The sequence below is a fragment of the Monodelphis domestica genome, chromosome 3 (genome assembly GCF_027887165.1).
Source record: "Monodelphis domestica isolate mMonDom1 chromosome 3, mMonDom1.pri, whole genome shotgun sequence".
Lineage (NCBI taxonomy): Eukaryota > Metazoa > Chordata > Mammalia > Didelphimorphia > Didelphidae > Monodelphis > Monodelphis domestica.
The window spans coordinates 489,956,313-490,097,551 of NC_077229.1; the positions used below are offsets into that span (position 1 = coordinate 489,956,313).

Here is a 141,239-nt window from a genome sequence, read left to right on the forward strand (position 1 = left end):
ACATCCCAAATAGAAGCGTGCAGAACTAGACAGGAGAAACAATGGAAGGAGAAAAGAAATGTGGTTTTACAAACACTGTTCAACAAAAACCAAAGTGCATTTTGATTCTGTAATCTATCGAGCCCATGTTGGACGTGAGAATCGGTGGCCCATTGGGAAAGGTATTCCCTGAAGGACTGAACTCTTGAAAGCCTGTTTGCTTTTGGGCTGCAACCATTGAAGTTGTTGTTTTTTCAGTATATCCTTTCTGAGGAGGAAAGAGATGCAAGGGAGGAGCTCCTGACCCAAGTTGAAATCCAAGGGAGCATCAACAAAATCAACAGTAAGTGATGTCATTTTGTGAAGGAAGTGCGAGGTGATAGACTTTTGTTCCCTCAAGTCCCCTGAAGTTGTGTGGCATCCTTTTCCTCTTTCTGCTTTCTGCTTTTGACATTGTTTTTGTGGAGGACTTTCGTGCGAGTCCATTGATGAGGCTCGGGGGGCTTCTCATGGTTTGAAACCTCCCCAACTCCCATGGGATGAAATCTGTGACCTTGTCCACTGTAGCTGCTCCGCAACTATTTGGCCCCTTTTGTTGTGCCGGAAGGCTGAGACACGCAATCTGCCCCTTTCCATCAAGGATCATTCATCTCTGATGTGGTCTAGGTATTGTAGACCTCTCCGTGGTCAGGGTAAGTGGTGATTGGCTAGGCTGGTGCTGCCCGGAAGAGTAGTGATCGTTAAACCCCCAATCCCTGAGCGATTCAAGGGGAAACACCAGCAAGTACATAAAGTGTGATTCTGACTGCCATCTGACTGCCTCCTTGTCCTCCAGGGCTCGCTGCTGTCGATGAGATCAATGCTGTGATTCGGGAAGGTCATCCCAGTAACACCGTGATGGCACTCATGAAACCTGAGGCCCAGCTCCCGACCGTTCATCCCTTTGCTGCTGTTCTGTATCAGGATGAACTGTTCAACCTTCAGGAACAGAGCTCTTTGGTAAGTGCAGGAGGTCTGTGGCTGCATGAGTGACTCAGAGGCTGGAGCATTGCTTGGGAAGGGCAGAATCCACTTGAAAATGAGGTGTTGCTCTGAGATCATGGCAGAAGGGGAAGAAAGCTGCTGGGACTTTGCGGCCATCCATAGGATCTAGTTGCCCTTCACTTAACGTTGTGATTCCCAGAAAGCATAGCAATGCGTCGTCCGGACTGCCATGACGGCTGGTCCCCTGGAGGGAGCATTGGACCGGGGGTCCTGCAGACTTCGGTTCCCGTGTGGCCTGGTTGCCTTTGGTAGCTGGCTGATCGCGAGCTTCACGCCAATGGCCCAGCCCTTACTTACCACTTTTCTGACTTGGAAGCTCTCCTGAGCATTGATTCCAAGACAGAAGGGAAGGGATTGACCAAACAGACTGAGATGGAACAGTCAGTGAGGCAAGCCGGAGGAACACCGGCCCGGGGCGATACCCTGAAACGTTAGGGCCCTGTGACCTTACTGAAGGTCCCGAAGCCCCGTCGCCTAGGCCTTCGCATTCTTTTACCTTGGAACCTAAGCACTCTATCGGTGTCACCAGAGAAGGTAAGGGTTGAAGAAAAAGCCTTTCTCTTTCTGCAAGGACTCTGTCGGGAGTAATAGCACAGCTACTTGCCAGCTTATCATCCCGTGTGGCCCTGATAGTCAGCTTGTCGAATTATCAGCTGTTGGCAATATTAGGGACTACACTGGCATTCCTTCTCATGCATCCTTGTTCTTCTTCTCATCCACCTACCTATTGACTTCCTTTTCTTCAACTGTGACCATGGCACCTTTGGCAGCAAGGTGTTTCAAGCAGGTTTTTCGTTTTTGTGTTTCGTGGGGATTTTAAGAATTGATACTTTGTATAATGCCGTGACAATTCTCCTGAAGGACATATGTTTTGCTCCAGTACTACTTGGCCCCCGAGGAGCTGTCCACGACAGTAGAGAAGGTGTCAGCCGTTGCTCTGCTTAACCAGGCGTTGGAAACCGAGGATCTTGAGTTGACCCAGGATCGTCTCAGAAATCCCTTAATTGACTTCAAGAACCTGGATGAAGCACACTTGGAACGGTAAGGGATCCCTCATTCCTTTCAGCTCTTTGTCAGTGGTACCGGTGACATTCTGGAATCATTGGCTCCAGGGACCTGTAATCTCAAGGATGGAGTCCTTCCTGTCAAAGCCCTTTGGAAATGTTTTTGGTTTCCTGATGGGCCATATTCTAAGTGGTCATGAAGAGCTAAGAGTGCTCGTGGACGTTGTCTTGGTTGTATTTGCTTTTCCGAAAAGGTGGACTTGTTCCTTTCAACTGTGGGGGATATGAGGGAAGCTGCCACCGTAACCTACACGTTTGCCATGCTTTCAGGTAGAGTGGCTACCTTGGGCTTTCTGTCCAGTAAGAGAAGTCCGGTGACAAGCTCAGGAAGAAGTCAGCAGGACCTGGTTTTGAGTCCTCTGTGGCCTGCGTGAGCCAGACCATGTTGAGCTCTCAGTGTTTAAGGAGCCTCTCTGCACTGGTAGATCTGATCACTGTCAGGCATCCTGCATTATCTCCAACCATCTGTCCCATCACCTACTCTAATAGGGGGCAAAGCAGACATTGAGAAGAGGGGGCTTCCTTTTGCTATTTCCTTGGGACAGCCCTGAACAGGGTCCTAGCTGGCACGTGCCCATGTTCAGCTGGTGTTCCTTTCATTTGATGCTGCCAGAACTCACTCCTGGACAGCAAAGACACTGGAGCCATTAGTGCAGGATGGATGGATATTCTAAACCAAAGTGAAAAGTTTGAGAATGAAACATACCTGCATGTGGAAGAGGGCAAGGCCAGGATTCTTTTTAGTCAGGCTCTATGGGATTGTCCTCATTTGTGTTGGTGCCCCCCCCCGAGGGGAGATATTGCTGGTCCTCTCCCAGTGTTAACAGTTATAAAATGCCCCACCTTACCCCCCACCCCCTCACCGCCCACCCTGAAGGTGAGCAAAAGTTCTCCAGAGGACAGATTTGTTAGCGGTCCCCTACCCCAGCCACCTCTGCAACAGAGAAGGAAGCTGAGGCTTAGATAGGTTTGTTGGCTTTGCCTGTGATCCCATTGGTAGTAGATGGCCGATTAAGGATGAAAAACGAAAGGAAACCAAAATTACCCTTTGCTTTAAATCTTGGGATCTGTCTTAGGCTTTGGTTCTGAGGCCAAAGAGCAGTAAGGGCTAGAGAATGCAGGCGAAGTGACTTCTCCATGGTTAGGCAGCTAGGAAGTGTCTGGGGTCCTCCTTGAATCGAAGACCTCCCCTCTCTCCGCCTGACTCTCAATACCCCAAGCCACCTAGAGTCAGGATTTTCATCCAGCTCTTCTGACTCCAAATTCCACAGTCAGAAGAATAAGGAAACCAACTGTGTGTAGAAAACCATGGCTCTGTGACTGCGATGGAGATAATCCTTTCCGACCTGAGACCACTTTGCCCCTTCTGGCCTTGACACACTCACAGTGGGATTAGCAAGGTCCACAAGGTCAGAGAGAAACTGTTTTTCTCTTGTCAACTCTGGTGCATTCTGCATGCCCAGAATCTCTTAGACCTGCAGGCCATCGAAATGACTCCCAGGCAAGTGGGGCCGTTCTTCAGCTCTCACTTGGACAACAGCAATGCCTTTTGTTTCTTCTTTTCCATGTTGTTAATCCCTCTCCTCCTGTCGTTTCTAAGACAGAAGAACAAGAAGGGCTGGGCAAGTGGGCGCTACGATTTACAGAGACTTTAGTTCTGTCAGGGCAGGACAGCTACGCGAGACGTCCCTTCCCTGAGCCTTCCCTTTGTGGGCATGCCCCCACCTGGAAGTCATTTTCTGTGTGCTGTAAATAGCTGTCCATCCCTGTGTAAGTCCTACGGAGGTGCGGGTTCCTTGTGGTCAGAGGCTCTTTGGGGTGGCCATGGCGTCCTCTAGACACTCGAGTCCCCACAGGGCTTTTCCCTTTGCAACATCATCGTTTTATACATGCTTCTCGGGTGAATGTCACGGAAGGGCGACAAACCCTGCTGCCTGCCTGTTCTCCTACTCTTCCCATAGGTCGCTCTCCCAGTATCTGTCGTGTTTCTTCAACTGAAAGGGACATTTAAAGATAATGGATGTTTGGTGACTTTTGTCTTCCCCAGGTACGCTAGCAGGCTCATGTCCATCAAAAGAGAAGCCTCATCTCAAGGACAGGATAACCTGAGTCCGGACGAAATGCAGAATCAAATCGATAGGGTCAATGAGGAAATTCAAGAAGCTGAAATTCAAGGAGAAGAAAGTAAGTGCAGTCAGTTTGGTTTTGCAGAATGCTTGCGAATGTCTGTCTTCTGGATAATTCGAGGCTTGACCTTTAGCCAATGGTTTCCTCAATTTTTAACTCCAGTCCTATTTGGGGGTGCGGGGAACTTGTCCTAATGTGTCTTATTACATGATTTTTGTCTTAGTTCATGGAAAGTGAATCAATACAAATATTGGTTGCCAGGCAGCAGAGCGGTAAGGGCTAGGCAAGTGGAGTTCCTTGACTTTCGCAAGGTTAGGAAAAGGTAGGAAAGTATGTGATGCCGGATCTGAATCCAGGGCTTCTCAAGTCCAGGTTCCTCACTCTTATCCACAGCCACTGACCTTCCCCTCTAGATGATATCGAAAGGTGACTTTTTCATGGCAATGACTATAACTTCATCCTCTTGGCCGTGGCGCTCTGTTCATCATTTTGATCACAGATGGTGATAGAAATGTAAAGGATGCGGGATATTGGACTAAAGTCTTCCTCGGCCGAGGAAACATTCTGGAATAATGAGGAAATATCTGATGTGTGGCTCAGTGCCTAAAGTGCTGACTGCATAGTGAGGAAGGCTGGAGTTCAAGTCATGTCTCAGCTACTGCCTCGTGATATGCCCCTGGGCCAATGATTGAGCCTCTGGCCGAGGTTCCTCCACGCCAATATGGGGGAAATAATAGTAGCTACCTCTCAGATTTGTGGTCAGGATGAAAGGGATATGATATTTATGCAGCACTGAGCAGCACAGTGCATGTCACCTAGTAGGGGCAGAATGTATTCTTGTTCCCTTTCCTTGAGTCAGTAAGCTTAGATTCCTGCGAGGATCAAAATGGATCAAAATCAGGAGTCTGCATTTCTGGTCCCAGCTATGCCACTAAGGCCTTTGGGACTGTTGGAAAAATGATTTGTTCTCCATGGGCCTCAATTTCTTAATCTGTTTTGGGAGGGTTTTGCAGGACTTTGCAGCTCTCAGGTCCTCTGTGGGATATTTCCAGGTTTATGTTGTTATATTTGCCTTTCCCACCTCTCATCTTTGTAATGAAATCATCCCTGCCCTGGTTTACCCTTCTTTGACTTGTCAGCAGCCACTCTTCATCATTTCTCTCAAGGCTCAGAGGTTGTGAGGTATCCTTTTCCTCTTCTCGTCTCATGATTTCGCCGTAGTTTTGTTGGCGGACGTCCATGTGCGTCGATGTTTAAGGCTTTGGGCTCTTCTCGAGCTTTGACATGTGCCCTGCTCTCTTGCAATGCTATGTGTCACCTTGTCAGCTGTAGCTGCTCCAAATCTTTTTGGCCCCTTTTGATGGGCAGGTTGCCTGAGACACCATCTTCATCTTTTCATCAAGGATCACTCATCTCTGATATGGTCAGGGTCTTGTAGCCCTGCCTGGTCAGGGTTAGTGCTGATTGACAGTTTTCTGTGAGACAGGACTGAAACGGAATTTGAGCATCTTTTTTTCCTAAACCTTGATGTTGAAAAAGATGGAGAGCCCAATATTGTACGGCTTCGTCATGGGTTGTCTTGTTTTTGTTCTTTTGTAACATGCCCAGCCTCCCGAACCCCGAGGTTGCCCCTTTTAGGCACCACAGGGTTATTTTCCCATTCTTCCATTGCTCAGGAATTTGCGGAATCTGCCAGGCAAATTGCTTGTGTTGCGTAGAGAGCCTAGTGTTGGATTTGGGCAAGAAGACCTTGGGTGGAAATCTCGTCTAACATTTCCCTGCATCAAGGCAGCCTCTGATTGAGAGTGGAAAGGGCCCTTATTGGTCAAGCAATTCCACCCCACCCCCAACTCAGGCCAAAAGCTTTGAAATGGCTTGCACAAATCGCTTCTGCTTTCCTGTAGCCTCGCTAAATATCCTTGGAGGTTCACTCGTTTTTAAGTTCCCTCTCAATTGTTGTCCTCAGCGACAAGAATCCTGGAACTGAGAAGCAGTTTCTATGTCAATTATCAAGGATGAAGCTCAGCTAACATAGGCAGAGCTTTAATTTCCTCTTTGCAACCCATGAGAGCATGTAGATTATTCCTTTTACAGTCATCATCAGCCAAACCAAGAAAACCAGAGGATGTAGGAAAGTGGGAAATGTCGTAATGATGGTAGTTCTTAACAAGCAACAGCCATGAAAGCCATATGGCCTATTGTGTATAGACCACGGCCTCAGATCGTTTTCAGCTATGTAACGCTGAGCACATAATCTCAATATTTGTAGACTTCTGGACCAACAGCTTCAGGGCAGCTAAGGGACTCAGTGGACAGAAAAGGCTTGGAGACAGGAGGTATGCTGAGTTACAAGGTGACTGGGGACAGGTCCTAGCTGTGTGACCCTGGTCAATTCTCTTTGCCACAATTGCCTAGGCCTTCCAGCTCTTCTGCCTGGCAACTAATACATAGTATTGAGTCTCAGACAGAAGGTAAGGGCTCAAAAATGGACACCCCCCCTCCTTCGACCCCCCCACACACCCAAGACATTGAATGCAAAGTCATTCTAATTTAGTTTAATGTGGACAATCATTTAAGGTAAAAGGAGGCCGGCTTTTTTCATCCCAATGTTTCTCTCATTAGCTTTGGTGGCTTTAAAAACAAATGTCTTCTATTCCTCTCCCATGTTCAGTGCATGCTGCAGTCATTGCCATCAATGAAGCCATTAAGAAGGGCATCGCAGAAGAGACTCTTGTAACTCTCAAGAATCCCAAAGCCGCTTTAACGTCTGTGGATGATAACCTGGCTGCGAATTATCAAAAGGAACTTTGGGAAGCCATACAGCAGAAAGAAGAGAAGGTACTTTATTCGCTAATGATTAAACGTAAAACATAGTTAAGGGTGTTCCTGGGTGCTGGAAATAGAACAGTTGTCAGCTGATAAACAGTGACTACCAGGGAGATATTTGAAGTCTTACTTCTTAGTAGGAAACAAGCCAGGGCACAGAGAAGAGGATTTGAAAGTAGATAATGAGGTAAAAGAAGGTCTCAAATGCATGAGGAACTTGCAGTTTTGTCAAAGCTCACCAGAAAAGTACTAGGAGATATGGTTGCAATAGAAAGATTGGGGAGTCCTTTACTTTGCAACAGCTAGAAGCGTGCTGGTGAACCTATGGCTCGTGTGCCAAAGACGGCACCCAGAGACCTCTCCTTGGATGTGGGTGTGGAGGATGGTTCCTCTGCAGAGTTGCTTTCCTGCCTCTGAGTTCAGGGTAAACCTTCCCTTTGTCCCCCCTCTGTCTGGGCTTCGGGGCTACTTGGCTTGGGGAAGGTGTTGGTGTATCCCCTCCCGTAGAGCAGAGGCCGCCCACAGCCCTGAAAAGATCTCCACTTTCTTCTGTCCTACCCTGCCAGGTGGCAGTGTGGGGGGTGACCTCAGCCACCAAAGGGTAACCAGGCTCCCTCTGGCCCCTGCTCCCACCCCATGGGAATGGCAGCCCAATAGGCAGGCGGGACTGGGTGTAGGGGAAGGTCCCTGGCCTCAGGAGGTAGCTTTCTCCAGGCATGGGCTGGCTGGGTGCTGGCCCCACTCCCAAATGGTGAGTGCGGGGAGCAGGGTCTCTGAGTTGACTACCCTCTGGGCTTGCGCCACCTGCTCAGCCCACGGCCAGGCAGCAGCCCCCTCACTCAGCCAGCCCCCAACGCAGCTGGGTGCAAGGGCTGGTCCCTATGGCTACAGGAGTTGGCTTGCCCAGGCTCCAGCCAGCTGGGAGCCCTCATCCCCCCCCCCCCAAAGCCCCTCTGTTCAATGCTGGGGAGAGGGATGTGACACATTGTTGCAGTGTGGGCAGGGCAAAACAGGGGATGGGGATCCGGGCACCAAGTCTGGAGGTGGGGTGGGGGAAGGCACCGCACAGTTCCCAAAAGTGTTTCCAAAAGTTTCCAAAAGACTCAACCATCACTGACCTAGAATCACTGCCGAACCCTAGTTTTCAAGGAATCCCCATGTGCTCCTCATGTTGTTCCTTGAGAAAATTCTCAATCCTCGCTATATTTCTCCTTAAACTTCTTCCTGCATGAAATCACAGGCATCAAAATGTGTACTTCATGCAACAGTTTTTCAGTGACAAGGCTTAAGTTCCCTTCCTTGCCTTCCTCTCCCCCATATGGCCAGAACTTGCATCCAGGATTCGTTCTGTTCCCCCGAAAGCACCAGATCATGCCTGCCTCCCATGATTAGATTTTTCTAGTTGGGATTGATGTGGGTGATAAAAGTCTCAGCTTCGTAGAATAAGCCCAGGCTATGAGCTCTGAGAGGATGATTACAAGAGAAAAGTAGGTCTCTGTAGAACTTTCTCTCCAAGTTGTATTGGAGGAGTGGCCAAGCAGTCCAGCATCTTTGCCAACAACATCCCAAATAGAAGCGTGCAGAACTAGACAGGAGAAACAATGGAAGGAGAAAAGAAATGTGGTTTTACAAACACTGTTCAACAAGAACCAAAGTGCATTTTGATTCTGTAATCTATCGAGCCCATGTTGGACGTGAGAATCGGTGGCCCATTGGGAAAGGTATTCCCTGATGGACTGAACTCTTGAAAGCCTGTTTGCTTTTGGGCTGCAACCATTGAAGTTGTTGTTTTTTCAGTATATCCTTTCTGAGGAGGAAAGAGATGCAAGGGAGGAGCTCCTGACCCAAGTTGAAATCCAAGGGAGCATCAACAAAATCAACAGTAAGTGATGTCATTTTGTGAAGGAAGTGCGAGGTGATAGACTTTTGTTCCCTCAAGTCCCCTGAAGTTGTGTGGCATCCTTTTCCTCTTTCTGCCTTCTGCTTTTGACATTGTTTTTGTGGAGGACTTTCGTGCGAGTCCATTCATGAGGCTCGGGGGGCTTCTCATGGTTTGAAACCTCCCCAACTCCCATGGGATGAAATCTGTGACCTTGTCCACTGTAGCTGCTCCGCAACTATTTGGCCCCTTTTGTTGTGCCGGAAGGCTGAGACACGCAATCTGCCCCTTTCCATCAAGGATCATTCATCTCTGATGTGGTCTAGGTATTGTAGACCTCTCCGTGGTCAGGGTAAGTGGTGATTGGCTAGGCTGGTGCTGCCTGGAAGAGTAGTGATCCTTAAACCCCCAATCCCTGAGCGATTCAAGGGGAAACACCAGCAAGTACATAAAGTGTGATTCTGACTGCCATCTGACTGCCTCCTTGTCCTCCAGGGCTCGCTGCTGTCGATGAGATCAATGCTGTGATTCGGGAAGGTATTCCCAGTAACACCGTGATGGCACTCATGAAACCTGAGGCCCAGCTCCCGACCATCCATCCCTTTGCTGCTGTTCTCTATCAGGATGAACTGTTCAACCTTCAGGAACAGAGCTCTTTGGTAAGTGCAGGAGGTCTGTGTCTGCATGAGTGACTCGGAGGATGGAGCATTGCTTGGGAAGGGCAGAATCCACTTGAAAATGAGGTGTTGCTCTGAGATCATGGCAGAAGGGGAAGAAAGCTGCTGGGACTTTGCGGCCATCCATAGGATCTAGTTGCCCTTCACTTAAAGTAGTGATTCCCCAGAAAGCATAGGCACTGCGTCGTCCGGACTGCCATGACGGCTGGTCCCGTGGAGGGAGCATTGGACCGGGGGTCCTGCAGACTTCGGTTCCCGTGTGGCCTGGTTGCCTTTGGTAGCTGGCTGATCGCGAGCTTCACACGAATGGCCTAGCCCTTACTTATCCCTTTTCTGCCTTGGAAGCTCTCCTGAGCATTGATTCCAAGACAGAAGGGAAGGGATTGACCAAACAGACTGAGATGGAACAGTCAGTGAGGCAAGCCGGAGGAACACCGGCCCGGGGCGATACCCTGAAACGTTAGGGCCCTGTGACCTTACTGAAGGTCCCGAAGCCCCGTCGCCTAGGCCTTCGCATTCTTTTACCTTGGAACCTAAGCACTCTATCGGTGTCACAAGAGAAGGTAAGGGTTGAAGAAAAAGCCTTTCTCTTTCTGCAAGCACTCTGTCGGGAGTAATAGCACAGCTCCTTGCCAGCTTATCATCCCGTGTGGCCCTGATAGTCAGCTTGTCGAATTATCAGCTGTTGGCAATATTAGGGACTACACTGGCATTCCTTCTTATGCATCCTTGTTCTTCTTCTCATCCACCTACCTATTGACTTCCTTTTCTTCAATTGTGACCATGGCACCTTTGGCAGCAAGGTGTTTCAAGCAGGTTTTTCGTTTTTGTGTTTCGTGGGGATTTTAAGAATTGATACTTTGTATAATGCCGTGACAATTCTCCTGAAGGACATATGTTTTGCTCCAGTACTACTTGGCCCCCGAGGAGCTGTCCACGACAGTAGAGAAGGTGTCAGCCGTTGCTCTGCTTAACCAGGCGTTGGAAACCGAGGATCTTGAGTTGACCCAGGATCGTCTCAGAAATCCCTTAATTGACTTCAAGAACCTGGATGAAGCACACTTGGAACGGTAAGGGATCCCTCATTCCTTTCAGCTCTTTGTCAGTGGTACCGGTGACATTCTGGAATCATTGGCTCCAGGGACCTGTAATCTCAAGGATGGAGTCCTTAATGTCAAAGCCCTTTGGAAATGTTTTTGGTTTCCTGATCGACCATATTCTAAGTGGTCATGAAGAGCTAAGAGTGCTCGTGGACCTTGTCTTGGTTGTATTTGCTTTTCCGAAAAGGTGGACTTGTTCTTTTCAACTGTGGGGGATATGAGGGAAGCTGCCACCGTAACCTACACGTTTGCCATGCTTTCAGGTAGAGTGGCTACCTTGGGTTTTTTTTTTTCAGTAAGAGAGGTCCGGTGACAAGCTCAGGAAGAAGTCAGCAGGACCTGCTTTTGATTCCTCTGTGGCCTGCATGAGCCAGACCATGTTGAGCTCTCAGTGTTTAAGGAGCCTCTCTGCACTGGTAGATCTGATCACTGTCAGGCATCCTGCATTATCTCCAACCATCTGTCCCATCACCTGCTCTAATAGGGGGCAAAGCAGACATTGAGAAGAGGGGGCTTCCTTTTGCTATTTCCTTGGGACAGCCCTGAACAGGGTCCTTGCTGGCACGTGCCCATGTTCAGCTGGTGTTCCTTTCATTTGATGCTGCCAGAACTCACTCCTGGACAGCAAAGACACTGGAGCCATTAGTGCAGGATGGATGGATGTTCTAAACCAAAGTGAAAAGCTTGAGAAAGAAACATACCTGCATGTGGAAGAGGGCAAGGGCAGGATACTTTTTAGTCAGGCTCTATGGGATTGTCCTCATTTGTGTTGGTGCCCCCCCCCGAGGGGAGATATTGCTGGTCCTCTCCCAGTGTTAACAGTTATAAAATGCCCCACCTTACCCCCCACCCCCTCACCGCCCACCCTGAAGGTGAGCAAAAGTTCTCCAGAGGACAGATTTGTTAGCGGTTCCCTACCCCAGCCACCTCTGCACCAGAGAAGGAAGCTGAGGCTTAGATAGGTTTGTTGGCTTCGCCTGTGATCCCATTGGTAGTAGATGGCCGATTAAGGATGAAAAACGAAAGGAAACCAAAATTACCCTTTGCTTTAAATCTTGGGATCTGTCTTAGGCTTTGGTTCTGAGGCCAAAGAGCAGTAAGGGCTAGAGAATGCAGGCGAAGTGACTTCTCCATGGTTAGGCAGCTAGGAAGTGTCTGGGGTCCTCCTTGAATCGAAGACCTCCCCTCTCTCCGCCTGACTCTCAATACCCCAAGCCACCTAGAGTCAGGATTTTCATCCAGCTCTTCTGACTCCAAATTCCACAGTCAGAAGAATAAGGAAACCAACTGTGTGTAGAAAACCATGGCTCTGTGACTGCGATGGAGATAATCCTTTCCGACCTGAGACCACTTTGCCCCTTCTGGCCTTGACACACTCTCAGTGGGATTAGCAAGGTCCACAAGGTCAGAGAGAAACTGCTTCTCTCTTGTCATCTTTGGTGCATTCTGCATGCCCAGAATCTCTTAGACCTGCAGGCCATCGAAATGACTCCCAGGCAAGTGGGGCCGTTCTTCAGCTCTCACTTGGACAACAGCAATGCCTTTTGTTTCTTCTTTTCCATGTTGTTAATCCCTCTCCTCCTGTCGTTTCTAAGACAGAAGAACAAGAAGGGCTGGGCAAGTGGGCGCTACGATTTACAGAGACTTTAGTTCTGTCAGGGCAGGACAGCTACGCGAGACGTCCCTTCCCTGAGCCTTCCCTTTGTGGGCATGCCCCCACCTGGAAGTCATTTTCTGTGTGCTGTAAATAGCTGTCCATCCCTGTGTAAGTCCTACGGAGGTGCGGGTTCCTTGTGGTCAGAGGCTCTTTGGGGTGGCCATGGCGTCCTCTAGACACTCGAGTCCCCACAGGGCTTTTCCCTTTGCAACATCATCGTTTTACACATGCTTCTCGGGTGAATGTCACGGAAGGGCGACAAACCCTGCTGCCTGCCTGTTCTCCTACTCTTCCCATAGGTCGCTCTCCCAGTATCTGTCGTGTTTCGTCAACTGAAAGGGACATTTAAAGATAATGGATGTTTGGTGACTTTTGTCTTCCCCAGGTACGCTAGCAGGCTCATGTCCATCAAAAGAGAAGCCTCATCTCAAGGACAGGATAACCTGAGGCCGGACGAAATGCAGAATCAAATCGATAGGGTCAATGAGGAAATTCAAGAAGCTGAAATTCAAGGAGAAGAAAGTAAGTGCAGTCAGTTTGGTTTTGCAGAATGCTTGCGAATGTCTGTCTTCTGGATAATTCGAGGCTTGACCTTTAGCCAATGGTTTCCTCAATTTTTAACTCCAGTCCTATTTGGGGGTGTGGGGAACTTGTCCTAATGTGTCTTATTACATGATTTTTGTCTTAGTTCATGGAAAGTGAATCAATACAAATATTGGTTGCCAGGCAGCAGAGCGGTAAGGGCTAGGCAAGTGGAGTTCCATGACTTTCGCAAGGTTAGGAAAAGGTAGGAAAGTATGTGATGCCGGATCTGAATCCAGGGCTTCTCAAGTCCAGGTTCCTCACTCTTATCCACAGCCACTGACCTTCCCCTCTAGATGATATCGAAAGGTGACTTTTTCATGGCAATGACTATAACTTCATCCTCTTGGCCGTGGCGCTCTGTTCATCATTTTGATCACAGATGGTGATAGAAATGTAAAGGATGCGGGATATTGGACTAAAGTCTTCCTCGGCCGAGGAAACATTCTGGAATAATGAGGAAATATCTGATGTGTGGCTCAGTGCCTAAAGTGCTGACTGCATAGTGAGGAAGGCTGGAGTTCAAGTCATGTCTCAGCTACTGCCTCGTGATATGCCCCTGGGCCAATGATTGAGCCTCTGGCCGAGGTTCCTCCACGCCAATATGGGGGAAATAATAGTAGCTACCTCTCAGATTTGTGGTCAGGATGAAAGGGATATGATATTTATGCAGCACCGAGCAGCACAGTGCATGTCACCTAGTAGGGGCAGAATGTATTCTTGTTCCCTTTCCTTGAGTCAGTAAGCTTAGATTCCTGCGAGGATCAAAATGGATCAAAATCAGGAGTCTGCATTCCTGGTCCCAGCTATGCCACTAAGGCCTTTGGGACTGTTGGAAAAATGATTTGTTCTCCATGGGCCTCAATTTCTTAATCTGTTTTGGGAGGGTTTTGCAGGACTTTGCAGCTCTCAGGTCCTCTGTGGGATATTTCCAGGTTTATGTTGTTATATTTGCCTTTCCCACCTCTCATCTTTGTAATGAAATCATCCCTGCCCTGGTTTACCCTTCTTTGACTTGTCAGCAGCCACTCTTCATCATTTCTCTCAAGGCTCAGAGGTTGTGAGGTATCCTTTTCCTCTTCTCGTCTCATGATTTCGCCGTAGTTTTGTTGGCGGACGTCCATGTGCGTCGATGTTTAAGGCTTTGGGCTCTTCTCGAGCTTTGACATGTGCCCTGCTCTCTTGCAATGCTATGTGTCACCTTGTCAGCTGTAGCTGCTCCAAATCTTTTTGGCCCCTTTTGATGGGCAGGTTGCCTGAGACACCATCTTCATCTTTTCATCAAGGATCACTCATCTCTGATATGGTCAGGGTCTTGTAGCCCTGCCTGGTCAGGGTTAGTGCTGATTGACAGTTTTCTGTGAGACAGGACTGAAACGGAATTTGAGCATCTTTTTTTCCTAAACCTTGATGTTGAAAAAGATGGAGAGCCCAATATTGTACGGCTTCGTCATGGGTTGTCTTGTTTTTGTTCTTTTGTAACATGCCCAGCCTCCCGAACCCCGAGGTTGCCCCTTTTAGGCACCACAGGGTTATTTTCCCATTCTTCCATTGCTCAGGAATTTGCGGAATCTGCCAGGCAAATTGCCTGTGTTGCGTAGAGAGCCTAGTGTTGGATTTGGGCAAGAAGACCTTGGGTGGAAATCTCGTCTAACATTTCCCTGCATCAAGGCAGCCTCTGATTGAGAGTGGAAAGGGCCCTTATTGGTCAAGCAATTCCACCCCACCCCCAACTCAGGCCAAAAGCTTTGAAATGGCTTGCACAAATACTCTATCGCTTCTGCTTTCCTGTAGCCTCCCTAAATATCCTTGGAGGTTCACTCGTTTTTAAGGTCCCTCTCAATTGTTGTCCTCAGCGACAAGAATCCTGGAACTGAGAAGCAGTTTCTATGTCAATTATCAAGGATGAAGCTCAGCTAACATAGGCAGAGCTTTAATTTCCTCTTTGCAACCCATGAGAGCATGTAGATTATTCCTTTTACAGTCATCATCAGCCAAACCAAGAAAACCAGAGGATGTAGGAAAGTGGGAAATGTCGTAATGATGGTAGTTCTTAACAAGCAACAGCCATGAAAGCCATATGGCCTATTGTGTATAGACCACGGCCTCAGATCGTTTTCAGCTATGTAACGCTGAGCACATAATCTCAATATTTGTAGACTTCTGGACCAACAGCTTCAGGGCAGCTAAGGGACTCAGTGGACAGAAAAGGCTTGGAGACAGGAGGTGTGCTGAGTTACAAGGTGACTGGGGACAGGTCCTAGCTGTGTGACCCTGGTCAATTCTCTTTGCCACAATAACCTAGGCCTTCCCGCTCTTCTGCCTGGCAACTAATACATAGTATTGAGTCTCAGACAGAAGGTAAGGGCTCAAAAATGGACACCCCCCCTCCTTGGCCCCCCCCACACACCCAAGACATTGAATGCAAAGTCATTCTAATTTAGTTTAATGTGGACAATCATTTAAGGTAAAAGGAGGCCGGCTTTTTTCATCCCAATGTGTCTCTCATTAGCTTTGGTGGCTTTAAAAACAAATGCCTTCTATTCCTCTCCCATGTTCAGTGCATGCTGCAGTCATTGCCATCAATGAAGCCATTAAGAAGGGCATCGCAGAAAAGACTCTTGTAACTCTCAAGAATCCCAAAGCCGCTTTAACGTCTGTGGATGATAACCTGGCTGCGAATTATCAAAAGGAACTTTGGGAAGCCAAGCAGCAGAAAGAAGAGAAGGTACTTTATTCGCTAATGATTAAACGTAAAACATAGTTAAGGGTGTTCCTGGGTGCTGGAAATAGAACAGTTGTCAGCTGATAAACAGTGACTACCAGGGAGATATTTGAAGTCTTACTTCTTAGTAGGAAACAAGCCAGGGCACAGAGAAGAGGATTTGAAAGTAGATAATGAGGTAAAAGAAGGTCTCAAATGCATGAGGAACTTGCAGTTTTGTCAAAGCTCACCAGAAAAGTACTAGGAGATATGGTTGCAATATAAAGATTGGGGAGTCCTTTACTTTGCAACAGCTAGAAGCGTGCTGGTGAACCTATGGCTCGTGTGCCAAAGACGGCACCCAGAGACCTCTCCTTGGATGTGGGTGTGGAGGATGGTTCCTCTGCAGAGTTGCTTTCCTGCCTCTGAGTTCAGGGTAAACCTTCCCTTTGTCCCCCCTCTGTCTGGGCTTCGGGGCTACTTGGCTTGGGGAAGGTGTTGGTGTATCCCCTCCCGTAGAGCAGAGGCCGCCCACAGCCCTGAAAAGATCTCCACTTTCTTCTGTTCTTCCCTGCCAGGTGGCAGTGTGGGGGGTGACCTCAGCCACCAAAGGGTAACCAGGATCCCTCTGGCCCCTGCTCCCACCCCATGGGAATGGCAGCCCAATAGGCAGGCGGGACTGGGTGTAGGGGAAGGTCCCTGGCCTCAGGAGGTAGCTTTCTCCAGGCATGGGCTGGCTGGGTGCTGGCCCCACTCCCAAATGGTGAGTGCGGGGAGCAGGGTCTCTGAGTTGACTACCCTCTGGGCTTGCGCCACCTGCTCAGCCCACGGCCAGGCAGCAGCCCCCTCACTCAGCCAGCCCCCAACGCAGCTGAGTGCAAGGGCTGGTCCCTATGGCTACAGGAGTTGGCTTGCCCAGGCTCCAGCCAGCTGGGAGCCCTCATCCCCCCCCCCCAAAGCCCCTCTGTCCAATGCTGGGGAGAGGGATGTGACACATTGTTGCAGTGTGGGCAGGGCAAAACAGGGGATGGGGATCCGGGCACCAAGTCTGGAGGTGGGGTGTGGGAAGGCACCGCACAGTTCCCAAAAGTGTTTCCAAAAGTTTCCAAAAGACTCAACCATCACTGACCTAGAATCACTGCCCAACCCTAGTTTTCAAGGAATCCCCATGTGCTCCTCATGTTGTTCCTTGAGAATATTCTCAATCCTCGCTATATTTCTCCTTAAACTTCTTCCTGCATGAAATCACAGGCATCAAAATGTGTACTTCATGCAACAGTTTTTCAGTGACAAGGCTTAAGTTCCCTTCCTTGCCTTCCTCTCCCCCATATGGCCAGAACTTGCATCCAGGATTCGTTCTGTTCCCCCGAAAGCACCAGATCATGCCTGCCTCCCATGATTAGATTTTTCTAGTTGGGATTGATGTGGGTGATAAAAGTCTCAGCTTTGTAGAATAAGCCCAGGCTATGAGCTCTGAGAAGATGATTACAAGAGAAAAGTAGCTCTCTGTAGAACTTTCTCTCCAAGTTGTATTGGAGGAGTGGCCAAGCAGTCCAGCATCTTTGCCAACAACATCCCAAATAGAAGCGTGCAGAACTAGACAGGAGAAACAATGGAAGGAGAAAAGAAATGTGGTTTTACAAACACTGTTCAACAAAAACCAAAGTGCATTTTGATTCTGTAATCTATCGAGCCCATGTTGGACGTGAGAATCGGTGGCCCATTGGGAAAGGTATTCCCTGAAGGACTGAACTCTTGAAAGCCTGTTTGCTTTTGGGCTGCAACCATTGAAGTTGTTGTTTTTTCAGTATATCCTTTCTGAGGAGGAAAGAGATGCAAGGGAGGAGCTCCTGACCCAAGTTGAAATCCAAGGGAGCATCAACAAAATCAACAGTAAGTGATGTCATTTTGTGAAGGAAGTGCGAGGTGATAGACTTTTGTTCCCTCAAGTCCCCTGAAGTTGTGTGGCATCCTTTTCCTCTTTCTGCCTTCTGCTTTTGACATTGTTTTTGTGGAGGACTTTCGTGCGAGTCCATTCATGAGGCTCGGGGGGCTTCTCATGGTTTGAAACCTCCCCAACTCCCATGGGATGAAATCTGTGACCTTGTCCACTGTAGCTGCTCCGCAACTATTTGGCCCCTTTTGTTGTGCCGGAAGGCTGAGACACGCAATCTGCCCCTTTCCATCAAGGATCATTCATCTCTGATGTGGTCTAGGTATTGTAGACCTCTCCGTGGTCAGGGTAAGTGGTGATTGGCTAGGCTGGTGCTGCCTGGAAGAGTAGTGATCCTTAAACCCCCAATCCCTGAGCGATTCAAGGGGAAACACCAGCAAGTACATAAAGTGTGATTCTGACTGCCATCTGACTGCCTCCTTGTCCTCCAGGGCTCGCTGCTGTCGATGAGATCAATGCTGTGATTCGGGAAGGTATTCCCAGTAACACCGTGATGGCACTCATGAAACCTGAGGCCCAGCTCCCGACCATCCATCCCTTTGCTGCTGTTCTCTATCAGGATGAACTGTTCAACCTTCAGGAACAGAGCTCTTTGGTAAGTGCAGGAGGTCTGTGTCTGCATGAGTGACTCGGAGGATGGAGCATTGCTTGGGAAGGGCAGAATCCACTTGAAAATGAGGTGTTGCTCTGAGATCATGGCAGAAGGGGAAGAAAGCTGCTGGGACTTTGCGGCCATCCATAGGATCTAGTTGCCCTTCACTTAAAGTAGTGATTCCCCAGAAAGCATAGGCACTGCGTCGTCCGGACTGCCATGACGGCTGGTCCCGTGGAGGGAGCATTGGACCGGGGGTCCTGCAGACTTCGGTTCCCGTGTGGCCTGGTTGCCTTTGGTAGCTGGCTGATCGCGAGCTTCACACGAATGGCCTAGCCCTTACTTATCCCTTTTCTGCCTTGGAAGCTCTCCTGAGCATTGATTCCAAGACAGAAGGGAAGGGATTGACCAAACAGACTGAGATGGAACAGTCAGTGAGGCAAGCCGGAGGAACACCGGCCCGGGGCGATACCCTGAAACGTTAGGGCCCTGTGACCTTACTGAAGGTCCCGAAGCCCCGTCGCCTAGGCCTTCGCATTCTTTTACCTTGGAACCTAAGCACTCTATCGGTGTCACAAGAGAAGGTAAGGGTTGAAGAAAAAGCCTTTCTCTTTCTGCAAGCACTCTGTCGGGAGTAATAGCACAGCTCCTTGCCAGCTTATCATCCCGTGTGGCCCTGATAGTCAGCTTGTCGAATTATCAGCTGTTGGCAATATTAGGGACTACACTGGCATTCCTTCTTATGCATCCTTGTTCTTCTTCTCATCCACCTACCTATTGACTTCCTTTTCTTCAATTGTGACCATGGCACCTTTGGCAGCAAGGTGTTTCAAGCAGGTTTTTCGTTTTTGTGTTTCGTGGGGATTTTAAGAATTGATACTTTGTATAATGCCGTGACAATTCTCCTGAAGGACATATGTTTTGCTCCAGTACTACTTGGCCCCCGAGGAGCTGTCCACGACAGTAGAGAAGGTGTCAGCCGTTGCTCTGCTTAACCAGGCGTTGGAAACCGAGGATCTTGAGTTGACCCAGGATCGTCTCAGAAATCCCTTAATTGACTTCAAGAACCTGGATGAAGCACACTTGGAACGGTAAGGGATCCCTCATTCCTTTCAGCTCTTTGTCAGTGGTACCGGTGACATTCTGGAATCATTGGCTCCAGGGACCTGTAATCTCAAGGATGGAGTCCTTAATGTCAAAGCCCTTTGGAAATGTTTTTGGTTTCCTGATCGACCATATTCTAAGTGGTCATGAAGAGCTAAGAGTGCTCGTGGACCTTGTCTTGGTTGTATTTGCTTTTCCGAAAAGGTGGACTTGTTCTTTTCAACTGTGGGGGATATGAGGGAAGCTGCCACCGTAACCTACACGTTTGCCATGCTTTCAGGTAGAGTGGCTACCTTGGGTTTTTTTTTTTCAGTAAGAGAGGTCCGGTGACAAGCTCAGGAAGAAGTCAGCAGGACCTGCTTTTGATTCCTCTGTGGCCTGCATGAGCCAGACCATGTTGAGCTCTCAGTGTTTAAGGAGCCTCTCTGCACTGGTAGATCTGATCACTGTCAGGCATCCTGCATTATCTCCAACCATCTGTCCCATCACCTGCTCTAATAGGGGGCAAAGCAGACATTGAGAAGAGGGGGCTTCCTTTTGCTATTTCCTTGGGACAGCCCTGAACAGGGTCCTTGCTGGCACGTGCCCATGTTCAGCTGGTGTTCCTTTCATTTGATGCTGCCAGAACTCACTCCTGGACAGCAAAGACACTGGAGCCATTAGTGCAGGATGGATGGATGTTCTAAACCAAAGTGAAAAGCTTGAGAAAGAAACATACCTGCATGTGGAAGAGGGCAAGGGCAGGATACTTTTTAGTCAGGCTCTATGGGATTGTCCTCATTTGTGTTGGTGCCCCCCCCCGAGGGGAGATATTGCTGGTCCTCTCCCAGTGTTAACAGTTATAAAATGCCCCACCTTACCCCCCACCCCCTCACCGCCCACCCTGAAGGTGAGCAAAAGTTCTCCAGAGGACAGATTTGTTAGCGGTTCCCTACCCCAGCCACCTCTGCACCAGAGAAGGAAGCTGAGGCTTAGATAGGTTTGTTGGCTTCGCCTGTGATCCCATTGGTAGTAGATGGCCGATTAAGGATGAAAAACGAAAGGAAACCAAAATTACCCTTTGCTTTAAATCTTGGGATCTGTCTTAGGCTTTGGTTCTGAGGCCAAAGAGCAGTAAGGGCTAGAGAATGCAGGCGAAGTGACTTCTCCATGGTTAGGCAGCTAGGAAGTGTCTGGGGTCCTCCTTGAATCGAAGACCTCCCCTCTCTCCGCCTGACTCTCAATACCCCAAGCCACCTAGAGTCAGGATTTTCATCCAGCTCTTCTGACTCCAAATTCCACAGTCAGAAGAATAAGGAAACCAACTGTGTGTAGAAAACCATGGCTCTGTGACTGCGATGGAGATAATCCTTTCCGACCTGAGACCACTTTGCCCCTTCTGGCCTTGACACACTCTCAGTGGGATTAGCAAGGTCCACAAGGTCAGAGAGAAACTGCTTCTCTCTTGTCATCTTTGGTGCATTCTGCATGCCCAGAATCTCTTAGACCTGCAGGCCATCGAAATGACTCCCAGGCAAGTGGGGCCGTTCTTCAGCTCTCACTTGGACAACAGCAATGCCTTTTGTTTCTTCTTTTCCATGTTGTTAATCCCTCTCCTCCTGTCGTTTCTAAGACAGAAGAACAAGAAGGGCTGGGCAAGTGGGCGCTACGATTTACAGAGACTTTAGTTCTGTCAGGGCAGGACAGCTACGCGAGACGTCCCTTCCCTGAGCCTTCCCTTTGTGGGCATGCCCCCACCTGGAAGTCATTTTCTGTGTGCTGTAAATAGCTGTCCATCCCTGTGTAAGTCCTACGGAGGTGCGGGTTCCTTGTGGTCAGAGGCTCTTTGGGGTGGCCATGGCGTCCTCTAGACACTCGAGTCCCCACAGGGCTTTTCCCTTTGCAACATCATCGTTTTACACATGCTTCTCGGGTGAATGTCACGGAAGGGCGACAAACCCTGCTGCCTGCCTGTTCTCCTACTCTTCCCATAGGTCGCTCTCCCAGTATCTGTCGTGTTTCGTCAACTGAAAGGGACATTTAAAGATAATGGATGTTTGGTGACTTTTGTCTTCCCCAGGTACGCTAGCAGGCTCATGTCCATCAAAAGAGAAGCCTCATCTCAAGGACAGGATAACCTGAGGCCGGACGAAATGCAGAATCAAATCGATAGGGTCAATGAGGAAATTCAAGAAGCTGAAATTCAAGGAGAAGAAAGTAAGTGCAGTCAGTTTGGTTTTGCAGAATGCTTGCGAATGTCTGTCTTCTGGATAATTCGAGGCTTGACCTTTAGCCAATGGTTTCCTCAATTTTTAACTCCAGTCCTATTTGGGGGTGTGGGGAACTTGTCCTAATGTGTCTTATTACATGATTTTTGTCTTAGTTCATGGAAAGTGAATCAATACAAATATTGGTTGCCAGGCAGCAGAGCGGTAAGGGCTAGGCAAGTGGAGTTCCATGACTTTCGCAAGGTTAGGAAAAGGTAGGAAAGTATGTGATGCCGGATCTGAATCCAGGGCTTCTCAAGTCCAGGTTCCTCACTCTTATCCACAGCCACTGACCTTCCCCTCTAGATGATATCGAAAGGTGACTTTTTCATGGCAATGACTATAACTTCATCCTCTTGGCCGTGGCGCTCTGTTCATCATTTTGATCACAGATGGTGATAGAAATGTAAAGGATGCGGGATATTGGACTAAAGTCTTCCTCGGCCGAGGAAACATTCTGGAATAATGAGGAAATATCTGATGTGTGGCTCAGTGCCTAAAGTGCTGACTGCATAGTGAGGAAGGCTGGAGTTCAAGTCATGTCTCAGCTACTGCCTCGTGATATGCCCCTGGGCCAATGATTGAGCCTCTGGCCGAGGTTCCTCCACGCCAATATGGGGGAAATAATAGTAGCTACCTCTCAGATTTGTGGTCAGGATGAAAGGGATATGATATTTATGCAGCACCGAGCAGCACAGTGCATGTCACCTAGTAGGGGCAGAATGTATTCTTGTTCCCTTTCCTTGAGTCAGTAAGCTTAGATTCCTGCGAGGATCAAAATGGATCAAAATCAGGAGTCTGCATTCCTGGTCCCAGCTATGCCACTAAGGCCTTTGGGACTGTTGGAAAAATGATTTGTTCTCCATGGGCCTCAATTTCTTAATCTGTTTTGGGAGGGTTTTGCAGGACTTTGCAGCTCTCAGGTCCTCTGTGGGATATTTCCAGGTTTATGTTGTTATATTTGCCTTTCCCACCTCTCATCTTTGTAATGAAATCATCCCTGCCCTGGTTTACCCTTCTTTGACTTGTCAGCAGCCACTCTTCATCATTTCTCTCAAGGCTCAGAGGTTGTGAGGTATCCTTTTCCTCTTCTCGTCTCATGATTTCGCCGTAGTTTTGTTGGCGGACGTCCATGTGCGTCGATGTTTAAGGCTTTGGGCTCTTCTCGAGCTTTGACATGTGCCCTGCTCTCTTGCAATGCTATGTGTCACCTTGTCAGCTGTAGCTGCTCCAAATCTTTTTGGCCCCTTTTGATGGGCAGGTTGCCTGAGACACCATCTTCATCTTTTCATCAAGGATCACTCATCTCTGATATGGTCAGGGTCTTGTAGCCCTGCCTGGTCAGGGTTAGTGCTGATTGACAGTTTTCTGTGAGACAGGACTGAAACGGAATTTGAGCATCTTTTTTTCCTAAACCTTGATGTTGAAAAAGATGGAGAGCCCAATATTGTACGGCTTCGTCATGGGTTGTCTTGTTTTTGTTCTTTTGTAACATGCCCAGCCTCCCGAACCCCGAGGTTGCCCCTTTTAGGCACCACAGGGTTATTTTCCCATTCTTCCATTGCTCAGGAATTTGCGGAATCTGCCAGGCAAATTGCCTGTGTTGCGTAGAGAGCCTAGTGTTGGATTTGGGCAAGAAGACCTTGGGTGGAAATCTCGTCTAACATTTCCCTGCATCAAGGCAGCCTCTGATTGAGAGTGGAAAGGGCCCTTATTGGTCAAGCAATTCCACCCCACCCCCAACTCAGGCCAAAAGCTTTGAAATGGCTTGCACAAATACTCTATCGCTTCTGCTTTCCTGTAGCCTCCCTAAATATCCTTGGAGGTTCACTCGTTTTTAAGGTCCCTCTCAATTGTTGTCCTCAGCGACAAGAATCCTGGAACTGAGAAGCAGTTTCTATGTCAATTATCAAGGATGAAGCTCAGCTAACATAGGCAGAGCTTTAATTTCCTCTTTGCAACCCATGAGAGCATGTAGATTATTCCTTTTACAGTCATCATCAGCCAAACCAAGAAAACCAGAGGATGTAGGAAAGTGGGAAATGTCGTAATGATGGTAGTTCTTAACAAGCAACAGCCATGAAAGCCATATGGCCTATTGTGTATAGACCACGGCCTCAGATCGTTTTCAGCTATGTAACGCTGAGCACATAATCTCAATATTTGTAGACTTCTGGACCAACAGCTTCAGGGCAGCTAAGGGACTCAGTGGACAGAAAAGGCTTGGAGACAGGAGGTATGCTGAGTTACAAGGTGACTGGGGACAGGTTCTAGCTGTGTGACCCTGGTCAATTCTCTTTGCCACAATAACCTAGGCCTTCCCGCTCTTCTGCCTGGCAACTAATACATAGTATTGAGTCTCAGACAGAAGGTAAGGGCTCAAAAATGGACACCCCCCCTCCTTGGCCCCCCCCACACACCCAAGACATTGAATGCAAAGTCATTCTAATTTAGTTTAATGTGGACAATCATTTAAGGTAAAAGGAGGCCGGCTTTTTTCATCCCAATGTGTCTCTCATTAGCTTTGGTGGCTTTAAAAACAAATGCCTTCTATTCCTCTCCCATGTTCAGTGCATGCTGCAGTCATTGCCATCAATGAAGCCATTAAGAAGGGCATCGCAGAAGAGACTCTTGTAACTCTCAAGAATCCCAAAGCCGCTTTAACGTCTGTGGATGATAACCTGGCTGCGAATTATCAAAAGGAACTTTGGGAAGCCAAGCAGCAGAAAGAAGAGAAGGTACTTTATTCGCTAATGATTAAACGTAAAACATAGTTAAGGGTGTTCCTGGGTGCTGGAAATAGAACAGTTGTCAGCTGATAAACAGTGACTACCAGGGAGATATTTGAAGTCTTACTTCTTAGTAGGAAACAAGCCAGGGCACAGAGAAGAGGATTTGAAAGTAGATAATGAGGTAAAAGAAGGTCTCAAATGCATGAGGAACTTGCAGTTTTGTCAAAGCTCACCAGAAAAGTACTAGGAGATATGGTTGCAATATAAAGATTGGGGAGTCCTTTACTTTGCAACAGCTAGAAGCGTGCTGGTGAACCTATGGCTCGTGTGCCAAAGACGGCACCCAGAGACCTCTCCTTGGATGTGGGTGTGGAGGATGGTTCCTCTGCAGAGTTGCTTTCCTGCCTCTGAGTTCCGGGTAAACCTTCCCTTTGTCCCCCCTCTGTCTGGGCTTCGGGGCTACTTGGCTTGGGGAAGGTGTTGGTGTATCCCCTCCCGTAGAGCAGAGGCCGCCCACAGCCCTGAAAAGATCTCCACTTTCTTCTGTTCTTCCCTGCCAGGTGGCAGTGTGGGGGGTGACCTCAGCCACCAAAGGGTAACCAGGATCCCTCTGGCCCCTGCTCCCACCCCATGGGAATGGCAGCCCAATAGGCAGGCGGGACTGGGTGTAGGGGAAGGTCCCTGGCCTCAGGAGGTAGCTTTCTCCAGGCATGGGCTGGCTGGGTGCTGGCCCCACTCCCAAATGGTGAGTGCGGGGAGCAGGGTCTCTGAGTTGACTACCCTCTGGGCTTGCGCCACCTGCTCAGCCCACGGCCAGGCAGCAGCCCCCTCACTCAGCCAGCCCCCAACGCAGCTGAGTGCAAGGGCTGGTCCCTATGGCTACAGGAGTTGGCTTGCCCAGGCTCCAGCCAGCTGGGAGCCCTCATCCCCCCCCCCCAAAGCCCCTCTGTCCAATGCTGGGGAGAGGGATGTGACACATTGTTGCAGTGTGGGCAGGGCAAAACAGGGGATGGGGATCCGGGCACCAAGTCTGGAGGTGGGGTGTGGGAAGGCACCGCACAGTTCCCAAAAGTGTTTCCAAAAGTTTCCAAAAGACTCAACCATCACTGACCTAGAATCACTGCCCAACCCTAGTTTTCAAGGAATCCCCATGTGCTCCTCATGTTGTTCCTTGAGAATATTCTCAATCCTCGCTATATTTCTCCTTAAACTTCTTCCTGCATGAAATCACAGGCATCAAAATGTGTACTTCATGCAACAGTTTTTCAGTGACAAGGCTTAAGTTCCCTTCCTTGCCTTCCTCTCCCCCATATGGCCAGAACTTGCATCCAGGATTCGTTCTGTTCCCCCGAAAGCACCAGATCATGCCTGCCTCCCATGATTAGATTTTTCTAGTTGGGATTGATGTGGGTGATAAAAGTCTCAGCTTTGTAGAATAAGCCCAGGCTATGAGCTCTGAGAAGATGATTACAAGAGAAAAGTAGCTCTCTGTAGAACTTTCTCTCCAAGTTGTATTGGAGGAGTGGCCAAGCAGTCCAGCATCTTTGCCAACAACATCCCAAATAGAAGCGTGCAGAACTAGACAGGAGAAACAATGGAAGGAGAAAAGAAATGTGGTTTTACAAACACTGTTCAACAAAAACCAAAGTGCATTTTGATTCTGTAATCTATCGAGCCCATGTTGGACGTGAGAATCGGTGGCCCATTGGGAAAGGTATTCCCTGAAGGACTGAACTCTTGAAAGCCTGTTTGCTTTTGGGCTGCAACCATTGAAGTTGTTGTTTTTTCAGTATATCCTTTCTGAGGAGGAAAGAGATGCAAGGGAGGAGCTCCTGACCCAAGTTGAAATCCAAGGGAGCATCAACAAAATCAACAGTAAGTGATGTCATTTTGTGAAGGAAGTGCGAGGTGATAGACTTTTGTTCCCTCAAGTCCCCTGAAGTTGTGTGGCATCCTTTTCCTCTTTCTGCCTTCTGCTTTTGACATTGTTTTTGTGGAGGACTTTCGTGCGAGTCCATTCATGAGGCTCGGGGGGGCTTCTCATGGTTTAAAACCTCCCCAACTCCCATGGGATGAAATCTGTGACCTTGTCCACTGTAGCTGCTCCGCAACTATTTGGCCCCTTTTGTTGTGCCGGAAGGCTGAGACACGCAATCTGCCCCTTTCCATCAAGGATCATTCATCTCTGATGTGGTCTAGGTATTGTAGACCTCTCCGTGGTCAGGGTAAGTGGTGATTGGCTAGGCTGGTGCTGCCCGGAAGAGTAGTGATCGTTAAACCCCCAATCCCTGAGCGATTCAAGGGGAAACACCAGCAAGTACATAAAGTGTGATTCTGACTGCCATCTGACTGCCTCCTTGTCCTCCAGGGCTCGCTGCTGTCGATGAGATCAATGCTGTGATTCGGGAAGGTCATCCCAGTAACACCGTGATGGCACTCATGAAACCTGAGGCCCAGCTCCCGACCGTCCATCCCTTTGCTGCTGTTCTCTATCAGGATGAACTGTTCAACCTTCAGGAACAGAGCTCTTTGGTAAGTGCAGGAGGTCTGTGGCTGCATGAGTGACTCGGGGGCTGGAGCATTGCTTGGGAAGGGCAGAATCCACTTGAAAATGAGGTGTTGCTCTGAGATCATGGCAGAAGGGGAAGAAAGCTGCTGGGACTTTGCGGCCATCCATAGGATCTAGTTGCCCTTCACTTAAAGTAGTGATTCCCCAGAAAGCATAGGCACTGCGTCGTCCGGACTGCCATGACGGCTGGTCCCGTGGAGGGAGCATTGGACCGGGGGTCCTGCAGACTTCGGTTCCCGTGTGGCCTGGTTGCCTTTGGTAGCTGGCTGATCGTGAGCTTCACGCCAATGGCCTAGCCCTTACTTACCCCTTTTCTGCCTTGGAAGCTCTCCTGAGCATTGATTCCAAGACAGAAGGGAAGGGATTGACCAAACAGACTGAGATGGAACAGTCAGTGAGGCAAGCCGGAGGAACACCGGCCCGGGGCGATACCCTGAAACGTTAGGGCCCTGTGACCTTACTGAAGGTCCCGAAGCCCCGTCGCCTAGGCCTTCGCATTCTTTTACCTTGGAACCTAAGCACTCTATCGGTGTCACAAGAGAAGGTAAGGGTTGAAGAAAAAGCCTTTCTCTTTCTGCAAGGACTCTGTCGGGAGTAATAGCACAGCTACTTGCCAGCTTATCATCCCGTGTGGCCCTGATAGTCAGCTTGTCGAATTATCAGCTGTTGGCAATATTAGGGACTACACTGGCATTCCTTCTCATGCATCCTTGTTCTTCTTCTCATCCACCTACCTATTGACTTCCTTTTCTTCAATTGTGACCATGGCACCTTTGGCAGCAAGGTGTTTCAAGCAGGTTTTTCGTTTTTGTGTTTCGTGGGGATTTTAAGAATTGATACTTTGTATAATGCCGTGACAATTCTCCTGAAGGACATATGTTTTGCTCCAGTACTACTTGGCCCCCGAGGAGCTGTCCACGACAGTAGAGAAGGTGTCAGCCGTTGCTCTGCTTAACCAGGCGTTGGAAACCGAGGATCTTGAGTTGACCCAGGATCGTCTCAGAAATCCCTTAATTGACTTCAAGAACCTGGATGAAGCACACTTGGAACGGTAAGGGATCCCTCATTCCTTTCAGCTCTTTGTCAGTGGTACCGGTGACATTCTGGAATCATTGGCTCCAGGGACCTGTAATCTCAAGGATGGAGTCCTTCCTGTCAAAGCCCTTTGGAAATGTTTTTGGTTTCCTGATGGGCCATATTCTAAGTGGTCATGAAGAGCTAAGAGTGCTCGTGGACGTTGTCTTGGTTGTATTTGCTTTTCCGAAAAGGTGGAGTTGTTCTTTTCAACTGTGGGGGATATGAGGGAAGCTGCCACCGTAACCTACACGTTTGCCATGCTTTCAGGTAGAGTGGCTACCTTGGGCTTTCTGTCCAGTAAGAGAAGTCCGGTGACAAGCTCAGGAAGAAGTCAGCAGGACCTGGTTTTGAGTCCTCTGTGGCCTGCGTGAGCCAGACCATGTTGAGCTCTCAGTGTTTAAGGAGCCTCTCTGCACTGGTAGATCTGATCACTGTCAGGCATCCTGCATTATCTCCAACCATCTGTCCCATCACCTACTCTAATAGGGGGCAAAGCAGACATTGAGAAGAGGGGGCTTCCTTTTGCTATTTCCTTGGGACAGCCCTGAACAGGGTCCTAGCTGGCACGTGCCCATGTTCAGCTGGTGTTCCTTTCATTTGATGCTGCCAGAACTCACTCCTGGACAGCAAAGACACTGGAGCCATTAGTGCAGGATGGATGGATGTTCTAAACCAAAGTGAAAAGCTTGAGAAAGAAACATACCTGCATGTGGAAGAGGGCAAGGCCAGGATACTTTTTAGTCAGGCTCTATGGGATTGTCCTCATTTGTGTTGGTGCCCCCCCCCGAGGGGAGATATTGCTGGTCCTCTCCCAGTGTTAACAGTTATAAAATGCCCCACCTTACCCCCCACCCCCTCACCGCCCACCCTGAAGGTGAGCAAAAGTTCTCCAGAGGACAGATTTGTTAGCGGTTCCCTACCCCAGCCACCTCTGCACCAGAGAAGGAAGCTGAGGCTTAGATAGGTTTGTTGGCTTCGCCTGTGATCCCATTGGTAGTAGATGGCCGATTAAGGATGAAAAACGAAAGGAAACCAAAATTACCCTTTGCTTTAAATCTTGGGATCTGTCTTAGGCTTTGGTTCTGAGGCCAAAGAGCAGTAAGGGCTAGAGAATGCAGGCAAAGTGACTTCTCCATGGTTAGGCAGCTAGGAAGTGTCTGGGGTCCTCCTTGAATCGAAGACCTCCCCTCTCTCCGCCTGACTCTCAATACCCCAAGCCACCTAGAGTCAGGATTTTCATCCAGCTCTTCTGACTCCAAATTCCACAGTCAGAAGAATAAGGAAACCAACTGTGTGTAGAAAACCATGGCTCTGTGACTGCGATGGAGATAAACCTTTCCGACCTGAGACCACTTTGCCCCTTCTGGCCTTGACACTCTCACAGTGGGATTAGCCAGGTCCACAAGGTCAGAGAGAAACTGCTTCTCTCTTGTCAACTCTGGTGCATTCTGCATGCCCAGAATCTCTTAGATCTGCAGGCCATCGAAATGACTCCCAGGCAAGTGGGGCCGTTCTTCAGCTCTCACTTGGACAACAGCAATGCCTTTTGTTTCTTCTTTTCCATGTTGTTAATCCCTCTCCTCCTGTCGTTTCTAAGACAGAAGAACAAGAAGGGCTGGGCAAGTGGGCGCTACGATTTACAGAGACTTTAGTTCTGTCAGGGCAGGACAGCTACGCGAGACGTCCCTTCCCTGAGCCTTCCCTTTGTGGGCATGCCCCCACCTGGAAGTCATTTTCTGTGTGCTGTAAATAGCTGTCCATCCCTGTGTAAGTCCTACGGAGGTGCGGGTTCCTTGTGGTCAGAGGCTCTTTGGGGTGGCCATGGCGTCCTCTAGACACTCGAGTCCCCACAGGGCTTTTCCCTTTGCAACATCATCGTTTTACACATGCTTCTCGGGTGAATGTCACGGAAGGGCGACAAACCCTGCTGCCTGCCTGTTCTCCTACTCTTCCCATAGGTCGCTCTCCCAGTATCTGTCGTGTTTCTTCAACTGAAAGGGACATTTAAAGATAATGGATGTTTGGTGACTTTTGTCTTCCCCAGGTACGCTAGCAGGCTCATGTCCATCAAAAGAGAAGCCTCATCTCAAGGACAGGATAACCTGAGGCCGGACGAAATCCAGAATCAAATCAATAGGGTCAATGAGGAAATTCAAGAAGCTGAAATTCAAGAAGAAGAAAGTAAGTGCAGTCAGTTTGGTTTTGCAGAATGCTTGCGAATGTCGGTCTTCTGGATAATTCGAGACTTGACCTTTAGCCAATGGTTTCCTCAATTTTTAACTCCAGTCCTATTTGGGGGTGCAGGGAACTTGTCCTAATGTGTCTTATTACATGATTTTTGTCTTAGTTCATGGAAAGTGAATCAATACAAATATTGGTTGCCAGGCAGCAGAGCGGTAAGGGCTAGGCAAGTGGAGTTCCATGACTTTCGCAAGGTTAGGAAAAGGTAGGAAAGTATGTGATGCCGGATCTGAATCCAGGGCTTCTCAAGTCCAGGTTCCTCACTCTTATCCACAGCCACTGACCTTCCCCTCTAGATGATATCGAAAGGTGACTTTTTCATGGCAATGACTATAACTTCATCCTCTTGGCCGTGGCGCTCTGTTCATCATTTTGATCACAGATGGTGATAGAAATGTAAAGGATGCGGGATATTGGACTAAAGTCTTCCTCGGCCGAGGAAACATTCTGGAATAATGAGGAAATATCTGATGTGTGGCTCAGTGCCTAAAGTGCTGACTGCATAGTGAGGAAGGCTGGAGTTCAAGTCATGTCTCAGCTACTGCCTCGTGATATGCCCCTGGGCCAATGATTGAGCCTCTGGCCGAGGTTCCTCCATGCCAATATGGGGGAAATAATAGTATCTACCTCTCAGGGTTGTGGTCAGGATGAAAGGGAGATGATATTTATGCAGCACCGAGCAGCACAGTGCATGTCACCTAGTAGGGGCAGAATGTATTCTTGTTCCCTTTCCTTGAGTCAGTAAGCTTAGATTCCTGCGAGGATCAAAATGGATCAAAATCAGGAGTCTGCATTTCTGGTCCCAGCTATGCCACTAAGGCCTTTGGGACTGTTGGAAAAATGATTTGTTCTCCATGGGCCTCAATTTCTTAATCTGTTTTGGGAGGGTTTTGCAGGACTTTGCAGCTCTCAGGTCCTCTGTGGGATATTTCCAGGTTTATGTTGTTATATTTGCCTTTCCCACCCCTCATCTTTGTAATGAAATCATCCCTGCCCTGGTTTACCCTTCTTTGACTTGTCAGCAGCCACTCTTCATCATTTCTCTCAAGGCTCAGAGGTTGTGAGGTATCCTTTTCCTCTTCTCGTCTCATGATTTCGCCGTAGTTTTGTTGGCGGACGTCCATGTGCGTCGATGTTTAAGGCTTTGGGCTCTTCTCGAGCTTTGACATGTGCCCTGCTCTCTTGCAATGCTATGTGTCACCTTGTCAGCTGTAGCTGCTCCAAATCTTTTTGGCCCCTTTTGATGGGCAGGTTGCCTGAGACACCATCTTCATCTTTTCATCAAGGATCACTCATCTCTGATATGGTCAGGGTCTTGTAGCCCTGCCTGGTCAGGGTTAGTGCTGATTGACAGTTTTCTGTGAGACAGGACTGAAACGGAATTTGAGCATCTTTTTTTCCTAAACCTTGATGTTGAAAAAGATGGAGAGCCCAATATTGTACGGCTTCGTCATGGGTTGTCTTGTTTTTGTTCTTTTGTAACATGCCCAGCCTCCCGAACCCCGAGGTTGCCCCTTTTAGGCACCACAGGGTTATTTTCCCATTCTTCCATTGCTCAGGAATTTGCGGAATCTGCCAGGCAAATTGCCTGTGTTGCGTAGAGAGCCTAGTGTTGGATTTGGGCAAGAAGACCTTGGGTGGAAATCTCGTCTAACATTTCCCTGCATCAAGGCAGCCTCTGATTGAGAGTGGAAAGGGCCCTTATTGGTCAAGCAATTCCACCCCACCCCCAACTCAGGCCAAAAGCTTTGAAATGGCTTGCACAAATACTCTATCGCTTCTGCTTTCCTGTAGCCTCGCTAAATATCCTTGGAGGTTCACTCGTTTTTAAGTTCCCTCTCAATTGTTGTCCTCAGCGACAAGAATCCTGGAACTGAGAAGCAGTTTCTATGTCAATTATCAAGGATGAAGCTCAGCTAACATAGGCAGAGCTTTAATTTCCTCTTTGCAACCCATGAGAGCATGTAGATTATTCCTTTTACAGTCATCATCAGCCAAACCAAGAAAACCAGAGGATGTAGGAAAGTGGGAAATGTCGTAATGATGGTAGTTCTTAACAAGCAACAGCCATGAAAGCCATATGGCCTATTGTGTATAGACCACGGCCTCAGATCGTTTTCAGCTATGTAACGCTGAGCACATAATCTCAATATTTGTAGACTTCTGGACCAACAGCTTCAGGGCAGCTAAGGGACTCAGTGGACAGAAAAGGCTTGGAGACAGGAGGTGTGCTGAGTTACAAGGTGACTGGGGACAGGTCCTAGCTGTGTGACCCTGGTCAATTCTCTTTGCCACAATTGCCTAGGCCTTCCCGCTCTTCTGCCTGGCAACTAATACATAGTATTGAGTCTCAGACAGAAGGTAAGGGCTCAAAAATGGAAACCCCCCAACCCCCGCAGCCCCCCACACACACCCAAGACATTGAATGCAAAGTCATTCTAATTTAGTTTAATGTGGACAATCATTTAAGGTAAAAGGAGGCCGGCTTTTTTCATCCCAATGTTTCTCTCATTAGCTTTTTGGCTTTAAAAATAAATGTCTTCTATTCCTCTCCCATGTTCAGTGCATGCTGCAGTCATTGCCATCATTGAAGCCATTAAGAAGGGCATCGCAGAAGAGACTCTTGTAACTCTCAAGAATCCCAAAGCCGCTTTAAAGTCTGTGCATGATAACCTCGCTGGGAATTATCAAAAGGCACTTTGGGAAGCCATAGAGCAGAAAGAAGAAAAGGTACTTTATTCGCTAAGGATTAAACGTAAAACATAGTTAAGGGTGTTCCTGGGTGCTGGAAATAGAACAGTTGTCAGCTGATAAACAGTGACTACCAGGGAGATATTTGAAGTCTTACTTCTTAGTAGGAAACAAGCCAGGGCACAGAGAAGAGGATTTGAAGGTAGATAATGAGGTAAAAGAAGGTCTCAAATGCATGAGGAACTTGCAGTTTTGTCAAAGCTCACCAGAAAAGTACTAGGAGATATGGTTGCAATAGAAAGATTGGGGAGTCCTTTACTTTGCAACAGCTAGAAGCGTGCTGGTGAACCTATGGCTCGTGTGCCAAAGACGGCACCCAGAGACCTCTCCTTGGATGTGGGTGTGGAGGATGGTTCCTCTGCAGAGTTGCTTTCCTGCCTCTGAGTTCAGGGTAAACCTTCCCTTTGTCCCCCCTCTGTCTGGGCTTCGGGGCTGCTTGGCTTGGGGAAGGTGTTGGTGTATCCCCTCCCGTAGAGCAGAGGCCGCCACAGCCCTGAAAAGATCTCCACTTTCTTCTGTCCTTCCCTGCCAGGTGGCAGTGTGGGGGGTGACCTCAGCCACCAAAGGGTAACCAGGCTCCCTCTGGCCCCTGCTCCCACCCCATGGGAATGGCAGCCCAATAGGCAGGCGGGACTGGGTGTAGGGGAAGGTCCCTGGCCTCAGGAGGTAGCTTTCTCCAGGCATGGGCTGGCTGGGTGCTGGCCCCACTCCCAAATGGTGAGTGCGGGGAGCAGGGTCTCTGAGTTGACTACCCTCTGGGCTTGCGCCACCTGCTCAGCCCACGGCCAGGCAGCAGCCCCCTCACTCAGCCAGCCCCCAACGCAGCTGGGTGCAAGGGCTGGTCCCTATGGCTACAGGAGTTGGCTTGCCCAGGCTCCAGCCAGCTGGGAGCCCTCATCCCCCCCCCCAAAGCCCCTCTGTCCAATGCTGGGGAGAGGGATGTGACACATTGTTGCAGTGTGGGCAGGGCAAAGCAGGGGATGGGGATCCGGGCACCAAGTCTGGAGGTGGGGTGTGGGAAGGCACCGCACAGTTCCCAAAAGTGTTTCCAAAAGTTTCCAAAAGACTCAACCATCACTGACCTAGAATCACTGCCCAACCCTAGTTTTCAAGGAATCCCCATGTGCTACTCATGTTGTTCCTTGAGAATATTCTCAATCCTCGCTATATTTCTCCTTAAACTTCTTCCTGCATGAAATCACAGGCATCAAAATGTGTACTTCATGCAACAGTTTTTCAGTGACAAGGCTTAAGTTCCCTTCCTTGCCTTCCTCTCCCCCATATGGCCAGAACTTGCATCCAGGATTCGTTCTGTTCCCCCGAAAGCACCAGATCATGCCTGCCTCCCATGATTAGATTTTTCTAGTTGGGATTGATGTGGGTGATAAAAGTCTCAGCTTTGTAGAATAAGCCCAGGCTATGAGCTCTGAGAGGATGATTACAAGAGAAAAGTAGGTCTCTGTAGAACTTTCTCTCCAAGTTGTATTGGAGGAGTGGCCAAGCAGTCCAGCATCTTTGCCAACAACATCCCAAATAGAAGCGTGCAGAACTAGACAGGAGAAACAATGGAAGGAGAAAAGAAATGTGGTTTTACAAACACTGTTCAACAAAAACCAAAGTGCATTTTGATTCTGTAATCTATCGAGCCCATGTTGGACGTGAGAATCGGTGGCCCATTGGGAAAGGTATTCCCTGAAGGACTGAACTCTTGAAAGCCTGTTTGCTTTTGGGCTGCAACCATTGAAGTTGTTGTTTTTTCAGTATATCCTTTCTGAGGAGGAAAGAGATGCAAGGGAGGAGCTCCTGACCCAAGTTGAAATCCAAGGGAGCATCAACAAAATCAACAGTAAGTGATGTCATTTTGTGAAGGAAGTGCGAGGTGATAGACTTTTGTTCCCTCAAGTCCCCTGAAGTTGTGTGGCATCCTTTTCCTCTTTCTGCCTTCTGCTTTTGACATTGTTTTTGTGGAGGACTTTCGTGCGAGTCCATTCATGAGGCTCGGGGGGCTTCTCATGGTTTGAAACCTCCCCAACTCCCATGGGATGAAATCTGTGACCTTGTCCACTGTAGCTGCTCCGCAACTATTTGGCCCCTTTTGTTGTGCCGGAAGGCTGAGACACGCCATCTGCCCCTTTCCATCAAGGATCATTCATCTCTGATATGGTCTAGGTATTGTAGACCTCTCCGTGGTCAGGGTAAGTGGTGATTGGCTAGGCTGGTGCTGCCCGGAAGAGTAGTGATCCTTAAACCCCCAATCCCTGAGCGATTCAAGGGGAAACACCAGCAAGTACATAAAGTGTGATTCTGACTGCCATCTGACTGCCTCCTTGTCCTCCAGGGCTCGCTGCTGTCGATGAGATCAATGCTGTGATTCGGGAAGGTATTCCCAGTAACACCGTGATGGCACTCATGAAACCTGAGGCCCAGCTCCCGACCGTCCATCCCTTTGCTGCTATTCTCTATCAGGATGAACTGTTCAACCTTCAGGAACAGAGCTCTTTGGTAAGTGCAGGAGGTCTGTGGCTGCATGAGTGACTCGGAGGCTGGAGCATTGCTTGGGAAGGGCAAAATCCACTTGAAAATGAGGTGTTGCTCTGAGATCATGGCAGAAGGGGAAGAAAGCTGCTGGGACTTTGCGGCCATCCATAGGATCTAGTTGCCCTTCACTTAACGTTGTGATTCCCAGAAAGCATAGCAATGCGTCGTCCGGACTGCCATGACGGCTGGTCCCGTGGAGGGAGCATTGGACCGGGGGTCCTGCAGACTTCGGTTCCCGTGTGGCCTGGTTGCCTTTGGTAGCTGGCTGATCGCGAGCTTCACGCCAATGGCCTAGCCCTTACTTACCCCTTTTCTGCCTTGGAAGCTCTCCTGAGCATTGATTCCAAGACAGAAGGGAAGGGATTGACCAAACAGACTGAGATGGAACAGTCAGTGAGGCAAGCCGGAGGAACACCGGCCCGGGGCGATACCCTGAAATGTTAGGGCCCTTTGACCTTACTGAAGGTCCCGAAGCCCCGTCGCCTAGGCCTTCGCATTCTTTTACCTTGGAACCTAAGCACTCTATCGGTGTCACAAGAGAAGGTAAGGGTTGAAGAAAAAGCCTTTCTCTTTCTGCAAGCACTCTGTCGGGAGTAATAGCACAGCTACTTGCCAGCTTATCATCCCGTGTGGCCCTGATAGTCAGCTTGTCGAATTATCAGCTGTTGGCAATATTAGGGACTACACTGGCATTCCTTCTCCTGCATCCTTGTTCTTCTTCTCATCCACCTACCTATTGACTTCCTTTTCTTCAACTGTGACCATGGCACCTTTGGCAGCAAGGTGTTTCAAGCAGGTTTTTCGTTTTTGTGTTTCGTGGGGATTTTAAGAATTGATACTTTGTATAATGCCGTGACAATTCTCCTGAAGGACATATGTTTTGCTCCAGTACTACTTGGCCCCCGAGGAGCTGTCCACGACAGTAGAGAAGGTGTCAGCCGTTGCTCTGCTTAACCAGGCGTTGGAAACCGAGGATCTTGAGTTGACCCAGGATCGTCTCAGAAATCCCTTAATTGACTTCAAGAACCTGGATGAAGCACACTTGGAACGGTAAGGGATCCCTCATTCCTTTCAGCTCTTTGTCAGTGGTACCGGTGACATTCTGGAATCATTGGCTCCAGGGACCTGTAATCTCCAGGATGGAGTCCTTCCTGGCAAAGCCCTTTGGAAATGTTTTTGGTTTCCTGATCGGCCATATTCTAAGTGGTCATGAAGAGCTAAGAGTGCTCGTGGACCTTGTCTTGGTTTTATTTGCTTTTCCGAAAAGGTGGACTTGTTCTTTTCAACTGTGGGGGATATGAGGGAAGCTGCCACCGTAACCTACACGTTTGCCATGCTTTCAGGTAGAGTGGCTACCTTGGGCTTTCTGTCCAGTAAGAGAAGTCCGGTGACAAGCTCAGGAAGAAGTCAGCAGGACCTGCTTTTGATTCCTCTGTGGCCTGCGTGAGCCAGACCATGTTGAGCTCTCAGTGTTTAAGGAGCCTCTCTGCACTGGTAGATCTGATCACTTTCAGGCATTCTGCATTATCTCCAACCATCTGTCCCATCACCTGCTCTAATAGGGGGCAAAGCAGACATTGAGAAGAGAGGGCTTCCTTTTGCTATTTCCTTGGGACAGCCCTGAACAGGGTCCTAGCTGGCACGTGCCCATGTTCAGCTGCTGTTCCTTTCATTTGATGCTGCCAGAACTCACACCTGGACAGCAAAGACACTGGAGCCATTAGTGCAGGATGGATGGATGTTCTAAACCAAAGTGAAAAGTTTGAGAAAGAAACATACCTGCATGTGGAAGAGGGCAAGGCCAGGATACTTTTTAGTCAGGCTCTACGGGATTGTCCTCATTTGTGTTGGTGCCCCCCCCGAGGGGAGATATTGCTGGTCCTCTCCCAGTGTTAACAGTTATAAAATGCCCCACCTTACCCCCCATCCCCTCACCGCCCACCCTGAAGGTGAGCAAAAGTTCTCCAGAGGACAGATTTGTTAGTGGTCCCCTACCCCAGCCACCTCTGCACCAGAGAAGGAAGCTGAGGCTTAGATAGGTTTATTAGCTTTGCCTGTGATCCCATTGGTAGTAGATGGCCGATTAAGGATGAAAAACGAAAGGAAACCAAAATTACCCTTTGCTTTAAATCTTGGGATTTGTCTTAGGCTTTGGTTCTGAGGCCAAAGAGCAGTAAGGGCTAGAGAAGGCAGGCGAAGTGACTTCTCCATGGTTAGGCAGCTAGGAAGTGTCTGGGGTCCTCCTTGAATCGAAGACCTCCCCTCTCTCAGCCTGACTCTCAATACCCCAAGCCACCTAGAGTCAGGATTTTCATCCAGCTCTTCTGACTCCAAATTCCACAGTCAGAAGAATAAGGAAACCAACTGTGTGTAGAAAACCATGGCTCTGTGACTGCGATGGAGATAAACCTTTCCGACCTGAGACCACTTTGCCCCTTCTGGCCTTGACACTCTCAGAGTGGGATTAGCCAGGTCCACAAGGTCAGAGAGAAACTGCTTTTCTCTTGTCATCTCTGGTGGATTCTGCATGCCCAGAATCTCTTAGACCTGCAGGCCATCGAAATGACTCCCAGGCAAGTGGGGCCGTTCTTCAGCTCTCACTTGGACAACAGCAATGCCTTTTGTTTCTTCTTTTCCATGTTGTTAATCCCTCTCCTTCTGTCGTTTCTAAGACAGAAGAACAAGAAGGGCTGGGCAAGTGGGCGCTACGATTTACAGAGACTTTAGTTCTGTCAGGGCAGGACAGCTACGTGAGACGTCCCTTCCCTGAGCCTTCCCTTTGTGGGCATGCCCCCACCTGGAAGTCATTTTCTGTGTGCTGTAAATAGCTGTCCATCCCTGTGTAAGTCCTACGGAGGTGCGGGTTCCTTGTGGTCAGAGGCTCTTTGGGGTGGCCATGGCGTCCTCTAGACACTCGAGTCCCCACAGGGCTTTTCCCTTTGCAACGTCATCGTTTTACACATGCTTCTCGGGTGAATGTCACGGAAGGGCGACAAACCCTGCTGCCTGCCTGTTCTCCTACTCTTCCCATAGGTCGCTCTCCCAGTATCTGTCGTGTTTCGTCAACTGAAAGGGACATTTAAAGATAATGGATGTTTGGTGACTTTTGTCTTCCCCAGGTACGCTAGCAGGCTCATGTCCATCAAAAGAGAAGCCTCATCTCAAGGACAGGATAACCTGAGGCCGGACGAAATGCAGAATCAAATCGATAGGGTCAATGAGGAAATTCAAGAAGCTGAAATTCAAGCAGAAGAAAGTAAGTGCAGTCAGTTTGGTTTTGCAGAATGCTTGCGAATGTCTGTCTTCTGGATAATTCGAGGCTTGACCTTTAGCCAATGGTTTCCTCAATTGTTAACTCCAGTCCTATTTGGGGAGTGGGGAACTTGTCCTAATGTGTCTTATTACATGATTTTTGTCTTAGTTCATGGAAAGTGAATCAATACAAATATTGGTTGCCAGGCAGCAGAGCGGTAAGGGCTAGGCAAGTGGAGTTCCCTGACTTTCGCAAGGTTAGGAAAAGGTAGGAAAGTATGTGATGCCGGATCTGAATCAAGGGCTTCTCAAGTCCAGGTTCCTCACTCTTATCCACAGCCACTGACCTTCCCCTCTAGATGATATCGAAAGGTGACTTTTTCATGGCAATGACTATAACTTCATCCTCTTGGCCGTGGCGCTCTGTTCATCATTTTGATCACAGATGGTGATAGAAATATAAAGGATGCGGGATATTGGACTAAAGTCTTCCTCGGCCGAGGAAACATTCTGGAATAATGAGGAAATATCTGATGTGTGGCTCAGTGCCTAAAGTGCTGACTGCATAGTGAGGAAGGCTGGAGTTCAAGTCATGTCTCAGCTACTGCCTCGTGATATGCCCCTGGGCCAATGATTGAGCCTCTGGCCGAGGTTCCTCCACGCCAATATGGGGGAAATAATAGTAGCTACCTCTCAGATTTGTGGTCAGGATGAAAGGGAGATGATATTTATGCAGCACCGAGCAGCACAGTGCATGTCACCTAGTAGGGGCAGAATGTATTCTTGTTCCCTTTCCTTGAGTCAGTAAGCTTAGATTCCTGCGAGGATCAAAATGGATCAAAATCAGGAGTCTTCATTTCTGGTCCCAGCTATGCCACTAAGGCCTTTGGGACTGTTGGAAAAATGATTTGTTCTCCATGGGCCTCAATTTCTTAATCTGTTTTGGGAGGGTTTTGCAGGACTTTGCAGCTCTCAGGTCCTCTGTGGGATATTTCCAGGTTTATGTTGTTATATTTGCCTTTCCCACCTCTCATCTTTGTAATGAAATCATCCCTGCCCTGGTTTCCCCTTCTTTGAGTTGTCAGCAGCCACTCATCATCATTTCTCTCAAGTCGCAGAGGTTGTGAGGCATCCTTTTCCTCTTCTCGTCTCATGATTTCGCCGTAGTTTTGTTGGCGGATGTCCATGTGCGTCGATGTTTAAGGCTTTGGGCTCTTCTCGAGCTTTGACATGTGCCCTGCTCTCTTGCAATGCTATGTGTCACCTTGTCAGCTGTAGCTGCTCCAAATCTTTTTGGTCCCTTTTGATGGGCAGGTTGCCTGAGACACCATCTTCATCTTTTCATCAAGGATCACTCATCTCTGATATGGTCAGGGTCTTGTAGCCCTGCCTGGTCAGGGTTAGTGCTGATTGACAGTTTTCTGTGAGACAGGACTGAAACGGAATTTGAGCATCTTTTTTTCCTAAACCTTGATGTTGAAAAAGATGGAGAGCCCAATATTGTACGGCTTCGTCATGGGTTGTCTTCTTTTTGTTCTTTTGTAACATGCCCAGCCTCCCGAACCCCGAGGTTGCCCCTTTTAGGCACCACAGGGTTATTTTCCCATTCTTCCATTGCTCAGGAATTTGCGGAATCTGCCAGGCAAATTGCCTGTGTTGCATAGAGAGCCTAGTGTTGGATTTGGGCAAGAAGACCTTGGGTGGAAATCTCGTCTAACATTTCCCTGCATCAAGGCAGCCTCTGATTGAGAGTGGAAAGGGCCCTTATTGGTCAAGCAATTCCACCCCACCCCCAACTCAGGCCAAAAGCTTTGAAATGGCTTGCACAAATACTCTATCGCTTCTGCTTTCCTGTAGCCTCCCTAAATATCCTTGGAGGTTCACTCGTTTTTAAGGTCCCTCTCAATTGTTGTCCTCAGTGACAAGAATCCTGGAACTGAGAAGCAGTTTCTATGTCAATTATCAAGGATGAAGCTCAGCTAACATAGGCAGAGCTTTAATTTCCTCTTTGCAACCCATGAGAGCATGTAGATTATTCCTTTTACAGTCATCATCAGCCAAACCAAGAAAACCAGAGGATGTAGGAAAGTGGGAAATGTCGTAATGATGGTAGTTCTTAACAAGCAACAGCCATGAAAGCCATATGGCCTATTGTGTATAGACCACGGCCTCAGATCGTTTTCAGCTATGTAACGCTGAGCACATAATCTCAATATTTGTAGACTTCTGGACCAACAGCTTCAGGGCAGCTAAGGGACTCAGTGGACAGAAAAGGCTTGGAGACAGGAGGTGTGCTGAGTTCCAAGGTGACTGGGGACAGGTCCTAGCTGTGTGACCCTGGTCAATTCTCTTTGCCACAATTGCCTAGGCCTTCCCGCTCTTCTGCCTGGCAACTAATACATAGTATTGAGTCTCAGACAGAAGGTAAGGGCTCAAAAATGGACACCCCCCTTCCGCAGCCCCCCCCACACACCCAAGACATTGAATGCAAAGTCATTCTAATTTAGTTTAATGTGGAAAATCATTTAAGGTAAAAGGAGGCCGGCTTTTTTCATCCCAATGTTTCTCTCATTAGCTTTGGTGGCTTTAAAAACAAATGCCTTCTATTCCTCTCCCATGTTTAGTGCATGCTGCAGTCATTGCCATCATTGAAGCCATTAAGAAGGGCATCGCAGAAGAGACTCTTGTAACTCTCAAGAATCCCAAAGCCGCTTTAAAGTCTGTGCATGATAACCTCGCTGGGAATTATCAAAAGGCACTTTGGGAAGCCATAGAGCAGAAAGAAGAGAAGGTACTTTATTCGCTAATGATTAAACGTAAAACATAGTTAAGGGTGTTCCTCGGTGCTGGAAATAGAACAGTTGTCAGGTGATAAACAGTGACTACCAGGGAGATATTTGAAGTCTTACTTCTTAGTAGGAATCAAGCCAGGGCACAGAGAAGAGGATTTGAAAGTAGATAATGAGGTAAAAGAAGGTCTCAAATGCATGAGGAACTTGCAGTTTTGTCAAAGCTCACCAGAAAAGTACTAGGAGATATGGTTGCAATAGAAAGAATGGGGAGTCCTTTACTTTGCAACAGCTAGAAGCCTGCTGGTGAACCTATGGCTCGTGTGCCAAAGACGGCACCCAGAGACCTCTCCTTGGATGTGGGTGTGGAGGATGGTTCCTCTGCAGAGTTGCTTTCCTGCCTCTGAGTTCAGGGTAAACCTTCCCTTTGTCCCCCCTCTGTCTGGGCTTCGGGGCTGCTTGGCTTGGGGAAGGTGTTGGTGTATCCCCTCCCGTAGAGCAGAGGCCGCCCACAGCCCTGAAAAGATCTCCACTTTCTTCTGTCCTTCCCTGCCAGGTGGCAGTGTGGGGGGTGACCTCAGCCACCAAAGGGTAACCAGGCTCCCTCTGGCCCCTGCTCCCACCCCATGGGAATGGCAGCCCAATAGGCAGGCGGGACTGGGTGTAGGGGAAGGTCCCTGGCCTCAGGAGGTAGCTTTCTCCAGGCATGGGCTGGCTGGGTGCTGGCCCCACTCCCAAATGGTGAGTGCGGGGAGCAGGGTCTGTCTCTGAGTTGACTACCCTCTGGGCTTGCGCCACCTGCTCAGCCCACGGCCAGGCAGCAGCCCCCTCACTCAGCCAGCCCCCAACGCAGCTGGGTGCAAGGGCAGGTCCCTATGGCTACAGGAGTTGGCTTGCCCAGGCTCCAGCCAGCTGGGAGCCCTCATCCCCCCCCCCAAAGCCCCTCTGTCCAATGCTGGGGAGAGGGATGTGACACATTGTTGCAGTGTGGGCAGGGCAAAGCAGGGGATGGGGATCCGGGCACCAAGTCTGGAGGTGGGGTGGGGGAAGGCACCGCACAGTTCCCAAAAGTGTTTCCAAAAGTTTCCAAAAGACTCAACCATCACTGACCTAGAATCACTGCCCAACCCTAGTTTTCAAGGAATCCCCATGTGCTACTCATGTTGTTCCTTGAGAAAATTCTCAAACCTCGCTATATTTCTCCTTAAAGTTCTTCCTGCATGAAATCACAGGCATCAAAATGTGTACTTCATGCAACAGTTTTTCAGTGACAAGGCTTAAGTTCCCTTCCTTGCCTTCCTCTCCCCCATATGTCCAGAACTTGCATCCAGGATTCGTTCTGTTCCCCCGAAAGCCCCAGATCATGCCTGCCTCCCATGATTAGATTTTTCTAGTTGGGATTGATGTGGGTGATAAAAGTCTCAGCTTTGTAGAATAAGCCCAGGCTATGAGCTCTGAGATGATGATTACAAGAGAAAAGTAGCTCTCTGTAGAACTTTCTCTCCAAGTTGTATTGGAGGAGTGGCCAAGCAGTCCAGCATCTTTGCCAACAACATCCCAAATAGAAGCGTGCAGAACTAGACAGGAGAAACAATGGAAGGAGAAAAGAAATGTGGTTTTACAAACACTGTTCAACAAGAACCAAAGTGCATTTTGATTCTGTAATCTATCGAGCCCATGTTGGACGTGAGAATCGGTGGCCCATTGGGAAAGGTATTCCCTGAAGGACTGAACTCTTGAAAGCCTGTTTGCTTTTGGGCTGCAACCATTGAAGTTGTTGTTTTTTCAGTATATCCTTTCTGAGGAGGAAAGAGATGCAAGGGAGGAGCTCCTGACCCAAGTTGAAATCCAAGGGAGCATCAACAAAATCAACAGTAAGTGATGTCATTTTGTGAAGGAAGTGCGAGGTGATAGACTTTTGTTCCCTCAAGTCCCCTGAAGTTGTGTGGCATCCTTTTCCTCTTTCTGCCTTATGCTTTTGACATTGTTTTTGTGGAGGACTTTCGTGCGAGTCCATTCATGAGGCTCGGGGGGCTTCTCCTGGTTTGAAACCTCCCCAACTCCCATGGGATGAAATCTGTGACCTTGTCCACTGTAGCTGCTCCACAACTATTTGGCCCCTTTTGTTGTGCCGGAAGGCTGAGACAAGCCATCTGCCCCTTTCAATCAAGGATCATTCATCTCTGATGTGGTCTAGGTATTGTAGACCTCTCCGTGGTCAGGGTAAGTGGTGATTGGTTAGGCTGGTGCTGCCCGGAAGAGTAGTGATCGTTAAACCCCCAATCCCTGAGCGATTCAAGGGGAAACACCAGCAAGTACATAAAGTGTGATTCTGACTGCCATCTGACTGCCTCCTTGTCCTCCAGGGCTCGCTGCTGTCGATGAGATCAATGCTGTGATTCGGGAAGGTCATCCCAGTAACACCGTGATGGCACTCATGAAACCTGAGGCCCAGCTCCCGACCGTCCATCCCTTTGCTGCTGTTCTGTATCAGGATGAACTGTTCAACCTTCAGAAACAGAGCTCTTTGGTAAGTGCAGGAGGTCTGTGGCTGCATGAGTGACTCGGAGGCTGGAGCATTGCTTGGGAAGGGCAGAATCCACTTGAAAATGAGGTGTTGCTCTGAGATCATGGCAGAAGGGGAAGAAAGCTGCTGGGACTTTGCGGCCATCCATAGGATCTAGTTGCCCTTCACTTAACGTAGTGATTCCCAGAAAGCATAGGCAATGCGTCGTCCGGACTGCCATGACGGCTGGTCCCCTGGAGGGAGCATTGGACCGGGGGTCCTGCAGACTTCGGTTCCCGTGTGGCCTGGTTGCCTTTGGTAGCTGGCTGATCGCGAGCTTCACGCCAATGGCCTAGCCCTTACTTACCCCTTTTCTGCCTTGGAAGCTCTCCTGAGCATTGATTCCAAGACAGAAGGGAAGGGATTGACCAAACAGACTGAGATGGAACAGTCAGTGAGGCAAGCCGGAGGAACACCGGCCTGGGGCGATACCCTGAAACGTTAGGGCCCTGTGACCTTACTGAAGGTCCCGAAGCCCCGTCGCCTAGGCCTTCGCATTCTTTTACCTTGGAACCTAAGCACTCTATTGGTGTCACAAGAGAAGGTAAGGGTTGGAGAAAAAGCCTTTCTCTTTCTGCAAGGACTCTGTCGGGAGTAATAGCACAGCTACTTGCCAGCTTATCATCCCGTGTGGCCCTGATAGTCAGCTTGTCGAATTATCAGCTGTTGGCAATATTAGGGACTACACTGGCATTCCTTCTTATGCATCCTTGTTCTTCTTCTCATCCACCTACCTATTGACTTCCTTTTCTTCAATTGTGACCATGGCACCTTTGGCAGCAAGGTGTTTCAAGCAGGTTTTTCGTTTTTGTGTTTCGTGGGGATTTTAAGAATTGATACTTTGTATAATGCCGTGACAATTCTCCTGAAGGACATATGTTTTGCTCCAGAACTACTTGGCCCCCGAGGAGCTGTCCACGACAGTAGAGAAGGTGTCAGCCGTTGCTCTGCTTAACCAGGCGTTGGAAACCGAGGATCTTGAGTTGACCCAATATCGTCTCAGAAATCCCTCAATTGACTTCAATAACCTGGATGAAGCACACTTGGAACGGTAAGGGATCCCTCATTCCTTTCAGCTCTTTGTCAGTGGTACCGGTGAGATTCTGGAATCAGTGGCTCCAGGGACCTGTAATCTCAAGGATGGAGTCCTTCCTGTCAAAGCCCTTTGGAAATGTTTTTGGTTTCCTGATCGGCCATATTCTAAGTGCTCATGAGGAGCTAAGAGTGCTCGTGGACGTTGTCTTGGTTGTATTTGCTTTTCCGAAAAGGTGGACTTGTTCCTTTCAACTGTGGGGGATATAAGGGAAGCTGCCACCGGAACCTACACCTTTGCCATGCTTTCAGGTAGAGTGGCTACCTTGGGTTTTCTGTCCAGTAAGAGAGGTTCTGTGACAAGCTCAGGAAGAAGTCAGCAGGACCTGCTTTTGAGTCCTCTGTGGCCTGCGTGAGCCAGACCATGTTGAGCTCTCAGTGTTTAAGGCGCCTCTCTGCACTGGTAGATCTGATCACTGTCAGGCATCCTGCATTATCTCCAACCATCTGTCCCATCACCTGCTCTAATAGGGGGCAAAGCAGACATTGAGAAGAGGGGGCTTCCTTTTGCTATTTCCTTGGGACAGCCCTGAACAGGGTCCTAGCTGGCACATGCCCATGTTCAGCTGCTGGTCCTTTCATTTGATGCTGCCAGAACTCACTCGTGGAGAGCAAAGACACTGGAGCCATTAGTGCAGGATGGATGGATGTTCTAAACCAAAGTTTGAGAAAGAAACATACCTGCATGTGGAAGAGGGCAAGGCCAGGATACTTTTTAGTCAGGCTCTACGGGATTGTCCTCATTTGTGTTGGTGCCCCCCCCGAGGGGAGATATTGCTGGTCCTCTCCCAGTGTTAACAGTTATAAAATGCCCCACCTTACCCCCCATCCCCTCACCGCCCACCCTGAAGGTGAGCAAAAGTTCTCCAGAGGACAGATTTGTTAGGGGTCCCCTACCCCAGCCACCTCTGCAACAGAGAAGGAAGCTGAGGCTTAGATAGGTTTGTTGGCTTTGCCTGTGATCCCATTGGTAGTAGATGGCCGATTAAGGATGAAAAACGAAAGGAAACCAAAATTACCCTTTGCTTTAAATCTTGGGATCTGTCTTAGGCTTTGGTTCTGAGGCCAAAGAGCAGTAAGGGCTAGAGAATGCAGGCGAAGTGACTTCTCCATGGTTAGGCAGCTAGGAAGTGTCTGGGGTCCTCCTTGAATCGAAGACCTCCCCTCTCTCCGCCTGACTCTCAATACCCCAAGCCACCTAGAGTCAGGATTTTCATCCAGCTCTTCTGACTCCAAATTCCACAGTCAGAAGAATAAGGAAACCAACTGTGTGTAGAAAACCATGGCTCTGTGACTGCGATGGAGATAAACCTTTCCGACATGAGACCACTTTGCCCCTTCTGGCCTTGACACTCTCACTGTGGGATTAGCCAGGTCCGCAAGGTCTGAGAGAAACTGCTTTTCTCTTGCCATCTCTGGTGCATTCTGCATGCCCAGAATCTCTTAGATCTGCAGGCCATCGAAATGACTCCCAGGCAAGTGGGGCCGTTCTTCAGCTCTCACTTGGACAACAGCAATGCCTTTTTTTTCTTCTTTTCCATGTTGTTAATCCCTCTCCTCCTGTCGTTTCTTTTTTTTTTTAATTTTATAGTATTTTATTTGATAATTTCCATGCATTTTTCATTAAAGACAAAGATCATTTTCTTTTCCTCCCTCCCACCCCCCGTGGCCGACGCGTGATTCCACTGGTATCATATGTGTTCTTGACTTGAACCCATTGCCATGTTTTTAGTATTTGCATCAGAGTGTTCGCTCCGAGTCTTTCCTCTGTCATGTCCCCTCAGCCATTGTAGTCAGGCAGTTGCTTTTCCTAGGTGTTTCTATTCCCTCAGTTTGTCCTCTGCTTTTGGATAGTGTTTTTTTCTCCTTGATCCCTGCAGATTGTGCAGGGACATTACACCACCACTAATGGAGAAGTCCATTATATTTGATTATACCACAGTGTGTTTGTCTCTGTGTACAATGTTCTCCTGGTTCTGCTCCTCTCGCTCTGCATCACTTCCTGGAGGTTGTTCCAGTTCACATGGAAATCCTCCACTTTATTATTCCTTTGAGCACAATAGTATTCCATCACCAACATATACCACAATTTGTTCAGCCATTCTCCAATTGATGGGCATCCCCTCATTTTCCAATTTTTGGCCACCACAAAGAGCGCAGCTATGAATATTTTTGTACAAGTCTTTTTGTCCATTATCTCTTTGGGGTACAAACCCAGCAGTGCTATGGCTGGATCAAAGGGTAGACATTCTTTTATCGCCCTTTGTGCATAGTTCCAAATTGCCCTCCAGAATGGCTGGATCAGTTCACAACTCCACCAGCAATGAATTAATGTCCCTACTTTGCCACATCCCCTCCAGCATTCATTACTTTCCATAACTGTCATGTTAGCCTATCTGCTAGGTGTGAGGTGATACCTCAGAGTTGTTTTGATTTGCATCTCTCTGATTATAAGAGATGTGGAGCACTTCTTCATGTGCTTATTAATAGTTTTGATTTCTTTATCTGAAAACTGTCTATCCATGTCCCTTGCCCATTTATCAATTGGGGAATGGCTTGATTTTTTGTACAATTGATTTAGCTCTTTATAAATTTGAGTAATTAAACCTTTGTCAGAGGTTTTTATGAAGATTTTTTCCCAACTTGTTGTTTTCCTTCTGATTTTAGTTACATTGCTTTTGTTTGTACAAAAGCCTTTTAATTTGATGTAGTCGAAATTATTTATTTTACATTTTGTGATTCTCTCTATGTCTTGCTTGGTTTTAAAGTCTTTCCCTTCCCAAAGGTCTGACATGTATACTATTCTGTGTTTACCCAATTTACTTATGGTTTCCTTCTTTATGTTTAAGTCTTTCACCCATTTTGAATTTATCTTGGTGTAGGGTGTGAGGTGTTGATCAATTCCTAATCTCTCCCACACTGTCTTCCAATTTTCCCAGCAGTTCTTATCAAATAGTGAATTTTTGTCCCAAGACCTGGGATCTTTGGGTTTATCGTATACTATCTGGCTGAGGTCGCTTTCCCCCAGTCTATTCCACTGATCCTCCTTTCTCTCTCTTAGCCAGTACCAAATTGTTTTGATGACTGCTGCTTTGTAATATAGTTTGAGGTCTGGGACTGCTAGGCCCCCCTCATTAGTGTTTTTTTTTCATTATTTCCCTGGATATCCTTGATCTTTTGTTATTCCAAATGAACTTTGTTATGCTTTTTTCCAAATCAGTAAAGAAATTTTTTGGGAGTTCCATGGGTATGGCACTAAATAGATAAATAAGTTTGGGCAGGATAGTCATTTTTATTATGTTGGCTCGTCCTACCCACGAGCAGTTAATGTTTTTCCAATTGCTCAAGTCTAGTTTTAGTTGCGTGGCGAGTGTTTTGTAGTTGTGTTCATATAGTTCCGTTTGTCTTGGGAGGTAGATTCCTAGGTATTTTATTTTGTCTAAGGTGATTTTGAATGGGATTTCTCTTTCTAGTTTTTGCTGCTGAGCTGTGTTGGAGATATATAGAAAAGCTGATGATTTATGTGGGTTTATTTTGCATCCTGCAACTTTGCTAAAGTTGTTGATTATTTCAATTAGCTGTTTGGTTGAATCTCTAGGATTCTTTAAGTAGACCATCATGTCATCTGCAAAAAGTGATAACTTGGTCTCCTCCTTGCCTATTTTGATGCCTTCAATTTCTTTTTCTTCTCTAATTGCTACTGATAGTGTTTCTAGTACAATGTCAAATAATAGAGGTGATAATGGGCATCCTTGTTTCACTCCTGATTTTATTGGGAATGCATATAGTTTATCCCCATTGCAAATGATATTAGCTGATGGTTTTAGTTATATACTGTTTATTATTTTTAGGAATGACCCTTCTATTCCTATGCTTTCTAGTGTTTTTAATAGGAATGGGTGTTGTATTTTATCAAAGGCTTTTTCTGCATCTATTGAGATAATCATGTGGTTCTTGTTGGTTTGTTTGTTAATGTGGTCAATTATGTGGATGGTTTTCCTAATATTGAACCAGCCCTGCATCCCTGGTATAAATCCTACTCCTCCTGTCGTTTCTAAGACAGAAGAACAAGAAGGGCTGGGCAATTGGGCACTACGATTTACAGAGACATTAGTTCTGTCAGGGCAGGACAGCGACGCGAGACGTCCCTTCCCTGAGCCTTCCCTTTGTGGGCATGCCCCCACCTGGAAGTCATTTTCTGTGTGCTGTAAATAGCTGTCCATCCCTGTGTAAGTCCTACGGAGGTGCGGGTTCCTTGTAGTCAGAGGCTCTTTGGTGTGGCCATGGCATCCTCTAGACACTCGTGTCCCCACAGGGCTTTTCCGTATGCAACGTCATCGTTTTACACATGTTTCTCGGGTGAATGTCACGGAAGGGCTACAAACCCTGCTGCCTGCCTGTTCTCCTACTCTTCGCATAGGTCGCTCTCCCAGTGTCTGTTGTGTTTCGTCAACTGAAAGGGACATTTAAAGATAATGGATGTTTGGTGACTTTTGTCTTCCCCAGGTACGCTAGCAGGCTCATGTCCATCAAAAGAGAAGCCTCATCTCAAGGACAGGATAACCTGAGGCGGGATGAAATGCAGAATCAAATCGATAGGGTCAATGAGGAAATTCAAGAAGCTGAAATTCAAGCAGAAGAAAGTAAGTGCAGTCAGTTTGGTTTTGCAGAATGCTTGCGAATGTCTGTCTTCTGGATAATTCGAGGCTTGACCTTTAGCCAAAGGTTTCCTCAATTTTTAACTCCAGTCCTATTTGGGGGTGCGGGGAACTTGTCCTAATGTGTCTTATTACATGATTTTTGTCTTAGTTCATGGAAAGTGAATCAATACAAATATTGGTTGCCAGGCAGCAGAGCGGTAAGAGCTAGGCAAGTGGAGTTCCATGACTTTCGCAAGGTTAGGAAAAGGTAGGAAAGTGTGTGATGCCGGATCTGAATCCAGGGCTTCTCAAGTACAGGTTCCTCACTCTTATCCACAGCCACTGACCTTCCCCTCTAGATGATATCGAAAGGTGACTTTTTCATGGCAATGACTATAACTTCATCCTCTTGGCCGTGGCGCTCTGTTCATCATTTTGATAACAGATGATGATAGAAATGTAAAGGATGCGGGACATTGGACTAAAGTCTTCCTCGGCCGAGGAAACATTCTGGAATAATGAGGAAATATCTGATGTGTGGCTCAGTGCCTAAAGTGCTGACTGCATAGTGAGGAAGGCTGGAGTTTAAGTCATGTCTCAGCTACTGCCTCGTGATATGCCCCTGGGCCAATGATTGAGCCTCTGGCCGAGGTTCCTCCACGCCCATATGGGGGAAATAATAGTAGCTACCTCTCAGGGTTGTGGTCAGGATGAAAGGGAGATGATATTTATGCAGCACCGAGCAGCACAGTGCATGTCACCTAGTAGGCGCAGAATGTATTCTTGTTCCCTTTCCTTGAGTCAGTAAGCTTAGATTCCTGTGAGGATCAAAATGGATCAAAATCAGGAGTCTGCATTTCTGGTCCCAGCTATGCCACTAAGACCTTTGGGACTGTTGGAAAAATGATTTGTTCTCCATGGGCCTCAATTTCTTAATCTGTTTTGGGAGGGTTTTGCAGGACTTTGCAGCTCTCAAGTCCTCTGTGGGATATTTCCAGGTTTATGTTGTTATATTTGCCTTTCCCACCCCTCATCTTCGTAATGAAATCATCCCTGCCCTGGTTTCCCCTTCTTTGACTTGTCAGCAGCCACTCATCATCATTTCTCTCAAGTCGCAGAGGTTGTGAGGCATCCTTTTCCTCTTCTCGTCTCATGATTTCGACGTAGTTTTGTTGTATGGACGTCCATGTGCGTCGATGTTTAAGGCTTTGGGCTCTTCTCGAGCTTTGACATGTGCCCTGCTCTCTTGCAATGCTATGTGTCACCTTGTCAGCTGTAGCTGCTCCAATTCCTTTTTCGCCCCTTTTGATGGGCAGGTTGCCTGAGACACCATCTTCATCTTTTCATCAAGGATCACTCATCTCTGATATGGTCAGGGTCTTGTAGCCCTGCCTGGTCAGGGTTAGTGCTGATTGACAGTTTTCTGTGAGACAGGACTGAAACGGAATTTGAGCATCTTTTTTTCCTAAACCTTGATGTTGAAAAAGATGGAGAGCCCAATATTGTACGGCTTCGTCATGGGTTGTCTTGTTTTTGTTCTTTTGTAACATGCCCAGCCTCCCGAACCCCGAGGTTGCCCCTTTTAGGCACCACAGGGTTATTTTCCCATTCTTCCATTGCTCAGGAATTTGCGGAATCTGCCAGGCAAATTGCCTGTGTTGCGTAGAGAGCCTAGTGTTGGATTTGGGTAAGAAGAACTTGGGTGGAAATCTCGTCTAACATTTCCCTGCATCAAGGCAGCCTGTGATTGAGAGTGGAAAGGGCCCTTATTGGTCAAGCAATTCCACCCCACCCCCAACTCAGGCCAAAAGCTTTGAAATGGCTTGCACAAATACTCTATCGCTTCTGCTTTCCTGTAGCCTCCCTAAATATCCTTGGAGGTTCACTCGTTTTTAAGGTCCCTCTCAATTGTTGTCCTCAGCGACAAGAATCCTGGAACTGAGAAGCAGTTTCTATGTCAATTATCAAGGATGAAGCTCAGCTAACATAAGCAGAGCTTTAATTTCCTCTTTGCAACCCATGAGAGTATGTAGATTATTCCTTTTACAGTCATCATCAGCCAAACCAAGAAAACCAGAGGATGTAGGAAAGTGGGAAATGTCGTAATGATGGTAGTTCTTAACAAGCAACAGTCATGAAAGCCATATGGCCTATTGTGTATAGACCACGGCCTCAAATCGTTTTCAGCTATGTAACGCTGAGCACATAATCTCAATATTTGTAGACTTCTGGACCAACAGCTTCAGGGCAGCTAAGGGACTCAGTGGAGAGAAAAGGCTTGGAGACAGGAGGTGTGCTGAGTTCCAAGGTGACTGGGGACAGGTTCTAGCTGTGTGACCCTGGTCAATTCTCTTTGCCACAATTGCCTAGGCCTTCCCGCTCTTCTGCCTGGCAACTAATACATAGTATTGAGTCTCAGACAGAAGGTAAGGGCTCAAAAATGGACACCCCCCCCTCTGCAGCCCCCCACACACACCCACGACATTGAATGCAAAGTCATTCTAATTTAGTTTAATGTGAACAATCATTTAAGGTAAAAGGAGGCCGGCTTTTTTCATCCCAATGTGTCTCTCATTAGCTTTGGTGGCTTTAAAAACAAATGCCTTCTATTCCTCTCCCATGTTCAGTGCATGCTGCAGTCATTGCCATCATTGAAGCCATTAAGAAGGGCATCGCAGAAGAGACTCTTGTAACTCTCAAGAATCCCAAAGCCGCTTTAAAGTCTGTGCATGATAACCTGGCTGCGAATTATCAAAAGGCACTTTGGGAAGCCAAGCAGCAGAAAGAAGAGAAGGTACTTTATTCGCTAATGATTAAACGTAAAACATAGTTAAGGGTGTTCCTCGATGCTGGAAATAGAACAGTTGTCAGCTGATAAATAGTGACTACCAGGGAGATATTTGAAGTCTTACTTCTTAGTAGGAAACAAGCCAGGGCACAGAGAAGAGGATTTGAAAGTAGATAATGAGGTAAAAGAAGGTCTCAAATGCATGAGGAACTTGCAGTTGTGTCAAAGCTCACCAGAAAAGTACTAGGAGATATGGTTGCAATAGAAAGAATGGGGAGTCCTTTACTTTGCAACAGCTAGAAGCCTGCTGGTGAACCTATGGCTCGTGTGCCAAAGACGGCACCCAGAGATCTCTCCTTGGATGTGGATGTGGAGGACGGTTCCTCTGCAGAGTTGCTTTCCTGCCTCTGAGTTCAGGGTAAACCTTCCCTTTGTCCCCCCTCTGTCTGGGCTTCGGGGCTGCTTGGCTTGGGGAAGGTGTTGGTGTATCCCCTCCTGTAGAGCAGAGGCCGCCCACAGCCCTGAAAAGATCTCCACTTTCTTCTGTCCTTCCCTGCCAGGTGACAGTGTGGGGGGTGACCTCAGCCACCAAAGGGTAACCAGGCTCCCCCTGGCCCCTGCTCCCACCCCATGGGAGTGGCAGCCCAATAGGCAGGCGGGACTGGGTGTAGGGGAAGGTCCCTGGCCTCAGGAGGTAGCTTTCTCCAGGCATGGGCTGGCTGGGTGCTGGCCCCACTCCCAAATGGTGAGTGCGGGGAGCTGGGTCTCTGAGTTGACTACCCTCTGGGCTTGTGCCAACTGCTCAGCCCACGGCCAGGCAGCAGCCCCCTCTCTCAGCCAGCCCCCAACGCAGCTGGGTGCAAGGGCTGGTCCCTATGGCTACAGGAGTTGGCTTGCCCAGGCTCCAGCCAGCTGGGAGCCCTCATCCCCCCCCAAAGCCCCTCTGTCCAATGCTGGGGAGAGGGATGTGACACATTGTTGCAGTGTGGGCAGGGCAAAGCAGGGGATGGGGATTAGGGCACCAAGTCTGGAGGTGGGGTGGGGGAAGGCACCGCACAGTTCCCAAAAGTGTTTCCAAATGTTTCAAAAAGACTCAACCATCACTGACCTAGAATCACTGCCCAACCCTAGTTTTCAAGGAATCCCCATGTGCTCCTCATGTTGTTCCTTGAGAAAATTCTCAAACCTCGCTATATTTCTCCTTAAAGTTCTTCCTGCATGAAATCACAGGGATCAAAATGTGTACTTCATGCAACAGTTTTTCAGTGACAAGGCTTAAGTTCCCTTCCTTGCCTTCCTCTCCCCCATATGGCCAGAAATTGCATCCAGGATTCGTTCTGTTCCCCCGAAAGCCCCAGATCATGCCTGCCTCCCATGATTAGATTTTTCTAGTTGGGATTGATGTGGGTGATAAAAGTCTCAGCTTTGTAGAATAAGCCCAGGCTATGAGCTCTGAGAGGACGATTACAAGAGAAAAGTAGCTCTCTGTAGAACTTTCTCTCCAAGTTGTATTGGAGGAGTGGCCAAGCAGTCCATCATCTTTGCCAACAACATCCCAAATAGAAGCGTGCAGAACTAGACAGGAGAAACAATAGAAGGAGAAAAGAAATGTGGTTTTACAAACACTGTTCAACAAGAACCAAAGTGCATTTTGATTCTGTATCTATCGAGCCCATGTTGGACGTGAGAATCGGTGGCCCATTGGGAAAGGTATTCCCTGAAGGAATGAACTCTTGAAAGCCTGTTTGTTTTTGGGCTGCAACCATTGAAGTTGTTGTTTTTTCAGAATATCCTGTCTGAGGAGGAAAGAGATGAAAGGGAGGAGCTCCTGACCCAAGTTGAAATCCAAGGGAGCATCAACAAAATCAACAGTAAGTGATGTCATTTTGTGAAGGAAGTGCGAGGTGATAGACTTTTGTTCCCTCAAGTCCCCTGAAGTTGTGTGGCATCCTTTTCCTCTTTCTGCCTTCTGCTTTTGACATTCTTTTTGTGGAGGACTTTCGCGCGAGTGCATTCATGAGGCTCGGGGGGCTTCTCATGGTTTGAAACCTCCCCAACTCCCATGGGATGAAATCTGTGACCTTGTCCACTGTAGCTGCTCCACAACTATTTGGCCCCTTTTGTTGTGCCGGAAGGCTGAGACACGCCATCTGCCCCTTTCCATCAAGGATCATTCATCTCTGATGTGGTCTAGGTATTGTAGACCTCTCCGTGGTCAGGGTAAGTGGTGATTGGCTAGGCTGGTGCTGCCCGGAAGAGTAGTGATCATTAAACCCCCAATCCCTGAGCGATTCAAGGGGAAACACCAGCAAGTACATAAAGTGTGATTCTGACTGCCATCTGACTGCCTCCTTGTCCTCCAGGGCTCGCTGCTGTCGATGAGATCAATGCTGTGATTCGGGAAGGTCATCCCAGTAACACTGTGATGGCACTCATGAAACCTGAGGCCCAGCTCCCGACCGTCCATCCCTTTGCTGCTGTTCTGTATCAGGATGAACTGTTCAACCTTCAGGAACAGAGCTCTTTGGTAAGTGCAGGAGGAGGTCTGTGGCTGCATGAGTGACTCGGAGGCTGGAGCATTGCTTGGGAAGGGCAGAATCCACTTGAAAATGAGGTGTTGCTCTGAGATCATGGCAGAAGGGGAAGAAAGCTGCTGGGACTTTGCGGCCATCCATAGGATCTAGTTGCCCTTCACTTAAAGTAGTGATTCCCCAGAAAGCATAGGCACTGCGTCGTCCGGACTGCCATGACGGCTGGTCCCGTGGAGGGAGCATTGGACCGGGGGTCCTGCAGACTTCGGTTCCAGTGTGGCCTGGTTGCCTTTGGTAGCTGGCTGATCGCGAGCTTCACGCCAATGGCCTGGCCCTTACTTACGACTTTTCTGCCTTGAAAGCTCTCCTGAGCATTGATTCCAAGACAGAAGGGAAGGGATTGACCAAACAGACTGAGATGGAACAGTCAGTGAGGCAAGCCTTAGGAACACCGGCCCGGGGCGATTCCCTGAAACGTTAGAGCCCTGTGGCCTTACTGAAGGTCCCGAAGCCCCGTCGCCTAGGCCTTCGCATTCTTTTACCTTGGAACCTAAGCACTCTATGGGTGTGACAAGAGAAGGTAAGGGTTGAAGAAAAAGCCTTTCTCTTTCTGCAAGCACTCTGTCGGGAGTAATAGCACAGCTCCTTGCCAGCTTATCATCCCGTGTGGCCTTGATAGTCAGCTTGTCGAATTATCAGCTGTTGGCAATATTAGGGACTACACTGGCATTCCTTCTCCTGCATCCTTGTTCTTCTTCTCATCCACCTACCTACTGACTTCCTTTTCTTCAACTGTGACCATGGCACCTTTGGCAGCAAGGTGTTTCAAGCAGGTTTTTCGTTTTTGTGTTTCGTGGGGATTTTAAGAATTGATACTTTGTATAATGCCGTGACAATTCTCCTGAAGGACATATGTTTTGCTCCAGAACTACTTGGCCCCCGAGGAGCTGTCCATGACAGTAGAGAAGGTGTCAGCCGTTGCTCTGCTTAACCAGGCGTTGGAAACCGAGGATCTTGAGTTGACCCAGGATCGTCTCAGAAATCCCTCAATTGACTTCAATAACCTGGATGAAGCACACTTGGAACGGTAAGGGATCCCTCATTCCTTTCAGCTCTTTGTCAGTGGTACCGGTGAGATTCTGGAATCATTGGCTCCAGGGACCTGTAATCTCAAGGATGGAGTCCTTCCTGGCAAAGCCCTTTGGAAATGTTTTTGGTTTCCTGATCGACCATATTCTTAGTGGTCATGAAGAGCTAAGAGTGCTCATGGACGTTGTCTTGGTTGTATTTGCTTTTCCGAAAAGGTGGACTTGTTCCTTTCAACTGTGGGGGATATAAGGGAAGCTGCCACCATAACCTACACCTTTGCCATGCTTTCAGGTAGAGTGGCTACCTTGGGCTTTCTGTCCAGTAAGAGAGGTCCGGTGACAAGCTCAGGAAGAAGTCAGCAGGACCTGCTTTTGAGTCCTCTGTGGCCTGCGTGAGCCAGACCATGTTGAGCTCTCAGTGTTTAAGGCGCCTCTCTGCACTGGTAGATCTGATCACTGTCAGGCATCCTGCATTATCTCCAACCATCTGTCCCATCACCTACTCTAATAGCGGGCAAAGGAGACATTGAGAAGAGGGGGCTTCCTTTTGCTATTTCCTTGGGACAGCCCTGAACAGGGTCCTACCTGGCACGTGCCCATGTTCAGCTGCTGTTCCTTTCATTTGATGCTGCCAGAACTCACTCCTGGACAGCAAAGACACTGGAGCCATTAGTGCAGGATGGATGGATGTTCTAAACCAAAGTGAAAAGTTTGAGAAAGAAACATACCTGCATGTGGAAGAGGGCAAGGCCAGGATACTTTTTAGTCAGGCTCTACGGGATTGTCCTCATTTGTGTTGGTGCCCCCCCCGAGGGGAGATATTGCTGGTCCTCTCCCAGTGTTAACAGTTATAAAATGCCCCACCTTACCCCCCATCCCCTCACTGCCCACCCTGAAGGTGAGCAAAAGTTCTCCGGAGGACAGATTTGTTAGGGGTCCCCTACCACAGCCACCTCTGCACCAGAGAAGGAAGCTGAGGCTTAGATAGGTTTGTTGGCTTCGCCTGTGATCCCATTGGTAGTAGATGGCCGATTAAGGATGAAAAACGAAAGAAAACCAATATAACCCTTTGCTTTAAATCTTGCGATCTGTCTTAGGCTTTGGTTCTGAGGCCAAAGAGCAGTAAAGGCTAGAAAAGGCAGGCGAAGTGACTTCTCCATGGTTAGGCAGCTAGGAAGTGTCTGGGGTCCTCCTTGAATCGAAGATCTCCCCTCTCTCCGCCTGACTCTCAATACCCCAAGCCACCTAGAGTCAGGATTTTCATCCAGCTCTTCTGACTCCAAATTCCACAGTCAGAAGAATAAGGAAACCAACTGTGTGTAGAAAACCATGGCTCTGTGACTGCGATGGAGAAAAACCTTTCCGAGATGAGACCACTTTGCCCCTTCTGGCCTTGACACTCTCAGAGTGGGATTAGCCAGGTCCACAAGGTCAGAGAGAAACTGCTTTTCTCTTGTCAACTCTGGTGCATTCTGCATGCCCAGAATCTCTTAGATCTGCAGGCCATCAAAATGACTCCCAGGCAAGTGGGGCCGTTCTTCAGCTCTCACTTGGACAACAGCAATGCCTTTTTTTTCTTCTTTTCCATGTTGTTAATCCCTCTCCTCCTGTTGTTTCTAAGACAGAAGAACAAGAAGGGCTGGGCAAGTGGGAGCTACGATTTACAGAGACTTTAGTTCTGTCAGGGCAGGACAGCTACGCGAGACGTCCCTTCCCTGAGCCTTCCCTTTGTGGGCATGCCCCCACCTGGAAGTCATTTTCTGTGTGCTGTAAATAGCTGTCCATCCCTGTGTAAGTCCTACGGAGGTGCGGGTTCCTTGTGGTCAGAGGCTCTTTGGGGTGGCCATGGTGTCCTCTAGACACTCGAGTCCCCACAGGGCTTTTCCCTTTGCAACGTCATCGTTTCACACATGCTTCTCGGGTGAAAGTCACGGAAGGGCTACAAACCCTGCTGCCTGCCTGTTCTCCTACTCTTCCCATAGGTCGCTCTCCCAGTATCTGTCGTGTTTCCTCAAATGAAAAGGACATATAAAGATAATGGATGTTTGGTGACTTTTGTCTTCCCCAGGTACGCTAGCAGGCTCATGTCCATCAAAAGAGAAGCCTCATCTCAAGGACAGGATAATCTGAGGCGTGATGAAATGCAGAATCAAATCAATAGGGTCAATGAGGAAATTCAAGAAGCTGAAATTCAAGGAGAAGAAAGTAAGTGCAGTCAGTTTGGTTTTGCAGAATGCTTGCGAATGTCGGTCTTCTGGATAATTCGAGGCTTGACCTTTAGCCAATGGTTTCCTCAATTTTTAACTCCAGTCCTATTTGGGGGTGCGGGGAACTTGTCCTAATGTGTCTTATTATTGATTTTTGTCTTAGTTCATGGAAAGTGAATCAATACAAATATTGGTTGCCAGGCAGCAGAGCGGTAAGGGCTAGGCAAGTGGAGTTCCATGACTTTCGCAAGGTTAGGAAAAGGTAGGAAATTATGTGATGCCGGATCTGAATCCAGGGCTTCTCAAGTCCAGGTTCCTCACTCTTATCCACAGCCACTGACCTTCCCCTCTAGATGATATCGAAAGGTGACTTTTTCATGGCAATGACTATAACTTCATCCTCTTGGCCGTGGCTCTCTGTTCATCATTTTGATCACAGATGGTGATAGAAATGTAAAGGATGCGGGATATTGGACTAAAGTCTTCCTCGGCCGAGGAAACATTCTGGAATAATGAGGAAATATCTGATGTGTGGCTCAGTGCCTAAAGTGCTGACTGCATAGTGAGGAAGGCTGGAGTTCAAGTCATGTCTCAGCTACTGCCTCGTGATATGCCCCTGGGCCAAAGATTGAGCCTCTGGCCGAGGTTCCTCCACGCCCATATGGGGGAAATAATAGTATCTACCTCTCAGGGTTGTGGTCAGGATGAAAGGGAGATGATATTTATGCAGCACCGAGCAGCACAGTGCGTGTCACCTAGTAGGGGCAGAATGTATTCTTGTTCCCTTTCCTTGAGTCAGTAAGCTTAGATTCCTGCGAGGATCAAAATGGATCAAAATCAGGAGTCTGCATTTCTGGTCCCAGCTATGCCACTAAGGCCTTTGGGACTGTTGGAAAAATGATTTGTTCTCCATGGGCCTCAATTTCTTAATCTGTTTTGGGAGGGTTTTGCAGGACTTTGCAGGTCTCAGGTCCTCTGTGGGATATTTCCAGGTTCATGTTGTTATATTTGCCTTTCCCACCTCTCATCTTTGTAATGAAATCATCCCTGCCCTGGTTTCCCCTTCTTTGACTTGTCAGCAGCCACTCATCATCATTTCTCTCAAGTCGCAGAGGTTGTGAGGTATCCTTTTCCTCTTCTCGTCTCATGATTTCGCCGTAGTTTTGTTGGCGGACGTCCATGTGCGTCGATGTTTAAGGCTTTGGGCTCTTTTCGAGCTTTGACATGTGCCCTGCTCTCTTGCAATGCTATGTGTCACCTTGTCAGCTGTAGCTGCTCCAAATCTTTTTGGTCCCTTTTGATGGGCAGGTTGCCTGAGACACCATCTTCATCTTTTCGTCAAGTTTCACTCATCTCTGATATGGTCAGGGTCTTGTAGCCCTGCCTGTTCAGGGTTAGTGCTGATTGACAGTTTTCTGTGAGACAGGACTGAAACGGAATTTGAGCATCTTTTTTTCCTAAACCTTGATGTTGAAAAAGATGGAGAGCCCAATATTGTACGGCTTCGTCATGGGTTGTCTTGTTTTTGTTCTTTTGTAACATGCCCAGCCTCCCGAACCCCGAGGTTGCCCCTTTTAGGCACCACAGGGTTATTTTCCCATTCTTCCATTGCTCAGGAATTTGCGGAATCTGCCAGGCAAATTGCCTGTGTTGCCTAGAGAGCCTAGTGTTGGATTTGGGCAAGAAGACCTTGGGTGAAATCTCGTCTAACATTTCCCTGCATCAAGGCAGCCTCTGATTGAGAGTGGAAAGGGCCTTTATTGGTCAAGCAATTCCACCCCACCCCCAACTCAGGCCAAAAGCTTTGAAATGGCTTGCACAAATACTCTATCGCTTCTGCTTTCCTGTAGCCTCCCTAAATATCCTTGGAGGTTCACTCGTTTTTAAGGTCCCTCTCAATTGTTGTCCTCAGCGACAAGAATCCTGGAACTGAGAAGCAGTTTCTATGTCAATTATCAAGGATGAAGCTCAGCTAACATAGGCAGAGCTTTAATTTCCTCTTTGCAACCCATGAGAGCATGTAGATTATTCCTTTTACAGTCATCATCAGCCAATCCAAGAAAACCAGAGGATGTAGGAAAGTGGGAAATGTCGTAATGATGGTAGTTCTTAACAAGCAACAGCCATGAAAGCCATATGGCCTATTGTGTATAGACCACGGCCTCAGATCGTTTTCAGCTATGTAACGCTGAGCACATAATCTCAATATTTGTAGACTTCTGGACCAACAGCTTCAGGGCAGCTAAGGGACTCAGTGGACAGAAAAGGCTTGGAGACAGGAGGTATGCTGAGTTACAAGGTGACTGGGGACAGGTCCTAGCTGTGTGACCCTGGTCAATTCTCTTTGCCACAATTGCCTAGGCCTTCCCGCTCTTCTGCCTGGCAACTAATACATAGTATTGAGTCTCAGACAGAAGGTAAGGGCTCAAAAATGGACACCCCCCCCTCCGCAGCCCCCCACACACACCCAAGTCATTGAATGCAAAGTCATTCTAATTTAGTTTAATGTGGACAATTATTTAAGGTAAAAAGAGGCCAGCTTTTTTCATCCCAGTGTTTCTCTCATTAGCTTTTGTGGCTTTAAAAACAAATGACTTCTATTCCTCTCCCATGTTCAGGGTATGATGCAGTCACTGCCATTATTAATGCCATTAAGAAGGGCATCGCAGGAGAGACTCTTGTAACTCTCAAGAATCCCAAAGCCGCTTTAAAGTCTGTGGATGATAACCTGGCTGCGAATTATCAAAAGGCACTTTGGGAAGCCAAGCAGCAGAAAGAAGAGAAGGTACTTTATTCGCTAATGATTAAACGTAAAATATATTTAAGGGTATTCCTCGGTGCTGGAAATAGAACAGTTGTCAGCTGATAAACAGTGAGTACCAGGGAGATATTTGAAGTCTTACAATCTAGTAGGAAACAAGCCAGGGCACAGAGAAGAGAATTTGAAAGTAAATAATGAGGTAAAAGAAGGTCTCAAATGCATGAGGAACTTGCAGTTTTTTCAAAGCTCACCAGAAAAGTACTAGCAGATATGGTTGCAATAGAAAGAATGGGGAGTCCTTTACTTTGCAACAGCTAAAAGCCTACTGGTGAACCTATGGCTCGTGTGCCAAAGATGGCACCCAGAGACCTCTCCTTGGATGCGGGTGTGGAGGATGCGTCCTCTGCAGAGTTGCTTTCCTGCCTCTGAGTTCAGGGTAAACCTTCCCTTTGTCCCCCCTCTGTCTGGGCTTCGGGGCTGCTTGGCTTGGGGAAGGTGTTGGTGTATCCCCTCCTGTAGAGCAGAGGCCGCCCACAGCCCTGAAAAGATCTCCACTTTCTTCTGTCCTTCCCTGCCAGGTGACAGTGTGGGGGGTGACCTCAGCCACCAAAGGGTAACCAGGCTCCCCCTGGCCCCTGCTCCCACCCCATGGGAATGGCAGCCCAATAGGCAGGCGGGACTGGGTGTAGGGGAAGGTCCCTGGCCTCAGGAGGTAGCTTTCTCCAGGCATGGGCTGGCTGGGTGCTGGCCCCACTCCCAAATGGTGAGTGCGGGGAGCAGGGTCTCTGAGTTGACTACCCTCTGGGCTTGTGCCACCTGCTCAGCCCACGGCCAGGCAGCAGCCCCCTCTCTCAGCCAGCCCCCAACGCAGCTGGGTGCAAGTGCTGGTCCCTATGGCTACAGGAGTTGGCTTGCCCAGGCTCCAGCCAGCTGGGAGCCCTCATCCCCCCCCAAAGCCCCTCTGTCCAATGCTGGGGAGAGGGATGTGACACATTGTTGCAGTGTGGGCAGGGCAAAGCAGGGGATGGGGATTCGGGCACCAAGTCTGGAGGTGGGGTGGGGGAAGGCACCGCACAGTTCCCAAAAGTGTTTCCAAATGTTTCAAAAAGACTCAACCATCACTGACCTAGAATCACTGCCCAACCCTAGTTTTCAAGGAATCCCCATGTGCTCCTCATGTTGTTCCTTGAGAAAATTCTCAATCCTCGCTATATTTCTCCTTAAAGTTCTTCCTGCATGAAATCACAGGGATCAAAATGTGTGCTTCATGCAACAGTTTTTCAGTGACAAGGCTTAAGTTCCCTTCCTTGCCTTCCTCTCCCCCATATGGCCAGAAATTGCATCCAGGATTCGTTCTGTTCCCCCGAAAGCACCAGATCATGCCTGCCTCCCATGATTAGATTTTTCTAGTTGGGAATGATGTGGGTGATAAAAGTCTCAGCTTTGTAGAATAAGCCCAGGCTATGAGCTCTGAGAGGATGATTACAAGAGAAAAGTAGCTCTCTGTAGAACTTTCTCCCAAATTGTATTGGAGGAGTGGCCAAGCAGTCCAGCATCTTTGCCAACAACATCCCAAATAGAAGCGTGCAGAACTAGACAGGAGAAACAATGGAAGGAGAAAAGAAATGTGGTTTTACAAACACTGTTCAACAAGAACCAAAGTGCATTTTGATTTTGTATCTGTCGAGCCCATGTTGGACGTGAGAATCGGTGGCCCATTGGGAAAAGTATTCCCTGAAGGACTGAACTCTTGAAAGCCTGTTTGCTTTTGGGCTGCAACCATTGAAGTTGTTGTTTTTTCAGAATATCCTGTCTGAGGAGGAAAGAGATGAAAAGGAGGAGCTCCTGACCCAAGTTGAAATCCAAGGGAGCATCAACAAAATCAACAGTAAGTGATGTCATTTTGTGAAGGAAGTGCGAGGTGATAGACTTTTGTTCCCTCAAGTCCCCTGAAGTTGTGTGGCATCCTTTTCCTCTTCCTGCCTTATGCTTTTGACATTGTTTTTGTGGAGGACTTTCGTGCGAGTCCATTCATGAGGCTCGGGGGGCTTCTCATGGTTTGAAACCTCCCCAACTCCCATGGGATGAAATCTGTGACCTTGTCCACTGTAGCTGCTCCACAACTATTTGGCCCCTTTTGTTGTGCCGGAAGGCTGAGACACGCCATCTGCCCCTTTCCATCAAGGATCATTCATCTCTGATGTGGTCTAGGTATTGTAGACCTCTCCGTGGTCAGGGTAAGTGGTGATTGGCTAGGCTGGTGCTGCCCGGAAGAGTAGTGATCGTTAAACCCCCAATCCCTGAGCGATTCAAGGGGAAACACCAGCAAGTACATAAAGTGTGATTCTGACTGCCATCTGACTGCCTCCTTGTCCTCCAGGGCTCGCTGCTGTCGATGAGATCAATGCTGTGATTCGGGAAGGTCATCCCAGTAACACCGTGATGGCACTCATGAAACCTGAGGCCCAGCTCCCGACCGTCCATCCCTTTGCTGCTGTTCTGTATCAGGATGAACTGTTCAACCTTCAGGAACAGAGCTCTTTGGTAAGTGCAGGAGGTCTGTGGCTGCATGAGTGACTCGGAGGCTGGAGCATTGCTTGGGAAGGGCAGAATCCACTTGAAAATGAGGTGTTGCTCTGAGATCATGGCAGAAGGGGAAGAAAGCTGCTGGGACTTTGCGGCCATCCATAGGATCTAGTTGCCCTTCACTTAACGTAGTGATTCCCAGAAAGCATAGGCACTGCGTCGTCCGGACTGCCATGACGGCTAGTCCCGTGGAGGGAGCATTGGACCGGGGGTCCTGCAGACTTCGGTTCCCGTGTGGCCTGGTTGCCTTTGGTAGCTGGCTGATCGCGAGCTTCACACCAATGGCCTGGCCCTTACTTACCACTTTTCTGCCTTGGAAGCTCTCCTGAGCATTGATTCCAAGACAGAAGGGAAGGGATTGACCAAACAGACTGAGATGGAACAGTCAGTGAGGCAAGCCGGAGGAACACCGGCCCGGGGCGATACCCTGAAACCTTAGGGCCCTCTGACCTTACTGAAGGTCCCGAAGCCCCGTCTCCTAGGCCTTCGCATTCTTTTACCTTGGAACCTAAGCACTCTATTGGTGTCACAAGAGAAGGTAAGGGTTGAAGAAAAAGCCTTTCTCTTTCTGCAAGGACTCTGTCGGGAGTAATAGCACAGCTACTTGCCAGCTTATCATCCCGTGTGGCCCTGATAGTCAGCTTGTCGAATTATCAGCTGTTGGCAATATTAGGGACTACACTGGCATTCCTTCTTATGCATCCTTGTTCTTCTTCTCATCCACCTACCTACTGACTTCCTTTTCTTCAAGTGTGACCATGGCACCTTTGGCAGCAAGGTGTTTCAAGCAGGTTTTTCGTTTTTGTGTTTCGTGGGGATTTTAAGAATTGATACTTTGTATAATGCCGTGACAATTCTCCTGAAGGACATATGTTTTGTTCCAGTACTACTTGGCCCCCGAGGAGCTGTCCACAACAGTAGAGAAGGTGTCAGCCGTTGCTCTGCTTAACCAGGCGTTGGAAACCGAGGATCTTGAGTTGACCCAGGATCGTCTCAGAAATCCCTCAATTGACTTCAATAACCTGGATGAAGCACACTTGGAACGGTAAGGGATCCCTCATTCCTTTCAGCTCTTTGTCAGTGGTACCGGTGAGATTCTGGAATCATTGGCTCCAGGGACCTGTAATCTCAAGGATGGAGTCCTTCCTGTCAAAGCCCTTTGGAAATGTTTTTGGTTTCCTGATCGGCCATATTCTAAGTGGTCATGAAGAGCTAAGAGTGCTCGTGGACGATGTCTTGGTTGTATTTGCTTTTCCGAAAAGGTGGACTTGTTCCTTTCAACTGTGGGGGATATGAGGGAAGCTGCCACCGTAACCTACACGTTTGCCATGCTTTCAGGTAGAGTGGCTACCTTGGGCTTTCTGTCCAGTAAGAGAAGTCCAGTGACAAGTTCAGGAAGAAGTCAGCAGGACCTGCTTTTGAGTCCTCTGTGGCCTGCGTGAGCCAGACCATGTTGAGCTCTCAGTGTTTAAGGAGCCTCTCTGCACTGGTAGATCTGATCACTGTCAGGCATCCTGCATTATCGCCAACCATCTGTCCCATCACCTGCTCTAATAGGGGGCAAAGCAGACATTGAGAAGAGGGGGCTTCCTTTTGCTATTTCCTTGGGACAGCCCTGAACAGGGTCCTAGCTGGCACGTGCCCATGTTCAGCTGCTGTTCCTTTCATTTGATGCTGCCAGAACTCACTCCTGGACAGCAAAGACACTGGAGCCATTAGTGCAGGATGGATGGATGTTCTAAACCAAAGTGAAACATTTCAGCAAGAAACATACCTGCATGTGGAAGAGGGCAAGGCCAGGATACTTTTTAGTCAGGCTCTACGGGATTCTCCTCATTTGTGTTGGTGACCCCCCCGAGGGGAGATATTGCTGGTCACAGTGTTAACAGTTATAAAATGCCCCACCTTACCCCCCATCCCCTCACTGCCCACCCTAAAGGTGAACAAAAGTTCTCCAGAGGACAGATTTGTTAGCGGTCCCCTACCCCAGCCACCTCTGCAACAGAGAAGGAAGCTGAGGCTTAGATAGGTTTATTGGCTTCGCCTGTGATCCCATTGGTAGTAGATGGCCGATTAAGGGTGAAAAACGAAAGCAAACCAAAATTACCCTTTGCTTTAAATCTTGGGATCTGTCTTAGGCTTTGGTTCTGAGGCAAAAGAGAAGTAAGGGCTAGAGAATGCAGGCGAAGTGACTTCTCCATGGTTAGGCAGCTAGGAAGTGTCTGGGGTCCTCCTTGAATCGAAGACCTCCCCTCTCTCAGCCTGACTCTCAATACCCCAAGCCACCTACAGTCAGGATTTTCATCCAGCTCTTCTGACTCCAAATTCCACAGTCAGAAGAATAAGGAAACCAACTGTGTGTAGAAAACCATGGCTCTGTGACTGCGATGGAGATAATCCTTTCCGACCTGAGACCACTTTGCCCCTTCTGGCCTTGACACTCTCACAGTGGGATTAGCCAGGTCCACAAGGTCAGAGAGAAACTGCTTTTCTCTTGTCAACTCTGGTGCATTCTGCATGCCCAGAATCTCTTAGATCTGCAGGCCATCGAAATGACTCCCAGGCAAGTGGGGCTGTTCTTCAGCTCTCACTTGGACAACAGCAATGCCTTTTTTTTCTTCTTTTCCATTTTGTTAATCCCTCTCCTCCTGTCGTTTCTAAGACAGAAGAAGAAGAAGGGCTGGGCAAGTGGGCGCTACGATTTACAGAGACTTTAGTTCTGTCAGGGCAGGACAGCTACGCGAGACGTCCCTTCCCTGAGCCTTCCCTTTGTGGGCATGCCCCCACCTGGAAGTCATTTTCTGTGTGCTGTAAATAGCTGTCCATCCCTGTGTAAGTCCTACGGAGGTGCGGGTTCCTTGTGGTCAGAGGCTCTTTGGGGTGGCCATGGCGTCCTCTAGACACTCGAGTCCCCACAGGGCTTTTCCCTTTGCAACGTCATCGTTTTACACATGCTTCTCGGGTGAATGTCACGGAAGGGCGACAAACCCTGCTGCCTGCCTGTTCTCCTACTCTTCCCATAGGTCGCTCTTCCAGTGTCTGTCGTGTTTCGTCAACTGAAAGGGACATTTAAAGATAATGGATGTTTGGTGACTTTTGTCTTCCCCAGGTACGCTAGCAGGCTCATGTCCATCAAAAGAGAAGCCTCATCTCAAGGACAGGATAACCTGAGGCGGGATGAAATGCAGAATCAAATCGATAGGGTCAATGAGGAAATTCAAGAAGCTGAAATTCAAGGAGAAGAAAGTAAGTGCAGTCAGTTTGGTTTTGCAGAATGCTTGCGAATGTCGGTCTTCTGGATAATTCGAGGCTTGACCTTTAGCCAATGGTTTCCTCAATTTTTAACTCCAGTCCTATTTGGGGGTGCGGGGAACTTGTCCTAATGTGTCTTATTACATGATTTTTGTCTTAGTTCATGGAAAGTGAATCAATACAAATATTGGTTGCCAGGCAGCAGAGCGGTAAGGGCTAGGCAAGTGGAGTTCCATGACTTTCGCAAGGTTAGGAAAAGGTAGGAAATTATGTGATGCCGGATCTGAATCCAGGGCTTCTCAAGTCCAGGTTCCTCACTCTTATCCACAGCCACTGACCTTCCCCTCTAGATGATATCGAAAGGTGACTTTTTCATGGCATTGCCTATAACTTCATCCTCTTGGCTGTGGCGCTCTGTTCATCATTTTGATCACAGATGGTGATAGAAATGTAAAGGATGCGGGATATTGGACTAAAGTCTTCCTCGGCCGAGGAAACATTCTGGAATAATGAGGAAATATCTGATGTGTGGCTCAGTGCCTAAAGTGCTGACTGCATAGTGAGGAAGACTGGAGTTCAAGTGATGTCTCAGCTACTGCCTCGTGATATGCCCCTGGGCCAATGATTGATCCTCTGGCCGAGGTTCCTCCATGCCCATATGGGGGAAATAATAGTAGCTACCTCTCAGGGTTGTGGTCAGGATGAAAGGGAGATGATATTTATGCAGCACCGAGCAGCACAGTGCGTGTCACCTAGTAGGGGCAGAATGTATTCTTGTTCCCTTTCCTTGAGTCAGTAAGCTTAGATTCCTGCGAGGATCAAAATGGATCAAAATCAGGAGTCTGCATTTCTGGTCCCAGCTATGCCACTAAGGCCTTTGGGACTGTTGGAAAAATGATTTGTTCTCCATGGGCCTCAATTTCTTAATCTGTTTTGGGAGGGTTTTGCAGGACTTTGCAGCTCTCAGGTCCTCTGTGGGATATTTCCCGGTTTATGTTGTTATATTTGCCTTTCCCACCTCTCATCTTTGTAATGAAATCATCCCTGCCCTGGTTTTCCGTCTTTGACTTGTCAGCAGCCACTCATTATCATTTCTCTCAAGTCGCAGAGGTTGTGAGGCATCCTTTTCCTCTTCTCGTCTCATGCTTTCGCCGTAGTTTTGTTGGGGGACGTCCATGTGCGTCGATGGTTAAGGCTTTGGGCTCTTCTCGAGCTTTGACATGTGCCCTGCTCTCTTGCAATGCTATGTGTCACCTTGTCAGCTGTAGCTGCTCCAAATCTTTTTGGCCCCTTTTGATGGGCAGGTTGCCTGAGACACCATCTTCATCTTTTCATCAAGGATCACTCATCTCTGATATGGTCAGGGTCTTGTAGCCCTGCCTGGTCAGGGTTAGTGCTGATTGACAGTTTTCTGTGAGACAGGTCTGAAATGGAATTTGAGCATCTTTTTTTCCTAAACCTTGATGTTGAAAAAGATGGAGAGCCCAATATTGTACGGCTTCGTCATGGGTTGTCTTCTTTTTGTTCTTTTGTAACATGCCCAGCCTCCCGAACCCCGAGGTTGCCCCTTTTAGGCACCACAGGGTTATTTTCCCATTCTTCCATTGCTCAGGAATTTGCCGAATCTCCCAGGCAAATTGCCTGTGTTGCGTAGAGAGCCTAGTGTTGGATTTGGGCAAGAAAACCTTGGGTGAAATCTCGTCTAACATTTCCCTGCATCGAGGCAGCCTCTGATTGAGAGTGGAAAGGGCCCTTATTGGTCAAGCAATTCCACCCCACCCCCAGCTCAGGCCAAAAGCTTTGAAATAGCTTACACAAATACTCTATCTCTTCTGCTTTCCTGTAGCCTCCCTAAATATCCTTGGAGGTTCACTCGTTTTTAAGTTCCCTCTCAATTGTTGTCCTCAGCGACAAGAATCCTGGAACTGAGAAGCAGTTTCTATGTCAATTATCAAGGATGAAGCTCAGCTAACATAGGCAGAGCTTTAATTTCCCCTTTGCAACCCATGAGAGCATGTAGATTATTCCTTTTACAGTCATCATCAGCCAAACCAAGAAAGCCAGAGGATGTAGGAAAGTGGGAAATGTCGTAATGATGGTAGTTCTTAACAAGCAACAGCCATGAAAGCCATATGGCCTATTGTGTATAGACCACGGCCTCAGATCGTTTTCAGCTATGTAACGCTGAGCACATAATCTCAATATTTGTAGACTTCTGGACCAACAGCTTCAGGGCAGCTAAGGGACTCAGTGGACAGAAAAGGCTTGGAGACAGGAGGTGTGCTGAGTTACAAGGTGACTGGGGACAGGTCCTAGCTGTGTGACCCTGGTCAATTCTCTTTGCCACAATTGCCTAGGCCTTCCCGCTCTTCTGCCTGGCAACTAATACATAGTATTGAGTCTCAGACAGAAGGTAAGGGCTCAAAAATGGACAACCCCCCCTCCGCAGCCCCCCACACACACCCAAGTCATTGAATGCAAAGTCATTCTTCTTTAGATTAATGTGGACAATCATTTAAGGTAAAAGGGGGCCGGCTTTTTTCATCCCAATGTTTCTCTCATTAGCTTTTGTGGCTTTAAAAACAAATGCCTTCTATTCCTCTCCCATGTTCAGGGTATGATGCAGTCACTGCCATTATTAATGCCATTAAGAAGGGCATCGCAGGAGACACTCTTGTAACTCTCAAGAATCCCAAAGCCGCTTTAAAGTCTGTGGATGATAACCTGGCTGCAAATTATCAAAAGGAACTTTGGGAAGCCAAGCAGCAGAAAGAAGAGAAGGTACTTTATTCGCTAATGATTAAACGTAAAACATAGTTAAGGGTGTTCCTCGGTGCTGGAAATTGAACAGTTGTCAGCTGATAAACAGTGACTACCAGGGAGATATTTGAAGCCTTACTTCTTAGTAGGAAACAAGCCAGGGCACAGAGAAGAGGATTTGAAAGTAGATAATGAGGTAAAAGAAGGTCTCAAGTGCATGAGGAACTTTCAGTTTTGTCAAAGCTCACCAGAAAAGTACTAGGAGATATGGTTGCAATAGAAAGAATGGGGAGTCCTTTACTTTGCAACAGCTAGAAGAGTGCTGGTGAACCTATGGCTCGTGTGCCAAAGACGGCACCCAGAGATCTCTCCTTGGATGTGGGTGTGGAGGATGCGTCCTCTGCAGATTTGCTTTCCTGCCGCTGAGCTCAGGGTAAACCTTCCCTTTGTCCCCCCTCTGTCTGGGCTTCGGGGCTGCTTGGCTTGGGGAAGATGTAGGTGTATCCCCTCCCGTAGAGCAGAGGCCGCCCACAGCCCTGAAAAGATCTCCACTTTCTTCTGTCCTTCCCTGCCAGGTGGCAGTGTAGGGGGTGACCTCAGCCACCAAAGGGTAACCAGGCTCCCTCTGGCCCCTGCTCCCACCCCATGGGAATGGCAGCCCAATAGGCAGGTGGGACTGGGTGTAGGGGAAGGTCCCTGGCCTCAGGAGGTAGCTTTCTCCAGGCATGGGCTGGCTGGGTGTTGGCCCCACTCCCAAATGGTGAGTGCGGGGAGCTGGTTCTCTGGGTTGACTACCCTCTGGGCTTGCGCCACCTGCTCAGCCCACGGCCAGGCAGCAGCCCCCTCACTCAGCCAGCCCCCAACGCAGCTGGGTGCAAGGGCAGGTCCCTATGGCTACAGGAGTTGGCTTGCCCAGGCTCCAGCCAGCTGGGAGCCCTCATCCCCCCCACAAAGCCCCTCTGTCCAATGCTGGGGAGAGGGATGTGACACATTGTTGCAGTGTGGGCAGGGCAAAGCAGGGGATGGGGATCCGGGCACCAAGTCTGGAGGTGGGGTGGGGGAAGGCACCGCACAGTTCCCAAAATTGTTTCTAAAAGTTTCCAAAAGACTCAACCATCACTGACCTAGAATCACTGCCCAACCCTAGTTTTCAAGGAATCCCCATGTGCTACTCATGTTGTTCCTTGAGAAAATTCTCAAACCTCGCTATATTTCTCCTTAAAGTTCTTTCTGTATGAAATCACAGGCATCAAAATGTGTACTTCATGCAACAGTTTTTCAGTGACAAGGCTTAAGTTCCCTTCCTTGCCTTCCTCTCCCCCATATGGCCAGAACTTGCATCCAGGATTCGTTCTGTTCCCCCGAAAGCACCAGATCATGCCTGCCTCCCATGATTAGATTTTTCTAGTTGGGATTGATGTGGGTGATAAAAGTCTCAGCTTTGTAGAATAAGCCCAGGCTATGAGCTCTGAGAGGATGATTACAAGAGAAAAGTAGCTCTCTGTAGAACTTTCTCTCCAAGTTGTATTGGAGGAATGGCCAAGCAGTCCAGCATCTTTGCCAACAACATCCCAAATAGAAGCGTGCAGAACTAGACAGGAGAAACAATGGAAGGAGAAAAAAAATGTGGTTTTACAAACACTGTTCAACAAGAACCAAAGTGCATTTTGATTTTGTAATCTATCGAGCCCATGTTGGACGTGAGAATCGGTGGCCCATTGGGAAAGGTATTCCCTGAAGGACTGAACTCTTGAAAGCCTCTCTGTTTTTGGGCTGCAACCATTGAAGTTGTTGTTTTTTCAGTATATCCTTTCTGAGGAGGAAAGAGATGAAAGGGAGGACCTCATGACTCAAGTTGAAATCCAAGGGAGCATCAACAAAATCAACAGTAAGTGATGTCATTTTGTGAAGGAAGTGCGAGGTGATAGACTTTTGTTCCCTCAAGTCCCCTGAAGTTGTGTGGCATCCTTTCCTCTTTCTGCCTTCTGCTTTTGACATTGTTTTTGTGGAGGACTTTCGTGCGAGTCCATTCATGAGGCTCGGGGGGCTTCTCATGGTTTGAAACCTCCCCAACTCCCATGGGATGAAATCTGTGACCTTGTCCACTGTAGCTGCTCCACAACTATTTGGCCCCTTTTGTTGTGCCGGAAGGCTGAGACACGCCATCTGCCCCTTTCCATCAAGGATCATTCATCTCTGATGTGGTCTAGGTATTGTAGACCTCTCCGTGGTCAGGGTAAGTGGTGATTGGCTAGGCTGGTGCTGCCCGGAAGAGTAGTGATCGTTAAACCCCCAATCCCTGAGCGATTCAAGGGGAAACACCAGCAAGTACATAAAGTGTGATTCTGACTGCCATCTGACTGCCTCCTTGTCCTCCAGGGCTCGCTGCTGTCGATGAGATCAATGCTGTGATTCGGGAAGGTCATCCCAGTAACACTGTGATGGCACTCATGAAACCTGAGGCCCAGCTCCCGACCGTTCATCCCTTTGCTGCTGTTCTGTATCAGGATGAACTGTTCAACCTTCAGAAACAGAGCTCTTTGGTAAGTGCAGGAGGTCTGTGGCTGCATGAGTGACTCGGAGGCTGGAGCATTGCTTGGGAAGGGCAGAATCCACTTAAAAATGAGGTGTTGCTCTAAGATCATGGCAGAAGGGGAAGAAAGCTGCTGGGACTTTGCAGCCATCCATAGGATCTAGTTGCCCTTCACTTAAAGTAGTGATTCACCAAAAAGCATAGGCACTGCGTCGTCCGGACTGCCATGACGGCTGGTCCCGTGGAGGGAGCATTGGACCGGGGGTCCTGCAGACTTCGGTTCCCGTGTGGCCTGGTTGCCTTTGGTAGCTGGCTGATCGCGAGCTTCACGCCAATGGCCTAGCCCTTACTTACCCCTTTTCTGCCTTGGAAGCTCTCCTGAGCATTTATTCCAAGACAGAAGGGAAGGGATTGACCAAACAAACTGAGATGGAACAGTCAGTGAGGCAAGCCGGAGGAACACCGGCCCGGGGCGATACCCTGAAACGTTAGGGCCCTGTGACCTTACTGAAGGTCCCGAAGCCCCGTCGCCTAGGCCTTCGCATTCTTTTACCTTGGAACCTAAGCACTCTATTGGTGTCACAAGAGAAGGTAAGGGTTGAAGAAAAAGCCTTTCTCTTTCTGCAAGCACTCTGTCGGGAGTAATAGCACAGCTACTTGCCAGCTTATCATCCCGTGTGGCCCTGATAGTCAGCTTGTCGAATTATCAGCTGTTGGCAATATTAGGGACTACACTGGCATTCCTTCTCATGCATCCTTGTTCTTCTTCTCATCCACCTACCTATTGACTTCCTTTTCTTCAATTGTGACCATGGCACCTTTGGCAGCAAGGTGTTTCAGGCAGGTTTTTCGTTTTTGTGTTTCGTGGGGATTTTAAGAATTGATACTTTGTATAATGCCGTGACAATTCTCCTGAAGGACATATGTTTTGCTCCAGAACTACTTGGCCCCCGAGGAGCTGTCCACGACAGTAGAGAAGGTGTCAGCCATTGCTCTGCTTAACCAGGCGTTGGAAACCGAGGATCTTGAGTTGACCCAGGATCGTCTCAGAAATCCCTCAATTGACTTCAAGAACCTGGATGAAGCACACTTGGAACGGTAAGGGATCCCTCATTCCTTTCAGCTCTTTGTCAGTGGTACCGGTGACATTCTGGAATCATTGGCTCCAGGGACCTGTAATCTCCAGGATGGAGTCCTTCCTGTCAAAGCCCTTTGGAAATGTTTTTGGTTTCCTGATCGGCCATATTCTAAGTGGTCATCAAGAGCTAAGAGTGCTCGTGGACGTTGTCTTGGTTGTATTTGCTTTTCCGAAAAGGTGGACTTGTTCCTTTCAACTGTGGGGGATATGAGGGAAGCTGCCACCGTAACCTACACCTTTGCCATGCTTTCAGGTAGCGTGGCTACCTTGGGCTTTCTGTCCAGTAAGAGAAGTCCTGTGACAAGTTCAGGAAGAAGTCAGCAGGACCTGCTTTTGAGTCCTCTGTGGCCTGCGTGAGCCAGACCATGTTGAGCTCTCAGTGTTTAAGGCGCCTCTCTGCACTGGTAGATCTGATCACTGTCAGGCATCCTGCATTATCTCCAACCATCTGTCCCATCACCTGCTCTAATAGGGGGCAAAGCAGACATTGAGAAGAGGGGGCTTCCTTTTGCTATTTCCTTGGGACAGCCCTGAACAGGGTCCTAGCTGGCACGTGCCCATGTTCAGCTGCTGTTCCTTTCATTTGATGCTGCCAGAACTCACTCCTGGACAGCAAAGACACTGGAGCCATTAGTGCAGGATGGATGGATGTTCTAAACCAAAGTGAAAAGTTTGAGAAAGAAACATACCTGTATGTGGAAGAGGGCAAGGCCAGGATACTTTTTAGTCAGGCTCTACGGGATTGTCCTCATTTGTGTTGGTGACCCCCCCGAGGGGAGATATTGCTGGTCCTCTCCCAGTGTTAACAGTTATAAAATGCCCCACCTTACCCCCCATCCCCTCATCGCCCACCCTGAAGGTGAGCAAAAGTTCTCCAGAGGACAGATTTGTTAGGGGTCCCCTACCCCAGCCACCTCTGCAACAGAGAAGGAAGCTGAGGCTTAGATAGGTTTGTTGGCTTTGCCTGTGATCCCATTGGTAGTAGATGGCCGATTAAGGATGAAAAACGAAAGGAAACCAAAATTACCCTTTGCTTTAAATCTTGGGATCTGTCTTAGGCTTTGGTTCTGAGGCCAAAGAGCAGTAAGGGCTAGAGAATGCAGGCGAAGTGACTTCTCCATGGTTAGGCAGCTAGGAAGTGTCTGGGGTCCTCCTTGAATCGAAGACCTCCCCTCTCTCAGCCTGACTCTCAATACCCCAAGCCACCTAGAGTCAGGATTTTCATCCAGCTCTTCTGACTCCAAATTCCACAGTCAGAAGAATAAGGAAACCAACTGTCTGTAGAAAACCATGGCTCTGTGACTGCGATGGAGATAAACCTTTCCAGCATGAGACCACTTTGCCCCTTCTGGCCTTGACACTCTCACAGTGGGATTAGCCAGGTCCACAAGGTCAGAGAGAAACTGCTTTTCTCTTGTCATCTCTGGTGGATTCTGCATGCCCAGAATATCTTAGATCTGCAGGCCATCGAAATGACTCCCAGGCAAGTGGGGCCGTTCTTCAGCTCTCACTTGGACAACAGCAATGCCTTTTTTTTCTTCTTTTCCATGTTGTTAATCCCTCTCCTCCTGTCCTATCTAAGACAGAAGAACAAGAAGGGCTGGGCAAGTGGGCGCTACGATTTACAGAGACTTTAGTTCTGTCAGGGCAGGACAGCGACGCGAGACGTCCCTTCCCTGAGCCTTCCCTTTGTGGGCATGCCCCCACCTGGAAGTCATTTTCGGTGTGCCGTAAATAGCTGTCCATCCCTGTGTAAGTCCTACGGAGGTGCGGGTTCCTTGTGGTCAGAGGCTCTTTGGGGTGGCCATGGCGTCCTCTAGACACTCGAGTCCCCACAGGGCTTTTCCCTTTCCAACGTCATCGTTTTACACATGCTTCTCGGGTGAATGTCACGGAAGGGCGACAAACCCTGCTGCCTGCCTGTTCTCCTACTCTTCCCATAGGTCGCTCTTCCAGTGTCTGTCGTGTTTCGTCAACTGAAAGGGACATTTAAAGATAATGGATGTTTGGTGACTTTTGTCTTCCCCAGGTACGCTAGCAGGCTCATGTCCATCAAAAGAGAAGCCTCATCTCAAGGACAGGATAACCTGAGGCGGGACGAAATGCAGAATCAAATCGATAGGGTCAATGAGGAAATTCAAGAAGCTGAAATTCAAGGAGAAGAAAGTAAGTGCAGTCAGTTTGGTTTTGCAGAATGCTTGCGAATGTCTGTCCTCAGGATAATTCGAGGCTTGACCTTTAGCCAATGGTTTCCTCAATTTTTAACTCCAGTCCTATTTGGGGGTGCGGGGAACTTGTCCTAATGTGTCTTATTACATGATTTTTGTCTTAGTTCATGGAAAGTGAATCAATACAAATATTGGTTGCCAGGCAGCAGAGCGGTAAGGGCTAGGCAAGTGGAGTTCCTTGACTTTCGCAAGGTTAGGAAAAGGTAGGAAAGTATGTGATGCCGGATCTGAATCCAGGGCTTCTCAAGTCCAGGTTCCTCACTCTTATCCACAGCCACTGACCTTCCCCTCTAGATGATATCGAAAGGTGACTTTTTCATGGCATTGACTATAACTTCATCCTCTTGGCCGTGGCGCTCTGTTCATCATTTTGATCACAGATGGTGATAGAAATGTAAAGGATGCGGGATATTGGACTAAAGTCTTTCTCGGCCAAGGAAACATTCTGGAATAATGAGGAAATATCTGATGTGTGGCTCAGTGCGTAACGTGCTGACTGCATAGTGAGGAAGGCTGGAGTTCAAGTCATGTCTCAGCTACTGCCTCGTGATATGCCCCTGGGCCAATGATTGAGCCTCTGGCCGAGGTTCTTCCACGCCAATATGGGGGAAATAATAGTAGCTACCTCTCAGGGTTGTGGTCAGGATGAAAGGGAGATGATATTTATGCAGCACCGAGCAGCACAGTGCGTGTCACCTAGTAGGGGCAGAATGTATTCTTGTTCCCATTCCTTGAGTCAGTAACCTTAGATTCCTGAGAGGATCAAAATGGATCAAAATCAGGAGTCTGCATTTCTGGTCCCAGCTATGCCACTAAGTCCTTTGGGACTGTTGGAAAAATGATTTGTTCTCCATGGGCCTCAATTTCTTAATCTGTTTTGGGAGGGTTTTGCAGGACTTTGGAGCTCTCAGGTCCTCTGTGGGATATTTCCAGGTTTATGTTGTTATATTTGCCTTTCCCACCCCTCATCTTTGTAATGAAATCATCCCTGCCCTGGTTTACCCTTCTTTGACTTGTCAGCAGCCACTCATCATCATTTCTCTCAAGTCGCAGAGGTTGTGAGGCATCGTTTTCCTCTTCTCGTCTCATGCTTTCGCCGTAGTTTTGTTGGCGGACGTCCATGTGCTTCGATGTTTAAGGCTTTGGGCTCTTCTCGAGCTTTGACATGTGCCCTGCTCTCTTGCAATGCTATGTGTCACCTTGTCAGCTGTAGCTGCTCCAAATCTTTTTGGTCCCTTTTGATGGACAGGTTGCCTGAGACACCATCTTCATCTTTTCATCAAGGATCACTCATCTCTGATATGGTCAGGGTCTTGTAGCCCTGCCTGTTCAGGGTTAGTGCTGATTGACAGTTTTCTGTGAGACAGGACTGAAACGGAATTTGAGCATCTTTTTTTCCTAAACCTTGATGTTGAAAAAGATGGAGAGCCCAATATTGTACGGCTTCGTCATGGGTTGTCTTGTTTTTGTTCTTTTGTAACATGCCCAGCCTCCCGAACCCCGAGGTTGCCCCTTTTAGGCACCACAGGGTTATTTTCCCATTCTTCCATTGCTCAGGAATTTGCGGAATCTGCCAGGCAAATTGCTTGTGTTGCATAGAGAGCCTCGTGTTGGATTTGGGCAAGAAGACCTTGGGTGGAAATCTCGTCTAACATTTCCCTGCATCAAGGCAGCCTCTGATTGAGAGTGGAAAGGGCCCTTATTGGTCAAGCAATTCCACCCCACCCCCACTCAGGCCAAAAGCTTTGAAATGGCTTGCACAAATACTCTATCGCTTCTGCTTTCCTGTAGCCTCCCTAAATATCCTTGGAGGTTCACTCGTTTTTAAGGTCCCTCTCAATTGTTGTCCTCAGCGACAAGAATCCTGGAACTGAGAAGCAGTTTCTATGTCAATTATCAAGGATGAAGCTCAGCTAACATAGGCAGAGCTTTAATTTCCTCTTTGCAACCCATGAGAGCATGTAGATTATTCCTTTTACAGTCATCATCAGCCAAACCAAGAAAACCAGAGGATGTAGGAAAGTGGGAAATGTCGTAATGATGGTAGTTCTTAACAAGCAACAGCCATGAAAGCCATATGGCCTATTGTGTATAGACCACGGCCTCAGATCGTTTTCAGCTATGTAACGCTGAGCACATAATCTCAATATTTGTAGACTTCTGGACCAACAGCTTCAGGGCAGCTAAGGGACTCAGTGGACAGAAAAGGCTTGGAGACAGGAGGTATGCTGAGTTACAAGGTGACTGGGACAGGTCCTAGCTGTGTGACCCTGGTCAATTCTCTTTGCCACAATAACCTAGGCCTTCCCGCTCTTCTGCCTGGCAACTAATACATAGTATTGAGTCTCAGACAGAAGGTAAGGGCTCAAAAATGGACACCCCCCCCTCCGCAGCCCCCCACACCCACCCAAGTCATTGAATGCAAAGTCATTCTTCTTTAGTTTAATGTGGACAATCATTTAAGGTAATAGGAGGCCGGCTTTTTTCATCCCAATGTTTCTCTCATTAGCTTTTTGGCTTTAAAAATAAATGTCTTCTATTCCTCTCCCATGTTCAGTGCATGCTGCAGTCATTGCCATCATTGAAGCCATTAAGAAGGGCATCGCAGGAGAGACTCTTGTAACTCTCAAGAATCCCAAAGCCTCTTTAACGTCTGTGGATGATAACCTGGCTGCGAATTATCAAAAGGAACTTTGGGAAGCCATACAGCAGAAAGAAGAGAAGGTACTTTATTCGCTAATGATTAAACGTAAAACATAGTTAAGGGTGTTCCTGGGTGCTGGAAATAGAACAGTTGTCAGCTGATAAACAGTGACTACCAGGGAGATATTTGAAGCCTTACTTCTTAGTAGGAAACAAGCCAGGGCACAGAGAAGAGGATTTGAAAGTAGATAATGAGGTAAAAGAAGGTCTCAAATGCATAAGCAACTTGCAGTTTTGTCAAAGCTCACCAGAAAAGTACTAGGAGATATGGTTGCAATAGAAAGAATGGGGAGTCCTTTACTTTGCAACAGCTAGAAGCGTGCTGGTGAACCTATGGCTCGTGTGCCAAAGACGGCACCCAGAGATCTCTCCTTGGATGTGGGTGTGGAGGATGCGTCCTCTGCAGATTTGCTTTCCTGCCGCTGAGCTCAGGGTAAACCTTCCCTTTGTCCCCCCTCTGTCTGGGCTTCGGTGCTGCATGGCTTGGGGAAGGTGTTGGTGTATCCTCTCCTGTAGAGCAGAGGCCGCCCACAGCCCTGAAAAGATCTCCACTTTCTTCTGTCCTTCCCTGCCAGGTGGCAGTGTGGGGGGTGACCTCAGCCACCAAAGGGTAACCAGGCTCCCTCTGGCCCCTGCTCCCACCCCATGGGAATGGCAGCCCAATAGGCAGGCGGGACTGGGTGTAGGGGAAGGTCCCTGGCCTCAGGAGGTAGCTTTCTCCAGGCATGGGCTGGCTGGGTGCTGGCCCCACTCCCAAATGGTGAGTGCGGGGAGCTGGGTCTCTGAGTTGACTACCCTCTGGGCTTGCGCCACCTGCTCAGCCCACGGCCAGGCAGCAGCCCCCTCACTCAGCCAGCCCCCCAACGCAGCTGGGTGCAAGGGCAGGTCCCTATGGCTACAGGAGTTGGCTTGCCCAGGCTCCAGCCAGCTGGGAGCCCTCATCCCCCCCCCCCCCAAAGCCCCTCTGTCCAATGCTGGGGAGAGGGATGTGACACATTGTTGCAGTGTGGGCAGGGCAAAGCAGGGGATGGGGATCCGGGCACCAAGTCTGGAGTTGGGGTGTGGGAAGGCACCGCACAGTTCCCAAAAGTGTTTCCAAAAGTTTCCAAAAGACTCAACCATCACTGACCTAGAATCACTGCCCAACCCTAGTTTTCAAGGAATCCCCATGTGCTCCTCATGTTGTTCCTTGAGAATATTCTCAATCCTCGCTATATTTCTCCTTAAACTTCTTCCTGCATGAAATCACAGGCATCAAAATGTGTACTTCATGCAACAGTTTTTCAGTGACAAGGCTTAAGTTCCCTTCCTTGCCTTCCTCTCCCCCATATGGCCACAACTTGCATCCAGGATTCGTTCTGTTCCCCCGAAAGCACCAGATCATGCCTGCCTCCCATGATTAGATTTTTCTAGTTGGGATTGATGTGGGTGATAAAAGTCTCAGCTTTGTAGAATAAGCCCAGGCTATGAGCTCTTAGAGGATGATTACAAGAGAAAAGTAGCTCTCTGTAGAACTTTCTCTCCAAGTTGTATTGGAGGAATGGCCAAGCAGTCCATCATCTTTGCCAACAACATCCCAAATAGAAGCGTGCAGAACTAGACAGGAGAAACAATGGAAGGAGAAAAGAAATGTGGTTTTACAAACACTGTTCAACAAGAACCAAAGTGCATTTTGATTCTGTAATCTATCGAGCCCATGTTGGACGTGAGAATCGGTGGCCCATTGGGAAAGGTATTCCCTGAAGGACTGAACTCTTGAAAGCCTGTTTGCTTTTGGGCTGCAACCATTGAAGTTGTTGTTTTTTCAGTATATCCTTTCTGAGGAGGAAAGAGATGAAAGGGAGGACCTCATGACTCAAGTTGAAATCCAAGGGATCATCAACGAAGTCAACAGTAAGTGATGTCATTTTGTGAAGGAAGTGCGAGGTGATAGACTTTTGTTCCCTCAAGTCCCCTGAAGTTGTGTGGCATCCTTTTCCTCTTTCTGCCTTCTGCTTTTGACATTGTTTTGGTGGAGGACTTTCGTGCGAGTCCATTCATGAGGCTCGGGGGCTTCTCCTGGTTTGAAACCTCCCCAACTCCCATGGGATGAAATCTGTGACCTTGTCCACTGTAGCTGCTCCGCAACTATTTGGCCCCTTTTGTTGTGCCGGAAGGCTGAGACACGCCATCTGCCCCTTTCCATCAAGGATCATTCATCTCTGATGTGGTCTAGGTATTGTAGACCTCTCCGTGGTCAGGGTAAGTGGTGATTGGCTAGGCTGGTGCTGCCCGGAAGAGTAGTGATCGTTAAACCCCCAATCCCTGAGCGATTCAAGGGGAAACACCAGCAAGTACATAAAGTGTGATTCTGACTGCCATCTGACTGCCTCCTTGTCCTCCAGGGCTCGCTGCTGTCGATGAGATCAATGCTGTGATTCGGGAAGGTCATCCCAGTAACACCGTGATGGCACTCATGAAACCTGAGGCCCAGCTCCCGACCGTCCATCCCTTTGCTGCTGTTCTGTATCAGGATGAACTGTTCAACCTTCAGGAACAGAGCTCTTTGGTAAGTGCAAGAGGTCTGTGGCTGCATGAGTGACTCGGAGGCTGGAGCATTGCTTGGGAAGGGCAGAATCCACTTGAAAATGAGGTGTTGCTCTGAGATCATGGCAGAAGGGGAAGAAAGCTGCTGGGACTTTGCGGCCATCCATAGGATCTAGTTGCCCTTCACTTAACGTAGTGATTCCCAGAAAGCATAGGCACTGCGTCGTCCGGACTGCCATGACGGCTGGTCCCGTGGAGGGAGCATTGGACCGGGGGTCCTGCAGACTTCGGTTCACGTGTGGCCTGGTTGCCTTTGGTAGCTGGCTGATCGCGAGCTTCACACCAATGGCCTAGCCCTTACTTACCCCTTTTCTGCCTTGGAAGCTCTCCTGAGCATTGATTCCAAGACAGAAGGGAAGGGATTGACCAAACTGACTGAGATGGAACAGTCAGTGAGGTAAGCCGGAGGAACACCGGCCCGGGGCGATACCCTGAAACGTTAGGGCCCTGTGACCTTACTGAAGGTCCCGAAGCCCCGTCTCCTAGGCCTTCGCATTCTTTTACCTTGGAACCTAAGCACTCTATTGGTGTCACAAGAGAAGGTAAGGGTTGAAGAAAAAGCCTTTCTCTTTCTGCAAGGACTCTGTCGGGAGTAATAGCACAGCTACTTGCCAGCTTATCATCCCGTGTGGCCCTGATAGTCAGCTTGTCGAATTATCAGCTGTTGGCAATATTAGGGACTACACTGTCATTCCTTCTCATGCATCCTTGTTCTTCTTCTCATCCACCTACCTATTGACTTCCTTTTCTTCAACTGTGACCATGGCACCTTTGGCAGCAAGGTGTTTCAAGCAGGTTTTTCGTTTTTGTGTTTCGTGGGGATTTTAAGAATTGATACTTTGTATAATGCCGTGACAATTCTCCTGAAGGACATATGTTTTGTTCCAGAACTACTTGGCCCCCGAGGAGCTGTCCACGACAGTAGAGAAGGTGTCAGCCGTTGCTCTGCTTAACCAGGCGTTGGAAACCGAGGATCTTGAGTTGACCCAGGATCGTCTTAGAAATCCCTCAATTGACTTCAATAACCTGGATGAAGCACACTTGGAACGGTAAGGGATCCCTCATTCCTTTCAGCTCTTTGTCAGTGGTACCGCTGACATTCTGGAATCATTGGCTCCAGGGACCTGTAATCTCCAGGATGGAGTCCTTCCTGTCAAAGCCCTTTGGAAATGTTTTTGGTTTCCTGATCGGCCATATTCTAAGTGGTCATGAAGAGCTAAGAGTGCTCGTGGACGTTGTCTTGGTTGTATTTGCTTTTTCGAAAAGGTGGACTTGTTCCTTTCAACTGTGGGTAATATGAGGGAAGCTGCCACCGTAACCTACACCTTTGCCATGCTTTCAGGTAGAGTGGCTACCTTGGGCTTTTTTTTTTCAGTAAGAGAGGTCCGGTGACAAGCTAAGGAAGAAGTCAGCAGGACCTGCTTTTGAGTCCTCTGTGGCCTGCGTGAGCCAGACCATGTTGAGCTCTCAGTGTTTAAGGAGCCTCTCTGCACTGGTAGATCTGATCACTGTCAGGCATCCTGCATTATCTCCAACCATCTGTCCCATCACCTGCTCTAATAGGGGGCAAAGCAGACATTGAGAAGAGGGGGCTTCCTTTTGCTATTTCCTTGGGACAGCCCTGAACAGGGTCCTAGCTGGCACGTGCCCATGTTCAGCTGCTGTTCCTTTCATTTGATGCTGCCAGAACTCACTCCTGGACAGCAAAGACACTGGAGCCATTAGTGCAGGATGGATGGATGTTCTAAACCAAAGTGAAAAGTTTGAGAAAGAAACATACCTGCATGTCGAAGAGGGCAAGGCCAGGATACTTTTTAGTCAGGCTCTACGGGATTCTCCTCATTTGTGTTGGTGACCCCCCCGAGGGGAGATATTGCTGGTCCTCTCCCAGTGTTAACAGTTATAAAATGCCCCACCTTACCCCCCATCCCCTCACCGCCCACCCTGAAGGTGAGCAAAAGTTCTCCAGAGGACAGATTTGTTAGCGGTTCCCTACCCCAGCCACCTCTGCAACAGAGAAGGAAGCTGAGGCTTAGATAGGTTTGTTGGCTTTGCCTGTGATCCCATTGGTAGTAGATGGCCGATTAAGGATGAAAAACGAAAGGAAACCAAAATTACCCTTTGCTTTAAATCTTGGGATCTGTCTTAGGCTTTGGTTCTGAGGCCAAAGAGCAGTAAGGGCTAGAGAATGCAGGCGAAGTGACTTCTCCATGGTTAGGCAGCTAGGAAGTGTCTGGGGTCCTCCTTGAATCGAAGACCTCCCCTCTCTCAGCCTGACTCTCAATACCCCAAGCCACCTAGAGTCAGCATTTTCATCCAGCTCTTCTGACTCCAAATTCCACAGTCAGAAGAATAAGGAAACCAACTGTCTGTAGAAAACCATGGCTCTGTGACTGCGATGGAGATAAACCTTTCCAGCATGAGACCACTTTGCCCCTTCTGGCCTTGACACTCTCACAGTGGGATTAGCCAGGTCCACAAGGTCAGAGAGAAACTGCTTTTCTCTTGTCATCTCTGGTGGATTCTGCATGCCCAGAATATCTTAGATCTGCAGGCCATCGAAATGACTCCCAGGCAAGTGGGGCCGTTCTTCAGCTCTCACTTGGACAACAGCAATGCCTTTTTTTTCTTCTTTTCCATGTTGTTAATCCCTCTCCTCCTGTCCTATCTAAGACAGAAGAACAAGAAGGGCTGGGCAAGTGGGCGCAACGATTTACAGAGACTTTAGTTCTGTCAGGGCAGGACAGCTACGCGAGACGTCCCTTCCCTGAGCCTTCCCTTTGTGGGCATGCCCCCACCTGGAAGTCATTTTCGGTGTGCCGTAAATAGCTGTCCATCCCTGTGTAAGTCCTACGGAGGTGCGGGTTCCTTGTGGTCAGAGGCTCTTTGGGGTGGCCATGGTGTCCTCTAGACACTCAAGTCCCCACAGGGCTTTTCCCTTTGCAACGTCATCGTTTTACACATGTTTCTCGGGTGAAAGTCACGGAAGGGCGACAAACCCTGCTGCCTGCCTGTTCTCCTACTCTTCCCATAGGTCGCTCTTCCAGTGTCTGTCGTGTTTCGTCAACTGAAAGGGACATTTAAAGATAATGGATGTTTGGTGACTTTTGTCTTCCCCAGGTACGCTAGCAGGCTCATGTCCATCAAAAGAGAAGCCTCATCTCAAGGACAGGATAACCTGAGGCGGGATGAAATGCAGAATCAAATCGATAGGGTCAATGAGGAAATTCAAGAAGCTGAAATTCAAGGAGAAGAAAGTAAGTGCAGTCAGTTTGGTTTTGCAGAATGCTTGCGAATGTCGGTCTTCTGGATAATTCGAGGCTTGACCTTTAGCCAATGGTTTCCTCAATTTTTAACTCCAGTCCTATTTGGGGGTGCGGGGAACTTGTCCTAATGTGTCTTATTACATGATTTTTGTCTTAGTTCATGGAAAGTGAATCAATACAAATATTGGTTGCCAGGCAGCAGAGCGGTAAGGGCTAGGCAAGTGGAGTTCCATGACTTTCGCAAGGTTAGGAAAAGGTAGGAAATTATGTGATGCCGGATCTGAATCCAGGGCTTCTCAAGTCCAGGTTCCTCACTCTTATCCACAGCCACTGACCTTCCCCTCTAGATGATATCGAAAGGTGACTTTTTCATGGCAATGACTATAACTTCATCCTCTTGGCTGTGGCGCTCTGTTCATCATTTTGATCACAGATGGTGATAGAAATGTAATGGATGCGGGATATTGGACTAAAGTCTTCCTCGGCCGAGGAAACATTCTGGAATAATGAGGAAATATCTGATGTGTGGCTCAGTGCCTAAAGTGCTGACTGCATAGTGAGGAAGGCTGGAGTTCAAGTCATGTCTCAGCTACTGCCTCGTGATATGCCCCTGGGCCAATGATTGATCCTCTGGCCGAGGTTCCTCCATGCCCATATGGGGGAAATAATAGTAGCTACCTCTCAGGGTTGTGGTCAGGATGAAAGGGAGATGATATTTATGCAGCACCGAGCAGCACAGTGCGTGTCACCTAGTAGGGGCAGAATGTATTCTTGTTCCCTTTCCTTGAGTCAGTAAGCTTAGATTCCTGCGAGGATCAAAATGGATCAAAATCAGGAGTCTGCATTTCTGGTCCCAGCTATGCCACTAAGGCCTTTGGGACTGTTGGAAAAATGATTTGTTCTCCATGGGCCTCAATTTCTTAATCTGTTTTGGGAGGGTTTTGCAGGACTTTGCAGCTCTCAGGTCCTCAGTGGGATATTTCCCGGTTTATGTTGTTATATTTGCCTTTCCCACCTCTCATCTTTGTAATGAAATCATCCCTGCCCTGGTTTTCCGTCTTTGACTTGTCAGCAGCCACTCATCATCATTTCTCTCAAGTCGCAGAGGTTGTGAGGCATCCTTTTCCTCTTCTCGTCTCATGCTTTCGCCGTAGTTTTGTTGGGGGACGTCCATGTGCGTCGATGGTTAAGGCTTTGGGCTCTTCTCGAGCTTTGACATGTGCCCTGCTCTCTTGCAATGCTATGTGTCACCTTGTCAGCTGTAGCTGCTCCAAATCTTTTTGGCCCCTTTTGATGGGCAGGTTGCCTGAGACACCATCTTCATCTTTTCATCAAGGATCACTCATCTCTGATATGGTCAGGGTCTTGTAGCCCTGCCTGGTCAGGGTTAGTGCTGATTGACAGTTTTCTGTGAGACAGGTCTGAAATGGAATTTGAGCATCTTTTTTTCCTAAACCTTGATGTTGAAAAAGATGGAGAGCCCAATATTGTACGGCTTCGTCATGGGTTGTCTTCTTTTTGTTCTTTTGTAACATGCCCAGCCTCCCGAACCCCGAGGTTGCCCCTTTTAGGCACCACAGGGTTATTTTCCCATTCTTCCATTGCTCAGGAATTTGCGGAATCTCCCAGGCAAATTGCCTGTGTTGCGTAGAGAGCCTAGTGTTGGATTTGGGCAAGAAAACCTTGGGTGGAAATCTCGTCTAACATTTCCCTGCATCGAGGCAGCCTCTGATTGAGAGTGGAAAGGGCCCTTATTGGTCAAGCAATTCCACCCCACCCCCAGCTCAGGCCAAAAGCTTTGAAATAGCTTACACAAATACTCTATCTCTTCTGCTTTCCTGTAGCCTCCCTAAATATCCTTGGAGGTTCACCTACTTTTAAGGTCCCTCTCAATTGTTGTCCTCAGCGACAAGAATCCTGGAACTGAGAAGCAGTTTCTATGTCAATTATCAAGGATGAAGCTCAGCTAACATAGGCAGAGCTTTAATTTCCCCTTTGCAACCCATGAGAGCATGTAGATTATTCCTTTTACAGTCATCATCAGCCAAACCAAGAAAGCCAGAGGATGTAGGAAAGTGGGAAATGTCGTAATGATGGTAGTTCTTAACAAGCAACAGCCATGAAAGCCATATGGCCTATTGTGTATAGATCACGGTTTCAGATCGTTTTCAGCTATGTAAAGCTGAGCACATAATCTCAATATTTGTAGACTTCTGGACCAACAGCTTCAGGGCAGCTAAGGGACTCAGTGGACAGAAAAGGCTTGGAGACAGGAGGTGTGCTGAGTTACAAGGTGACTGGGGACAGGTCCTAGCTGTGTGACCCTGGTCAATTCTCTTTGGCACAATTGCCTAGGCCTTCCCGCTCTTCTGCCTGGCAACTAATACATAGTATTGAGTCTCAGACAGAAGGTAAGGGCTCAAAAATGGACAACCCCCCCTCCGCAGCCCCCCACACACACCCAAGTCATTGAATGCAAAGTCATTCTTCTTTAGATTAATGTGGACAATCATTTAAGGTAAAAGGGGGCCGGCTTTTTTCATCCCAATGTTTCTCTCATTAGCTTTTGTGGCTTTAAAAACAAATGCCTTCTATTCCTCTCCCATGTTCAGGGTATGATGCAGTCACTGCCATTATTAATGCCATTAAGAAGGGCATCGCAGGAGACACTCTTGTAACTCTCAAGAATCCCAAAGCCGCTTTAAAGTCTGTGGATGATAACCTGGCTGCAAATTATCAAAAGGAACTTTGGGAAGCCAAGCAGCAGAAAGAAGAGAAGGTACTTTATTCGCTAATGATTAAACGTAAAACATAGTTAAGGGTGTTCCTCGGTGCTGGAAATTGAACAGTTGTCAGCTGATAAACAGTGACTACCAGGGAGATATTTGAAGCCTTACTTCTTAGTAGGAAACAAGCCAGGGCACAGAGAAGAGGATTTGAAAGTAGATAATGAGGTAAAAGAAGGTCTCAAATGCATGAGCAACTTGCAGTTTTGTCAAAGCTCACCAGAAAAGTACTAGGAGATATGGTTGCAATAGAAAGAATGGGGAGTCCTTTACTTTGCAACAGCTAGAAGCGTGCTGGTGAACCTATGGCTCGTGTGCCAAAGACGGCACCCAGAGACCTCTCCTTGGATGTGGGTGTGGAGGATGGTTCCTCTGCAGATTTGCTTTCCTGCCGCTGAGCTCAGGGTAAACCTTCCCTTTGTCCCCCCTCTGTCTGGGCTTCGGTGCTGCTTGGCTTGGGGAAGATGTTGGTGTATCCCCTCCCGTAGAGCAGAGGCCGCCCACAGCCCTGAAAAGATCTCCACTTTCTTCTGTCCTTCCCTGCCAGGTGGCAGTGTAGGGGGTGACCTCAGCCACCAAAGGGTAACCAGGCTCCCTCTGGCCCCTGCTCCCACCCCATGGGAATGGCAGCCCAATAGGCAGGTGGGACTGGGTGTAGGGGAAGGTCCCTGGCCTCAGGAGGTAGCTTTCTCCAGGCATGGGCTGGCTGGGTGTTGGCCCCACTCCCAAATGGTGAGTGCGGGGAGCTGGTTCTCTGGGTTGACTACCCTCTGGGCTTGCGCCACCTGCTCAGCCCACGGCCAGGCAGCAGCCCCCTCACTCAGCCAGCCCCCAACGCAGCTGGGTGCAAGGGCAGGTCCCTATGGCTACAGGAGTTGGCTTGCCCAGGCTCCAGCCAGCTGGGAGCCCTCATCCCCCCCACAAAGCCCCTCTGTCCAATGCTGGGGAGAGGGATGTGACACATTGTTGCAGTGTGGGCAGGGCAAAGCAGGGGATGGGGATCCGGGCACCAAGTCTGGAGGTGGGGTGGGGGAAGGCACCGCACAGTTCCCAAAAGTGTTTCTAAAAGTTTCCAAAAGACTCAACCATCACTGACCTAGAATCACTGCCCAACCCTAGTTTTCAAGGAATCCCCATGTGCTACTCATGTTGTTCCTTGAGAAAATTCTCAAACCTCGCTATATTTCTCCTTAAAGTTCTTTCTGTATGAAATCACAGGCATCAAAATGTGTACTTCATGCAACAGTTTTTCAGTGACAAGGCTTAAGTTCCCTTCCTTGCCTTCCTCTCCCCCATATGGCCAGAACTTGCATCCAGGATTCGTTCTGTTCCCACAAAAGCACCAGATCATGCCTGCCTCCCATGATTAGATTTTTTTAGTTGGGATTGATGTGGGTGATAAAAGTCTCAGCTTTGTAGAATAAGCCCAGGCTATGAGCTCTGAGAGGACGATTACAAGAGAAAAGTAGCTCTCTGTAGAACTTTCTCTCCAAGTTGTATTGGAGGAGTGGCAAAGCAGTCCAGCATCTTTGTCAACAACATCCCAAATAGAAGCGTGCAGAACTAGACAGGAGAAACAATGGAAGGAGAAAAGAAATGTGGTTTTACAAACACTGTTCAACAAGAACCAAAGTGCATTTTGATTCTGTAATCTATCGAGCCCATGTTGGACGTGAGAATCGGTGGCCCATTGGGAAAGGTATTCCCTGAAGGACTGAACTCTTGAAAGCCTCTCTGTTTTTGGGCTGCAACCATTGAAGTTGTTGTTTTTTCAGTATATCCTTTCTGAGGAGGAAAGAGATGAAAGGGAGGACCTCATGACTCAAGTTGAAATCCAAGGGAGCATCAACAAAATCAACAGTAAGTGATGTCATTTTGTGAAGGAAGTGCGAGGTGATAGACTTTTGTTCCCTCAAGTCCCCTGAAGTTGTGTGGCATCCTTTCCTCTTTCTGCCTTCTGCTTTTGACATTGTTTTTGTGGAGGACTTTCGTGCGAGTCCATTCATGAGGCTCGGGGGGCTTCTCATGGTTTGAAACCTCCCCAACTCCCATGGGATGAAATCTGTGACCTTGTCCACTGTAGCTGCTCCAAAACTATTTGGCCCCTTTTGTTGTGCCGGAAGGCTGAGACACGCCATCTGCCCCTTTCCATCAAGGATCATTCATCTCTGATGTGGTCTAGGTATTGTAGACCTCTCCGTGGTCAGGGTAAGTGGTGATTGGCTAGGCTGGTGCTGCCCGGAAGAGTAGTGATCGTTAAACCCCCAATCCCTGAGCGATTCAAGGGGAAACACCAGCAAGTACATAAAGTGTGATTCTGACTGCCATCTGACTGCCTCCTTGTCCTCCAGGGCTCGCTGCTGTCGATGAGATCAATGCTGTGATTCGGGAAGGTCATCCCAGTAACACTGTGATGGCACTCATGAAACCTGAGGCCCAGCTCCCGACCGTTCATCCCTTTGCTGCTGTTCTGTATCAGGATGAACTGTTCAACCTTCAGAAACAGAGCTCTTTGGTAAGTGCAGGAGGTCTGTGGCTGCATGAGTGACTCGGAGGCTGGAGCATTGCTTGGGAAGGGCAAAATCCACTTAAAAATGAGGTGTTGCTCTAAGATCATGGCAGAAGGGGAAGAAAGCTGCTGGGACTTTGCGGCCATCCATAGGATCTAGTTGCCCTTCACTTAAAGTAGTGATTCCCCAGAAAGCATAGGCACTGCGTCGTCCGGACTGCCATGACGGCTGGTCCCGTGGAGGGAGCATTGGACCGGGGGTCCTGCAGACTTCGGTTCCCGTGTGGCCTGGTTGCCTTTGGTAGCTGGCTGATCGCGAGCTTCACGCCAATGGCCTAGCCCTTACTTACCACTTTTCTGCCTTGGAAGCTCTCCTGAGCATTGATTCCAAGACAGAAGGGAAGGGATTGACCAAACAGACTGAGATGGAACAGTCAGTGAGGTAAGCCGGAGGAACACCGGCCCGGGGCGATACCCTGAAACATTAGGGCCTGTGACCTTACTGAAGGTCCCGAAGCCCCGTCGCCTAGGCCTTCGCATTCTTTAACCTTGGAACCTAAGCACTCTATGGGTGTGACAAGAGAAGGTAAGGGTTGAAGAAAAAGCCTTTCTCTTTCTGCAAGGACTCTGTCGGGAGTAATAGCACAGCTACTTGCCAGCTTATCATCCCGTGTGGCCCTGATAGTCAGCTTGTCGAATTATCAGCTGTTGGCAATATTAGGGACTACACTGTCATTCCTTCTCATGCATCCTTGTTCTTCTTCTCATCCACCTACCTATTGACTTCCTTTTCTTCAACTGTGACCATGGCACCTTTGGCAGCAATGTGTTTCAAGCAGGTTTTTCGTTTTTGTGTTTCGTGGGGATTTTAAGAATTGATACTTTGTATAATGCCGTGACAATTCTCCTGAAGGACATATGTTTTGTTCCAGAACTACTTGGCCCCCGAGGAGCTGTCCACGACAGTAGAGAAGGTGTCAGCCGTTGCTCTGCTTAACCAGGCGTTGGAAACCGAGGATCTTGAGTTGACCCAGGATCGTCTTAGAAATCCCTCAATTGACTTCAATAACCTGGATGAAGCACACTTGGAACGGTAAGGGATCCCTCATTCCTTTCAGCTCTTTGTCAGTGGTACCGCTGACATTCTGGAATCATTGGCTCCAGGGACCTGTAATCTCCAGGATGGAGTCCTTCCTGTCAAAGCCCTTTGGAAATGTTTTTGGTTTCCTGATCGGCCATATTCTAAGTGGTCATGAAGAGCTAAGAGTGCTCGTGGACGTTGTCTTGGTTGTATTTGCTTTTTCGAAAAGGTGGACTTGTTCCTTTCAACTGTGGGTAATATGAGGGAAGCTGCCACCGTAACCTACACCTTTGCCATGCTTTCAGGTAGAGTGGCTACCTTGGGCTTTTTTTTTTCAGTAAGAGGTCCTGTGACAAGCTAAGGAAGAAGTCAGCAGGACCTGCTTTTGAGTCCTCTGTGGCCTGCGTGAGCCAGACCATGTTGAGCTCTCAGTGTTTAAGGAGCCTCTCTGCACTCGTAGATCTGATCACTGTCAGGCATCCTGCATTATCTCCAACCATCTGTCCCATCACCTGCTCTAATAGGGGGCAAAGCAGACATTGAGAAGAGGGGGCTTCCTTTTGCTATTTCCTTGGGACAGCCCTGAACAGGGTCCTAGCTGGCACGTGCCCATGTTCAGCTGCTGTTCCTTTCATTTGATGCTGCCAGAACTCACTCCTGGACAGCAAAGACACTGGAGCCATTAGTGCAGGATGGATGGATGTTCTAAACCAAAGTGAAAAGTTTGAGAAAGAAACATACCTGTATGTGGAAGAGGGCAAGGCCAGGATACTTTTTAGTCAGGCTCTACGGGATTGTCCTCATTTGTGTTGGTGACCCCCCCGAGGGGAGATATTGCTGGTCCTCTCCCAGTGTTAACAGTTATAAAATGCCCCACCTTACCCCCCATCCCCTCATCGCCCACCCTGAAGGTGAGCAAAAGTTCTCCAGAGGACAGATTTGTTAGGGGTCCCCTACCCCAGCCACCTCTGCAACAGAGAAGGAAGCTGAGGCTTAGATAGGTTTGTTGGCTTTGCCTGTGATCCCATTGGTAGTAGATGGCCGATTAAGGATGAAAAACGAAAGGAAACCAAAATTACCCTTTGCTTTAAATCTTGGGATCTGTCTTAGGCTTTGGTTCTGAGGCCAAAGAGCAGTAAGGGCTAGAGAATGCAGGCGAAGTGACTTCTCCATGGTTAGGCAGCTAGGAAGTGTCTGGGGTCCTCCTTGAATCGAAGACCTCCCCTCTCTCAGCCTGACTCTCAATACCCCAAGCCACCTAGAGTCAGGATTTTCATCCAGCTCTTCTGACTCCAAATTCCACAGTCAGAAGAATAAGGAAACCAACTGTCTGTAGAAAACCATGGCTCTGTGACTGCGATGGAGATAAACCTTTCCAGCATGAGACCACTTTGCCCCTTCTGGCCTTGACACTCTCACAGTGGGATTAGCCAGGTCCACAAGGTCAGAGAGAAACTGCTTTTCTCTTGTCATCTCTGGTGGATTCTGCATGCCCAGAATATCTTAGATCTGCAGGCCATCGAAATGACTCCCAGGCAAGTGGGGCCGTTCTTCAGCTCTCACTTGGACAACAGCAATGCCTTTTTTTTCTTCTTTTCCATGTTGTTAATCCCTCTCCTCCTGTCCTATCTAAGACAGAAGAACAAGAAGGGCTGGGCAAGTGGGCGCAACGATTTACAGAGACTTTAGTTCTGTCAGGGCAGGACAGCTACGCGAGACGTCCCTTCCCTGAGCCTTCCCTTTGTGGGCATGCCCCCACCTGGAAGTCATTTTCGGTGTGCCGTAAATAGCTGTCCATCCCTGTGTAAGTCCTACGGAGGTGCGGGTTCCTTGTGGTCAGAGGCTCTTTGGGGTGGCTATGGCGTCCTCTAGACACTCGAGTCCCCACAGGGCTTTTCCCTTTGCAACGTCATCGTTTTACACATGCTTCTCGGGTGAATGTCACAGAAGGGCGACAAACCCTGCTGCCTGCCTGTTCTCCTACTCTTCCCATAGGTCGCTCTTCCAGTGTCTGTCGTGTTTCGTCAACTGAAAGGGACATTTAAAGATAATGGATGTTTGGTGACTTTTGTCTTCCCCAGGTACGCTAGCAGGCTCATGTCCATCAAAAGAGAAGCCTCATCTCAAGGACAGGATAACCTGAGGCCGGACGAAATGCAGAATCAAATCAATAGGGTCAATGAGGAAATTCAAGAAGCTGAAATTCAAGGAGAAGAAAGTAAGTGCAGTCAGTTTGGTTTTGCAGAATGCTTGCGAATGTCTGTCCTCAGGATAATTCGAGGCTTGACCTTTAGCCAATGGTTTCCTCAATTTTTAACTCCAGTCCTATTTGGGGGTGCGGGGAACTTGTCCTAATGTGTCTTATTACATGATTTTTGTCTTAGTTCATGGAAAGTGAATCAATACAAATATTGGTTGCCAGGCAGCAGAGCGGTAAGGGCTAGGCAAGTGGAGTTCCTTGACTTTCGCAAGGTTAGGAAAAGGTAGGAAAGTATGTGATGCCGGATCTGAATCCAGGGCTTCTCAAGTCCAGGTTCCTCACTCTTATCCACAGCCACTGACCTTCCCCTCTAGATGATATCGAAAGGTGACTTTTTCATGGCATTGACTATAACTTCATCCTCTTGGCCGTGGCGCTCTGTTCATCATTTTCATCACAGATGGTGATAGAAATGTAAAGGATGCGGGATATTGGACTAAAGTCTTTCTCGGCCAAGGAAACATTCTGGAATAATGAGGAAATATCTGATGTGTGGCTCAGTGCGTAAAGTGCTGACTGCATAGTGAGGAAGGCTGGAGTTCAAGTCATGTCTCAGCTACTGCCTCGTGATATGCCCCTGGGCCAATGATTGAGCCTCTGGCCGAGGTTCTTCCACGCCAATATGGGGGAAATAATAGTAGCTACCTCTCAGGGTTGTGGTCAGGATGAAAGGGAGATGATATTTATGCAGCACCGAGCAGCACAGTGCGTGTCACCTAGTAGGGGCAGAATGTATTCTTGTTCCCATTCCTTGAGTCAGTAACCTTAGATTCCTGAGAGGATCAAAATGGATCAAAATCAGGAGTCTGCATTTCTGGTCCCAGCTATGCCACTAAGTCCTTTGGGACTGTTGGAAAAATGATTTGTTCTCCATGGGCCTCAATTTCTTAATCTGTTTTGGGAGGGTTTTGCAGGACTTTGCAGCTCTCAGGTCCTCTGTGGGATATTTCCCGGTTTATGTTGTTATATTTGCCTTTCCCACCCCTCATCTTTGTAATGAAATCATCCCTGCCCTGGTTTCCCCTTCTTTGACTTGTCAGCAGCCACTCATCATCATTTCTCTCAAGTCGCAGAGGTTGTGAGGCATCGTTTTCCTCTTCTCGTCTCATGCTTTCGCCGTAGTTTTGTTGGCGGACGTCCATGTGCTTCGATGTTTAAGGCTTTGGGCTCTTCTCGAGCTTTGACATGTGCCCTGCTCTCTTGCAATGCTATGTGTCACCTTGTCAGCTGTAGCTGCTCCAAATCTTTTTGGTCCCTTTTGATGGACAGGTTGCCTGAGACACCATCTTCATCTTTTCATCAAGGATCACTCATCTCTGATATGGTCAGGGTCTTGTAGCCCTGCCTGTTCAGGGTTAGTGCTGATTGACAGTTTTCTGTGAGACAGGACTGAAACGGAATTTGAGCATCTTTTTTTCCTAAACCTTGATGTTGAAAAAGATGGAGAGCCCAATATTGTATGGCTTCGTCATGGGTTGTCTTCTTTTTGTTCTTTTGTAACATGCCCAGCCTCCCGAACCCCGAGGTTGCCCCTTTTAGGCACCACAGGGTTATTTTCCCATTCTTCCATTGCTCAGGAATTTGCGGAATCTGCCAGGCAAATTGCTTGTGTTGCATAGAGAGCCTCGTGTTGGATTTGGGCAAGAAGACCTTGGGTGGAAATCTCGTCTAACATTTCCCTGCATCAAGGCAGCCTCTGATTGAGAGTGGAAAGGGCCCTTATTGGTCAAGCAATTCCACCCCACCCCCACTCAGGCCAAAAGCTTTGAAATGGCTTGCACAAATACTCTATGGCTTCTGCTTTCCTGTAGCCTCCCTAAATATCCTTGGAGGTTCACTCGTTTTTAAGGTCCCTCTCAATTGTTGTCCTCAGCGACAAGAATCCTGGAACTGAGAAGCAGTTTCTATGTCAATTATCAAGGATGAAGCTCAGCTAACATAGGCAGAGCTTTAATTTCCACTTTGCAACCCATGAGAGCATGTAGATTATTCCTTTTACAGTCATCATCAGCCAAACCAAGAAAACAAGAGGATGTAGGAAAGTGGGAAATGTCGTAATGATGGTAGTTCTTAACAAGCAACAGCCATGAAAGCCATATGGCCTATTGTGTATAGACCACGGCCTCAGATCGTTTTCAGCTATGTAACGCTGAGCACATAATCTCAATATTTGTAGACTTCTGGACCAACAGCTTCAGGGCAGCTAAGGGACTCAGTGGACAGAAAAGGCTTGGAGACAGGAGGTATGCTGAGTTACAAGGTGACTGGGACAGGTCCTAGCTGTGTGACCCTGGTCAATTCTCTTTGCCACAATAACCTAGGCCTTCCCGCTCTTCTGCCTGGCAACTAATACATAGTATTGAGTCTCAGACAGAAGGTAAGGGCTCAAAAATGGACACCCCCCCCCTCCGCAGCCCCCCACACACACCCAAGTCATTGAATGCAAAGTCATTCTTCTTTAGTTTAATGTGGACAATCATTTAAGGTAATAGGAGGCCGGCTTTTTTCATCCCAATGTTTCTCTCATTAGCTTTTTGGCTTTAAAAATAAATGTCTTCTATTCCTCTCCCATGTTCAGTGCATGCTGCAGTCATTGCCATCATTGAAGCCATTAAGAAGGGCATCGCAGGAGAGACTCTTGTAACTCTCAAGAATCCCAAAGCCTCTTTAACGTCTGTGGATGATAACCTGGCTGCGAATTATCAAAAGGAACTTTGGGAAGCCATACAGCAGAAAGAAGAGAAGGTACTTTATTCGCTAATGATTAAACGTAAAACATAGTTAAGGGTGTTCCTGGGTGCTGGAAATAGAACAGTTGTCAGCTGATAAACAGTGACTACCAGGGAGATATTTGAAGCCTTACTTCTTAGTAGGAAACAAGCCAGGGCACAGAGAAGAGGATTTGAAAGTAGATAATGAGGTAAAAGAAGGTCTCAAATGCATAAGCAACTTGCAGTTTTGTCAAAGCTCACCAGAAAAGTACTAGGAGATATGGTTGCAATAGAAAGAATGGGGAGTCCTTTACTTTGCAACAGCTAGAAGCGTGCTGGTGAACCTATGGCTCGTGTGCCAAAGACGGCACCCAGAGATCTCTCCTTGGATGTGGGTGTGGAGGATGCGTCCTCTGCAGATTTGCTTTCCTGCCGCTGAGCTCAGGGTAAACCTTCCCTTTGTCCCCCCTCTGTCTGGGCTTCGGTGCTGCATGGCTTGGGGAAGGTGTTGGTGTATCCTCTCCTGTAGAGCAGAGGCCGCCCACAGCCCTGAAAAGATCTCCACTTTCTTCTGTCCTTCCCTGCCAGGTGGCAGTGTGGGGGGTGACCTCAGCCACCAAAGGGTAACCAGGCTCCCTCTGGCCCCTGCTCCCACCCCATGGGAATGGCAGCCCAATAGGCAGGCGGGACTGGGTGTAGGGGAAGGTCCCTGGCCTCAGGAGGTAGCTTTCTCCAGGCATGGGCTGGCTGGGTGCTGGCCCCACTCCCAAATGGTGAGTGCGGGGAGCTGGGTCTCTGAGTTGACTACCCTCTGGGCTTGCGCCACCTGCTCAGCCCACGGCCAGGCAGCAGCCCCCTCACTCAGCCAGCCCCCCAACGCAGCTGGGTGCAAGGGCAGGTCCCTATGGCTACAGGAGTTGGCTTGCCCAGGCTCCAGCCAGCTGGGAGCCCTCATCCCCCCCACAAAGCCCCTCTGTCCAATGCTGGGGAGAGGGATGTGACACATTGTTGCAGTGTGGGCAGGGCAAAGCAGGGGATGGGGATCCGGGCACCAAGTCTGGAGTTGGGGTGTGGGAAGGCACCGCACAGTTCCCAAAAGTGTTTCCAAAAGTTTCCAAAAGACTCAACCATCACTGACCTAGAATCACTGCCCAACCCTAGTTTTCAAGGAATCCCCATGTGCTCCTCATGTTGTTCCTTGAGAATATTCTCAATCCTCGCTATATTTCTCCTTAAACTTCTTCCTGCATGAAATCACAGGCATCAAAATGTGTACTTCATGCAACAGTTTTTCAGTGACAAGGCTTAAGTTCCCTTCCTTGCCTTCCTCTCCCCCATATGGCCAGAACTTGCATCCAGGATTCGTTCTGTTCCCCCGAAAGCACCAGATCATGCCTGCCTCCCATGATTAGATTTTTCTAGTTGGGATTGATGTGGGTGATAAAAGTCTCAGCTTTGTAGAATAAGCCCAGGCTATGAGCTCTGAGAGGATGATTACAAGAGAAAAGTAGCTCTCTGTAGAACTTTCTCTCCAAGTTGTATTGGAGGAATGGCCAAGCAGTCCATCATCTTTGCCAACAACATCCCAAATAGAAGCGTGCAGAACTAGACAGGAGAAACAATGGAAGGAGAAAAGAAATGTGGTTTTACAAACACTGTTCAACAAGAACCAAAGTGCATTTTGATTCTGTAATCTATCGAGCCCATGTTGGACGTGAGAATCGGTGGCCCATTGGGAAAGGTATTCCCTGAAGGACTGAACTCTTGAAAGCCTGTTTGCTTTTGGGCTGCAACCATTGAAGTTGTTGTTTTTTCAGTATATCCTTTCTGAGGAGGAAAGAGATGAAAGGGAGGACCTCATGACTCAAGTTGAAATCCAAGGGATCATCAACGAAGTCAACAGTAAGTGATGTCATTTTGTGAAGGAAGTGCGAGGTGATAGACTTTTGTTCCCTCAAGTCCCCTGAAGTTGTGTGGCATCCTTTTCCTCTTTCTGCCTTCTGCTTTTGACATTGTTTTGGTGGAGGACTTTCGTGCGAGTCCATTCATGAGGCTCGGGGGCTTCTCCTGGTTTGAAACCTCCCCAACTCCCATGGGATGAAATCTGTGACCTTGTCCACTGTAGCTGCTCCGCAACTATTTGGCCCCTTTTGTTGTGCCGGAAGGCTGAGACACGCCATCTGCCCCTTTCCATCAAGGATCATTCATCTCTGATGTGGTCTAGGTATTGTAGACCTCTCCGTGGTCAGGGTAAGTGGTGATTGGCTAGGCTGGTGCTGCCCGGAAGAGTAGTGATCGTTAAACCCCCAATCCCTGAGCGATTCAAGGGGAAACACCAGCAAGTACATAAAGTGTGATTCTGACTGCCATCTGACTGCCTCCTTGTCCTCCAGGGCTCGCTGCTGTCGATGAGATCAATGCTGTGATTCGGGAAGGTCATCCCAGTAACACCGTGATGGCACTCATGAAACCTGAGGCCCAGCTCCCGACCGTTCATCCCTTTGCTGCTGTTCTGTATCAGGATGAACTGTTCAACCTTCAGGAACAGAGCTCTTTGGTAAGTGCAAGAGGTCTGTGGCTGCATGAGTGACTCGGAGGCTGGAGCATTGCTTGGGAAGGGCAGAATCCACTTGAAAATGAGGTGTTGCTCTGAGATCATGGCAGAAGGGGAAGAAAGCTGCTGGGACTTTGCGGCCATCCATAGGATCTAGTTGCCCTTCACTTAAAGTAGTGATTCCCAGAAAGCATAGGCACTGCGTCATCCGGACTGCCATGACGGCTGGTCCCGTGGAGGGAGCATTGGACCGGGTGTCCTGCAGACTTCGGTTCCCGTGTGGCCTGGTTGCCTTTGGTAGCTGGCTGATCGCGAGCTTCACGCCAATGGCCTAGCCCTTACTTACCCCTTTTCTGCCTTGGAAGCTCTCCTGAGCATTGATTCCAAGACAGAAGGGAAGGGATTGACCAAACAGACTGAGATGGAACAGTCAGTGAGGTAAGCCGGAGGAACACCGGCCCGGGGCGATACCCTGAAACGTTAGGGCCCTGTGACCTTACTGAAGGTCCCGAAGCCCCGTCGCCTAGGCCTTCGCATTCTTTTACCTTGGAACCTAAGCACTCTATCGGTGTCACAAGAGAAGGTAAGGGTTGAAGAAAAAGCCTTTCTCTTTCTGCAAGCACTCTGTCGGGAGTAATAGCACAGCTACTTGCCAGCTTATCATCCCGTGTGGCCCTGATAGTCAGCTTGTCGAATTATCAGCTGTTGGCAATATTAGGGACTACACTGTCATTCCTTCTCATGCATCCTTGTTCTTCTTCTCATCCACCTACCTATTGACTTCCTTTTCTTCAACTGTGACCATGGCACCTTTGGCAGCAATGTGTTTCAAGCAGGTTTTTCGTTTTTGTGTTTCGTGGGGATTTTAAGAATTGATACTTTGTATAATGCCGTGACAATTCTCCTGAAGGACATATGTTTTGTTCCAGAACTACTTGGCCCCCGAGGAGCTGTCCACGACAGTAGAGAAGGTGTCAGCCGTTGCTCTGCTTAACCAGGCGTTGGAAACCGAGGATCTTGAGTTGACCCAGGATCGTCTTAGAAATCCCTCAATTGACTTCAATAACCTGGATGAAGCACACTTGGAACGGTAAGGGATCCCTCATTCCTTTCAGCTCTTTGTCAGTGGTACCGCTGACATTCTGGAATCATTGGCTCCAGGGACCTGTAATCTCAAGGATGGAGTCCTTCCTGTCAAAGCCCTTTGGAAATGTTTTTGGTTTCCTGATCGGCCATATTCTAAGTGGTCATGAAGAGCTAAGAGTGCTCGTGGACGTTGTCTTGGTTGTATTTGCTTTTTCGAAAAGGTGGACTTGTTCCTTTCAACTGTGGGTAATATGAGGGAAGCTGCCACCGTAACCTACACCTTTGCCATGCTTTCAGGTAGAGTGGCTACCTTGGGCTTTTTTTTTTCAGTAAGAGAGGTCCTGTGACAAGCTAAGGAAGAAGTCAGCAGGACCTGCTTTTGAGTCCTCTGTGGCCTGCGTGAGCCAGACCATGTTGAGCTCTCAGTGTTTAAGGAGCCTCTCTGCACTCGTAGATCTGATCACTGTCAGGCATCCTGCATTATCTCCAACCATCTGTCCCATCACCTGCTCTAATAGGGGGCAAAGCAGACATTGAGAAGAGGGGGCTTCCTTTTGCTATTTCCTTGGGACAGCCCTGAACAGGGTCCTAGCTGGCACGTGCCCATGTTCAGCTGCTGTTCCTTTCATTTGATGCTGCCAGAACTCACTCCTGGACAGCAAAGACACTGGAGCCATTAGTGCAGGATGGATGGATGTTCTAAACCAAAGTGAAAAGTTTGAGAAAGAAACATACCTGCATGTGGAAGAGGGCAAGGCCAGGATACTTTTTAGTCAGGCTCTACGGGATTGTCCTCATTTGTGTTGGTGACCCCCCCGAGCGGAGATATTGCTGGTCCTCTCCCAGTGTTAACAGTTATAAAATGCCCCACCTTACCCCCCATCCCCTCACCGCCCACCCTGAAGGTGAGCAAAAGTTCTCCAGAGGACAGATTTGTTAGCGGTTCCCTACCCCAGCCACCTCTGCAACAGAGAAGGAAGCTGAGGCTTAGATAGGTTTGTTGGCTTTGCCTGTGATCCCATTGGTAGTAGATGGCCGATTAAGGATGAAAAACGAAAGGAAACCAAAATTACCCTTTGCTTTAAATCTTGGGATCTGTCTTAGGCTTTGGTTCTGAGGCCAAAGAGCAGTAAGGGCTAGAGAATGCAGGCGAAGTGACTTCTCCATGGTTAGGCAGCTAGGAAGTGTCTGGGGTCCTCCTTGAATCGAAGACCTCCCCTCTCTCAGCCTGACTCTCAATACCCCAAGCCACCTAGAGTCAGCATTTTCATCCAGCTCTTCTGACTCCAAATTCCACAGTCAGAAGAATAAGGAAACCAACTGTCTGTAGAAAACCATGGCTCTGTGACTGCGATGGAGATAATCCTTTCCGACCTGAGACCACTTTGCCCCTTCTGGCCTTGACACTCTCACAGTGGGATTAGACAGGTCCACAAGGTCAGAGAGAAACTGCTTTTCTCTTGTCATCTCTGGTGGATTCTGCATGCCCAGAATATCTTAGATCTGCAGGCCATCGAAATGACTCCCAGGCAAGTGGGGCCGTTCTTCAGCTCTCACTTGGACAACAGCAATGCCTTTTGTTTCTTCTTTTCCATGTTGTTAATCCCTCTCCTCCTGTCGTATCTAAGACAGAAGAACAAGAAGGGCTGGGCAAGTGGGCGCAACGATTTACAGAGACTTTAGTTCTGTCAGGGCAGGACAGCTACGCGAGACGTCCCTTCCCTGAGCCTTCCCTTTGTGGGCATGCCCCCACCTGGACGTCATTTTCGGTGTGCCGTAAATAGCTGTCCATCCCTGTGTAAGTCCTACGGAGGTGCGGGTTCCTTGTGGTCAGAGGCTCTTTGGGGTGGCCATGGTGTCCTCTAGACACTCGAGTCCCCACAGGGCTTTTCCCTTTGCAACGTCATCGTTTTACACATGTTTCTCGGGTGAAAGTCACGGAAGGGCGACAAACCCTGCTGCCTGCCTGTTCTCCTACTCTTCCCATAGGTCGCTCTTCCAGTGTCTGTCGTGTTTCGTCAACTGAAAGGGACATTTAAAGATAATGGATGTTTGGTGACTTTTGTCTTCCCCAGGTACGCTAGCAGGCTCATGTCCATCAAAAGAGAAGCCTCATCTCAAGGACAGGATAACCTGAGGCCGGACGAAATGCAGAATCAAATCAATAGGGTCAATGAGGAAATTCAAGAAGCTGAAATTCAAGGAGAAGAAAGTAAGTGCAGTCAGTTTGGTTTTGCAGAATGCTTGCGAATGTCTGTCCTCAGGATAATTCGAGGCTTGACCTTTAGCCAATGGTTTCCTCAATTTTTAACTCCAGTCCTATTTGGGGGTGCGGGGAACTTGTCCTAATGTGTCTTATTACATGATTTTTGTCTTAGTTCATGGAAAGTGAATCAATACAAATATTGGTTGCCAGGCAGCACAGCGGTAAGGGCTAGGCAAGTGGAGTTCCTTGACTTTCGCAAGGTTAGGAAAAGGTAGGAAAGTATGTGATGCCGGATCTGAATCCAGGGCTTCTCAAGTCCAGGTTCCTCACTCTTATCCACAGCCACTGACCTTCCCCTCTAGATGATATCGAAAGGTGACTTTTTCATGGCATTGACTATAACTTCATCCTCTTGGCCGTGGCGCTCTGTTCATCATTTTCATCACAGATGGTGATAGAAATGTAAAGGATGCGGGATATTGGACTAAAGTCTTCCTCGGCCAAGGAAACATTCTGGAATAATGAGGAAATATCTGATGTGTGGCTCAGTGCGTAAAGTGCTGACTGCATAGTGAGGAAGGCTGGAGTTCAAGTCATGTCTCAGCTACTGCCTCGTGATATGCCCCTGGGCCAATGATTGAGCCTCTGGCCGAGGTTCCTCCATGCCCATATGGGGGAAATAATAGTAGCTACCTCTCAGATTTGTGGTCAGGATGAAAGGGAGATGATATTTATGCAGCACCGAGCAGCACAGTGCGTGTCACCTAGTAGGGGCAGAATGTATTCTTGTTCCCATTCCTTGAGTCAGTAACCTTAGATTCCTGAGAGGATCAAAATGGATCAAAATCAGGAGTCTGCATTTCTGGTCCCAGCTATGCCACTAAGTCCTTTGGGACTGTTGGAAAAATGATTTGTTCTCCATGGGCCTCAATTTCTTAATCTGTTTTGGGAGGGTTTTGCAGGACTTTGCAGCTCTCAGGTCCTCTGTGGGATATTTCCAGGTTTATGTTGTTATATTTGCCTTTCCCACCTCTCATCTTTGTAATGAAATCATCCCTGCCCTGGTTTCCCTTTCTTTGACTTGTCAGCAGCCACTCATCATCATTTCTCTCAAGTCGCAGAGGTTGTGAGGCATCGTTTTCCTCTTCTCGTCTCATGCTTTCGCCGTAGTTTTGTTGGCGGACGTCCATGTGCTTCGATGTTTAAGGCTTTGGGCTCTTCTCGAGCTTTGACATGTGCCCTGCTCTCTTGCAATGCTATGTGTCACCTTGTCAGCTGTAGCTGCTCCAAATCTTTTTGGTCCCTTTTGATGGACAGGTTGCCTGAGACACCATCTTCATCTTTTCCTCAAGGATCACTCATCTCTGATATGGTCAGGGTCTTGTAGCCCTGCCTGTTCAGGGTTAGTGCTGATTGACAGTTTTCTGTGAGACAGGACTGAAACGGAATTTGAGCATCTTTTTTTCCTAAACCTTGATGTTGAAAAAGATGGAGAGCCCAATATTGTACGGCTTCGTCATGGGTTGTCTTCTTTTTGTTCTTTTGTAACATGCCCAGCCTCCCGAACCCCGAGGTTGCCCCTTTTAGGCACCACAGGGTTATTTTCCCATTCTTCCATTGCTCAGGAATTTGCGGAATCTGCCAGGCAAATTGCTTGTGTTGCATAGAGAGCCTCGTGTTGGATTTGGGCAAGAAGACCTTGGGTGGAAATCTCGTCTAACATTTCCCTGCATCAAGGCAGCCTCTGATTGAGAGTGGAAAGGGCCCTTATTGGTCAAGCAATTCCACCCCACCCCCACTCAGGCCAAAAGCTTTGAAATGGCTTGCACAAATACTCTATGGCTTCTGCTTTCCTGTAGCCTCCCTAAATATCCTTGGAGGTTCACTCGTTTTTAAGGTCCCTCTCAATTGTTGTCCTCAGCGACAAGAATCCTGGAACTGAGAAGCAGTTTCTATGTCAATTATCAAGGATGAAGCTCAGCTAACATAGGCAGAGCTTTAATTTCCTCTTTGCAACCCATGAGAGCATGTAGATTATTCCTTTTACAGTCATCATCAGCCAAACCAAGAAAACAAGAGGATGTAGGAAAGTGGGAAATGTCGTAATGATGGTAGTTCTTAACAAGCAACAGCCATGAAAGCCATATGGCCTATTGTGTATAGACCACGGCCTCAGATCGTTTTCAGCTATGTAACGCTGAGCACATAATCTCAATATTTGTAGACTTCTGGACCAACAGCTTCAGGGCAGCTAAGGGACTCAGTGGACAGAAAAGGCTTGGAGACAGGAGGTGTGCTGAGTTCCAAGGTGACTGGGGACAGGTCCTAGCTGTGTGACCCTGGTCAATTCTCTTTGCCACAATAACCTAGGCCTTCCCGCTCTTCTGCCTGGCAACTAATACATAGTATTGAGTCTCAGACAGAAGGTAAGGGCTCAAAAATGGACACCCCCCCCCTCCGCAGCCCCCCACACACACCCAAGTCATTGAATGCAAAGTCATTCTTCTTTAGTTTAATGTGGACAATCATTTAAGGTAATAGGAGGCCGGCTTTTTTCATCCCAATGTTTCTCTCATTAGCTTTTTGGCTTTAAAAATAAATGTCTTCTATTCCTCTCCCATGTTCAGTGCATGCTGCAGTCATTGCCATCATTGAAGCCATTAAGAAGGGCATCGCAGGAGAGACTCTTGTAACTCTCAAGAATCCCAAAGCCTCTTTAACGTCTGTGGATGATAACCTGGCTGCGAATTATCAAAAGGAACTTTGGGAAGCCATACAGCAGAAAGAAGAGAAGGTACTTTATTCGCTAATGATTAAACGTAAAACATAGTTAAGGGTGTTCCTCGGTGCTGGAAATAGAACAGTTGTCAGCTGATAAACAGTGACTACCAGGGAGATATTTGAAGCCTTACTTCTTAGTAGGAAACAAGCCAGGGCACAGAGAAGAGGATTTGAAAGTAGATAATGAGGTAAAAGAAGGTCTCAAATGCATAAGCAACTTGCAGTTTTGTCAAAGCTCACCAGAAAAGTACTAGGAGATATGGTTGCAATAGAAAGAATGGGGAGTCCTTTACTTTGCAACAGCTAGAAGCGTGCTGGTGAACCTATGGCTCGTGTGCCAAAGACGGCACCCAGAGATCTCTCCTTGGATGTGGGTGTGGAGGATGCGTCCTCTGCAGATTTGCTTTCCTGCCGCTGAGCTCAGGGTAAACCTTCCCTTTGTCCCCCCTCTGTCTGGGCTTCGGTGCTGCATGGCTTGGGGAAGGTGTTGGTGTATCCTCTCCTGTAGAGCAGAGGCCGCCCACAGCCCTGAAAAGATCTCCACTTTCTTCTGTCCTTCCCTGCCAGGTGGCAGTGTGGGGGGTGACCTCAGCCACCAAAGGGTAACCAGGCTCCCTCTGGCCCCTGCTCCCACCCCATGGGAATGGCAGCCCAATAGGCAGGCGGGACTGGGTGTAGGGGAAGGTCCCTGGCCTCAGGAGGTAGCTTTCTCCAGGCATGGGCTGGCTGGGTGCTGGCCCCACTCCCAAATGGTGAGTGCGGGGAGCTGGGTCTCTGAGTTGACTACCCTCTGGGCTTGCGCCACCTGCTCAGCCCACGGCCAGGCAGCAGCCCCCTCACTCAGCCAGCCCCCCAACGCAGCTGGGTGCAAGGGCAGGTCCCTATGGCTACAGGAGTTGGCTTGCCCAGGCTCCAGCCAGCTGGGAGCCCTCATCCCCCCCACAAAGCCCCTCTGTCCAATGCTGGGGAGAGGGATGTGACACATTGTTGCAGTGTGGGCAGGGCAAAGCAGGGGATGGGGATCCGGGCACCAAGTCTGGAGTTGGGGTGTGGGAAGGCACCGCACAGTTCCCAAAAGTGTTTCCAAAAGTTTCCAAAAGACTCAACCATCACTGACCTAGAATCACTGCCCAACCCTAGTTTTCAAGGAATCCCCATGTGCTCCTCATGTTGTTCCTTGAGAATATTCTCAATCCTCGCTATATTTCTCCTTAAACTTCTTCCTGCATGAAATCACAGGCATCAAAATGTGTACTTCATGCAACAGTTTTTCAGTGACAAGGCTTAAGTTCCCTTCCTTGCCTTCCTCTCCCCCATATGGCCAGAACTTGCATCCAGGATTCGTTCTGTTCCCCCGAAAGCACCAGATCATGCCTGCCTCCCATGATTAGATTTTTCTAGTTGGGATTGATGTGGGTGATAAAAGTCTCAGCTTTGTAGAATAAGCCCAGGCTATGAGCTCTGAGAGGATGATTACAAGAGAAAAGTAGGTCTCTGTAGAACTTTCTCTCCAAGTTGTATTGGAGGAATGGCCAAGCAGTCCATCATCTTTGCCAACAACATCCCAAATAGAAGCGTGCAGAACTAGACAGGAGAAACAATGGAAGGAGAAAAGAAATGTGGTTTTACAAACACTGTTCAACAAGAACCAAAGTGCATTTTGATTCTGTAATCTATCGAGCCCATGTTGGACGTGAGAATCGGTGGCCCATTGGGAAAGGTATTCCCTGAAGGACTGAACTCTTGAAAGCCTGTTTGCTTTTGGGCTGCAACCATTGAAGTTGTTGTTTTTTCAGTATATCCTTTCTGAGGAGGAAAGAGATGAAAGGGAGGACCTCATGACTCAAGTTGAAATCCAAGGGATCATCAACGAAGTCAACAGTAAGTGATGTCATTTTGTGAAGGAAGTGCGAGGTGATAGACTTTTGTTCCCTCAAGTCCCCTGAAGTTGTGTGGCATCCTTTTCCTCTTTCTGCCTTATGCTTTTGACATTGTTTTTGTGGAGGACTTTCGTGCGAGTCCATTCATGAGGCTCGGGGGGCTTCTCCTGGTTTGAAACCTCCCCAACTCCCATGGGATGAAATCTGTGACCTTGTCCACTGTAGCTGCTCCGCAACTATTTGGCCCCTTTTGTTGTGCCGGAAGGCTGAGACACGCCATCTGCCCCTTTCCATCAAGGATCATTCATCTCTGATGTGGTCTAGGTATTGTAGACCTCTCCGTGGTCAGGGTAAGTGGTGATTGGCTAGGCTGGTGCTGCCCGGAAGAGTAGTGATCGTTAAACCCCCAATCCCTGAGCGATTCAAGGGGAAACACCAGCAAGTACATAAAGTGTGATTCTGACTGCCATCTGACTGCCTCCTTGTCCTCCAGGGCTCGCTGCTGTCGATGAGATCAATGCTGTGATTCGGGAAGGTCATCCCAGTAACACCGTGATGGCACTCATGAAACCTGAGGCCCAGCTCCCGACCGTTCATCCCTTTGCTGCTGTTCTGTATCAGGATGAACTGTTCAACCTTCAGGAACAGAGCTCTTTGGTAAGTGCAGGAGGTCTGTGGCTGCATGAGTGACTCAGAGGCTGGAGCATTGCTTGGGAAGGGCAGAATCCTCTTGAAAATGAGGTGTTGCTCTGAGATCATGGCAGAAGGGGAAGAAAGCTGCTGGGACTTTGCGGCCATCCATAGGATCTAGTTGCCCTTCACTTAAAGTAGTGATTCCCCAGAAAGCATAGGCACTGCGTCGTCCGGACTGCCATGACGGCTGGTCCCGTGGAGGGAGCATTGGACCGGGGGTCCTGCAGACTTCGGTTCCCGTGTGGCCTGGTTGCCTTTGGTAGCTGGCTGATCGCGAGCTTCACGCCAATGGCCTAGCCCTTACTTACCACTTTTCTGCCTTGGAAGCTCTCCTGAGCATTGATTCCAAGACAGAAGGGAAGGGATTGACCAAACAGACTGAGATGGAACAGTCAGTGAGGTAAGCCGGAGGAACACCGGCCCGGGGCGATACCCTGAAACATTAGGGCCTGTGACCTTACTGAAGGTCCCGAAGCCCCGTCGCCTAGGCCTTCGCATTCTTTTACCTTGGAACCTAAGCACTCTATCGGTGTCACAAGAGAAGGTAAGGGTTGAAGAAAAAGCCTTTCTCTTTCTGCAAGCACTCTGTCGGGAGTAATAGCACAGCTCCTTGCCAGCTTATCATCCCGTGTGGCCCTGATAGTCAGCTTGCCGAATTATCAGCTGTTGGCAATATTAGGGACTACACTGGCATTCCTTCTCATGCATCCTTGTTCTTCTTCTCATCCACCTACCTATTGACTTCCTTTTCTTCAATTGTGACCATGGCACCTTTGGCAGCAAGGTGTTTCAGGCAGGTTTTTCGTTTTTGTGTTTCGTGGGGATTTTAAGAATTGATACTTTGTATAATGCCGTGACAATTCTCCTGAAGGACATATGTTTTGCTCCAGAACTACTTGGCCCCCGAGGAGCTGTCCACGACAGTAGAGAAGGTGTCAGCCATTGCTCTGCTTAACCAGGCGTTGGAAACCGAGGATCTTGAGTTGACCCAGGATCGTCTCAGAAATCCCTCAATTGACTTCAAGAACCTGGATGAAGCACACTTGGAACGGTAAGGGATCCCTCATTCCTTTCAGCTCTTTGTCAGTGGTACCGGTGACATTCTGGAATCATTGGCTCCAGGGACCTGTAATCTCAAGGATGGAGTCCTTCCTGTCAAAGCCCTTTGGAAATGTTTTTGGTTTCCTGATCGGCCATATTCTAAGTGGTCATCAAGAGCTAAGAGTGCTCGTGGACGTTGTCTTGGTTGTATTTGCTTTTCCGAAAAGGTGGACTTGTTCCTTTCAACTGTGGGGGATATGAGGGAAGCTGCCACCGTAACCTACACCTTTGCCATGCTTTCAGGTAGCGTGGCTACCTTGGGCTTTCTGTCCAGTAAGAGAAGTCCTGTGACAAGTTCAGGAAGAAGTCAGCAGGACCTGCTTTTGAGTCCTCTGTGGCCTGCGTGAGCCAGACCATGTTGAGCTCTCAGTGTTTAAGGCGCCTCTCTGCACTGGTAGATCTGATCACTGTCAGGCATCCTGCATTATCTCCAACCATCTGTCCCATCACCTGCTCTAATAGGGGGCAAAGCAGACATTGAGAAGAGGGGGCTTCCTTTTGCTATTTCCTTGGGACAGCCCTGAACAGGGTCCTAGCTGGCACGTGCCCATGTTCAGCTGCTGTTCCTTTCATTTGATGCTGCCAGAACTCACTCCTGGACAGCAAAGACACTGGAGCCATTAGTGCAGGATGGATGGATGTTCTAAACCAAAGTGAAAAGTTTGAGAAAGAAACATACCTGTATGTGGAAGAGGGCAAGGCCAGGATACTTTTTAGTCAGGCTCTACGGGATTGTCCTCATTTGTGTTGGTGACCCCCCCGAGCGGAGATATTGCTGGTCCTCTCCCAGTGTTAACAGTTATAAAATGCCCCACCTTACCCCCCATCCCCTCATCGCCCACCCTGAAGGTGAGCAAAAGTTCTCCAGAGGACAGATTTGTTAGGGGTCCCCTACCCCAGCCACCTCTGCAACAGAGAAGGAAGCTGAGGCTTAGATAGGTTTGTTGGCTTTGCCTGTGATCCCATTGGTAGTAGATGGCCGATTAAGGATGAAAAACGAAAGGAAACCAAAATTACCCTTTGCTTTAAATCTTGGGATCTGTCTTAGGCTTTGGTTCTGAGGCCAAAGAGCAGTAAGGGCTAGAGAATGCAGGCGAAGTGACTTCTCCATGGTTAGGCAGCTAGGAAGTGTCTGGGGTCCTCCTTGAATCGAAGACCTCCCCTCTCTCAGCCTGACTCTCAATACCCCAAGCCACCTAGAGTCAGCATTTTCATCCAGCTCTTCTGACTCCAAATTCCACAGTCAGAAGAATAAGGAAACCAACTGTCTGTAGAAAACCATGGCTCTGTGACTGCGATGGAGATAATCCTTTCCGACCTGAGACCACTTTGCCCCTTCTGGCCTTGACACTCTCACAGTGGGATTAGACAGGTCCACAAGGTCAGAGAGAAACTGCTTTTCTCTTGTCATCTCTGGTGGATTCTGCATGCCCAGAATATCTTAGATCTGCAGGCCATCGAAATGACTCCCAGGCAAGTGGGGCCGTTCTTCAGCTCTCACTTGGACAACAGCAATGCCTTTTGTTTCTTCTTTTCCATGTTGTTAATCCCTCTCCTCCTGTCGTATCTAAGACAGAAGAACAAGAAGGGCTGGGCAAGTGGGCGCAACGATTTACAGAGACTTTAGTTCTGTCAGGGCAGGACAGCTACGCGAGACGTCCCTTCCCTGAGCCTTCCCTTTGTGGGCATGCCCCCACCTGGAAGTCATTTTCGGTGTGCCGTAAATAGCTGTCCATCCCTGTGTAAGTCCTACGGAGGTGCGGGTTCCTTGTGGTCAGAGGCTCTTTGGGGTGGCCATGGTGTCCTCTAGACACTCGAGTCCCCACAGGGCTTTTCCCTTTGCAACGTCATCGTTTTACACATGTTTCTCGGGTGAAAGTCACGGAAGGGCGACAAACCCTGCTGCCTGCCTGTTCTCCTACTCTTCCCATAGGTCGCTCTTCCAGTGTCTGTCGTGTTTCGTCAACTGAAAGGGACATTTAAAGATAATGGATGTTTGGTGACTTTTGTCTTCCCCAGGTACGCTAGCAGGCTCATGTCCATCAAAAGAGAAGCCTCATCTCAAGGACAGGATAACCTGAGGCCGGACGAAATGCAGAATCAAATCAATAGGGTCAATGAGGAAATTCAAGAAGCTGAAATTCAAGGAGAAGAAAGTAAGTGCAGTCAGTTTGGTTTTGCAGAATGCTTGCGAATGTCTGTCCTCAGGATAATTCGAGGCTTGACCTTTAGCCAATGGTTTCCTCAATTTTTAACTCCAGTCCTATTTGGGGGTGCGGGGAACTTGTCCTAATGTGTCTTATTACATGATTTTTGTCTTAGTTCATGGAAAGTGAATCAATACAAATATTGGTTGCCAGGCAGCACAGCGGTAAGGGCTAGGCAAGTGGAGTTCCTTGACTTTCGCAAGGTTAGGAAAAGGTAGGAAAGTATGTGATGCCGGATCTGAATCCAGGGCTTCTCAAGTCCAGGTTCCTCACTCTTATCCACAGCCACTGACCTTCCCCTCTAGATGATATCGAAAGGTGACTTTTTCATGGCATTGACTATAACTTCATCCTCTTGGCCGTGGCGCTCTGTTCATCATTTTCATCACAGATGGTGATAGAAATGTAAAGGATGCGGGATATTGGACTAAAGTCTTCCTCGGCCAAGGAAACATTCTGGAATAATGAGGAAATATCTGATGTGTGGCTCAGTGCGTAAAGTGCTGACTGCATAGTGAGGAAGGCTGGAGTTCAAGTCATGTCTCAGCTACTGCCTCGTGATATGCCCCTGGGCCAATGATTGAGCCTCTGGCCGAGGTTCCTCCATGCCCATATGGGGGAAATAATAGTAGCTACCTCTCAGATTTGTGGTCAGGATGAAAGGGAGATGATATTTATGCAGCACCGAGCAGCACAGTGCGTGTCACCTAGTAGGGGCAGAATGTATTCTTGTTCCCATTCCTTGAGTCAGTAACCTTAGATTCCTGAGAGGATCAAAATGGATCAAAATCAGGAGTCTGCATTTCTGGTCCCAGCTATGCCACTAAGTCCTTTGGGACTGTTGGAAAAATGATTTGTTCTCCATGGGCCTCAATTTCTTAATCTGTTTTGGGAGGGTTTTGCAGGACTTTGCAGCTCTCAGGTCCTCTGTGGGATATTTCCAGGTTTATGTTGTTATATTTGCCTTTCCCACCTCTCATCTTTGTAATGAAATCATCCCTGCCCTGGTTTCCCTTTCTTTGACTTGTCAGCAGCCACTCATCATCATTTCTCTCAAGTCGCAGAGGTTGTGAGGCATCGTTTTCCTCTTCTCGTCTCATGCTTTCGCCGTAGTTTTGTTGGCGGACGTCCATGTGCTTCGATGTTTAAGGCTTTGGGCTCTTCTCGAGCTTTGACATGTGCCCTGCTCTCTTGCAATGCTATGTGTCACCTTGTCAGCTGTAGCTGCTCCAAATCTTTTTGGTCCCTTTTGATGGACAGGTTGCCTGAGACACCATCTTCATCTTTTCCTCAAGGATCACTCATCTCTGATATGGTCAGGGTCTTGTAGCCCTGCCTGTTCAGGGTTAGTGCTGATTGACAGTTTTCTGTGAGACAGGACTGAAACGGAATTTGAGCATCTTTTTTTCCTAAACCTTGATGTTGAAAAAGATGGAGAGCCCAATATTGTACGGCTTCGTCATGGGTTGTCTTCTTTTTGTTCTTTTGTAACATGCCCAGCCTCCCGAACCCCGAGGTTGCCCCTTTTAGGCACCACAGGGTTATTTTCCCATTCTTCCATTGCTCAGGAATTTGCGGAATCTGCCAGGCAAATTGCTTGTGTTGCATAGAGAGCCTCGTGTTGGATTTGGGCAAGAAGACCTTGGGTGGAAATCTCGTCTAACATTTCCCTGCATCAAGGCAGCCTCTGATTGAGAGTGGAAAGGGCCCTTATTGGTCAAGCAATTCCACCCCACCCCCACTCAGGCCAAAAGCTTTGAAATGGCTTGCACAAATACTCTATGGCTTCTGCTTTCCTGTAGCCTCCCTAAATATCCTTGGAGGTTCACTCGTTTTTAAGGTCCCTCTCAATTGTTGTCCTCAGCGACAAGAATCCTGGAACTGAGAAGCAGTTTCTATGTCAATTATCAAGGATGAAGCTCAGCTAACATAGGCAGAGCTTTAATTTCCTCTTTGCAACCCATGAGAGCATGTAGATTATTCCTTTTACAGTCATCATCAGCCAAACCAAGAAAACAAGAGGATGTAGGAAAGTGGGAAATGTCGTAATGATGGTAGTTCTTAACAAGCAACAGCCATGAAAGCCATATGGCCTATTGTGTATAGACCACGGCCTCAGATCGTTTTCAGCTATGTAACGCTGAGCACATAATCTCAATATTTGTAGACTTCTGGACCAACAGCTTCAGGGCAGCTAAGGGACTCAGTGGACAGAAAAGGCTTGGAGACAGGAGGTGTGCTGAGTTCCAAGGTGACTGGGGACAGGTCCTAGCTGTGTGACCCTGGTCAATTCTCTTTGCCACAATAACCTAGGCCTTCCCGCTCTTCTGCCTGGCAACTAATACATAGTATTGAGTCTCAGACAGAAGGTAAGGGCTCAAAAATGGACACCCCCCCCCTCCGCAGCCCCCCACACACACCCAAGTCATTGAATGCAAAGTCATTCTTCTTTAGTTTAATGTGGACAATCATTTAAGGTAATAGGAGGCCGGCTTTTTTCATCCCAATGTTTCTCTCATTAGCTTTTTGGCTTTAAAAATAAATGTCTTCTATTCCTCTCCCATGTTCAGTGCATTCTGCAGTCATTGCCATCATTGAAGCCATTAAGAAGGGCATCGCAGGAGAGACTCTTGTAACTCTCAAGAATCCCAAAGCCTCTTTAACGTCTGTGGATGATAACCTGGCTGCGAATTATCAAAAGGAACTTTGGGAAGCCATACAGCAGAAAGAAGAGAAGGTACTTTATTCGCTAATGATTAAACGTAAAACATAGTTAAGGGTGTTCCTCGGTGCTGGAAATAGAACAGTTGTCAGCTGATAAACAGTGACTACCAGGGAGATATTTGAAGCCTTACTTCTTAGTAGGAAACAAGCCAGGGCACAGAGAAGAGGATTTGAAAGTAGATAATGAGGTAAAAGAAGGTCTCAAATGCATAAGCAACTTGCAGTTTTGTCAAAGCTCACCAGAAAAGTACTAGGAGATATGGTTGCAATAGAAAGAATGGGGAGTCCTTTACTTTGCAACAGCTAGAAGCGTGCTGGTGAACCTATGGCTCGTGTGCCAAAGACGGCACCCAGAGATCTCTCCTTGGATGTGGGTGTGGAGGATGCGTCCTCTGCAGATTTGCTTTCCTGCCGCTGAGCTCAGGGTAAACCTTCCCTTTGTCCCCCCTCTGTCTGGGCTTCGGTGCTGCATGGCTTGGGGAAGGTGTTGGTGTATCCTCTCCTGTAGAGCAGAGGCCGCCCACAGCCCTGAAAAGATCTCCACTTTCTTCTGTCCTTCCCTGCCAGGTGGCAGTGTGGGGGGTGACCTCAGCCACCAAAGGGTAACCAGGCTCCCTCTGGCCCCTGCTCCCACCCCATGGGAATGGCAGCCCAATAGGCAGGCGGGACTGGGTGTAGGGGAAGGTCCCTGGCCTCAGGAGGTAGCTTTCTCCAGGCATGGGCTGGCTGGGTGCTGGCCCCACTCCCAAATGGTGAGTGCGGGGAGCTGGGTCTCTGAGTTGACTACCCTCTGGGCTTGCGCCACCTGCTCAGCCCACGGCCAGGCAGCAGCCCCCTCACTCAGCCAGCCCCCCAACGCAGCTGGGTGCAAGGGCAGGTCCCTATGGCTACAGGAGTTGGCTTGCCCAGGCTCCAGCCAGCTGGGAGCCCTCATCCCCCCCACAAAGCCCCTCTGTCCAATGCTGGGGAGAGGGATGTGACACATTGTTGCAGTGTGGGCAGGGCAAAGCAGGGGATGGGGATCCGGGCACCAAGTCTGGAGTTGGGGTGTGGGAAGGCACCGCACAGTTCCCAAAAGTGTTTCCAAAAGTTTCCAAAAGACTCAACCATCACTGACCTAGAATCACTGCCCAACCCTAGTTTTCAAGGAATCCCCATGTGCTCCTCATGTTGTTCCTTGAGAATATTCTCAATCCTCGCTATATTTCTCCTTAAACTTCTTCCTGCATGAAATCACAGGCATCAAAATGTGTACTTCATGCAACAGTTTTTCAGTGACAAGGCTTAAGTTCCCTTCCTTGCCTTCCTCTCCCCCATATGGCCAGAACTTGCATCCAGGATTCGTTCTGTTCCCCCGAAAGCACCAGATCATGCCTGCCTCCCATGATTAGATTTTTCTAGTTGGGATTGATGTGGGTGATAAAAGTCTCAGCTTTGTAGAATAAGCCCAGGCTATGAGCTCTGAGAGGATGATTACAAGAGAAAAGTAGGTCTCTGTAGAACTTTCTCTCCAAGTTGTATTGGAGGAATGGCCAAGCAGTCCATCATCTTTGCCAACAACATCCCAAATAGAAGCGTGCAGAACTAGACAGGAGAAACAATGGAAGGAGAAAAGAAATGTGGTTTTACAAACACTGTTCAACAAGAACCAAAGTGCATTTTGATTCTGTAATCTATCGAGCCCATGTTGGACGTGAGAATCGGTGGCCCATTGGGAAAGGTATTCCCTGAAGGACTGAACTCTTGAAAGCCTGTTTGCTTTTGGGCTGCAACCATTGAAGTTGTTGTTTTTTCAGTATATCCTTTCTGAGGAGGAAAGAGATGAAAGGGAGGACCTCATGACTCAAGTTGAAATCCAAGGGATCATCAACGAAGTCAACAGTAAGTGATGTCATTTTGTGAAGGAAGTGCGAGGTGATAGACTTTTGTTCCCTCAAGTCCCCTGAAGTTGTGTGGCATCCTTTTCCTCTTTCTGCCTTATGCTTTTGACATTGTTTTTGTGGAGGACTTTCGTGCGAGTCCATTCATGAGGCTCGGGGGGCTTCTCCTGGTTTGAAACCTCCCCAACTCCCATGGGATGAAATCTGTGACCTTGTCCACTGTAGCTGCTCCGCAACTATTTGGCCCCTTTTGTTGTGCCGGAAGGCTGAGACACGCCATCTGCCCCTTTCCATCAAGGATCATTCATCTCTGATGTGGTCTAGGTATTGTAGACCTCTCCGTGGTCAGGGTAAGTGGTGATTGGCTAGGCTGGTGCTGCCCGGAAGAGTAGTGATCGTTAAACCCCCAATCCCTGAGCGATTCAAGGGGAAACACCAGCAAGTACATAAAGTGTGATTCTGACTGCCATCTGACTGCCTCCTTGTCCTCCAGGGCTCGCTGCTGTCGATGAGATCAATGCTGTGATTCGGGAAGGTCATCCCAGTAACACCGTGATGGCACTCATGAAACCTGAGGCCCAGCTCCCGACCGTTCATCCCTTTGCTGCTGTTCTGTATCAGGATGAACTGTTCAACCTTCAGGAACAGAGCTCTTTGGTAAGTGCAGGAGGTCTGTGGCTGCATGAGTGACTCAGAGGCTGGAGCATTGCTTGGGAAGGGCAGAATCCTCTTGAAAATGAGGTGTTGCTCTGAGATCATGGCAGAAGGGGAAGAAAGCTGCTGGGACTTTGCGGCCATCCATAGGATCTAGTTGCCCTTCACTTAAAGTAGTGATTCCCCAGAAAGCATAGGCACTGCGTCGTCCGGACTGCCATGACGGCTGGTCCCGTGGAGGGAGCATTGGACCGGGGGTCCTGCAGACTTCGGTTCCCGTGTGGCCTGGTTGCCTTTGGTAGCTGGCTGATCGCGAGCTTCACGCCAATGGCCTAGCCCTTACTTACCACTTTTCTGCCTTGGAAGCTCTCCTGAGCATTGATTCCAAGACAGAAGGGAAGGGATTGACCAAACAGACTGAGATGGAACAGTCAGTGAGGTAAGCCGGAGGAACACCGGCCCGGGGCGATACCCTGAAACATTAGGGCCTGTGACCTTACTGAAGGTCCCGAAGCCCCGTCGCCTAGGCCTTCGCATTCTTTTACCTTGGAACCTAAGCACTCTATCGGTGTCACAAGAGAAGGTAAGGGTTGAAGAAAAAGCCTTTCTCTTTCTGCAAGCACTCTGTCGGGAGTAATAGCACAGCTCCTTGCCAGCTTATCATCCCGTGTGGCCCTGATAGTCAGCTTGCCGAATTATCAGCTGTTGGCAATATTAGGGACTACACTGGCATTCCTTCTCATGCATCCTTGTTCTTCTTCTCATCCACCTACCTATTGACTTCCTTTTCTTCAATTGTGACCATGGCACCTTTGGCAGCAAGGTGTTTCAGGCAGGTTTTTCGTTTTTGTGTTTCGTGGGGATTTTAAGAATTGATACTTTGTATAATGCCGTGACAATTCTCCTGAAGGACATATGTTTTGCTCCAGAACTACTTGGCCCCCGAGGAGCTGTCCACGACAGTAGAGAAGGTGTCAGCCATTGCTCTGCTTAACCAGGCGTTGGAAACCGAGGATCTTGAGTTGACCCAGGATCGTCTCAGAAATCCCTCAATTGACTTCAAGAACCTGGATGAAGCACACTTGGAACGGTAAGGGATCCCTCATTCCTTTCAGCTCTTTGTCAGTGGTACCGGTGACATTCTGGAATCATTGGCTCCAGGGACCTGTAATCTCAAGGATGGAGTCCTTCCTGTCAAAGCCCTTTGGAAATGTTTTTGGTTTCCTGATCGGCCATATTCTAAGTGGTCATCAAGAGCTAAGAGTGCTCGTGGACGTTGTCTTGGTTGTATTTGCTTTTCCGAAAAGGTGGACTTGTTCCTTTCAACTGTGGGGGATATGAGGGAAGCTGCCACCGTAACCTACACCTTTGCCATGCTTTCAGGTAGCGTGGCTACCTTGGGCTTTCTGTCCAGTAAGAGAAGTCCTGTGACAAGTTCAGGAAGAAGTCAGCAGGACCTGCTTTTGAGTCCTCTGTGGCCTGCGTGAGCCAGACCATGTTGAGCTCTCAGTGTTTAAGGCGCCTCTCTGCACTGGTAGATCTGATCACTGTCAGGCATCCTGCATTATCTCCAACCATCTGTCCCATCACCTGCTCTAATAGGGGGCAAAGCAGACATTGAGAAGAGGGGGCTTCCTTTTGCTATTTCCTTGGGACAGCCCTGAACAGGGTCCTAGCTGGCACGTGCCCATGTTCAGCTGCTGTTCCTTTCATTTGATGCTGCCAGAACTCACTCCTGGACAGCAAAGACACTGGAGCCATTAGTGCAGGATGGATGGATGTTCTAAACCAAAGTGAAAAGTTTGAGAAAGAAACATACCTGTATGTGGAAGAGGGCAAGGCCAGGATACTTTTTAGTCAGGCTCTACGGGATTGTCCTCATTTGTGTTGGTGACCCCCCCGAGCGGAGATATTGCTGGTCCTCTCCCAGTGTTAACAGTTATAAAATGCCCCACCTTACCCCCCATCCCCTCATCGCCCACCCTGAAGGTGAGCAAAAGTTCTCCAGAGGACAGATTTGTTAGGGGTCCCCTACCCCAGCCACCTCTGCAACAGAGAAGGAAGCTGAGGCTTAGATAGGTTTGTTGGCTTTGCCTGTGATCCCATTGGTAGTAGATGGCCGATTAAGGATGAAAAACGAAAGGAAACCAAAATTACCCTTTGCTTTAAATCTTGGGATCTGTCTTAGGCTTTGGTTCTGAGGCCAAAGAGCAGTAAGGGCTAGAGAATGCAGGCGAAGTGACTTCTCCATGGTTAGGCAGCTAGGAAGTGTCTGGGGTCCTCCTTGAATCGAAGACCTCCCCTCTCTCAGCCTGACTCTCAATACCCCAAGCCACCTAGAGTCAGGATTTTCATCCAGCTCTTCTGACTCCAAATTCCACAGTCAGAAGAATAAGGAAACCAACTGTCTGTAGAAAACCATGGCTCTGTGACTGCGATGGAGATAAACCTTTCCAGCATGAGACCACTTTGCCCCTTCTGGCCTTGACACTCTCACAGTGGGATTAGCCAGGTCCACAAGGTCAGAGAGAAACTGCTTTTCTCTTGTCATCTCTGGTGGATTCTGCATGCCCAGAATATCTTAGATCTGCAGGCCATCGAAATGACTCCCAGGCAAGTGGGGCCGTTCTTCAGCTCTCACTTGGACAACAGCAATGCCTTTTTTTTTCTTCTTTTCCATATTGTTAATCCCTCTCCTCCTGTCCTATCTAAGACAGAAGAACAAGAAGGGCTGGGCAAGTGGGCGCAACGATTTACAGAGACTTTAGTTCTGTCAGGGCAGGACAGCTACGCGAGACGTCCCTTCCCTGAGCCTTCCCTTTGTGGGCATGCCCCCACCTGGAAGTCATTTTCGGTGTGCCGTAAATAGCTGTCCATCCCTGTGTAAGTCCTACGGAGGTGCGGGTTCCTTGTGGTCGGAGGCTCTTTGGGGTGGCCATGGCGTCCTCTAGACACTCGAGTCCCCACAGGGCTTTTCCCTTTGCAACGTCATCGTTTTACACATGCTTCTCGGGTGAATGTCACGGAAGGGCGACAAACCCTGCTGCCTGCCTGTTCTCCTACTCTTCCCATAGGTCGCTCTTCCAGTGTCTGTCGTGTTTCGTCAACTGAAAGGGACATTTAAAGATAATGGATGTTTGGTGACTTTTGTCTTCCCCAGGTACGCTAGCAGGCTCATGTCCATCAAAAGAGAAGCCTCATCTCAAGGACAGGATAACCTGAGGCCGGACGAAATGCAGAATCAAATCAATAGGGTCAATGAGGAAATTCAAGAAGCTGAAATTCAAGAAGAAGAAAGTAAGTGCAGTCAGTTTGGTTTTGCAGAATGCTTGCGAATGTCTGTCCTCAGGATAATTCGAGGCTTGACCTTTAGCCAATGGTTTCCTCAATTTTTAACTCCAGTCCTATTTGGGGGTGCGGGGAACTTGTCCTAATGTGTCTTATTACATGATTTTTGTCTTAGTTCATGGAAAGTGAATCAATACAAATATTGGTTGCCAGGCAGCAGAGCGGTAAGGGCTAGGCAAGTGGAGTTCCTTGACTTTCGCAAGGTTAGGAAAAGGTAGGAAAGTATGTGATGCCGGATCTGAATCCAGGGCTTCTCAAGTCCAGGTTCCTCACTCTTATCCACAGCCACTGACCTTCCCCTCTAGATGATATCGAAAGGTGACTTTTTCATGGCATTGACTATAACTTCATCCTCTTGGCCGTGGCGCTCTGTTCATCATTTTGATCACAGATGGTGATAGAAATGTAAAGGATGCGGGATATTGGACTAAAGTCTTTCTCGGCCAAGGAAACATTCTGGAATAATGAGGAAATATCTGATGTGTGGCTCAGTGCGTAAAGTGCTGACTGCATAGTGAGGAAGGCTGGAGTTCAAGTCATGTCTCAGCTACTGCCTCGTGATATGCCCCTGGGCCAATGATTGAGCCTCTGGCCGAGGTTCTTCCACGCCAATATGGGGGAAATAATAGTAGCTACCTCTCAGGGTTGTGGTCAGGATGAAAGGGAGATGATATTTATGCAGCACCGAGCAGCACAGTGCGTGTCACCTAGTAGGGGCAGAATGTATTCTTGTTCCCATTCCTTGAGTCAGTAACCTTAGATTCCTGAGAGGATCAAAATGGATCAAAATCAGGAGTCTGCATTTCTGGTCCCAGCTATGCCACTAAGTCCTTTGGGACTGTTGGAAAAATGATTTGTTCTCCATGGGCCTCAATTTCTTAATCTGTTTTGGGAGGGTTTTGCAGGACTTTGCAACTCTCAGGTCCTCTGTGGGATATTTCCAGGTTTATGTTGTTATATTTGCCTTTCCCACCCCTCATCTTTGTAATGAAATCATCCCTGCCCTGGTTTACCCTTCTTTGACTTGTCAGCAGCCACTCATCATCATTTCTCTCAAGTCGCAGAGGTTGTGAGGCATCGTTTTCCTCTTCTCGTCTCATGCTTTCGCCGTAGTTTTGTTGGCGGACGTCCATGTGCTTCGATGTTTAAGGCTTTGGGCTCTTCTCGAGCTTTGACATGTGCCCTGCTCTCTTGCAATGCTATGTGTCACCTTGTCAGCTGTAGCTGCTCCAAATCTTTTTGGTCCCTTTTGATGGACAGGGGTTGCCTGAGACACCATCTTCATCTTTTCATCAAGGATCACTCATCTCTGATATGGTCAGGGTCTTGTAGCCCTGCCTGTTCAGGGTTAGTGCTGATTGACAGTTTTCTGTGAGACAGGACTGAAACGGAATTTGAGCATCTTTTTTTCCTAAACCTTGATGTTGAAAAAGATGGAGAGCCCAATATTGTACGGCTTCGTCATGGGTTGTCTTGTTTTTGTTCTTTTGTAACATGCCCAGCCTCCCGAACCCCGAGGTTGCCCCTTTTAGGCACCACAGGGTTATTTTCCCATTCTTCCATTGCTCAGGAATTTGCGGAATCTGCCAGGCAAATTGCTTGTGTTGCATAGAGAGCCTCGTGTTGGATTTGGGCAAGAAGACCTTGGGTGGAAATCTCGTCTAACATTTCCCTGCATCAAGGCAGCCTCTGATTGAGAGTGGAAAGGGCCCTTATTGGTCAAGCAATTCCACCCCACCCCCACTCAGGCCAAAAGCTTTGAAATGGCTTGCACAAATACTCTATGGCTTCTGCTTTCCTGTAGCCTCCCTAAATATCCTTGGAGGTTCACTCGTTTTTAAGGTCCCTCTCAATTGTTGTCCTCAGCGACAAGAATCCTGGAACTGAGAAGCAGTTTCTATGTCAATTATCAAGGATGAAGCTCAGCTAACATAGGCAGAGCTTTAATTTCCTCTTTGCAACCCATGAGAGCATGTAGATTATTCCTTTTACAGTCATCATCAGCCAAACCAAGAAAACCAGAGGATGTAGGAAAGTGGGAAATGTCGTAATGATGGTAGTTCTTAACAAGCAACAGCCATGAAAGCCATATGGCCTATTGTGTATAGACCACGGCCTCAGATCGTTTTCAGCTATGTAACGCTGAGCACATAATCTCAATATTTGTAGACTTCTGGACCAACAGCTTCAGGGCAGCTAAGGGACTCAGTGGACAGAAAAGGCTTGGAGACAGGAGGTATGCTGAGTTACAAGGTGACTGGGACAGGTCCTAGCTGTGTGACCCTGGTCAATTCTCTTTGCCACAATAACCTAGGCCTTCCCGCTCTTCTGCCTGGCAACTAATACATAGTATTGAGTCTCAGACAGAAGGTAAGGGCTCAAAAATGGACACCCCCCCCTCCGCAGCCCCCCACACACACCCAAGACATTGAATGCAAAGTCATTCTTCTTTAGATTAATGTGGACAATCATTTAAGGTAATAGGAGGCCGGCTTTTTTCATCCCAATGTTTCTCTCATTAGCTTTTTGGCTTTAAAAATAAATGTCTTCTATTCCTCTCCCATGTTCAGTGCATGCTGCAGTCATTGCCATCATTGAAGCCATTAAGAAGGGCATCGCAGGAGAGACTCTTGTAACTCTCAAGAATCCCAAAGCCTCTTTAACGTCTGTGGATGATAACCTGGCTGCGAATTATCAAAAGGAACTTTGGGAAGCCATACAGCAGAAAGAAGAGAAGGTACTTTATTCGCTAATGATTAAACGTAAAACATAGTTAAGGGTGTTCCTGGGTGCTGGAAATAGAACAGTTGTCAGCTGATAAACAGTGACTACCAGGGAGATATTTGAAGCCTTACTTCTTAGTAGGAAACAAGCCAGGGCACAGAGAAGAGGATTTGAAAGTAGATAATGAGGTAAAAGAAGGTCTCAAATGCATAAGCAACTTGCAGTTTTGTCAAAGCTCACCAGAAAAGTACTAGGAGATATGGTTGCAATAGAAAGAATGGGGAGTCCTTTACTTTGCAACAGCTAGAAGCGTGCTGGTGAACCTATGGCTCGTGTGCCAAAGACGGCACCCAGAGATCTCTCCTTGGATGTGGGTGTGGAGGATGCGTCCTCTGCAGATTTGCTTTCCTGCCGCTGAGCTCAGGGTAAACCTTCCCTTTGTCCCCCCTCTGTCTGGGCTTCGGTGCTGCATGGCTTGGGGAAGGTGTTGGTGTATCCTCTCCTGTAGAGCAGAGGCCGCCCACAGCCCTGAAAAGATCTCCACTTTCTTCTGTCCTTCCCTGCCAGGTGGCAGTGTGGGGGGTGACCTCAGCCACCAAAGGGTAACCAGGCTCCCTCTGGCCCCTGCTCCCACCCCATGGGAATGGCAGCCCAATAGGCAGGCGGGACTGGGTGTAGGGGAAGGTCCCTGGCCTCAGGAGGTAGCTTTCTCCAGGCATGGGCTGGCTGGGTGCTGGCCCCACTCCCAAATGGTGAGTGCGGGGAGCTGGGTCTCTGAGTTGACTACCCTCTGGGCTTGCGCCACCTGCTCAGCCCACGGCCAGGCAGCAGCCCCCTCACTCAGCCAGCCCCCCAACGCAGCTGGGTGCAAGGGCAGGTCCCTATGGCTACAGGAGTTGGCTTGCCCAGGCTCCAGCCAGCTGGGAGCCCTCATCCCCCCCACAAAGCCCCTCTGTCCAATGCTGGGGAGAGGGATGTGACACATTGTTGCAGTGTGGGCAGGGCAAAGCAGGGGATGGGGATCCGGGCACCAAGTCTGGAGTTGGGGTGTGGGAAGGCACCGCACAGTTCCCAAAAGTGTTTCCAAAAGTTTCCAAAAGACTCAACCATCACTGACCTAGAATCACTGCCCAACCCTAGTTTTCAAGGAATCCCCATGTGCTCCTCATGTTGTTCCTTGAGAATATTCTCAATCCTCGCTATATTTCTCCTTAAACTTCTTCCTGCATGAAATCACAGGCATCAAAATGTGTACTTCATGCAACAGTTTTTCAGTGACAAGGCTTAAGTTCCCTTCCTTGCCTTCCTCTCCCCCATATGGCCAGAACTTGCATCCAGGATTCGTTCTGTTCCCCCGAAAGCACCAGATCATGCCTGCCTCCCATGATTAGATTTTTCTAGTTGGGATTGATGTGGGTGATAAAAGTCTCAGCTTTGTAGAATAAGCCCAGGCTATGAGCTCTGAGAGGACGATTACAAGAGAAAAGTAGCTCTCTGTAGAACTTTCTCTCCAAGTTGTATTGGAGGAATGGCCAAGCAGTCCATCATCTTTGCCAACAACATCCCAAATAGAAGCGTGCAGAACTAGACAGGAGAAACAATGGAAGGAGAAAAGAAATGTGGTTTTACAAACACTGTTCAACAAAAACCAAAGTGCATTTTGATTCTGTAATCTATCGAGCCTATGTTGGACGTGAGAATCGGTGGCCCATTGGGAAAGGTATTCCCTGAAGGACTGAACTCTTGAAAGCCTGTTTGCTTTTGGGCTGCAACCATTGAAGTTGTTGTTTTTTCAGTATATCCTTTCTGAGGAGGAAAGAGATGAAAGGGAGGACCTCATGACTCAAGTTGAAATCCAAGGGATCATCAACGAAGTCAACAGTAAGTGATGTCATTTTGTGAAGGAAGTGCGAGGTGATAGACTTTTGTTCCCTCAAGTCCCCTGAAGTTGTGTGGCATCCTTTTCCTCTTTCTGCCTTCTGCTTTTGACATTGTTTTGGTGGAGGACTTTCGTGCGAGTCCATTCATGAGGCTCGGGGGCTTCTCCTGGTTTGAAACCTCCCCAACTCCCATGGGATGAAATCTGTGACCTTGTCCACTGTAGCTGCTCCGCAACTATTTGGCCCCTTTTGTTGTGCCGGAAGGCTGAGACACGCCATCTGCCCCTTTCCATCAAGGATCATTCATCTCTGATGTGGTCTAGGTATTGTAGACCTCTCCGTTGTCAGGGTAAGTGGTGATTGGCTAGGCTGGTGCTGCCCGGAAGAGTAGTGATCGTTAAACCCCCAATCCCTGAGCGATTCAAGGGGAAACACCAGCAAGTACATAAAGTGTGATTCTGACTGCCATCTGACTGCCTCCTTGTCCTCCAGGGCTCGCTGCTGTCGATGAGATCAATGCTGTGATTCGGGAAGGTCATCCCAGTAACACCGTGATGGCACTCATGAAACCTGAGGCCCAGCTCCCGACCGTTCATCCCTTTGCTGCTGTTCTGTATCAGGATGAACTGTTCAACCTTCAGGAACAGAGCTCTTTGGTAAGTGCAGGAGGTCTGTGGCTGCATGAGTGACTCGGAGGCTGGAGCATTGCTTGGGAAGGGCAGAATCCACTTGAAAATGAGGTGTTGCTCTGAGATCATGGCAGAAGGGGAAGAAAGCTGCTGGGACTTTGCGGCCATCCATAGGATCTAGTTGCCCTTCACTTAACGTAGTGATTCCCAGAAAGCATAGGCACTGCGTCGTCCGGACTGCCATGACGGCTGGTCCCATGGAGGGAGCATTGGACCGGGTGTCCTGCAGACTTCGGTTCCCGTGTGGCCTGGTTGCCTTTGGTAGCTGGCTGATCGCGAGCTTCACACCAATGGCCTAGCCCTTACTTACCCCTTTTCTGCCTTGGAAGCTCTCCTGAGCATTGATTCCAAGACAGAAGGGAAGGGATTGACCAAACAGACTGAGATGGAACAGTCAGTGAGGTAAGCCGGAGGAACACCGGCCCGGGGCGATACCCTGAAACGTTAGGGCCCTGTGACCTTACTGAAGGTCCCGAAGCCCTGTCGCCTAGGCCTTCGCATTCTTTTACCTTGGAACCTAAGCACTCTATCGGTGTCACAAGAGAAGGTAAGGGTTGAAGAAAAAGCCTTTCTCTTTCTGCAAGGACTCTGTCGGGAGTAATAGCACAGCTACTTGCCAGCTTATCATCCCGTGTGGCCCTGATAGTCAGCTTGTCGAATTATCAGCTGTTGGCAATATTAGGGACTACACTGTCATTCCTTCTCATGCATCCTTGTTCTTCTTCTCATCCACCTACCTATTGACTTCCTTTTCTTCAACTGTGACCATGGCACCTTTGGCAGCAAGGTGTTTCAAGCAGGTTTTTCGTTTTTGTGTTTCGTGGGGATTTTAAGAATTGATACTTTGTATAATGCCGTGACAATTCTCCTGAAGGACATATGTTTTGTTCCAGAACTACTTGGCCCCCGAGGAGCTGTCCACGACAGTAGAGAAGGTGTCAGCCGTTGCTCTGCTTAACCAGGCGTTGGAAACCGAGGATCTTGAGTTGACCCAGGATCGTCTTAGAAATCCCTCAATTGACTTCAAGAACCTGGATGAAGCACACTTGGAACGGTAAGGGATCCCTCATTCCTTTCAGCTCTTTGTCAGTGGTACCGCTGACATTCTGGAATCATTGGCTCCAGGGACCTGTAATCTCCAGGATGGAGTCCTTCCTGTCAAAGCCCTTTGGAAATGTTTTTGGTTTCCTGATCGGCCATATTCTAAGTGGTCATCAAGAGCTAAGAGTGCTCGTGGACGTTGTCTTGGTTGTATTTGCTTTTCCGAAAAGGTGGACTTGTTCCTTTCAACTGTGGGGGATATGAGGGAAGCTGCCACCATAACCTACACCTTTGCCATGCTTTCAGGTAGCGTGGCTACCTTGGGCTTTCTGTCCAGTAAGAGAAGTCCTGTGACAAGTTCAGGAAGAAGTCAGCAGGACCTGCTTTTGAGTCCTCTGTGGCCTGCGTGAGCCAGACCATGTTGAGCTCTCAGTGTTTAAGGCGCCTCTCTGCACTGGTAGATCTGATCACTGTCAGGCATCCTGCATTATCTCCAACCATCTGTCCCATCACCTGCTCTAATAGGGGGCAAAGCAGACATTGAGAAGAGGGGGCTTCCTTTTGCTATTTCCTTGGGACAGCCCTGAACAGGGTCCTAGCTGGCACGTGCCCATGTTCAGCTGCTGTTCCTTTCATTTGATGCTGCCAGAACTCACTCCTGGACAGCAAAGACACTGGAGCCATTAGTGCAGGATGGATGGATGTTCTAAACCAAAGTGAAAAGTTTGAGAAAGAAACATACCTGCATGTGGAAGAGGGCAAGGCCAGGATACTTTTTAGTCAGGCTCTACGGGATTGTCCTCATTTGTGTTGGTGACCCCCCCGAGCGGAGATATTGCTGGTCCTCTCCCAGTGTTAACAGTTATAAAATGCCCCACCTTACCCCCCATCCCCTCATCGCCCACCCTGAAGGTGAGCAAAAGTTCTCCAGAGGACAGATTTGTTAGGGGTCCCCTACCCCAGCCACCTCTGCAACAGAGAAGGAAGCTGAGGCTTAGATAGGTTTGTTGGCTTTGCCTGTGATCCCATTGGTAGTAGATGGCCGATTAAGGATGAAAAACGAAAGGAAACCAAAATTACCCTTTGCTTTAAATCTTGGGATCTGTCTTAGGCTTTGGTTCTGAGGCCAAAGAGCAGTAAGGGCTAGAGAATGCAGGCGAAGTGACTTCTCCATGGTTAGGCAGCTAGGAAGTGTCTGGGGTCCTCCTTGAATCGAAGACCTCCCCTCTCTCAGCCTGACTCTCAATACCCCAAGCCACCTAGAGTCAGCATTTTCATCCAGCTCTTCTGACTCCAAATTCCACAGTCAGAAGAATAAGGAAACCAACTGTGTGTAGAAAACCATGGCCCTGTGACTGCGATGGAGATAAACCTTTCCGACCTGAGACCACTTTGCCCCTTCTGGCCTTGACACTCTCACAGTGGGATTAGCCAGGTCCACAAGGTCAGAGAGAAACTGCTTTTCTCTTGTCATCTCTGGTGGATTCTGCATGCCCAGAATATCTTAGATCTGCAGGCCATCGAAATGACTCCCAGGCAAGTGGGGCCGTTCTTCAGCTCTCACTTGGACAACAGCAATGCCTTTTTTTTCTTCTTTTCCATGTTGTTAATCCCTCTCCTCCTGTCCTATCTAAGACAGAAGAACAAGAAGGGCTGGGCAAGTGGGCGCAACGATTTACAGAGACTTTAGTTCTGTCAGGGCAGGACAGCTACGCGAGACGTCCCTTCCCTGAGCCTTCCCTTTGTGGGCATGCCCCCACCTGGAAGTCATTTTCGGTGTGCCGTAAATAGCTGTCCATCCCTGTGTAAGTCCTACGGAGGTGCGGGTTCCTTGTGGTCAGAGGCTCTTTGGGGTGGCCATGGCGTCCTCTAGACACTCGAGTCCCCACAGGGCTTTTCCCTTTGCAACGTCATCGTTTTACACATGCTTCTCGGGTGAATGTCACGGAAGGGCGACAAACCCTGCTGCCTGCCTGTTCTCCTACTCTTCCCATAGGTCGCTCTTCCAGTGTCTGTCGTGTTTCGTCAACTGAAAGGGACATTTAAAGATAATGGATGTTTGGTGACTTTTGTCTTCCCCAGGTACGCTAGCAGGCTCATGTCCATCAAAAGAGAAGCCTCATCTCAAGGACAGGATAACCTGAGGCCGGACGAAATGCAGAATCAAATCAATAGGGTCAATGAGGAAATTCAAGAAGCTGAAATTCAAGGAGAAGAAAGTAAGTGCAGTCAGTTTGGTTTTGCAGAATGCTTGCGAATGTCTGTCCTCAGGATAATTCGAGGCTTGACCTTTAGCCAATGGTTTCCTCAATTTTTAACTCCAGTCCTATTTGGGGGTGCGGGGAACTTGTCCTAATGTGTCTTATTACATGATTTTTGTCTTAGTTCATGGAAAGTGAATCAATACAAATATTGGTTGCCAGGCAGCAGAGCGGTAAGGGCTAGGCAAGTGGAGTTCCTTGACTTTCGCAAGGTTAGGAAAAGGTAGGAAAGTATGTGATGCCGGATCTGAATCCAGGGCTTCTCAAGTCCAGGTTCCTCACTCTTATCCACAGCCACTGACCTTCCCCTCTAGATGATATCGAAAGGTGACTTTTTCATGGCATTGACTATAACTTCATCCTCTTGGCCGTGGCGCTCTGTTCATCATTTTGATCACAGATGGTGATAGAAATGTAAAGGATGCGGGATATTGGACTAAAGTCTTTCTCGGCCAAGGAAACATTCTGGAATAATGAGGAAATATCTGATGTGTGGCTCAGTGCGTAAAGTGCTGACTGCATAGTGAGGAAGGCTGGAGTTCAAGTCATGTCTCAGCTACTGCCTCGTGATATGCCCCTGGGCCAATGATTGAGCCTCTGGCCGAGGTTCTTCCACGCCAATATGGGGGAAATAATAGTAGCTACCTCTCAGGGTTGTGGTCAGGATGAAAGGGAGATGATATTTATGCAGCACCGAGCAGCACAGTGCGTGTCACCTAGTAGGGGCAGAATGTATTCTTGTTCCCATTCCTTGAGTCAGTAACCTTAGATTCCTGAGAGGATCAAAATGGATCAAAATCAGGAGTCTGCATTTCTGGTCCCAGCTATGCCACTAAGTCCTTTGGGACTGTTGGAAAAATGATTTGTTCTCCATGGGCCTCAATTTCTTAATCTGTTTTGGGAGGGTTTTGCAGGACTTTGCAGCTCTCAGGTCCTCTGTGGGATATTTCCAGGTTTATGTTGTTATATTTGCCTTTCCCACCCCTCATCTTTGTAATGAAATCATCCCTGCCCTGGTTTACCCTTCTTTGACTTGTCAGCAGCCACTCATCATCATTTCTCTCAAGTCGCAGAGGTTGTGAGGCATCGTTTTCCTCTTCTCGTCTCATGCTTTCGCCGTAGTTTTGTTGGCGGACGTCCATGTGCTTCGATGTTTAAGGCTTTGGGCTCTTCTCGAGCTTTGACATGTGCCCTGCTCTCTTGCAATGCTATGTGTCACCTTGTCAGCTGTAGCTGCTCCAAATCTTTTTGGTCCCTTTTGATGGACAGGGGTTGCCTGAGACACCATCTTCATCTTTTCATCAAGGATCACTCATCTCTGATATGGTCAGGGTCTTGTAGCCCTGCCTGTTCAGGGTTAGTGCTGATTGACAGTTTTCTGTGAGACAGGACTGAAACGGAATTTGAGCATCTTTTTTTCCTAAACCTTGATGTTGAAAAAGATGGAGAGCCCAATATTGTACGGCTTCGTCATGGGTTGTCTTCTTTTTGTTCTTTTGTAACATGCCCAGCCTCCCGAACCCCGAGGTTGCCCCTTTTAGGCACCACAGGGTTATTTTCCCATTCTTCCATTGCTCAGGAATTTGCGGAATCTGCCAGGCAAATTGCTTGTGTTGCATAGAGAGCCTCGTGTTGGATTTGGGCAAGAAGACCTTGGGTGGAAATCTCGTCTAACATTTCCCTGCATCAAGGCAGCCTCTGATTGAGAGTGGAAAGGGCCCTTATTGGTCAAGCAATTCCACCCCACCCCCACTCAGGCCAAAAGCTTTGAAATGGCTTGCACAAATACTCTATCGCTTCTGCTTTCCTGTAGCCTCGCTAAATATCCTTGGAGGTTCACTCGTTTTTAAGTTCCCTCTCAATTGTTGTCCTCAGCGACAAGAATCCTGGAACTGAGAAGCAGTTTCTATGTCAATTATCAAGGATGAAGCTCAGCTAACATAGGCAGAGCTTTAATTTCCTCTTTGCAACCCATGAGAGCATGTAGATTATTCCTTTTACAGTCATCATCAGCCAAACCAAGAAAACCAGAGGATGTAGGAAAGTGGGAAATGTCGTAATGATGGTAGTTCTTAACAAGCAACAGCCATGAAAGCCATATGGCCTATTGTGTATAGACCACGGCCTCAGATCGTTTTCAGCTATGTAACGCTGAGCACATAATCTCAATATTTGTAGACTTCTGGACCAACAGCTTCAGGGCAGCTAAGGGACTCAGTGGACAGAAAAGGCTTGGAGACAGGAGGTATGCTGAGTTACAAGGTGACTGGGACAGGTCCTAGCTGTGTGACCCTGGTCAATTCTCTTTGCCACAATAACCTAGGCCTTCCCGCTCTTCTGCCTGGCAACTAATACATAGTATTGAGTCTCAGACAGAAGGTAAGGGCTCAAAAATGGACACCCCCCCCTCCGCAGCCCCCCACACACACCCAAGACATTGAATGCAAAGTCATTCTTCTTTAGATTAATGTGGACAATCATTTAAGGTAATAGGAGGCCGGCTTTTTTCATCCCAATGTTTCTCTCATTAGCTTTTTGGCTTTAAAAATAAATGTCTTCTATTCCTCTCCCATGTTCAGTGCATGCTGCAGTCATTGCCATCATTGAAGCCATTAAGAAGGGCATCGCAGGAGAGACTCTTGTAACTCTCAAGAATCCCAAAGCCTCTTTAACGTCTGTGGATGATAACCTGGCTGCGAATTATCAAAAGGAACTTTGGGAAGCCATACAGCAGAAAGAAGAGAAGGTACTTTATTCGCTAATGATTAAACGTAAAACATAGTTAAGGGTGTTCCTGGGTGCTGGAAATAGAACAGTTGTCAGCTGATAAACAGTGACTACCAGGGAGATATTTGAAGCCTTACTTCTTAGTAGGAAACAAGCCAGGGCACAGAGAAGAGGATTTGAAAGTAGATAATGAGGTAAAAGAAGGTCTCAAATGCATAAGCAACTTGCAGTTTTGTCAAAGCTCACCAGAAAAGTACTAGGAGATATGGTTGCAATAGAAAGAATGGGGAGTCCTTTACTTTGCAACAGCTAGAAGCGTGCTGGTGAACCTATGGCTCGTGTGCCAAAGACGGCACCCAGAGATCTCTCCTTGGATGTGGGTGTGGAGGATGCGTCCTCTGCAGATTTGCTTTCCTGCCGCTGAGCTCAGGGTAAACCTTCCCTTTGTCCCCCCTCTGTCTGGGCTTCGGTGCTGCATGGCTTGGGGAAGGTGTTGGTGTATCCTCTCCTGTAGAGCAGAGGCCGCCCACAGCCCTGAAAAGATCTCCACTTTCTTCTGTCCTTCCCTGCCAGGTGGCAGTGTGGGGGGTGACCTCAGCCACCAAAGGGTAACCAGGCTCCCTCTGGCCCCTGCTCCCACCCCATGGGAATGGCAGCCCAATAGGCAGGCGGGACTGGGTGTAGGGGAAGGTCCCTGGCCTCAGGAGGTAGCTTTCTCCAGGCATGGGCTGGCTGGGTGCTGGCCCCACTCCCAAATGGTGAGTGCGGGGAGCTGGGTCTCTGAGTTGACTACCCTCTGGGCTTGCGCCACCTGCTCAGCCCACGGCCAGGCAGCAGCCCCCTCACTCAGCCAGCCCCCCAACGCAGCTGGGTGCAAGGGCAGGTCCCTATGGCTACAGGAGTTGGCTTGCCCAGGCTCCAGCCAGCTGGGAGCCCTCATCCCCCCCACAAAGCCCCTCTGTCCAATGCTGGGGAGAGGGATGTGACACATTGTTGCAGTGTGGGCAGGGCAAAGCAGGGGATGGGGATCCGGGCACCAAGTCTGGAGTTGGGGTGTGGGAAGGCACCGCACAGTTCCCAAAAGTGTTTCCAAAAGTTTCCAAAAGACTCAACCATCACTGACCTAGAATCACTGCCCAACCCTAGTTTTCAAGGAATCCCCATGTGCTCCTCATGTTGTTCCTTGAGAATATTCTCAATCCTCGCTATATTTCTCCTTAAACTTCTTCCTGCATGAAATCACAGGCATCAAAATGTGTACTTCATGCAACAGTTTTTCAGTGACAAGGCTTAAGTTCCCTTCCTTGCCTTCCTCTCCCCCATATGGCCAGAACTTGCATCCAGGATTCGTTCTGTTCCCCCGAAAGCACCAGATCATGCCTGCCTCCCATGATTAGATTTTTCTAGTTGGGATTGATGTGGGTGATAAAAGTCTCAGCTTTGTAGAATAAGCCCAGGCTATGAGCTCTGAGAGGATGATTACAAGAGAAAAGTAGCTCTCTGTAGAACTTTCTCTCCAAGTTGTATTGGAGGAATGGCCAAGCAGTCCATCATCTTTGCCAACAACATCCCAAATAGAAGCGTGCAGAACTAGACAGGAGAAACAATGGAAGGAGAAAAGAAATGTGGTTTTACAAACACTGTTCAACAAGAACCAAAGTGCATTTTGATTCTGTAATCTATCGAGCCCATGTTGGACGTGAGAATCGGTGGCCCATTGGGAAAGGTATTCCCTGAAGGACTGAACTCTTGAAAGCCTGTTTGCTTTTGGGCTGCAACCATTGAAGTTGTTGTTTTTTCAGTATATCCTTTCTGAGGAGGAAAGAGATGAAAGTGAGGACCTCATGACTCAAGTTGAAATCCAAGGGATCATCAACGAAGTCAACAGTAAGTGATGTCATTTTGTGAAGGAAGTGCGAGGTGATAGACTTTTGTTCCCTCAAGTCCCCTGAAGTTGTGTGGCATCCTTTTCCTCTTTCTGCCTTCTGCTTTTGACATTGTTTTGGTGGAGGACTTTCGTGCGAGTCCATTCATGAGGCTCGGGGGCTTCTCCTGGTTTGAAACCTCCCCAACTCCCATGGGATGAAATCTGTGACCTTGTCCACTGTAGCTGCTCCGCAACTATTTGGCCCCTTTTGTTGTGCCAGAAGGCTGAGACACGCCATCTGCCCCTTTCCATCAAGGATCATTCATCTCTGATGTGGTCTAGGTATTGTAGACCTCTCCGTGGTCAGGGTAAGTGGTGATTGGCTAGGCTGGTGCTGCCCGGAAGAGTAGTGATCGTTAAACCCCCAATCCCTGAGCGATTCAAGGGGAAACACCAGCAAGTACATAAAGTGTGATTCTGACTGCCATCTGACTGCCTCCTTGTCCTCCAGGGCTCGCTGCTGTCGATGAGATCAATGCTGTGATTCGGGAAGGTCATCCCAGTAACACCGTGATGGCACTCATGAAACCTGAGGCCCAGCTCCCGACCGTTCATCCCTTTGCTGCTGTTCTGTATCAGGATGAACTGTTCAACCTTCAGGAACAGAGCTCTTTGGTAAGTGCAAGAGGTCTGTGGCTGCATGAGTGACTCGGAGGCTGGAGCATTGCTTGGGAAGGGCAGAATCCACTTGAAAATGAGGTGTTGCTCTGAGATCATGGCAGAAGGGGAAGAAAGCTGCTGGGACTTTGCGGCCATCCATATGATCTAGTTGCCCTTCACTTAACGTAGTGATTCTCAGAAAGCATAGGCACTGCGTCGTCCGGACTGCCATGACGGCTGGTCCCGTGGAGGGAGCATTGGACCGGGTGTCCTGCAGACTTCGGTTCCCGTGTGGCCTGGTTGCCTTTGGTAGCTGGCTGATCGCGAGCTTCACACCAATGGCCTAGCCCTTACTTACCCCTTTTCTGCCTTGGAAGCTCTCCTGAGCATTGATTCCAAGACAGAAGGGAAGGGATTGACCAAACAGACTGAGATGGAACAGTCAGTGAGGTAAGCCGGAGGAACACCGGCCCGGGGCGATACCCTGAAACGTTAGGGCCCTGTGACCTTACTGAAGGTCCCGAAGCCCCGTCGCCTAGGCCTTCGCATTCTTTAACCTTGGAACCTAAGCACTCTATGGGTGTGACAAGAGAAGGTAAGGGTTGAAGAAAAAGCCTTTCTCTTTCTGCAAGGACTCTGTCGGGAGTAATAGCACAGCTACTTGCCAGCTTATCATCCCGTGTGGCCCTGATAGTCAGCTTGTCGAATTATCAGCTGTTGGCAATATTAGGGACTACACTGTCATTCCTTCTCATGCATCCTTGTTCTTCTTCTCATCCACCTACCTATTGACTTCCTTTTCTTCAACTGTGACCATGGCACCTTTGGCAGCAAGGTGTTTCAAGCAGGTTTTTCGTTTTTGTGTTTCGTGGGGATTTTAAGAATTGATACTTTGTATAATGCCGTGACAATTCTCCTGAAGGACATATGTTTTGTTCCAGAACTACTTGGCCCCCGAGGAGCTGTCCACGACAGTAGAGAAGGTGTCAGCCGTTGCTCTGCTTAACCAGGCGTTGGAAACCGAGGATCTTGAGTTGACCCAGGATCGTCTTAGAAATCCCTCAATTGACTTCAATAACCTGGATGAAGCACACTTGGAACGGTAAGGGATCCCTCATTCCTTTCAGCTCTTTGTCAGTGGTACCGCTGACATTCTGGAATCATTGGCTCCAGGGACCTGTAATCTCCAGGATGGAGTCCTTCCTGTCAAAGCCCTTTGGAAATGTTTTTGGTTTCCTGATCGGCCATATTCTAAGTGGTCATGAAGAGCTAAGAGTGCTCGTGGACGTTGTCTTGGTTGTATTTGCTTTTTCGAAAAGGTGGACTTGTTCCTTTCAACTGTGGGTAATATGAGGGAAGCTGCCACCGTAACCTACACCTTTGCCATGCTTTCAGGTAGAGTGGCTACCTTGGGCTTTTTTTTTTCAGTAAGAGAGGTCCTGTGACAAGCTAAGGAAGAAGTCAGCAGGACCTGCTTTTGAGTCCTCTGTGGCCTGCGTGAGCCAGACCATGTTGAGCTCTCAGTGTTTAAGGAGCCTCTCTGCACTCGTAGATCTGATCACTGTCAGGCATCCTGCATTATCTCCAACCATCTGTCCCATCACCTGCTCTAATAGGGGGCAAAGCAGACATTGAGAAGAGGGGGCTTCCTTTTGCTATTTCCTTGGGACAGCCCTGAACAGGGTCCTAGCTGGCACGTGCCCATGTTCAGCTGCTGTTCCTTTCATTTGATGCTGCCAGAACTCACTCCTGGACAGCAAAGACACTGGAGCCATTAGTGCAGGATGGATGGATGTTCTAAACCAAAGTGAAAAGTTTGAGAAAGAAACATACCTGCATGTCGAAGAGGGCAAGGCCAGGATACTTTTTAGTCAGGCTCTACGGGATTCTCCTCATTTGTGTTGGTGACCCCCCCGAGGGGAGATATTGCTGGTCCTCTCCCAGTGTTAACAGTTATAAAATGCCCCACCTTACCCCCCATCCCCTCACCGCCCACCCTGAAGGTGAGCAAAAGTTCTCCAGAGGACAGATTTGTTAGCGGTTCCCTACCCCAGCCACCTCTGCAACAGAGAAGGAAGCTGAGGCTTAGATAGGTTTGTTGGCTTTGCCTGTGATCCCATTGGTAGTAGATGGCCGATTAAGGATGAAAAACGAAAGGAAACCAAAATTACCCTTTGCTTTAAATCTTGGGATCTGTCTTAGGCTTTGGTTCTGAGGCCAAAGAGCAGTAAGGGCTAGAGAATGCAGGCGAAGTGACTTCTCCATGGTTAGGCAGCTAGGAAGTGTCTGGGGTCCTCCTTGAATCGAAGACCTCCCCTCTCTCAGCCTGACTCTCAATACCCCAAGCCACCTAGAGTCAGCATTTTCATCCAGCTCTTCTGACTCCAAATTCCACAGTCAGAAGAATAAGGAAACCAACTGTCTGTAGAAAACCATGGCTCTGTGACTGCGATGGAGATAAACCTTTCCAGCATGAGACCACTTTGCCCCTTCTGGCCTTGACACTCTCACAGTGGGATTAGCCAGGTCCACAAGGTCAGAGAGAAACTGCTTTTCTCTTGTCATCTCTGGTGGATTCTGCATGCCCAGAATATCTTAGATCTGCAGGCCATCGAAATGACTCCCAGGCAAGTGGGGCCGTTCTTCAGCTCTCACTTGGACAACAGCAATGCCTTTTTTTTCTTCTTTTCCATGTTGTTAATCCCTCTCCTCCTGTCCTATCTAAGACAGAAGAACAAGAAGGGCTGGGCAAGTGGGCGCAACGATTTACAGAGACTTTAGTTCTGTCAGGGCAGGACAGCTACGCGAGACGTCCCTTCCCTGAGCCTTCCCTTTGTGGGCATGCCCCCACCTGGAAGTCATTTTCTGTGTGCTGTAAATAGCTGTCCATCCCTGTGTAAGTCCTACGGAGGTGCGGGTTCCTTGTGGTCAGAGGCTCTTTGGGGTGGCCATGGTGTCCTCTAGACACTCGAGTCCCCACAGGGCTTTTCCCTTTGCAACGTCATCGTTTTACACATGTTTCTCGGGTGAAAGTCACGGAAGGGCGACAAACCCTGCTGCCTGCCTGTTCTCCTACTCTTCCCATAGGTCGCTCTTCCAGTGTCTGTCGTGTTTCGTCAACTGAAAGGGACATTTAAAGATAATGGATGTTTGGTGACTTTTGTCTTCCCCAGGTACGCTAGCAGGCTCATGTCCATCAAAAGAGAAGCCTCATCTCAAGGACAGGATAACCTGAGGCCGGACGAAATGCAGAATCAAATCGATAGGGTCAATGAGGAAATTCAAGAAGCTGAAATTCAAGGAGAAGAAAGTAAGTGCAGTCAGTTTGGTTTTGCAGAATGCTTGCGAATGTCTGTCCTCAGGATAATTCGAGGCTTGACCTTTAGCCAATGGTTTCCTCAATTTTTAACTCCAGTCCTATTTGGGGGTGCGGGGAACTTGTCCTAATGTGTCTTATTACATGATTTTTGTCTTAGTTCATGGAAAGTGAATCAATACAAATATTGGTTGCCAGGCAGCAGAGCGGTAAGGGCTAGGCAAGTGGAGTTCCATGACTTTCGCAAGGTTAGGAAAAGGTAGGAAAGTATGTGATGCCGGATCTGAATCCAGGGCTTCTCAAGTCCAGGTTCCTCACTCTTATCCACAGCCACTGACCTTCCCCTCTAGATGATATCGAAAGGTGACTTTTTCATGGCATTGACTATAACTTCATCCTCTTGGCCGTGGCGCTCTGTTCATCATTTTCATCACAGATGGTGATAGAAATGTAAAGGATGCGGGATATTGGACTAAAGTCTTCCTCGGCCGAGGAAACATTCTGGAATAATGAGGAAATATCTGATGTGTGGCTCAGTGCCTAAAGTGCTGACTGCATAGTGAGGAAGGCTGGAGTTCAAGTCATGTCTCAGCTACTGCCTCGTGATATGCCCCTGGGCCAATGATTGAGCCTCTGGCCGAGGTTCCTCCATGCCCATATGGGGGAAATAATAGTAGCTACCTCTCAGATTTGTGGTCAGGATGAAAGGGATATGATATTTATGCAGCACCGAGCAGCACAGTGCGTGTCACCTAGTAGGGGCAGAATGTATTCTTGTTCCCATTCCTTGAGTCAGTAACCTTAGATTCCTGAGAGGATCAAAATGGATCAAAATCAGGAGTCTGCATTTCTGGTCCCAGCTATGCCACTAAGTCCTTTGGGACTGTTGGAAAAATGATTTGTTCTCCATGGGCCTCAATTTCTTAATCTGTTTTGGGAGGGTTTTGCAGGACTTTGCAGCTCTCAGGTCCTCTGTGGGATATTTCCCGGTTTATGTTGTTATATTTGCCTTTCCCACCTCTCATCTTTGTAATGAAATCATCCCTGCCCTGGTTTCCCCTTCTTTGACTTGTCAGCAGCCACTCATCATCATTTCTCTCAAGTCGCAGAGGTTGTGAGGCATCGTTTTCCTCTTCTCGTCTCATGCTTTCGCCGTAGTTTTGTTGGCGGACGTCCATGTGCTTCGATGTTTAAGGCTTTGGGCTCTTCTCGAGCTTTGACATGTGCCCTGCTCTCTTGCAATGCTATGTGTCACCTTGTCAGCTGTAGCTGCTCCAAATCTTTTTGGTCCCTTTTGATGGACAGGGGTTGCCTGAGACACCATCTTCATCTTTTCATCAAGGATCACTCATCTCTGATATGGTCAGGGTCTTGTAGCCCTGCCTGTTCAGGGTTAGTGCTGATTGACAGTTTTCTGTGAGACAGGACTGAAACGGAATTTGAGCATCTTTTTTTCCTAAACCTTGATGTTGAAAAAGATGGAGAGCCCAATATTGTACGGCTTCGTCATGGGTTGTCTTGTTTTTGTTCTTTTGTAACATGCCCAGCCTCCCGAACCCCGAGGTTGCCCCTTTTAGGCACCACAGGGTTATTTTCCCATTCTTCCATTGCTCAGGAATTTGCGGAATCTGCCAGGCAAATTGCTTGTGTTGCATGGAGAGCCTCGTGTTGGATTTGGGCAAGAAGACCTTGGGTGGAAATCTCGTCTAACATTTCCCTGCATCAAGGCAGCCTCTGATTGAGAGTGGAAAGGGCCCTTATTGGTCAAGCAATTCCACCCCACCCCCACTCAGGCCAAAAGCTTTGAAATGGCTTGCACAAATACTCTATCGCTTCTGCTTTCCTGTAGCCTCCCTAAATATCCTTGGAGGTTCACTCGTTTTTAAGGTCCCTCTCAATTGTTGTCCTCAGCGACAAGAATCCTGGAACTGAGAAGCAGTTTCTATGTCAATTATCAAGGATGAAGCTCAGCTAACATAGGCAGAGCTTTAATTTCCTCTTTGCAACCCATGAGAGCATGTAGATTATTCCTTTTACAGTCATCATCAGCCAAACCAAGAAAACAAGAGGATGTAGGAAAGTGGGAAATGTCGTAATGATGGTAGTTCTTAACAAGCAACAGCCATGAAAGCCATATGGCCTATTGTGTATAGACCACGGCCTCAGATCGTTTTCAGCTATGTAACGCTGAGCACATAATCTCAATATTTGTAGACTTCTGGACCAACAGCTTCAGGGCAGCTAAGGGACTCAGTGGATAGAAAAGGCTTGGAGACAGGAGGTGTGCTGAGTTCCAAGGTGACTGGGGACAGGTCCTAGCTGTGTGACCCTGGTCAATTCTCTTTGCCACAATAACCTAGGCCTTCCCGCTCTTCTGCCTGGCAACTAATACATAGCATTGAGTCTCAGACAGAAGGTAAGGGCTCAAAAATGGACACCCCCCCCCTCCGCAGCCCCCCACACACACCCAAGTCATTGAATGCAAAGTCATTCTTCTTTAGTTTAATGTGGACAATCATTTAAGGTAATAGGAGACCGGCTTTTTTCATCCCAATGTTTCTCTCATTAGCTTTTTGGCTTTAAAAATAAATGTCTTCTATTCCTCTCCCATGTTCAGTGCATTCTGCAGTCATTGCCATCATTGAAGCCATTAAGAAGGGCATCGCAGGAGAGACTCTTGTAACTCTCAAGAATCCCAAAGCCTCTTTAACGTCTGTGGATGATAACCTGGCTGCGAATTATCAAAAGGAACTTTGGGAAGCCATACAGCAGAAAGAAGAGAAGGTACTTTATTCGCTAATGATTAAACGTAAAACATAGTTAAGGGTGTTCCTGGGTGCTGGAAATAGAACAGTTGTCAGCTGATAAACAGTGACTACCAGGGAGATATTTGAAGCCTTACTTCTTAGTAGGAAACAAGCCAGGGCACAGAGAAGAGGATTTGAAAGTAGATAATGAGGTAAAAGAAGGTCTCAAATGCATAAGCAACTTGCAGTTTTGTCAAAGCTCACCAGAAAAGTACTAGGAGATATGGTTGCAATAGAAAGAATGGGGAGTCCTTTACTTTGCAACAGCTAGAAGCGTGCTGGTGAACCTATGGCTCGTGTGCCAAAGACGGCACCCAGAGATCTCTCCTTGGATGTGGGTGTGGAGGATGCGTCCTCTGCAGATTTGCTTTCCTGCCGCTGAGCTCAGGGTAAACCTTCCCTTTGTCCCCCCTCTGTCTGGGCTTCGGTGCTGCATGGCTTGGGGAAGGTGTTGGTGTATCCTCTCCTGTAGAGCAGAGGCCGCCCACAGCCCTGAAAAGATCTCCACTTTCTTCTGTCCTTCCCTGCCAGGTGGCAGTGTGGGGGGTGACCTCAGCCACCAAAGGGTAACCAGGCTCCCTCTGGCCCCTGCTCCCACCCCATGGGAATGGCAGCCCAATAGGCAGGCGGGACTGGGTGTAGGGGAAGGTCCCTGGCCTCAGGAGGTAGCTTTCTCCAGGCATGGGCTGGCTGGGTGCTGGCCCCACTCCCAAATGGTGAGTGCGGGGAGCTGGGTCTCTGAGTTGACTACCCTCTGGGCTTGCGCCACCTGCTCAGCCCACGGCCAGGCAGCAGCCCCCTCACTCAGCCAGCCCCCCAACGCAGCTGGGTGCAAGGGCAGGTCCCTATGGCTACAGGAGTTGGCTTGCCCAGGCTCCAGCCAGCTGGGAGCCCTCATCCCCCCCACAAAGCCCCTCTGTCCAATGCTGGGGAGAGGGATGTGACACATTGTTGCAGTGTGGGCAGGGCAAAGCAGGGGATGGGGATCCGGGCACCAAGTCTGGAGTTGGGGTGTGGGAAGGCACCGCACAGTTCCCAAAAGTGTTTCCAAAAGTTTCCAAAAGACTCAACCATCACTGACCTAGAATCACTGCCCAACCCTAGTTTTCAAGGAATCCCCATGTGCTCCTCATGTTGTTCCTTGAGAATATTCTCAATCCTCGCTATATTTCTCCTTAAACTTCTTCCTGCATGAAATTACAGGCATCAAAATGTGTACTTCATGCAACAGTTTTTCAGTGACAAGGCTTAAGTTCCCTTCCTTGCCTTCCTCTCCCCCATATGGCCAGAACTTGCATCCAGGATTCGTTCTGTTCCCCCGAAAGCACCAGATCATGCCTGCCTCCCATGATTAGATTTTTCTAGTTGGGATTGATGTGGGTGATAAAAGTCTCAGCTTTGTAGAATAAGCCCAGGCTATGAGCTCTGAGAGGATGATTACAAGAGAAAAGTAGCTCTCTGTAGAACTTTCTCTCCAAGTTGTATTGGAGGAATGGCCAAGCAGTCCATCATCTTTGCCAACAACATCCCAAATAGAAGCGTGCAGAACTAGACAGGAGAAACAATGGAAGGAGAAAAGAAATGTGGTTTTACAAACACTGTTCAACAAGAACCAAAGTGCATTTTGATTCTGTAATCTATCGAGCCCATGTTGGACGTGAGAATCGGTGGCCCATTGGGAAAGGTATTCCCTGAAGGACTGAACTCTTGAAAGCCTGTTTGCTTTTGGGCTGCAACCATTGAAGTTGTTGTTTTTTCAGTATATCCTTTCTGAGGAGGAAAGAGATGAAAGGGAGGACCTCATGACTCAAGTTGAAATCCAAGGGATCATCAACGAAGTCAACAGTAAGTGATGTCATTTTGTGAAGGAAGTGCGAGGTGATAGACTTTTGTTCCCTCAAGTCCCCTGAAGTTGTGTGGCATCCTTTTCCTCTTTCTGCCTTATGCTTTTGACATTGTTTTTGTGGAGGACTTTCGTGCGAGTCCATTCATGAGGCTCGGGGGGCTTCTCCTGGTTTGAAACCTCCCCAACTCCCATGGGATGAAATCTGTGACCTTGTCCACTGTAGCTGCTCCGCAACTATTTGGCCCCTTTTGTTGTGCCGGAAGGCTGAGACACGCCATCTGCCCCTTTCCATCAAGGATCATTCATCTCTGATGTGGTCTAGGTATTGTAGAAGTCTCCGTGGTCAGGGTAAGTGGTGATTGGCTAGGCTGGTGCTGCCCGGAAGAGTAGTGATCGTTAAACCCCCAATCCCTGAGCGATTCAAGGGGAAACACCAGCAAGTACATAAAGTGTGATTCTGACTGCCATCTGACTGCCTCCTTGTCCTCCAGGGCTCGCTGCTGTCGATGAGATCAATGCTGTGATTCGGGAAGGTCATCCCAGTAACACCGTGATGGCACTCATGAAACCTGAGGCCCAGCTCCCGACCGTTCATCCCTTTGCTGCTGTTCTGTATCAGGATGAACTGTTCAACCTTCAGGAACAGAGCTCTTTGGTAAGTGCAGGAGGTCTGTGGCTGCATGAGTGACTCGGAGGCTGGAGCATTGCTTGGGAAGGGCAGAATCCACTTGAAAATGAGGTGTTGCTCTGA

General features: G+C 48.5%; 3 protein-coding genes across 3 annotated transcripts; all 3 read left to right on the forward strand.

The window, feature by feature from the left end:
* The first annotated feature begins 9,068 nt into the window (after window positions 1–9,068).
* LOC103098619 (ras GTPase-activating-like protein IQGAP2) lies at window positions 9,069–10,997 on the forward strand. The gene is made up of 2 exons (XM_056824782.1): window positions 9,069–9,578; window positions 10,506–10,997. Exons 1-2 carry the CDS (start codon window positions 9,477–9,479, stop codon window positions 10,668–10,670), a joined length of 267 nt encoding a protein of 88 aa, XP_056680760.1. The 5' UTR covers window positions 9,069–9,476; the 3' UTR covers window positions 10,671–10,997.
* Window positions 10,998–17,693: 6,696 nt separating this feature from the next.
* Window positions 17,694–19,612, forward strand: LOC103104952 (ras GTPase-activating-like protein IQGAP2). Its single transcript, XM_056824783.1, has 2 exons — window positions 17,694–18,188; window positions 19,116–19,612. Exons 1-2 carry the CDS (start codon window positions 18,087–18,089, stop codon window positions 19,278–19,280), a joined length of 267 nt encoding a protein of 88 aa, XP_056680761.1. The 5' UTR covers window positions 17,694–18,086; the 3' UTR covers window positions 19,281–19,612.
* Window positions 19,613–26,189: 6,577 nt separating this feature from the next.
* Window positions 26,190–74,183, forward strand: LOC103104682 (ras GTPase-activating-like protein IQGAP2). The gene is made up of 2 exons (XM_056824781.1): window positions 26,190–26,799; window positions 73,226–74,183. The coding sequence occupies exons 1-2, from the start codon at window positions 26,698–26,700 to the stop codon at window positions 73,388–73,390; spliced, it is 267 nt and encodes an 88-aa protein (XP_056680759.1). The 5' UTR covers window positions 26,190–26,697; the 3' UTR covers window positions 73,391–74,183.
* The last annotated feature ends 67,056 nt before the right edge of the window (window positions 74,184–141,239 follow it).

What these genes read in the sequence shown, in the direction of transcription:
- LOC103098619 (XM_056824782.1), top strand. Translation starts at nt 9,477, where the DNA reads ATGGCACTCATGAAACCTGAGGCCCAGCTCCCGACCATCCATCCCTTT. An exon ending in TTCAGGAACAGAGCTCTTTG is followed by an intron (nt 9,579 to 10,505) that starts GTAAGTGCAGGA and finishes GTTTTGCTCCAG; the next exon opens with TACTACTTGGCCCCCGAGGA.
- LOC103104952 (XM_056824783.1), top strand. Translation starts at nt 18,087, where the DNA reads ATGGCACTCATGAAACCTGAGGCCCAGCTCCCGACCATCCATCCCTTT. An exon ending in TTCAGGAACAGAGCTCTTTG is followed by an intron (nt 18,189 to 19,115) that starts GTAAGTGCAGGA and finishes GTTTTGCTCCAG; the next exon opens with TACTACTTGGCCCCCGAGGA.
- LOC103104682 (XM_056824781.1), top strand. Translation starts at nt 26,698, where the DNA reads ATGGCACTCATGAAACCTGAGGCCCAGCTCCCGACCGTCCATCCCTTT. An exon ending in TTCAGGAACAGAGCTCTTTG is followed by an intron (nt 26,800 to 73,225) that starts GTAAGTGCAGGA and finishes GTTTTGCTCCAG; the next exon opens with AACTACTTGGCCCCCGAGGA.